At 38.8% G+C, this 115,404-nt stretch overlaps 1 protein-coding gene across 1 annotated transcript; it reads left to right on the forward strand.

Annotated features, from left to right (window-relative positions):
- Positions 1–19,525: 19,525 nt before the first annotated feature.
- Positions 19,526–78,983, forward strand: LOC148358572 (uncharacterized). Its single transcript, XM_088346443.1, has 4 exons — positions 19,526–19,976; positions 48,565–48,616; positions 59,688–59,788; positions 78,516–78,983. The coding sequence occupies exons 1-4, from the start codon at positions 19,885–19,887 to the stop codon at positions 78,718–78,720; spliced, it is 450 nt and encodes a 149-aa protein (XP_088202569.1). The 5' UTR covers positions 19,526–19,884; the 3' UTR covers positions 78,721–78,983.
- Positions 78,984–115,404: the final 36,421 nt, after the last annotated feature.

The following is a 115,404-nucleotide window of genomic DNA, read 5'->3' on the forward strand; positions in this document are numbered from 1 at the left end:
CGGTAACTGGACTTGAACCCTGAACCTCCGCACCGTGGGGCTGCGCGCCAACCACCTATCCGCTGTGCTGCTGCATGCAGACATTACGACAGATGAATAGACAGTGCACATATAAGTCATAAATACATAGTACAGACGCTGCGAACAATCGTTTGTAATTTGAATTTTTTTATATATAATATATATATATATATATATATATATATATATATATATATATATATATATATATATATATATATTATTTGGAGTCACCAAGTAACCTGCTATGCATGGTTTTCAATTGTGGGAGGAAACTGGAGTCCCTTGAGAAAACCCAGGCAGGCACAAGGAGAACATGCAAACTCCACACTGGGAAGCCAGTTACTGGAAGCGAACCTGGGACTTTTGAACTCCGAAGCGGACACGCTAAACAGTCCCATCGTTAATCAGATACTTTATGTTTTATGTAGTATGAACAAGGACAAGCTATAAAGGCGCTCTTTTCCATCACACAACATCTGGGCCACACTTTTGGCCCTGCGACAAAACAAATGGTTGTGTTGGGGACAGCATAATGCATAAATTACACTTGGACAGTAGACTGTTTTCCACCCCGCTAAAAATAGTCTTCTGGGAAAAAAGTAACTAACAAAAAAAGGGATGTAGGAATGTTATTTACTTTTGGGGCCAATAAAGAATCAAGTCAGGTGAGGAAGAGGGGAAAATTCTGCATTGCATTTTTTGTTTTTTTGTTTTGTTTTTGCTTTTCCTTTATTTTTATTTTTTATTTTTTTTCTTTGTGTATGTGTTTGTCTTGCTGCCGGTCAACTGTCTCAAGGGATATGACCAGGGTAGATAGATAGGTAGTTTACCTAGGCATATTTGTTCAAGAAAAATATATTCCTTTGCAAATAGGATTGGTAAGTATCTTATCAGGGCGATAGCTTTTTGTATATCAAGGGATTAGTCCCTTTGACTGATAGTTATACTTGTATTGACTGATCTGTCATTATCTTCAGGAATTATATCTTTGGGTGACTGCTGTTAATCAAGATTTTTTTAAATGCCTTGAATTGTACGTTCTAATAAAATGTAAAAAACAAATATGGGGTGGATAGAAAAGGAATATAATGCTATTCATTTCTTGTAGTTCTCAATAATTTGCTTTATTTGGAGATGTTTGCCTTCCATTTTGGAGAAATGTTATATATCAAACCTATAAATGGTATCAGCGCATGGAACTGCTAAGAACCTTAGACTTGAATAATCCGGCAGTATCCCTCAGATAAGTGAAAAAAGTACATACCTACTTAAAACAAACCTACTTATGGTATCGACACGTGTTATGGATATTGGTTAGTATTGATGAGTTCATTACTTGGAAGTATCACTCAGAAAAGAAGAAAAATAACTATATATTTGATTCAAATAAGACAAATGCAGGGATGTGATTTTTCCGCTAATTCGCGGAATTCCGCTTTTTTTATCTCCAAAAATAAAATTTTAAAATTTCCGGTGTTTTAATTGGTAAAAAAAAACGATTTCGTCTCGACAGCATGCCATTTGAGTGTTTCCGTAACTGAAATGAAACGTACTTGCGATTGGTTGAAGTCTCGTGTTGACCAATAAACGCGCTTGTTATAGGAGTGTGCCATTGTTCATTTCTCACACGTTTTTGCCGGGTGTTTAAAGAAAGATGTCCGTGATCGAACGCAAAGATGCTCCGCGAGCTAAAGAAATTGATAAGATTGTAAAAAACAAGTTTCGATGGGACTGGTTGGAGAAGGAATTATCTACGAATGTTGGAAAGAAGACTGTGACGAATTTGTTCAATGACTTTATTCGGAAGATCGATCGTGCCGGGAAAGCACTTTGCATTTGGTGTCATGATACCATCGACTATGGTGGGAGAGGTTTCAAAGCTCTTGAAAGTCACGCAAAGAGCAAAAAACACGTGAAAGAACTCCAGTCAAGAACGACAAATTATTCCATCGCTGGAAGTTTCGGTGCCCAAACGAAAACTCCAAAACTTTACGGCCTCCATCCCTTATTGACATCACAATCGGAAGCGGTAATAAAGAGACGTGATCCACCCCAACAACCTGTACCAGTTGCTGATAGAGTCGTGAATTTTGAGGTAGGTGGTAAACTTTTCAAATTTATTTGACAGTTTTCCCATTTTTTTCGAAAATATTATAACGTAATAAAAATGGCCATAAATATTTAACAATTACAATAATAGATTTTCATGTGTACATTACACCAACACTTTACTGTAGGGCCTATACTTATTGTACTTTCATTTATCAAATACTTGGATACGCTGCTATTAAAGAAATAAATTATTACATTTAAAATATGATTTAGGAAATTTAAAAATATTATTAAGCCTAATAGTAATCAAAACTATTGTCAGTATTTATATTTTTTAAATTAAGTACTTGTATGATATTCTACCATTGATTTTCTTAATGGCCACGATATTATTAGAGTCCAGACTAAGAGTGATCCCAAAAGCTGGTGGCGGCACGCTTTGAGGCGGTTTCCTACAGACCTGGATCCCGTTAGCCGCCTGCAGTTGTAGAAAGATGCCGGTGTTGTGCCCTTTTCCGACTCCTCTGCAGATTCCTCCCCCCCTCGCGTGAACGCGCATTCTGCTATTCTGCTGCGCTTCCAACAAAAGCGATCCTATTCTATATAAAACGCTTATTAAAACAATAAAGCGAGCTAATTATAACAATTGGGAGATCCTAGTCTATATAACGCGTTTATTTAAACAATAAAGCGCGATATAACGCGTTTATTTAAACAATAAAGCGCGAAGCGCGATCGTATTCTACAAATTGCGTTTGTTAACGCGGATGCAAAAGTCACCAATGTCAATGTACGCTTCCGACAAAAGCGATCGTATTCTGTATAATACGCTTTTTAAAAAAAATAAAGTGAGCTAATTATAACAATTGGGAGATCCTAGTCTATATAATGCGTTTATTTAAACAATAAAGTACGATCGTATTCTACAAAATGCGTTTGTTAACGCGGATAAAAAATTCACCAACGTCAATGTACGCTATGATTTCCGCAATCACAACTAATCGTACACAAATAATATTTATTTGATTTACTATAATATCCGTATGTAATGTCTTTTTCATTGTGAATGAAACCCTGGTTGCATTGGATCCCGCGGTGTAAACAAATTGTTGTTGTTTTATTTTTCATTTAAAATCGGACTTCCCTGTCTATACTGTTTGGAAAATAAGACACGCTTTAAACCTTATTATGCTCTTTGGTTTTGGGATCCAACTACAGAGGAATACCTCCACTTTGTGATGTGTTACTGATTAGGTGTTCGACAAATCTAGTTTGTTTTTTATTACTACTATTAATAATAATAATAATAGAAATATTATGAAAAACGTCTGAAAGTTTTCAAATTCACTGTGCTGACATATTGATGCCACAGAAGGTTACTCTAGAAGTTTCAAGTCTGTATCTCCAACAGAGTCTGTTTTAGCAGGGGGGGGAGGATTTGGGCTGGCAAAATCCTCCCCCCTCCCTGCTATCCCCTGAATAAAAACTCCAAACGACCCCAAATTCACTGTGCTGACTTATTATTGCCACAGAAGGTTACTCTACAAGTTACAAGTCTGTATCTCCAACAGAGTCTGTTTTAGCAGGGGGGGAGGATTTGGGCAGGCAAAATGCTCCTCCCCCCCCTGCTAACTCCTGAATAAAAACTCCAAACGACCCCAAATTCACTGTGCTGACTTATTAATGCCACAGAAGGTTACTCTACAAGTTACAAGTCTGTATCCCCAGCAGAGTCTGTTTTAGCAGGGGGGGAGGATTTGGGCTGGCAAAATCCTCCCCCCTCCCTGCTATCCCCTGAATAAAAACTCCAAACGACCCCAAATTCACTGTGCTGACTTATTATTGCCACAGAAGGTTACTCTACAAGTTACAAGTCTGTATCTCCAACAGAGTCTGTTTTAGCAGGGGGGGAGGATTTGGGCTGGCAAAATGCTCCTCCCCCCCCCCTGCTAACTCCTGAATAAAAACTCCAAACGACCCCAAATTCACTGTGCTGACTTATTAATGCCACAGAAGGTTACTCTACAAGTTACAAGTCTGTATCCCCAGCAGAGTCTGTTTTAGCAGGGGGGGAGGATTTGGGCTGGCAAAATCCCCCCCCCCCCCCCTGCTAAAACAGACTCTGTTGGAGTTACAGACTTGTAACTTCTAGAGTAACCTTCTTTGGCATTAATAAGTCTGCACAGTGAATTTGGGGTCATTTGGAGTTTTTATTCAGGAGTTAACAGTGGGGGGGGGGGAGGATTTGGGCAGGAAAAAAATCTCCTTCCCCCTAATAAAACAGAATCTGTTGGAGATATAGACTTATAACTTCTAGAGTAATCTTCTGTGGCAATAATAAGTCAGCACAGTGAATTTGGGGTCGTTTGGAGTTTTTATTCAGGGGATAGCAGGGAGGGGGGAGGATTTTGCCAGCCCAAATCCTCCCCCCCCTGCTAAAACAGACTCTGTTGGAGTTACAGACTTGTAACTTCTAGAGTAACCTTCTTTGGCATTAATAAGTCTGCACAGTGAATTTGAGGTCATTTGGAGTTTTTATTCTGGAGTTAACAGTGGGGGGGAGGATTTGGGCAGGAAAAAAAATCTCCTTCCCCCTAATAAAACAGAATCTGTTGGAGATATAGACTCATAACTTCTAGAGTCACCTTTTGTGCCTTTATTGAGTCAGCACAGTGAATTTGGGGTCATTTGGAGTTTTTATTCAGGAGTTAGCAGGGGGGGAGGATTTGGGCAGGCTTTTTGCCTGCCCAAATCCCCCCCCCCCTGCTAAAACAGACTCTGTTGGAGTTACAGACTTGTAACTTCTAGAGTAACCTTCTTTGGCATTAATAAGTCTGCACAGTGAATTTGGGGTCATTTGGAGTTTTTATTCAGGAGTTAACAGTGGGGGGGGAGGATTTTGCCAGCCCAAATCCTCCCCCCCTGCTAAAACAGACTCTGCTGGGGATACAGACTTGTAACTTGTAGAGTAACCTTCTGTGGCATTAATAAGTCAGCACAGTGAATTTGGGGTCGTTTGGAGTTTTTATTCAGGAGTTAGCAGGGGGGGGGAGGAGCATTTTGCCTGCCCAAGTCCTCCCCCCCTGCTAAAACAGACTCTGTTGGAGATACAGACTTGTAACTTGTAGAGTAACCTTCTGTGGCATTAATAAGTCAGCACAGTGAATTTGGGGTCGTTTGGAGTTTTTATTCAGGAGATAACAGGGGGGGGAGGATTTTGCCAGCCCAAATCCTCCCCCCCTGCTAAAACAGACTCTGCTGGGGATACAGACTTGTAACTTGTAGAGTAACCTTCTGTGGCATTAATAAGTCAGCACAGTGAATTTGGGGTCGTTTGGAGTTTTTATTCAGGGGATAGCAGGGAGGGGGGAGGATTTTGCCAGCCCAAATCCTCCCCCCCCCCCTGCTAAAACAGACTCTGTTGGAGTTACAGACTTGTAACTTCTAGAGTAACCTTCTTTGGCATTAATAAGTCTGCACAGTGAATTTGAGGTCATTTGGAGTTTTTATTCTGGAGTTAACAGTGGGGGGGAGGATTTGGGCAGGAAAAAAAATCTCCTTCCCCCTAATAAAACAGAATCTGTTGGAGATATAGACTCATAACTTCTAGAGTCACCTTTTGTGCCTTTATTGAGTCAGCACAGTGAATTTGGGGTCATTTGGAGTTTTTATTCAGGAGTTAGCAGGGGGGGAGGATTTGGGCAGGCTTTTTGCCAGCCCAAATCCTCCCCCCCCTGCTAAAACAGACTCTGTTGGAGTTACAGACTTGTAACTTCTAGAGTAACCTTCTTTGGCATTAATAAGTCTGCACAGTGAATTTGGGGTCATTTGGAGTTTTTATTCAGGAGTTAACAGTGGGGGGGGAGGATTTTGCCAGCCCAAATCCTCCCCCCCTGCTAAAACAGACTCTGCTGGGGATACAGACTTGTAACTTGTAGAGTAACCTTCTGTGGCATTAATAAGTCAGCACAGTGAATTTGGGGTCGTTTGGAGTTTTTATTCAGGAGTTAGCAGGGGGGGGGGGAGGAGCATTTTGCCTGCCCAAATCCTCCCCCCCTGCTAAAACAGATTCTGTTGGAGATACAGACTTGTAACTTGTAGAGTAACCTTCTGTGGCAATAATAAGTCAGCACAGTGAATTTGGGGTCGTTTGGAGTTTTTATTCAGGGGATAGCAGGGAGGGGGGAGGATTTTGCCAGCCCAAATCCTCCCCCCCTGCTAAAACAGACTCTGCTGGGGATACAGACTTGTAACTTGTAGAGTAACCTTCTGTGGCATTAATAAGTCAGCACAGTGAATTTGGGGTCGTTTGGAGTTTTTATTCAGGAGTTAGCAGGGGGGGGAGGAGCATTTTGCCTGCCCAAATCCTCCCCCCCTGCTAAAACAGACTCTGTTGGAGATACAGACTTGTAACTTGTAGAGTAACCTTCTGTGGCAATAATAAGTCAGCACAGTGAATTTGGGGTCGTTTGGAGTTTTTATTCAGGGGATAGCAGGGAGGGGGGAGGATTTTGCCAGCCCAAATCCTCCCCCCCCTGCTAAAACAGACTCTGTTGGAGATACAGACTTGAAACTTCTAGAGTAACCTTCTGTGGCATCAATATGTCAGCACAGTGAATTTGAAAACTTTCAGACGTTTTTCATAATATTTCTATTATTATTATTATTAATAGTAGTAATAAAAAACAAACTAGATTTGTCGAACACCTAATCAGTAACACATCACAAAGTGGAGGTATTCCTCTGTAGTTGGATCCCAAAACCAAAGAGCATAATAAGGTTTAAAGCGTGTCTTATTTTCCAAACAGTATAGACAGGGAAGTCCGATTTTAAATGAAAAATAAAACAACAACAATTTGTTTACACCGCGGGATCCAATGCAACCAGGGTTTCATTCACAATGAAAAAGACATTACATACGGATATTATAGTAAATCAAATAAATATTATTTGTGTACGATTAGTTGTGATTGCGGAAATCATAGCGTACATTGACGTTGGTGAATTTTTTATCCGCGTTAACAAACGCATTTTGTAGAATACGATCGTACTTTATTGTTTAAATAAACGCATTATATAGACTAGGATCTCCCAATTGTTATAATTAGCTCACTTTATTTTTTTAAAGAGCGTATTATATAGAATACGATCGCTTTTGTCGGAAGCGTACATTGACATTGGTGACTTTTGCATCCGCGTTAACAAACGCAATTTGTAGAATACGATCGCGCTTCGCGCTTTATTGTTTAAATAAACGCGTTATATCGCGCTTTATTGTTTAAATAAACGCGTTATATAGACTAGGATCTCCCAATTGTTATAATTAGCTCGCTTTATTGTTTTAATAAGCGTTTTATATAGAATAGGATCGCTTTTGTTGGAAGCGCAGCAGAATAGCAGAATGCGCGTTCACGCGAGGGGGGGAGGAATCTGCAGAGGAGTCGGAAAAGGGCACAACACCGGTCGTCTAGGGTCTCCCTTGCCACTGGAACCATCTTCTTTACAATTAAGATAGTGGCGTTGGGGAAATGTTTTTTAATGTGACTGATTTTGAGTTGACTTAAACTGTAATTTTATATGGGATAGTTCAATATACATTGAAAATTTATGCTGTTGTCTTGTCTATTTCTTTGTCATCTGAGTGCATTGAAAGTACTTAAAAAAACCCATGAGCTCCGGGGGGGGGCTTCGCCCCACTTTTCCCCCCACCAGGGCACTGCCCTGGTCCTACCTGGTTTCCCCCCCCCCCCCCCCAGCTAGCAATCACCCCCCCCCCCCCCCCCCCCGCTAATTTTCAGATAATTTCACTTTGGTCAAATCACATCCCTGCAAATGATAAATGAAATAAGTAAAGCTATCTGCCGGTTGTTTACCCTTTTAACCAAAAAAACACAAGTTACAATTACAGTAAGGAAATGTAAAAAAATCCTTAAATTAACTCGAATATTTTCTTTGGAGTCCAAAGAATTGAAGATTGACAATTTTAAAAGGCATAAACATAATGATAGCTAAGTGTAAAAATATATTATGCACCTAAAGCAGCTGTGTCAAACATACGGCCCGCAGGCCGGATCTGGATGACGTCCAGCAAAAGTTCATTCGATGTTTGGGACTACTTTAATTTGTGAACAGATGTTCTCTGTGATGAACAATAATAAAACAAAGCAGCACTCAAGGATAACGAACAAACACAGGAATAACAATGGTTTTTGTGCTGCAACACCTGGTGTTGATGCAAAGTTTCAGGAGCCAGCAAGAGTGCAAAAGGAGAATAAGGTGTCAACACGACATTTGTTTGCACAGATCATTGAAAATATGATTTACCTGGTTTCATGTTAAAGACAATATTGTGCAGTGTGTTCTCAGCTTCAATAGGTCCAGTTTGGTAGTTGTATCCGATGTTATTGCCCATTCACTGCTAAAACACTTAATTTATCTTTATTTTTTTCATTTCATTCAAAGCAGCATGACAATTGTGGCAAACTTATTTTTATTCATAGCTTCCGCTTGAGTTTTTTGGGTGACGTTGTATAGATTTAAAGCTGCATGTATTCAACTATTAGCCATTTGGGTGCCCTGACCACAAATGCTTTATGGTGCCGCCCACCACCCAAAAACAAAAGATTCTCAGTGCAATTTTTTTATTCACATACAAACACGAGAATTAAATAAGTTATTTTCTTTTTTTTTCTTTTGGATTAATAAAGCGAGAACGTTTTAATTTGTCGCCTTGGTAAGATATTGTTTTAACATGCTGTGTATGTGATTTGTGTTAATATTTTAGTGCTGTGAAATTAATATTTTACATGGACAACAAATGTAATTCGTACTCACCTTATCAATCCAAAACTTTTACTGTGAGTCTGACTGACAGTGAAGGCACGCCTCCGAGTGAGACTTTTCACTATCTACTCAACACTGTCATTCACTTTTTGAGTTTAAGAGCTTCGTTTAAAAAAAATTGATTACCAAACTGTTAGTTCTTTTTTTTCTTTTTTTTTTTCGCTTACAATTTTATTGTATTCCGGTGTTTTACCTTGTGATAAATATCAGATTAAAACTCAGTTTTGTTCCAGTGCGCCATATGAGCCGACAAAAAAAATATTCGAACCAAGGAGAGTGCGCCCTTTAAAACAGTGCGCCAAATGAGTGCAATAATGAGGTTTTTTTCTTTTTTAACATTGACTATCGGCAAGCGACGCATGAGCTTCATCTCGTTTCTTCTTGTTTTTTCATTTCTCCGCTCCAGACTCTTGTTGCCGTTTCGAGGCCAGGTTCACACAGGTGTTCACCAAATTGCGAATGAGGCATAATCGAACATACCACTGGGAGGGTGAAGGGGACACTATGAGACCGGAGCAGATTCACCCCTTTTCTCTGGAAATTTGGTTTATCCTGATTTTCTATTGTTTATAAATATTAGCACATATTATTACCACTTTTAACACTATTCACGACCCTGGCTTCTTTTGCTGCCGGATGCAGTGCACTTTATGTGCGTTTGCTGGGCTACGGCCCTGCATTCAATGCCAAAAATAGAAAACTTATTTTTTTTCATTGCTTGTGAATAAATGTGTTGTGTTTGGACAATATTCCTTTTAATCTGTGATTAGAATTTCTAGGGTGGCTGAATAGTAAGTATAGTACAGTAATTCAACGTTGACATTTTTTGACTGATCCAGGCCACCTGAGAACATCAGTCTGGAACCGACTACTGTGTTTGACACGCCTGACCTAAAGGCTTTAATAGTAAAAAACTAAACATCAATTTTATCAATCACCAGCTACGGAATTTTTTTACTCTACCGTTGTTTGGCCAATAATATTTGCTTCTTATGCTCGTCAACAATAATGTAATACAATACAATGGAATGCATTAGATGCTCTTAAATAATAATTTTTTTTGTGTGGCTTTTGGGCTCAACTGATGGAGCACGATGTTGGATTTTAAGACGTCCATCTGCCCCCCACGTAAGACGAAATGGGGTAACTATTGGCCTAAAGAAAGAAAGAAATCTGTAAATTAGCAGCGCTGTAAAAAATGGGGTCCATCCACTCGGGGGTCTATCACATGGTTGGTCCGTTGGATGCCTGCGTTTTATTTCAAATAGCCCATAGGGAAGATTAGGCGATACTTTTGTCTGACAGCCGTGGCCGAATGGAGAGAGAGAAAAGGGAAATTTAGAGAGTTTGAGGAAGAATGAGGCAGAGCAAAGGAAACTGGGCGACAGAGAGCCGCAGGGAGACGCGCTGAAAGGAGAGCGGGCTGAAGAGGGAGGGAGAAATAAGCGACAGAGAGAAGCCAAATGTTTCTTGGGAAAGTTTTGGAGGCTGAGGTGCATTGTGGGTGTCGGGGTCCGAGGTGTGTATTAATGCCGGTGATTGGAGGAGGGCTGCTGCAGAAGTACGTGAGCCGAATACCCAAAACGGACGCAAGGATAGGAACTGAATTGTAAGGGTGGGCAGATCGATCCAAATTTCAGTATTATCAATATTGTCCGAGTACTCGGATCGGATTGATACTGTTGTCTTGCGATCAATACTTTCATCTCATTGCCAAACACTATTATAATCTTTGTAATGAATTGTAAGATTATACAAACAGTACATTATAAGATCTAATTATTTTTACACTTTATTTGCACTCAAAATATTGTGCAACAAAGGACATTTTAGTTCTGTTGTTGACGTTATTGTACAGTATTTTAAGGCTGCAACAACGAATCGATACAAAAATAAAATCCATTATTAAAAGCGTTGGCGACCAATTTCATCATTGACTTATTGTGTTGCGCGATTTATGCGGCACTCGGCACGTTAATTCAATGCAAATTAGAGAGTGCATTGAATTCCCTCTTCATCTGGCAAGGCACTTCTAGTAGCACTTTGGTCTGGCAGAGGTTGCTTTGAGACCGTGTTTTTATACATAAGGCCATTTCAAACCAAATCTAAATGTATTTCTATAGTACTTCTCAGACACTGAAAGTAGTCTTACTGTTCTCTCGTTATTTTCTGATCTTACATATTTGCATACATTTGTATGTTTTTATTATTGTTATTTTTGGATATACGACATAGACTTTTTTATTCATTTATATTATAGAATATAATCAAAAATATATATTTTTTTAAATTTGATTCCTCAATTAATGTGAAAAATAATATTTTGATTCAGCCATTATTAAACTAATCGTTGTAGCCCTACTGTATTTGTTGTTACAATGCTGTTTGTTTGGCTGTTTTGACTTTTGTTCTGAAACAATTGAATTTTTTTTAAACTGTTTAAACATTTATTTATTTATGTATTTTTAAGGTAAAAAAAATGCTAAGAAAAGTACATAGGATACCAGTTCCTTATTTTGACCATGATTTTTCAGTTTTTCGTTGTTTTGACTATTACCTCATTGTCGCTAACAGCCACTCATGTTGCTCTTCTTTGTTTTTCACACCAATAAGGCAGATCTGATTTTTGTTACATTGAATATTTAATAAAAAAAAGAGGGGCCCCAGACGAAGGCTTAAGAACGCATGGAATTCTCTTTTTTGAAAGCTCCCCTCCTGGTTCTCTTTGCATTTTAAAAATCCATTGATGTTTTCTGTCATTGTTTTGAGTTTCTACTAATTGTTGAAACTTAATGATTGTATAGTTGACATTATTTACACATTGTTTTTTTTTCTTTTTTCTTTTTGTCTTTCTAAATATTGTGCAGTAGAGGACTCTCCTGACTTTTGGGGAATCAGTTGGAATAGAAATATTTATAAATCATTTTACACTGTCAATGTTAGCATTATTTAATTTAAAGAACAGAACAGTTTTTTTGGACTAGAATCTTTGTACTGTGTTTATTCGTAAATATAAACTAACTTAGATGGGGAGAGGTTCAGTTATTCAAACATCATCGGATTGGTATTGATCAATGCTATTCTGTATTTATTTGGACCGAATCAATCCCGAAATTCTCAATCTATATCACAATCTCTATTAAAACAAAAACAAAAAGTCATGGTGACAATTTAATATTGGTTTTAGGATGACGAAGCCGCATCAGGTCCCTGAAAAATTCTTTGAAGAGAAGAAGAGATGGTTTGTTATGAGCCTCACAATGACTATCCCACCTTCGCCCTTTGTGTTGCTATAATATGGTTGCCCCTTTTAATAAAATACAAAAGTAAATCTAGAAACTTAGATTTTACATTAAATCCTTAGAATAGGTTAGAATAGAATAGAATAGAATAGAATAGTTTTTACTGTCATTTGTATCAATGTGGTGAAACATTGTATGCAACGACACTTGGTAAACATGTATTAAAGACTTTAAAAAGACCAATATCATACAAGATAAAGGACTGTCAATAAATAAACAAAAACATTTACAGCGTAGTGCTTAGAGACTGCCCCTAGTTATGATAATAGTGCAATGAAAAAATAGTGCATCGTAACAGTGGTGCAATAACATTAGCAGCAACTGCGGCGGTCCTTCAGAAGAAACTCTGTCCAGCCCTTAGTGGATTGCATTGATGTTTAAATAAAATGTAATTCTTTTAGGGATCTGGCCTAATAGTTACTCTTAAGTGTGTTTGGGACTATTATGAATTAGTTGTCCATTTTTGTTTGAACAAGTTCAATCAGGCTGACTCATTTGACGTAAAACCAGTGTTTTTTGATAAAAATAAACATAACTCTTTTACACATTATTAGTTCTTATTAGGTCTTTTTTCATTTTAGTTAAGTGACAAGGACGAGTTATTACTCATCAAATGCAGGACGTGGAGGGTGATGTTGCAATGAAAAATGGCGGTTGCAACAGTTTCGAAATGTGTTGGAGGTGTAAACAAGTATTTAGCACAGTGTTGTTTATTTGATGATTGATTTATTAGCTCGCTTTATTCACATTTGTTAATTTTTTTAGTAAGGATTCAGGGGAAAAAATATTTTTAAAAGTTCCTATTTTTCCAAGACTGTAATCACAATTAAATATTCTCAAACAAGCTTTAAAGATGATGCACTGACTCTTGTTTTGCAACACAACTAAAACATATTTAATACATTATAATGTACTAATATCTGCTTGAGGATATAAACCTAGTGAAGGATTTTCGGTTGAGTATAAGAGTTCTTATTAAAAAATTTTGAAGACTGTTTTCATCTCCCAAACTTATATATAAGATAATCATTGTCATGGTATTATTAGTTTCAGGGGCAGGGTTTGGTTCAGTGGTTTTCAACCCTCTCTTCTCCCAGTTATTTAGCTGTGATTTTTGTATTTTTACAGGAAATGAACATAAATTGTCAAGAATATATATATATATATATATATATATATATGTATATATATATATAATAAGTGACTACGAGTTAAAGAGTGTTCATTTGGTGCCACTCCTTACCTAATGTCCCTTTGTGTATCCCCCATAGAAAAATATAATTTTCATGAAGCCTTATGGGTACTTGCACTCAAGGACAACATTCAGATACCTGGCTACGTATCTCCTGTACTGGCATATTTTTCAATTATGTATTATTATGTAATTATGTATTTATTATATTTTCTTCCAAAATAACAACATAAACTGCATATTATAACATCTTGTACTTCAAAAAATGACATAATGTATCAATCTTCTAAATTATAAGTGTTTCAAAACTATCTATTTATCTATCTATCTACCTGACGGAGGGGTGACGGACAGCAAGACAAACACATACAATAACAGAAAATAAAAGGGGGAAAAAAAGCAAAAAACACACACAAACATTTTTGGACCATGGCCAACCCAATTGCCCAAACACCCAAACAAGTTAGGCACCTCGGCACCTAAGTTGGTCATGCTTTCGTCCCTCCAGATGAAATGGGACACCAGAAAGCCATGTCACTCGGGTCAGGGTGACACAACACACTCTTCTGTTCAACAGCAGGGCCTGACAGCTTTCACTGGTTTACCCCTGCCGCATCATACGGGTGTCCAGCCCATCCTTAATAACGCGTCCACAATTCCACTATCTTTTCACAACACCTCTCCACTCCTATCACCAACAAGAGCTCTTTCAAAACTACTGTTTCAAAACTAATTTGATAAAAACATTTTCACTGACAAATAACAAATGTATATATGTACATGTAGATATCTGCATGTGTTTGTATTCATCGATACAAATGAGAAGAATTGGATAAATCCACATGATCTTTTTTTCCTTGTACTGCCGCTGCATCGGATCTAACTCTATCCGCAGATCAGAGGTAAGATCTTGGGCCCAGACCCGAACCTTGCCCAAATTTCTGCATTAAATGTAATCATTAAGTTGGGCCCATGCAAGGCTTCTCTCGCTATTTTCTTTTTGTGGAGGATCTGCACAGCATGCACTTACTTTTATTCAAGTCATTATTTGGATTACTACTTTTTACTTTTACTTGAGTGATTTTATTCGGAAGTAACTGTTCATTTACATGAGTAACACACTTCGGCGCTGCACCTCAGCTCCAAACACTCAAAAATTAACCCATTTTTTGTTTGGGTAATATTCTTCTAACGTCCTGGGCTTTTGCATTCAGAAATACCCCAATTTCTTTGGGAGTTATGAATAAAATGAATTTTTTCAACTTTTAAAAATAATTGACTAAATTTTAAGGGTTATAAAGAAATACAATTTTTTAGGTTCATTTTTAATAAAAAATGAAGCTAATTAAGCTGGTTATTTGGTGTGATATGAGCCTTATTTTGGGGTTGTCTTAAACAGACAACCCAATACAGACGCTTACCTATTTACAAATGAGATCGTTCGTAAGTTGAATTTGTTCATAAGTTGCTTCGGTGCTATATTCTGTATAGAATATATGTTTAATGTTGTTTTGTACTAAAATATAACAATTTCATAAAATAACATGTTCTATAAAGATGAATGAAGAAAAGTTTGACCTACTTTTGGAAAATAAGCTTCAAGAGGTCCTCCTCTGTGTTGGAGAGTGGCCGAAAAAATGCAATCCAACCATTTTCTCAACCGCATAAAGCTTTCTTATTCCACTCTTGTTTCAAAAGAAACTGCTTGCCTCTTCTATACACTTTACACCGACCATATTGAATGGATTCACGAGATATTAAACACCAAAAATGTCAAAGTTCTTAGCGCGCTGGAGATAGTATAGACATAGACAGTATAGAATGTTTACACACGAACTAGGAAGCGGAAGCAGATTTTTTCTTTCCGGGTGGATGCTGGGCGACATCTCACAGCGCCACACGTTGGTAGCGGTGGAAAGAAGCACTACAGTGCTGTCCTGTACTTGGAAAAGGTTGCCCAAAAAACAAAATCGAACTTACAGTAATGTCCAGATATTTTTCGACATCCCGAAAAAAATGTTCGTGTCTACTGTTTTACGGAAGTCTGATGGTCGTAAGTAGGGTAGCGTCTGTACTCTGAATATAAACAAAATCATACATTGCCGGCTTGCGATACAGCAGCAGAGCAGTTAACATTAAAAGTGACTCTTCTTACCCTGAATACCACCTCTTTAAATTGTTGCCCTCTGGTAGGGGCTACAGGTCCCTTTAAACAAGGACTAACAGTTTTCTTTTATTGATGTTCACTATGTTTTGTGTACTGTTACCCAATGCTAAATCTATTGCCTTGGTCATCCTGGAAGGGGGATTACCACTCGTGAGGCCCCTACTCAAGGTTTCTCATTTTCCTTGTGCTGAGGTTTTGAGTTTTTTCTTGCCTGCATGTTGGTTTAAGGGGATGGTGTAATTGTTATCCTGTGCAGTCCTTGGAGACATTTTGTGATTAAGGGCTATACAAATAAATGTGACTTGACTTGACAGTTTTTTCCCTTGGGCCATCACCCCAGGCAAGCATGCAAAACTGTGAAAATATATATCCTGCGACTTATTTGGGGATTTTTGTTGCTGCTTAATGTTATTGCATTTCATTTCACTACACTACTGTTACCATGCACTATTCTTCCATTGCACTGTTATTTTAACGTAGACCAGCAGTTGCTAACAACATTTTGGGGATATTTTTGGCTAATTCGTCCTTGTTTTTTATTTATCTTATTTTTCTCTTTGAATTCTTTATTACATGTTTTACCCTGGAATGCTATATCTAATCTCGTTGCATAGAATTTTTCACAACATTGAAATCAACAAATATAAAGATTATTTTATTCAATTTTGTAAAAAAAAAATTTTTTTAAATCTAATAAATAAGGCAGCTCATTGAATAACTGGTTGGTACAGGTTTCTCAGGGTTCAGAGATCCAGCTATCAGCTTCCCTGTGTGGGGTTTGCATGTTTTCCACCTGTCTGAGCCTGAGTCTCCAGGTACTCCGGTTTCTCCTCACATATTTTGAGATCCCACGTGCCCACTTTGTATTGCCTTCATGTACCCTCTCGGGTACATGTGCCCATATTTGAGAACCACTTCTCTATTGGAGCACAACTCACAGGTTTCTTTTTTTTATGGAACGCGAGCTGGCATCATTTGGAGGCCACCAGACAGTTTGTAATGCGACAACAGACATATGGAGTGCGTATGCCTCGCTAAATCAGGATTCAAGGCTCCAAGTGCTTCGTTGTTTTCTGCTTATACGTTTGCAGCAGCGTGAAATTTGTACGCCTGTCAATGCTGTCGACAAAAATCGTCGATAGAAATAGTTGACAATGGAATTCATTTTTGACTATTTTCAACAGACACTTTTTCAAACAGACTGAGGCATCCCGACATGAATACAATCTTTGCTGAGAGTTGCTCATATGCAATAGCGTCGCTGTCTCAAGCGGTAACATAAACCTACAGAAATAACTGTGTCAACATCTAGAACGTGTACCAAAACTTCTCAAGTTTGGGAGCCTGGTTACTAGCAACCAAAATACTGCTGTATTTTTGAGACTTGAACTCACCGTTTTATTCATAGTTTGGCCAGGGGTGCGACTTATACTCAGGTGGGACTTTAATGGGAAATTATCAACACATTATTTTATCATTGAGCTTTAATATTGTATTATCTGTACTGGATGTAATTTTCTATGTTATTTTCACATTAAACTGTGAGAGGGCGCTCTAGGCCTGTGTTGAGGATTTTAACCTTGCCCTGTTGTGGGCGGAGGGCATTTTGAGTTGGAGGAGTTGTTTACCGGTAAAAGTGACACTGATGATGAATATTTAATTGGATTTAGTGATTTGGAGTGCATTTGATGGTTTCTTTAGCACCTTCTTTTTGCTAGAGTTATCTGAATAACTAAAATGTTTCCGTGCAGAATTTGGATGTTCTCCCCAAGCTTGCGTGGGTTTACTCCAGCACTCCTGTTTTCTCCCACATTCCAAAAACTTGCAAGGCACTGGAATTGTTGGCCTCAAAATTATCCCTTGGTATGACTGAGCATATAAATGGCTGGATGTCTCTATGTGCCCTGTGACTGGCTGGCAACCAGTTCAGGGTGTCCCCTGCCCACTGCCTGATGACACCCGGGATTGGCTCCAGCACCCCTGCGACCTTACTGAGGATAAGTGGTGCAGATAATGGATGAGCGTTTCGTCATTACTGACTTATTCGAAGGTGTCTAAGATATGCATGTACTTTTATTTTATGCCTGTTTTTCACTATTTTATTTTGATATGAATGAGAATTTTAAGATGATATGTATTCTTTGGGTGTTGAATTTTATCAAATACATTTAAGCCCACATGATAATTATACCCTAGGTTCGACTTTTATACATTTTTTCCTTCTTAAATATGCATTTTAGCTGGTGCCACCTATACTCGGGAGCCACTTATAGTCTGGAAAATACGGTACTTGCAAACCAAACTTTGCATACGATGGTGGTCGCTTGGCGAAGCATGAACATTTGAATGAAACAGAGTCTGATTCGCGTCAGTAAGATTCAAGTACCATCCAAGCCTGTAGGGTGCACTGTAATTTATAACCATATATTTCACAATACAGTTGGATGGATGAGGCGAAATGTGTTCTGGATGTGTGGTCGGTTAAATTAATGGATGCAAGAGTGCGTATTGGGATTGATGTGAATGGCGGAGGATAGTTAAGAATGACTGATTATATGATGCCGAGGGGGTAAACCAGTGTATGCCGTCTGGGCTCACTGCTGACAACAAACTGGACTGGACTGCCAACACAGAAGCGCTATGTAGGACAGGGCAAAGCTGACTTTACTTCCTCAGAAGGCTGGCCTCCTTCAAAATCTGCAAAAAGCTCCTGAAAATATTCTATGAGACAGTTGTGGCAAGCGCCCTCTTCTATGCGACAGCGTGTTGGGGAGGCAGCGTCAAGAAGAAGGATGCCTCTCGTCTCAATAAACTGGCTAGGAAAGCGAGCTCTGTTGTGCGCGAAGAGCTGGACAGCCTAACAACAGTAGCTGAGAGACGGGCACTGGAAAAGCTGCGGTCAATCATGGACAATCCATCGCATCCACTACACAGCATTATCTCCAGACAGAAGAGCAGTTTCAGTGACAGACTGCTGTCACTGTCTTGTACTACGGACAGACTGAAGAGATCTTTTCTTCCTCATGCCATGAGGCTCTTTAACTCTACCCAGCAGAGTAAAAGCCCACAGTAAACCACACCACCTACATTGCATATTACCGAATCTTATTGCAATATGTATTCTGTGTAGCACTATTTAGTTATTCTATATAACACGCTACAGTGGGCATTTGCACGTCATACTGGGTATTTGTATATTGTATTCTTTTTGCTTTATTATTGTATTGTTCTCAGCGAAGGGATGCTGCTGGAAATGTGAATTTCCCTTTGGGGATGAATAAAGTATCTATCTATCTATCTATCTGATGAAGGGTTGCATGGCACAGCAACTCACTCCCTTGTTGTGCTGTGGGCTTAATGTTCTGTGTCAGGTTGGGAAGAGACAAGGGGAATTAACGTTGGGTGAATGTAAGTGTGATCTTGACTCCAGCCACCTCCCACCAGGAGGATATGGCTTTAGTATATAGATAGATAAATAGAAAAACTTAATAACTATCCTATTATTCTACTATTTGTTTCAATTTCAGTTACTAGTAAATAGTCGTTAGTTGCAGCCCAAGAAATTTGCAATTGGTTTTCGCTTGGAGGAAATTTCTCCCAAAATGTGTGGGTGTGTCAGTCTGGTTCGAGCATAGTAAGATGAAGATCCAAGTCCAAATAAAGATGTGTGCGTTTATGTATTTGTAAAAAAAAAGAGGAGTGTGTAGTGCATTGGGAGGAGGCTGAGTGAGTAGTAGCTGTACCTGGACTGGACTTGCATTTAAGTGGGTGGGGTACTTTGCCGGATTTTGAGTAGGGGGGAGTAGGAGGAGTGGGAAGATAGAAAGGAGGTGTCGGGGTGACAGGAGGACTGCTGCATGGCTGCTTTTTCCTTTCGTCGAATTTCCACTCTCTCCTTTTTCTTTTTTTTCCCCTTTTGTGCAAGTAAAGGAGATTGCAAAAGAGTGGAGGCAGTTTCAGAAAGACAGAGGGAAGGAGAGGGCATTTTTAAAGGGTTTCGGTTTATTTTATGGCCTTTCTATATACAACGGGGGAAATTATGAGATTGATTTTTTTTTCCAATAGTATGCTACTTAACTTACGCAACTTTGCATGCAAAATAAACCTCCCTGCTTTTTTTCAGTTGTTTCTAATTTTCCCCTCCTTCTTCCCCCCTTCGAGTCCCTCAACCTCTGCTTTGCTTTTTTTTTTCTCGTCTCACTCCGTCCCAACCTTTCCAGAAGCGCCCTGCACTCTTCCCTTTTCCTGTTTGTTTTTCTTTTCTGCGTGGTTTTATTTTATGTTTCCCTCCCGACAAAACGGCTATGACGGCGTACAGCGCACGTAGCGTCGAAGGCCCGGCCTTTAGGCAGAAAGAAACGTTGGGAAGCCAAAAAGACGCAGAGAAGCACAGCGGGTAAGTCAGTTTGCTTCGCATACGCAAAGAGCTGTGTTTGCTGTGTTTTTGCTTCGATTACTTTTTGATATTCCCTTTTTGGGAGTGAGAAGGGGCCTAAACTGGCTCCTTGCATTCTGCCGCCGCCGCATATGAGATATTTAGGAAGTGATAGCAGCATGCCGGCTCATCACCTCTTATAATCTTTGTTTAAACATCTTGTTCCCCTCATTTTAAATCATTTTTTCTTCACTTTTTTATGCATGGAAATAAGAATAAAAACACCATTTCATTTTTTCTTCCAGAAAAAATCTAAAGTTAACCCTCCTCTTGTGTTATTTGCAGGTAACACGCCCCTGTTAGCTGGTCGGTGGCAACCCGTTTCCTAAATCAGCTGTAAAATACACTGCAAAATAATAATAAATCATCAAATTTTTTTCTCATCACTTTGTTACCTTGTTAGACTTCCTTATGCAGGAAATTATATATTTTTTCGATTTTTATTGTGGTATTCCGGGCCTTTTCTCTGTCTGTATACCCCTCCATTTCAATCTTAAAAAATGGTTAAAATGAACCTTAAAAGAATTATAATGCGCGGACCTTTTCTGGTAACAACTCGCCCGTGTTGTGTTTTTTAGAAAAATTATCTTTTTATTGGTAGACTGAGTATTTATCCCTACTTCTAATAATTAGTAACATATTAAAATCATAGTAATAATATGATAAGTTGTTACTTACGGGGATGAATAAAGTATCTATCTATCTGTCTACTTTACAAATGCATATCAAACTGGGTGTCATTTTCTCTACTTCGTAACAAAAAGTAACCTGGAAAAAGGTTAGAGACCCCTGATCTATAGTGTTAGGGTCGGTTTCGACCCATAAATATTTACTTAAAAAATATGGCTAAAAAAAAGATTTTTTTATTTTCAGCAATAAAACTTGAATACAAATATAAAATAAATAGCAGAACAAGTCAAAACACAAAATATAAAACAGCCAGGAAGGACCAAGATCGATTACTCCTTCCAAAGCAAATAAATCACAAAATTATGTGTTCAAGAACTTGCATGTGTGTTCAAAACTGTGTTAAGAAGCTTTGTGGCAGAAAAGTGTCCCATTTTCTGTCTTTTTTGCAAGTATATTATTTCCATGTGATGCTCAGTATGTCCAGTACACCTACATATTTCAGTTTAGGCTGTAGTTAGTGATTTTTAATCTTGTTTTTATAACCAGGTCAAAACCGATTTTAACAATACAAATTTAACGATTTCAATTAGAGCAGATTAGAATGTAGTGGATTTTAATCTTACTCTATTTGGGGGAATAGATATTCCCGACAAAGTCAAGGAGCCTTGAGGCAATAATCAAATGTAGTGTTTTTTTGTATGCACTTCAAATTCAAAACGAGTTGGTGGCGACTCAAACACAAGAGAAGGGTTAAATAAAACATCACTTAGGTCATTTTCTTTTGCTGTTTATGATAACACAAGGGTGGGTCATTTCGTCCCGAGTACAACAGGAGGTTAAAACGCAGCACTCACAACACACTGTTGCCGGGTAGATTTTAGTGGGCAGTCTTGGCACTCGTGCACTTCCAGATAAGCAGCAGCGTTCGAGTTCCATGGACCCGATTGAACTCTATTGTCGTGGCAGGGTTCGAAGTGTTTTTCAGTGCGCTGGCAAAGACCCACTAACATACTTTCGGCAACTTGGCAACGGCTTAAAATTCAGACGTCTCATTTCCATTCAGGCGCAGGACGCTGGAGGAGAAAGAAAACCGTGAACTGCTTTGTCGCTTGGATTTGTGCTGCTTGATGAGACTTCCGGGTGGTTTCACATATGTCATCGGTTGGAAAAAGACTTATGAGTTGACTTTTTTTTCTGTTGCTTAAATAAAAGTAGCAACTACAATTCTGAAATTAAAATGAAAGTAGTGAGTCTGTAAAATTCAGTCATGCAAATATTTTACCTCTAGGAAAAAAATCACTATTTGGAAGTTAAAAAGTGTGACCTAAGCGAATTGTATAGATCCAAGTAGAAAATGTTTTGAGGTGGGGAGGATGGTATTGTAAGATTTACCTGAGTGAATAGAATAGAAAATAATTGAACACAGTATAATAGAATGAATTACATTGGAGTGGAAAGGAATGGAAAAGAATAGAATTGAAGAGAACAGAATCAAACAGAGCAGAATAGTATAGAACAGAATAGAATTGAACAGAGCAGAACAGAATAGAATAGAAAATATTTGAACAGAGCAGAATAGAAAAGAACAGAACAGTCTTTATTGTAATCGATAACATCGAACATTTTTTGCATAATACTGCCTGTTGTGAAATATTACACACTGTTACGCAAGACGAGTAGGATATGAATGTTGCTTAAATATTTAAACACAACTATAAAAGTAAAACTATACAACTAAACTATGAACCCCAAGGCTTTCTGTTTAGCAGCATTTGTAACATTACTATTCACTCCATTTACCCTTTCTGGAGCTTATTGCCATATTAGACCTTTTGCATAACACCTTAAGCGCTAAGGTGGTGCATTAGAATTCAAATCAGTGTAGTTAGCATGGGCAAGGGTACTGTATTTATTTGTGTGTAAGATGGATTCGATTTTATCTCATCATCACATTATTTTTTATTAAAGGTACCAGATATGAATGTTAGATAATAGAGAAAAAAAGAAAGTCGTCCTGAAAAATATGAAGAATGCCGAGGGTAAGAACTCTTTTGTGTATCTGATGCTGAAACGAACACTTGAGGACAATCAATAAATACATTAAAAATTTATGTTGGAACTGTGTTCATAGTTGTCAATAAATAATGTATTCAACAATGTTTGACACTTTCAATGTTAAGTTTAAGCTGAGACAAAAGCAACATCAGTTTATACTTGTTTTCAATCAGAATTTAAGTGTGTACATTATACACGAATATATACTGTATTTTCCTCCACAGTATTTTTTACCTTTTTAATCCCTGACTCATTTTTATTCCCTAGTTATGTTGCTAAAAAATATTTATTTTTTTGCCTTTTCCAGAAAAAAAAATGTATTGGTCAAAACCGATGCTAACACCATAGGTATTATAGTTGGTAATATTAGAAAAAAAAAGATTATTTGTAATGATTTAGTAGATGTGTTGCAATACCCCTCAGTAATAGTAAGATAACAGATTATATGTTATGTATTCATATAATTCTCTTGAGGTTCATTGACTATTTTTGAAAATTGAAATTAAGGGATATCCTTCCAGCAATCAGGCCCAGAGTCCCAAATCCAAAAATACAATAAAGACATTTTATAGATCAAAAGGAAAACATTAGAATGCGTTTTTGTTTTTAACGTATTTTACAGCTCATTTAAGACACGGATCGCCACCTACCTGTTAACATGGGGCGTGTTACCTCATTGTTAACACAAGAGGATTTTTAAAAAATGGGAAAAAAAGAATCACATCGCTTCGAAAAACATTTCCCTCTACATTCTCTATTCTCTCACTTACATCTCACTCGAGCCCTGCCGCATAGCCCTTAAAATGCCACATAAACTTTTCCAACCGTAATTCACTCAACCACCATCTCGTGGTCAGGAAAACAAGTTTTATAAACAGTCCCCCCCCCTCCATCCGTCAGGCTAATAAACTGAATTGGACAAAAATTATCATCACAATAAAACATTTCTTATCATTTCTTATTGCTTGTATTTGGTTTTACATATTTAAAGTTTAATTTTTGCCCCGGAGTGAAAGTGGACAAAACCATATGCTGCTTTAACCAATCTTTAATGTCAGAAAAACAGATGCATGGTGACAAACGAGAACATTACATTTCACTAATATAAGGAACATGAAATAGATATTAAAAGTGAATAAAATTAAAACGCGGAACATTCAAATTTAAAGCGTTTCTTGTCAAATGCACAGTAAAGAACCACGATTCCCTGCACATTGGAATTCTGACTTTGCTGTCCACACAGTTGCCAGCGTAAAAATAGAAACGAAAAAAAGAATATTACGAATATTAAAAATCTAAAAATACAAGATTAACTCAAGATGAGTTAAGAAAATAAGATAAAACTCAGTTGAAAGTGACTAATAGTCCAAGTATGGTCCAGTTTAAAGTGTCCGTAGTGTGCTGAACGTGTCTGTGGTGTATTGTTCGATCAGCAGCCATTTAAGAGTCTCATAACAGAGGGGTAAAAAGAGTTCTTTAGATGAGTCGTCCTGCATTTCACACTCCTGTACCTGCATTTCACACACCTGTACCTCCGTCCGAGGGTAGGACTGTAAACAGTCCGTTTGTGGACGGGCGGGGTCCATAATGATGGAAATTGATGGAACATTGCACATAAACAGAGGTAGACCTGCAATCCCCAAAAATGAAACAACAATAAATACACAAATTAATTTCAATTTACACTCAGTGCATGTAGTCTTAAGGTGTCCAGGGTTCCCAGAGATCCTTAAAAAAGTCCTGAAAGGCATTGAATTCATTACTCTCAAAATAAGGTCTTAATTGGCATTGAAATGTCTTAAAATGCATTGAATTCATTGTTCTCAAAATAAGGCCTTAGTTATAATGCATTTTATTTAAAAGCGCCTTTCAGGCCACCCAAGGACACTGTACAAACAATGAAAGAAAAAAAAAAAAAAAAAAAAAATACAATTTAAAAAGTTGTAAACGAAATAATAAATAAAAACAAGACATAAAATCATAAAAACATAAGAAATGGAGAAGCTATGTGTTGTAGGCAGTCCTGAACAGGTGTGTTTTTAGACGGGACTTAAAAGTGGAGAGAGGTGTGCAGTTTTGGAGGTCCGGAGGTAGATTGTTCCAAAGCTTGGGAGCAGCGCGACTGAAGGCTCTGGCTCCCATGGTGCTCAGATGGGCAGGGGGCACTGACAGTCGGAGGGAGGACGAGGATCTGAGGGAGCGAGTGGGGACGTGCACCTGGGGAAGGTCGGACAGGTAAGGAGGAGCCAGGTTGTGAATGGCCATATATGTATATAAGATGAGTTTGTAGCTGATGCGATGCTGAACAGGAAGCCAGTGTAGCTGTTGGAGAACGGGGGTGATGTGCTGCTGGGAAGATGTTTTTGTGATGATGCGAGCAGAGGCGTTTTGAACCAGCTGAATTTTATGGAGGGACTTTTGGGGAAGGCCGAAGAGGAGAGCATTGCAGTAGTCAAGGCGGGATGTGACAAGACTGTGGACGAGAATAGCAGTAGTGCGGGGGGTGAGGGAAGGGCGGAGTCTGGTAATATTGCGGAGGTGGAAATAAGCAGTGCGGGTGATGGTGTTGATATGTGAGTGGAAGGTAAGCATGCTATCCAGGATGACACCCAGACTCTTGACCTGGGGGGAGGGGGACACTAAGGAGCTGTCGATGTTGAGAGAGAAGTTGTTTACTTTGGATAAAGTGGATTTGGTGCCAAGAAGGAGGAATTCTGTTTTATTGGCATTTAATTTAAGAAAGTTTGTTGTGAACCATGTTTTGAGTTCGGAAAGGCAAGAGGTGAGGGAGGGAGGTGGGAGTATGGAGTTTGGTTTGCAGGAGAGGTAGAGTTGGGTGTCATCAGCAAAGCAGTGAAAGTGGATATTAAATTTGCGGAGGATATGACCAAGAGGCAAGAGGTAGACGATGAAGAGAAGAGGACCTAAGACAGATCCCTGGGGTACACCTGTGGTGACTAGGGAGGGCTTTGAGGTGAAGGATTTCAGCTGGACAAACTGAGTGCGGCCAGTGAGATAGGAATGGAACCAACTGAGGGGAGTATGGGTGAGACCAATGGAGGAGAGTCTATTGAGGAGGATAGGGTGAGAGATTGTGTCGAAGGCGGCGCTCAAGTCTAGGAGGATGAGGATGGAGACTAAACCGGAGTCGGATGCTATGAGGAGATCATTTACAATACGGATTAGGGCAGTCTCTGTGCTGTGGCGGGGGCGGAAACCAGACTGAAAGGGCTCATAGAGAGAGTGGAGGGACAGGTGCGAGTGGAGTTGAGCAGCAACAGTTTTTTCAAGGATTTTTGAAATAAATGGAAGGTTGGAGATGGGGCGGAGGTTGTCGAAGTTGTTGGGGTCAGCACCATGTTTTTTAAGTGTAGCATTAAAATGTCTTAAATCCAATTTTTGAAAGTCTTAAAAATGTTAAGATTTATATTTATTTGAACTTTGAAGATTGACTTTAAAAAAAAAACGTTTTTCAAGCATCGTGATACAAATGCTTCATGAATGTAGAGAAGAGTTCTTTGGAATTAGTTGTTGTTTGCCAGTTTTGAGGATCTATGATGTACTGTAAACGTCCTTTTTTTATTGTTTTCTATGTCTAAAAAATTTGGACAGTGTTGTGTTTTTCAGATGGACATTTTTCAACTGGACCAAGATGTAACTTAAAATAAATAAACGAGTAAGCATTTGTTTAAAATTGCCTCTAATTCATAATTGTGTTTTGTTCATTTCAATTGTGTTTTTTTTCGACTTGGCCTTTAATTTGATTTCAAAGACTATTAAAAAAGTCTAGAAAAGTCTAGAATTTACCTTGCCTTAAGCTGTAGGAAACCTGGTGTCTGACAATGTTACTAAATTAATAGGCAAAAGAAAATGTTCAGTTTCCAAAACGTTACAACAAACCCAAGAGCCATTGCTAACAACTGGTCTTACTTCAAGACCCCACCCTAATTCCAAGCTGCGACCCAAATCAAGAACAAAAAAATATCTTCTCAAATTTATGAATGATAAAGATTGTGTAGTTTAAACAAGAGATACTAGGATATATTCACATTTTTTTTAAAACACAAAGCAAAATGGACAGCAAAACCAAAACAACTTATTTTAATCGTATGCCCTTTCATGCTCAAATGGCCTTTTTAAAAGCGACAGTGTGTCATATTTGACCACCAGATGCCACTGTATTGTTTAGTGCTACCGAAAATTAGCGCTACAAAGCATATGGAGAAATACAAACCAAAGAGACATAAAGTGATCAAACCCGAACGTAATGATTAACATTTTAGGCTCGGTTAGGGCTTGGGCCTAAGATCATATCTCTAGTAATGTTTTTGTTTCTTTCATGTGGCACGCTGCTGGAAAACGCTCAACGCTCACTGGCCCGCTGAACTCGTTTGGGACTGTTTTTCGTTTAGCGTATTCTAGATTAGTGTTTCTCAACTGGTGGGTCGGGGCCCAAAGGTGGGTCGCAGGATTTTGCCCTGGGAAAGTAATGTTGAGGAAAAGAAAGAATAGAGGGTCAATTACACCGTATTATCTTCCTGTTCAGTCAATCGGCGCCGCTCCAATTTTGATTAAGAGTGACCTCGTCTCATTTATCGTGATTTTGTCTGTTTTATTTCCTTTTGCTGCCTATAATACTGGGTCCCAAGAAAAAAAGTGAGAAAGGGGAGGGAAAGTGAAAAATAGTGATATCAATGATCTGGTCAAAGAAGGAAATAATTGCAAAATACGAAGATACTGTATGTCTGCCATTGAAGCACTGCTTGAATGTGCAGGAAATTGTTTAAAAGTGTTTTATTTTTAGCTTTTTTTTCAACCAGTATATTATCTACATGATTATGTAGTTATCATTGTTTTGGTCCAATTTCTTTCAGCATTCTTGGGTAGGAACTTATTTGTGGCTATTTTAAAGCAGTTTTAGGGTGTTGCTTATATGCGATGGAGGCTTCTATGCGACTATATAGGGTACTTGAAGTCATTTGGGTTTTGTTGGGCATTTTGTGTATGATTTGTCAATATATTCTTCTATCTCTGCTTAAAACTGTCATCTTTTTATACAATACATTTGCCAAGTGGAATTTTTTTCTTGATTTTTGGTCGCAGCTTGTCATCAGGGTGGAAAGGTGGGTCTTCAATTTGAGAACAACTGTTCTAGTGGGCGATACTGTTTTAAATGGTGAAATAGGCTTTAAGTGTCGCCCACCTTGATTGGCACATGTAGTCAGCAACATTTGCAGTCCACATCGCCACACTGCTATTTATCAGACTCTTTGTAGCCTAAATATCTTCAAAAAAACTGAAGATGGGTGGTCTCTCCTGTCTACAACTCTTTCAGCATGCTTCGAGTAACCTGCTGCGTTTCCTTCGTCCCTATATCGCTTATTTTCACTGTTTTGTATTCCTTTTGCTTCCACTCTGTGTGAGCCGCTCTACGGCCATTCCTTTGAAATTATTAGCTGGTCCTTGTCGCTTCCTTCGTCTCCTGAATTTTGGTCTGGAAATTGTGTTTTCATTTGCATGAGCGCCCCCGTTTTCTCCGGTGTTCAGGATGTGTAGCTACAGTTTAAATATATCGACTTGTATCGTACATTTTTATAATTTATGTTGGCAAAAAATGTATGAAAATTATTATCGTTCTATCGCCTGGGCCTTCGACGGACGTAAGATTTTTTTTTGTGCTCTCAGCCCCAAACCCGTAGATCCGAACTTGTGTTAATTGCTACCGCAAGCTTGTATCTACAGGTCTGCGTCTGTGCGGCTCCAACAACTTGAGCGGCATCGCCTAAATAGTCGCCGACGCCAACTTTTATCAAAACCTGTTTTTTGATTTTGTTTATTTTCACTTGTAATCCATCATTGACACGTATGTGAATCTATTTTGGTTTCACCGCATTTTCCACAGCAGCCATTTTTTGCTATAACAGTGGATGGCGTAATCCGGATTTTTCGAAAGAGCCTTAAAGTTGCCCCGCTTGCCGGCAGATTGAGGTAGTAGGTTGTATAGTTGAGAATGACAACACAGGAGATAACTGTACAACCTCCTAGCTTTCCCTGAGGCATGCACGACACATGCTTTACAAATTCACATTTTTAGGAAGGTTAGGTTAGTTGCTGTACTGCATGTTAAAAAATAGCAATGCATGCCTCCATTTCAGGCTTGTGGAGTAATGGAATACATGTGACAGGGTTACTGAATTAAGATGCAGAGAAAAGACAATTGTGTGTATATATATTTAAAATAAGGATTACTTTGCAGGATTACAATTTAATTCAAAAGTATATTTGCATATACATACAGGGTTTATGAGGGTGCTTGAAATTCTTGAAAATGCTTGAATTTTAATGTTGTGTTTTCAAGGATTGAAAGTGCTTGAGTATTGGTCAGAGTACTTGTAAATGCCTGACAATTTGTTCATGTTTCTCAACGAGTTTGCTTCAAAATTAGGCTGACACTGCTCTCTCTGGCTTCGCTTTGCTGTTGCTTTTCTTCTGATTAACTGCAGTATTGCATTCGGTCTTGGTGATCAACGGCAGCTGGCATTAATTTTTACCGCATTGTCTTATTAAGCGCCATCGCCCTCTAAGAGCACAAGTGCTTGCTAACCCCTAAGCAGGGCATTATAAAATGCATAAGGATTACGCATCAATTATCGATAGTTGTTATGGGTCATAGAAAACCGAAGTTTGCGTTTCCGAGTGGTAAAGTGCAACGGGAAAACCTTCCTACAACTGAAAACCTAAGCTACATATTACAGTCATGTTTGCCCAACATCTAGAGGGGAAATTTGTCTTAAGAACAAATATATTCGTGTTTTACTCAAGATCTAAAAATTGTATGTCGATGTATGCACCCGAGATTAAAAATCGCATATGTTAATCCAGATATATTTGTGGCTCTGCAAAATACATAGATCTCTTCTTTTAATGGTACTGGAAAATTTTAAAAATTGGCTTTGAAAGTCGTTTAAAAGGGCTCGAATTCGGCCATGAAGAAGACCCTTTGGAACTCATTTGCTATTTACATAGAAACATTTGGCATGCGAACATGGAAAATTATTGCCACTATATATTTTTTCAATCAATTCAAGTCCAAACTAACAAACCGACCAAAATAATTGTCAGATCTATTATGGAGCCATGACAAACAACAACAAAAACACCCTTCTATTATGTTCACTTAGTTTCTGTCTTTCATTGAAACGCTCTATTGTTCTCAAAATATTGAAAACTGGAGCTGTTCTCGAGCCAGTGTTACACCTGCCGATTCTCTGCACAGGTTTTAGGTTGGCTTTAGTTAAGTCCAGCTGATTAGAAGGAAAACTGACCTATGTTGGTCAATACAAATGAGCTTTTCTGGATCTACGTTTTCAATTGAAAGTGATATCAGTTGCTTTCCCTAAAAAGTTGTCACTCATGAATAGGTCCTTAGAATATTTTTACACAGGAATTTAGTTGTTACTTGAGAGGCATGAACAACATACCACTTGATGAAAGTTACCCTGCTTTGCAGAATATTCCCCCCACGCCAAGATATTTTGGACATATCGCCATATTTCAGGCTTCAAACTTGTTGAGATAAAAAACTTGAAATATTTCTTAAGAATCAACAACACGTAAGACACAAACGTGAAAATAAACTAAATTTAATCAAATTTTATAATGTGTTTAATAACTGAGAAATATCCTCCCCCTTTGAGTTAATAATCTGATACTAATACAACCTCCTTTTGCTGTGATTACATGGCGGCTGAGTGGTTAGCGCATCTGCGGCACAGTTCTGTGGTCCAACTACCAGCCTTCCTGTGCGGCGTTTGCATGTTCCCGCTGTGCTAGTATGGGTTTCTACCGGGAACTCCAGTTTCCTTCCGCATTCCAAAGACATGCATGTCTGGTGAATTGGTCGGTCCGAATTGTCCCTAGGTGTGAATGATGTGTGCCCTGTGACTGGCTGGCAACCAGTTCATGGTTTCCCATGACCACTACTAGAAGATAGCTGGGATGGGCTCTAGCACCCCCCAAATACTGAGGACAAGCGGTGCAGATAATGGATGAATGGAAGGATGCTCGCACAGATTTTCGGGAGAAGTGTAAATGTTACAAAATCTTCTTGTATCCTATTCATGCCTTGAACATTTCCACAACCATATCCCAGACCTGCCTGGTGTGTTCTTTGGTCTTCATAATGCTCCAGTTTTGCTTTCATAGACCTCTGATTCCAAGCATTAAAACTGAGATTTTATGCACTCAGTCATTGTTAGTCATTTAAGTCTACATTGGATCTTTCATAATTCACCAGGGAACCTCTGGAGTCAATTGGCTAAGCTGGGAGCACCACAATTTTAGTTTTTTCATGGTAAATAGAATATAAAATGTTGAAATAATTTGCTTCTACTTCACGATTGTGTCACACATGTTGTTGATTCATGGAAAACATTTTAATTTTTTTTTTTTAATGTTCCTTGGGGGCTTCTGTAGATTGCCTGCAACTCCGTTCAAGATACAAATGGATGATTTCTGCTATTTTGTCGATGCCTAGTATTTTGTCTTATTGGTAAGGAATCAGATGAAAATCTTCCCTTATACAAACTAAACGTGTCAGTCCAACAATCCCAAAGCAGTTTTAAATATTCCCTTACAATAAATTGCACAACGCTCCACAAATCATCTATTCTAGTGTTACTCAACTCGCAGGTAGGGACCCAAAAGTGCGTCACCGACCTGTTATTACTGGGTCGTGAGCCTTTGCATTAGTATAATAATGCTGAGGGAAAAAAGTGACAGAGGGTCAATTACACTCCTCAACAGTAGATAATGATAATGGTCTGCAAATACGGAATGGCACACTCCATTTTATACCACAGAAAAAAAAAACGTTTTTCTACACGTCGGGAATGGCCAAACGCAGATACGGCAGAAACATATGGTCTGCATTTATATAGCGCTTTTCAAGTCAATGAAGACCTCCCAAAGCGCTTTCCAATGTGCTTCACACTTACCCATTCACACACACACTCACACACCAATAGGGAGTCAGCCATGCAAGGCGCCTACCTGCTTATTGGGGGCATTAGGGATTCAGTGTCTTGCCCAAGGACACATATAGCATGGAGGGGCTGGGAATCGAACATGCGACCTCTTGATCCCAAGATGAGCGCTCTACCTCCTGAGCTAAAATCAAAAAGATTATAACAATAATATACACTGTCCCTTTAAAATTGCGGCTATTTGAGTGTTAAAATGTTATGACTTGAAATCGTTTCTGTTTTGCTCTGCATTTTTTATTTTATTTTATTTAAATCGTGAATATATTCTTCTGTTTCTGGTTTAAATTGAACAATCCTTTTGAATCAATACATTTGAAAAATTGAATTTATTTTCTTGAACTCTTTGGATTACAATGTAGGATACGAATCAAGCAGCAAATATACATTTTTATTTATTTGTTTGTTTTATCACAGTTGCTCATGACAACTAATCACATCTTACGTATTGGTTTCCGAGTTCACAAGCTGATTGGTCAACTTATTATCTGTCTCCCAAGCAACTGTAACGTAAATTTCCGTCGAGTGACAGAAAGGCCTTTGTGTTATTTCTAAAAATGAGCTCGTTCTGAATTCTAACTCATGCTCCAAAAATGAATGCAAGTGATGGAGTATAGAACATAATGTGTGTGTTTTGAAACTAAGAGCTTCTTTGTGGGGGCTGGTTATGTCAATATTTTATCAGTTGGACACTGATTTCCTGAACAATAATAAACCGAGTTTGAGTAGTTACCAATACAAATAACTGATCCCACTCCCATTAATACTTGATTCGTGGAAACACTTTACCCTATTTTTATCCTATAATTCATTATTTATTATTTATGATCATAAAATGGTGATGAGCGTAGTGATTATTCTGCCATCGAGAGTACTCATACTTGGAAATATAGATTATATATAGATTTGTATCCTGATTTTGGTATTGATTGCACATTTCTACATATTTTAACACATCTCACAGTGCAAAAACTCAAGAAGAAACTAAAATCATATCTACGTAATAGGGATGTATAATTAACCAAAACCTAATTGATATTGCGAAGTGACGTAGTGTGATTGTGTAATCGCAAGACACTGCGTTTTTTTTTTTTCAAGGATTTATAATAAAGCTCAGACTGTTGATTTCTTAAGGTTAAAATTTGTCTACATGATTAACCCATACCTGTCAACCTGTACGGTTCTGCCGTACAAAGTACGTTTTTTTATGCATTTTAAGACGAGTACGACGTACAAGGAAATCTGTACGGAAAAACGCAAAGTTGTCAATCGCATGCGTCTGCCGCCTGGGGATTTCCCATCATGCATCATTCCGGAAAAAAAAACCAATATCGTGTACGAATATTTTGTATTTTGTACGAGAAAATACGACAGTTTGTCCGGGCATGGAGCCGTGGAGGTTGACGGGTATGTCAACCCTTGTTTTGACTTCATCCAAAATACAATTTTTGTACTTTTTGATACAGCATACATGGAAATGAATAAAAACAACCTTGCATTTTCCATTTTCTACTGTTGGGACAATCAAGTAAAAAGTAATACCGTTTAAAGTTACATAAAATATAATTCAAGAGGATTTTCTGGGTTTTTAACAACACAGTTGCGGGTATTCAGACCGAAAGACAACTGGATGGTTAAGTACTCACAAAAACAAAACTAGTACAGAAAACGCATTTTTCTTTTGAAATCGAAAATCGCATTGAAAGTGAAATACAGGTCTGGAAAATCGCAATTACATGTAGTATCTTTTACAAAATTGTGCAGCCCTACTTTGTAATATAAATGTATAAAAATAATAACCTTTGCATGTTAAATGTTATTTTTACAAAGACAGTTTCTCCTACTATACTTTTTCTACTAATTGTCTGCAGACCCATCCTGCAAAAAACATTGTAATATAAGAAAGTGGTTTTAAATAATGTAAATACGAATAAGACAGAAAAAGTACCAATCACACTTAACAGTATTGCTGTAAATGTATGTTACTGTATACATGTTATATTGGGAGTATTAGTACCCAGGACGGCTATAGATACTGATATCAATAGCCACATTATAAGTTACAAAAAAGAACTATCTTTTCCTGACAGCTTCCCAGAAACAGTTATTGATATATATTTTATTTTGAATGCAAAAATGTTTAGTAAAAATACCCCAAAATAGCCATATTTTGGGGTATTTTTAGGGTATTTTTTTACTTTAGGCTATACCAACTTAAGCCATAGCTTAAGTTGGTATAGCCTAAATGTTGGTTGCATCGTTTGAGGTGTCCTATAAAGTTAAAAGTAGAATATTTACTCTATTAGGTATGTGTTAACAATGCTCAAATGAGTTCAACACGTTTTTTGATTTCAAGAAGGCGTTTGTCAGTTTGGCAAGCCACTTTATGGGCCACCATGCGGAAATTCAACATGAGCCACTGAAGAACTGTATGCCAATGCCAACAGTGGGGTACTTATTAATGGCATCATTGGAGCGTGGTTTTGAACCTCAGTTGGCGTTAGACAAGGCTTTTTTATTTCTCCAACTTTATTCAACATCTATCTGGAGAGGATCATGTCCGAAGCTCTGGAGTAACATGAAGGTAAAGTCAGGATTGGGGCACACAACATCACTAACCGTTTTGTTGATGATAATGCCGGATTGGCCAGAGACGAACAGGAACTCAGAGATCTCGTCGGCTAGAAATCAACACAGCAAAAAAGTAATGACCAGCAATCCCCAGGGTATCTCCACAAACACCACCATCATCCACAGAGAGCTAGAACCTGTCACCAGATTTAAATATTTTTGAGCTGTCATATCAGAAGAGTTGTCAGAACCAGAAATCATGGCCAGGATAGCTCAAACCACAGCCCATGTTTCCAGACTTAAACCCATCTGGAGGTACTAGAACATGGCAGTGAAATCAGAGATCAGACTCATGCAAGCGCTGGTTACTTCCATCTCCCTCTACGCTTGCGAGGCATGGACTCTCACAGAAAAGTTGGAAAGGTAAATCCAGGCCATGTCGATTCAATGCTACAGGAAACTTCTAGGCATTAGCTACATAGCGCATGTGACAATCGAAACGGTACGCAACACCATCAGAGGGCGCATTGGACCTATGAAGAAGTGTTGTCGACTCTGGCAGACGAAAACTGCAGTGTTATGGGAAAGTCACAAGATCATCAGGAATGACCAAGATAATTCTCCAGGGCACAGTCTAAGGGGGCAGGAAAAGAAGAAGACCGAAAAACAACTGGGCTGACCACATTAAGGAATGGACTGTGCCCACTTTGCCGTGACCCAAAAACAGACCAGGAGCAATAGACAGTTGCAAAAGCCGCCCAGGGTTGCGTCCTCATTGGTGCCCCAGGCTGTTAAGGCATCCATTAACCCTTAACATGAAAATGGTGTAAGTTAGAAAAGGCTAGTTTGCAGTAAATTCCAAACACAAACCCCTAAAACAATGAAAAAGAAGAGTTTATTTGAGCGCGTCTAAGAAATGCACTTACTTGCACACGGAACATAAGGAGCTTTACAGAGGCTGCAATGATGAAACAAGCCCAAAAAAGCATAAGTGATTAAAAAAGTTCCTAATACCGAACAGCACCTTTTAAATGAAATTTGCTGAATTTGGATATGCATTGCTATTGTGGAAATTGTATGTGTCAAATGTACTTATTGTTACCACACTTTGTGTTAGTCAGTACTGAGAATAATTCTTATATCGACACTGGTCGGAAAAAAAAGTTAGACTATCCCTAATTAAATATGCATAATGATCTACCAGCAAATATTTTTTTTCTTGGTAGTGCATTGTAATAAATTCTGAAAACACCAATCAATAGGCAACAAGTTTATTTCTTTATTTTTTTGTTTGTATGTGTTTTTGCGACTGGTACCACGCCATACACAGTACTGTAACTGGTAAACTTCGTTCTGTTTGTTTTGTTGTGTTTGTTTTTAGAACATGATTCACGTTGTCCTTGGGAGCTAATCTGCCGCCCACAGCTACTTCTTGGGGGCCATCCCCAACCCCACACTCTGCCTCTTCCACATGGACCTGTGCACTCTGGAGGACCGATCCTGCCATTAGTAGAAATGTATAAATAAAAAGATACCTAGAAATATATGGCAAATAACACAAAAACATATATATAAATCACATTATACCTATACATATTACATACATGCAATTCAGTCATCTATTCATGCATTTGGTCACTCTTTTACTTAGTCGTAATTTTTGTCTTTGTATTTTGTCGTGGTTGTATTTTGTCATTGTATTTTGTCTTCGGTTTTTTTTTCAGCACATAATGTTATTCAAATGAGGGGATGAATAAGTAATGATAAACCAATCGGTGAAAATCTTAGGCTGTTTGACACACACCCTCATTTGAATAACCTTTTGTTGCAATGAAATAACAGGACGAAGTACAACAACGAAATACAACGACGAAATAGGATGACAAAATACGACAAAATACAATGATGAAATACAATGACAAAGTACAATCATGAAGTATGACAAAATACAGTAACAAAATACAACAAAACAATACTACGAAATAATACAACAACGAAATATGTCAAAGTACAAAGATGAAATACGAAGAAATATGCCAAAATACAACAACAAAATACAATGACGTAATTCAACAAAATGCAATGACGAGTTACAAAGTTAAAGTACAATGACAAGGTACAACGACAAATTATAATGACGAAATGCAACGACAGAATGTGATGAAGCAAGCCAACAAAATACGACGAAATATGCCAAAATACAACGACGAAATACGCTAACAAAACACTACAAAATGCACGAGTTACAACAATAAAGAACCACGACAAAGTACAACGACGAAATACGACGGAAATATATGCCTAAATACGATGACGAAATAAATCTACCTTGGTCATATTTATTTACAATGATGAAATACAACAAAATACAATGACGAGTCACAACGACGAAATACATTGCCAAAGTACAAAAACAAAGTACAACGCCGAAATACGGTGATATTCAAGGACGAAATACAACGATACACAACAAAAAAGTACATGACAAAATAATTAGCAAAAAAAATAAATGGATAAATGAAAAAAATGCATGGATAGATGAGGACATTGAATTTTGGTCCTATATTTAGGGATTACGTGATTTATTTATGTGTTCATTTATTTGTATGGCATAAATCTGTAATAAAACGTAAGATGGGGCCTATAAAATCCATCCTAGACCCAAGGGTTGTAATGCTTGACCCAGCCCAAGCCTTTTGACGGACCAAGCCCGAGATTTCACATTTTATTTATGAGGACTAGGGAGGAAGACGTGTTTTTTGGACACATTTTCACACAGAGCTTTCAGCCGCTCTGCCCCCGAGCTCTGGAACTCATTGCCGCCTGACCTCAGAAATTCTGTGACCATGTCCACCTTCAAATCCGGACCCAAAACTCACCTTTTCAGACTTGCCTTTTCTTGACCATGTGCCCCAGATACCGCCCCTTTTTAACTCGACTGTGTTTTATTTGCTATCTATTACTTGCTTGTTTTACTCTTTGTTTATTGTTGTGTCCTACTATATGTACAGCGACCTAGGGTGTCCTGAAAGGCGCTTCAAAGTACAATGTAGTATTATACTGTATTATTACCTCCAATTTATAAGTATTAATTTATTTCTAGGGGCAGCACGGCGGCGCAGTGGTTAGCGCGTGCGCGGCACAGTTCTAAGGTCTTGGGAACCTCCTGTGTGGGTTCAAATCCAGCTACCGGACTTCCTGTGCGGAGTTTGTCTGTTCTTCCCGTGCTTGCGTGGGTTTCCTCCGGGCACTCCGGTTTCCTCCCACATTCCAAAGACATGCATTTCAGGTGGATTGGCCGGTCCAAATTGTCCCTAGGTGTGAATGAGCGAGCGAGTTGTCTGTCCCTGTGTGCCCTGCGATTGGCTGGCAACCAGTTCAGGGTGTCCCCCTGCCCACTGCCCGATGATTGCTGGGATGGGCTCCAGCACCCCCGCGACCCTACTGAAGATAAGCGGTGCAGCTAATGAGATGAGATGAGATTTATTTCTACTTATGGCAGGATTGGTCCTTTATGTACACCATCGCATGCGTGGTCCAACATTCACAGTTGCATCCTTCATTTTCTGACCATTACAGTGTTTCTTGTACGTGCATGTGCCTGACTGTGCATAGCGTCCAGTGTGCAGGATGTCGTGACAGAAGTGGGTCTCGGCCCATGCTTTATCTGGCCTGCCCGACTGATCCCTTTTCATTGGCAGCAGATAACAAACGTTTAAGCTGGACAGAAATGAAATCCGTAAATCAATGCTGATCGTCTTCAATCACTTTAACGTAGCTGAGGTCGCAACGTATTAGCCAATGTTTTCTGCTGCTTTTATGGTCGTTAGGCGGTTTTAACTGGAAGTAAAGAAAAAAAAAGGTTTTACTATTTAGTGCTGTGGAAAAGCTTTCAGGACCCAGAAACTGTTTTCCAAGGTCCAACTATTGACAAAAGAATTACAGATTTCGTGTTGTGTTTGTGTTGGTTTGTTCTTTCAATTATTGAGAAGGACACAAGACAGTTGGGTCCCTCTCCGCTGAACGTTTTTTTTTTTTCGTAGACTGTTGCTTTTGTATAACATACCATAAAAAGAGAATGGGGTCCGAATTTTTCATCGTAGGTGCATGTCCACTGTGAGAGGGATAAACTAAAAAGAAAAATCCAGAAATCACGTTACATGATTTTTGAACAATTTATTTATGTGGACCAGCCTTATGTCAGGAACAAAACATGGAATACCGTGTTGTTTTCACCCATCACCCCATTTTTACTAGTTATCTATTTGACTATTTCCCCCTACTTTATGGACGAAATACAACAAAATGCAGTCGCGAGTTACAACGATGAAAAACCACGACGAAGTAAAGCGACAAAATACAGACAAAATACAATGACAATGTACAACAATGAAATACAACAACAAAATACGATGACAAAATACAAAGTCGAAATACAACAACAAAATACAACGAGGAAGTGACTAAATGCGACGAGGTACGACAATGAAAGATGCCAAAACACAATGACGAGTTCATACCTGCCAAGTACTACGGTTTTGCCGTAATGAGTACGGTTTTCTTGAACCCACTACGGTGTTACGGTTGGGTCAAAAAAACTACGGTGCCGTCCGTACACTTTGGATTGCCTTCTATCATATCGTTATGGGTTTTAACGCACAAAAATGCGTTTATCCGAGGAACGAACTCCTTGCCTTGAAGTATTCTCGCGCCGGCGTGATGAGGGGGCCCTATCGTGGATGCAGTGCCAGAGCCAAGGCTAAGCGGCTAGCGGCGTTATAAGTCTTCGGTACTGTCCGTAATCATGGTAAATGATAACTCTATACCAAATAAGACAGACGAACTGGCTGTGTCGGAAAAATGTCAAAGCGTACAGGGAGTGCAGTTTGCTGTGTTTTACGGAAACGTGGCTCACGTCTAACATCTCGGACGCTAACGTGGAGCTACCTGGTGCAACCGGTAGCTACCGGAACTAACCTCCTCTCCGATTCCCAGCTTAGCGTGTGGCATCAACCACTCCGCTAAACGGAACTGCGGAAAACGAAAAATCTCCATCGCCATACCTCGCAGGTAATTGACTATGCAAATTATTCAAAATTATTATTATTTCATATCGAAACTGATCAAAATCAATTATATAATTATTAACTCACAAATATATTGAAATATCTCAAATAAAAAGTTTCCGAATTAAACTGAAAACCAACACTGAATAATATTACTTCAATGATAAAAAAAATAAATGTTTTGTTTCTTATTGTATCAAATATTGGAAAAAAAAAAAGAAAACTATGAGGGTTTTCTATGACTTTGTTATATTAAATACATTATTGAGCTTTAAAGAACTTCCTTTTCGATTATATGCATATATATATATATATATATATATATATATATATATATATATATATATAAAACATTAGTGCACATGCATGTATTTGGTCTCTGTGTGCTTGTGCAAGCATGTGTGAGGCTGTGTCTGCTTGCTGCAGGCTCTTACCATCACAGCAGCTAATATTAGCATGGCACCCAAGACATTTGCTCTATTTGGACACAGTGCGAGAGATAAATGTGGGGAGCTGTCCTGGCTCCTATACGAGTCTGTGAGCAAACACGCAAATATAATGAAAATAAGAAGAATACATATTACTTCAAAGTGCCGTTTAAGGAGTAAATCATACTCTTACGTGTACCATCATACTCTCACCCTTGTATAACTATACTCTCATACAGACCATCATACCCATGCAAAAACACTACCATACACTCTACTATACTCTCTCACACATAGAATTATACTCTCAAAGTCCTACTACTATACTCTCACACATACTACTGAACTCTTATTCAAACACAACTATACCTTCACACACTTATGTACTCTCACACACATACTACTACTATACTCTCATTCACACACTACTTTGCTTTCACGGATATGCTACTCTTCTCTCACACACCTACCACTACACTATCACACACACACCACAATGGACTCACACACACTACTATACTCCCACTCACTCACTACCATAGACTCTCGCACACACTATAATACTCTCTCTCCCAGACTAACATTATTTCTCATATACCATTAAAGTTACTATTGCTATAAGGGCACACTGACCTGTGTGTATATGTTGTACAGGTCAATGTCGAACTAGAGTCGCTCCCAGTATAGCATTACGTGTGAGAGAGTCTAGTAGTATGTGTGTCACAGTATAATTATGTGTGTATGAGAGTCAGTAATATGTGTAAGAAAGAGAGAGTATAGTAGTGTACATATGAGAGTAAATTAATATGTGTGAGCGACTATGTAGTGTGCGAATAAGAGTACAGTTGTCTGTGTGAGAGAGTATAGTAGTGTGCGTGTAAGATTGTAGTAGCATGTGTGTCACAGCATCGTAGTGTGTGTCAAGTAATACGTGTAAGAGAGAGAGAAATAGTACAGTAGTGTGCATATGAGAGTAAAATTATGTGTGAGAGAGTATATAGCGTGCGCATAAGAGTGTAGTGGCCTGTGTGAGAGTATAGTAGTGTATGTATAAGATTATAGTAGCATGTGTGTCACAGCATAGTAGTGTGTATGAGAGTATAGAAATAGGTGTAAAAGAGAGAGATACAGTAAATTAATATGTGTGAGCGACTATGTAGTGTGCGAATGAGAGTATTGTCTGTGTGAGAAAGTATAATAGTGTGTGTGTAAGATTATTGTAGCATGTGTGTCACACCATATTTGTGTGTGTATAGTAATGCGTTTAAGAGAGAAAGTTGTATGCATATGAGAGTAAAATGATATGTGTGAGAGAGCATTTAGCGTGTGTATAATAGTGCGTATAAGAGTGCAGTGGCCTGTGTTAGAGTATAGTAGTGTGTGTATGAGAGTATGGCAATACGTGTGAGAGAGAGAGTATAGTAGTGTGCATATGAGAGTAAATTAATTTGTCTGAGAGACTATGTAGTGTGTGTATGAGAGTATCATGGTCTGTGTGAGTGAGTATAGAAGTGTGTGTATAAGATTATTGTACCATGTGTCTCACAGCATAGTAGTGTGTGTATAATAATACGTGTAAGAGAGAGAGAAAGAGTGTAGTAGACTATGTAGTGTGCGTAAGGGAGTATAATGGTCTGTGAGAGAGAGTATAGAAGTGTGTGTATAAGATTATAGTACGATGTGTGTCAGAGCATAGTAGTGTATGTATGCGAGTATAGTAATATGTGTAAGAGAAAGAGAGTATATTAATGTGCATATGAGAGTAAATTAATACGTGTGAGATAGTACGTAGTGTGCTTATGAGCGTATACTGGTTTGTGTGAGAGAGTATAGTAGTGTGTGTATAAGATTATAGTAGCACGTGTGTCACAGCATAGTAGTGTTTGTATGAGAGTATAGTAATATGTGTAAGAGAGAGAAAGAGAGTATATTAATGTGCATATGAGAATAAATTAATGTGTGTGAGAGAGTATGTAGTGTGTATTTGAGAGTATAGTGGTCTGTGTGAGAGAGCAGAGTAGTGTTAGTGAATGGGTCTGTATGAGAGTTAGAGGTAAGATCGGGCCAAAAAAAAGCACCCGAGCCCGACGCAGGCCCGAGGGGTATTAAACCTGACCCGGACCGAGCCCGACTAATTAACTGGATTTGCTGGCCCGGCCCGGAAGGGGCCCGAAATTACATATTTTATTTATAAGGAGGGGTTATTTATGATAACAAATTAAACTCTGCCTTTTGTTACAACATCTAGGCCTAAGTTAAATAAAACTGTATAAACATTTACATCTTTTATATTTCTGTGTCTGCACTGCAGATGTTACATTAAGCGACAATCTGTCATTGACGTTTTTTTTTTTTGAGGTAGCGAAAACATTTAAGGGCGTCCGTCATTTTGACGACTTGATCATTGGGCCATAATCCACAGCAGCAGTAGTAGTACGTCCTTAAGATTTTAGCGCAGCACTTTTTGAGGGGGTGTTTACGTGTTGTGCCCTTTTCCGACTCCTATGCAAATTCCCCCCCCCCCCTGATCGTATTCTATATAAAACGCTTATTAAAACAATAAAGTGAGCTAATTATAATAATTGGGAGATCCTAGTCTATATAACGCGTTTATTTAAACAATAAAGCGTGATTTTATTCTGCAAATTGCGTTTTTTAACGCGGATGAAAATGTCACCAACGTCAATTTACGCTTCCGACAAAAGCGATCGTATTCTATATAAAACGCTTATTAAAACAATAAAGCGAGCTAATTATAACAATTGGGAGATCCTAGTCTATATAACGCGTTTATTTAAACAATAAAGCGCGATCGTATTCTACAAATTGCGTTTTTTAACGCGGATGAAAATGTCACCATGCCAGCATGCTCTGGCTCCGTTAAAAGCAATTACAGCTCCTTCTCCGTTTTATCCAAATTATTTATTTTATAACAAGTATTCCTTGGTCTAGTATCCATACATAGTTTAAGTATATATTTTTAATGAACATATATTTATAATTATAAATTAATTAAAAAAAAAAAAAAAAAAAAAAAAAAAAAGCAGGACCGAACCCGACCCGACCCGACCGTATGGCTGACATTTCAGGCCCGACCCGGCCCGAAATTGCCTCGGGTTCGGGCTCGGGCCATAAATCTTAGGTCTAATGAGAGTATAGTTGTGCATGTGTGAGAGTATGATATTATATGTAAGAGCAAGTATTTACTTTTAAAACGTCCTTTTAGACAAATATAGATCTGCAGCCAGGGGGATTTTAAAGCAGGTTGTTAGAATATACTTTTTGGTGTCCTTTCCATCCAGATGTGTTTTTCTGCCTTTATGTGCAGCTGCATAGAAAAAACGGGCCCCTAGTGTGGCCCCTGAGTCCAAAAGGGTCAGAGAAGAGCCACCATCCAGACACACCCAGCTGGGCCGGCAGCCAAGCAGGGAGGTTGAGAATAATGGTTGTAAAAAAAAAATAGAGGAAGGAGAAAAGGCCAATGCAACCTCAACACTTGCCTCTGTCGCTGATTCCAGCCTGCAGCCCGTTGGTTGTCGCTGAACCCCCTTTTTACCTTGGTTTGTCCCTCCCCCATTCTCCTCTCCTCTTTCTCGCCTTCTCCTCTTCATCTCTCTCTCTCTCTCTCTCTCCCTCTCTCTCTCCCCCTCGGCACAAAAGCCGATGCAGATTATAAGCAGCCAAAGCCAAGAGCATCATGTAGTAATGTTTCTGCCGCCCCGTCTCACACAATGAGCTGTCGGCCTCGACTTTGCTTTGGAAGGGATAACGGAATTGATGACTGCCATCTTTGGAGAATTGAAGGGAAAAAAAGAAAGGGAGAGATGGTAGAGAGAGGGAAATACAAAGAAAGAAAGACAAAATGGTTATCCAGTAGAGAGACAGACAAAAAGAAAATTAAAAAGATAAGGAAACAGATTAAAAAAAACAGATAAAAGAAAAACATAACGAGAGATAATGAGAGGGAGAGAAAAAAAGAGATTAAGAAAGAGATAAAGAGATAGAGGTAGAAAGTTGCAAAGACATAAAGAAAGGCAAAGAAGGAGATAAAGAAAGGAAAACTATAAAGAAATAGATAAAGAGGGGTAGAAATAGATTAAGAACGACATAAGGAAAGAGATAAATACAGAAATAAAGAAAGAGATGGGGAAAGGGACAAGGAAAGAGATAAACAAAGTATGAAGAGATAAGGAAAGAGAGAGCAAGAGGGAGACAAGGAACCAAGAAATAAAGAAAAAGAAAAAAAGAGAGAGAGGGAGAAAGAAACAAACAAAGGAGAGGAAGGAAAAGGGAGAAAAATACATGTAAAAAAGAGAAAATGTTTATCCAGTAGAGAAAGGAGGAAAAAAAGAGACTAGAGAACAGATAAAGAAACAGAGAAAAAGAAAGAAAGGTCATAAAGAGAGGTAGAGAAAAAGAAGGAAAGACAAAGATAGGTATACTGTAAAGAAAGAGAAAGAGAAAAAGAAAAATATATAGAGGGGTAGAAAGAGATAAAGAAAGACATAAGGGAAGCTATAAACCAAGAAATAAAGAAAGTTAAGTAATAGGACAAGGGAAAAAAGGAAGAAAGGAAGATGGTGTTTATAGAGTAGAGCAGATGATTCCCTTCAAGGGTTCAAATCTGACAATGGCAAGGTGGAAAAACAAACAAGTGAAGCTCCGCCCCCTTGTCTCCTCCTCCTCCTCCTCCGTCTCTCCTTACCTCACTCCCTCGTTCATCTGATACGGAGCAAGGAGAGAAGGAAGGAGCAGGTCTCAAGCTGGAACTGATTACAGCTGTGGATGCTATTCCTCCTCCCTTTTTTAGATAGTTTTCTTTTTCCTGTTTGTTCCTCTGCCAAAAAAACCGAAGGGGAAATTAGTATGATATTTTAAAGGGCTAGTGTGAAATGTTTGACCAACCGAAATGACCGCTAAAAGAAAAATACAAACTATGGTGAATCAAAGGGACACAATTAGACCAACATTCAAGTTCTTTCCTTTATTCACTATGCTTCAATCTCTTGTAGTATTTATTTTCTATGCATTTGTATATATATACATTAACTTCCAGTATTAAACTCTGAGAAACTCATGCAAAATGCAAGGGGTTAAAATAGAACACAAACACTAATTTAAGTACCAACGACTTAAGTAATTAAAACATATTTTTCTGCTTTTTACTTTTATCAATGAAAACGAGCTAAAGCCTCTTTAAACTTTGTTTAAAGTTGCACACGACTTTGGCAACATCCAGTGGACAAATTTAAAACTGCAGGTCAGTGTTGATCATTTTTCGCTTGCGCTTCTCTCAGCAATGTCTGGCAGGCCAGATTAAATCTCTCGGCGGGCCTGATCCAGCCTGCAGGCCGTATTGTTGACACAATTGGACTAGACAGAAGTAGTCACTTTTTAGGCCTTTAATAGAAAGGTCCATTTTTCTCTCTGAGCACCTGTGAAACAAAATATATGCACTCGTTTTTCAAGACATTCAAGTTCAGGGTCTTAATCAATGTAGGCAGCGATGCATGAAAGCTAAATTAGCTTTTAGTGAGTGTGTGTGTTTGTGTGAGAGACCGTGTTTGCGAGTGCCTTTATGCTCCACCTCTCTCAGGTCAACGACGGCGTACTGGTCTGGTTGGCTTGCATAATGTATGCTATAACACCATACTCTCACACATGCACAAGTATACTCTCATACACAGTCATACCAATGCACAAACATATAGTCTTCTATACAGACTACCACTATACTCTCTCATACGTACTACTATACTCCACTACATACTACAGTACTCCCAAACAGACTAATATGCTCTCATAAACACACTGCCATACTCTCTCACACAGACTACTTACTCTCATACATGGACTACTATACTCTCACACACATAGTACTAACTCTCATATACACCACTACACTCTAAATCATATAACTATGCTCCCTTACACACTAGTTTACTCTCTCACTCGTATCACAATACTCCCATACACACAATACTATACTCTTTCACTTATATTACTATACTCTCTCACTTATACTGCTATTCTCTCTCACACATACTAGGGTACTCTCATACACAACCTACTATACTCTCACTTATTTTACTATAATCTCATAAACATACTAGTATACACTCTCACTTATTTTACGATAGTCTCATAAGCATACTAGTTTACACTCTCACATATACTACTATACTCTCTCACACATACTACTATAATGGGAGCAACTATACAATATACACACGGATAAGTGTCCATCGCCTGGGTTACCAAAAGTAACTAAAGTAAAATAACACTGAGAGGTGTTGCGATTACATTACACCAGGTGTGAAAATACTGTACAGTAATAGCAATTTGAATGGTTTTGAGCTAGAATAGTAGTGTAAGTGTATATGTGAGTGAGTATAATAGTGTGCATGTGTGTGAGAGTTTATTGTAGTGTGTGTGGGGAGTATAGTATTACTTGTGAGAGTGTAGATGTGTGTGTGAAAGACCATAGTATTGTTTGTTCAATGGTATGACTGTGTCTGTATGAGAACATGGTTGTTCATGTGTGAGAGTATGATGTTATATCTAAAAGCAATTATGATTTACTTCTCAAACTGCCTCTCATATCGTTACCATGGATATACACACTGATTTGTGGGTATATGTTGTGCAGTTGGACGTCAAACGGTACTCCCAGTATCGTAGTATGCATGAAAGAGTATAATCGTAAATGTGAGAGGGTATATTAGTGTGTGGTGTGTGTTACAGTTTTGTAGTGTGTGAATGAGAGTATAGTAAAATGTGTAAGAGACAGTGTAGTAGTATGTGTATGTAATAGTGTAGTAGTTTATGTGAGACCGTATGGTAAGTGTGTGTGTGTGTGTTTGGGAGTATTATTGTATTTGTAATACATGATAGTAGTTTTTTTTATACCAGTATAGTAGTACCTGTGAGAGTGTAGTTGTATGTATGATGGAGTATAGTAGTGATTGTACATGAGTATGAGTGTTACGAGTATGATGTTACATGTGAGAGCAAGTATAAATTACTAATGGCCTCTTATATTGCTTTTTTCAGCGCCCGACGCGTGTATATCACTTCCACCTATTTTCCAGAAAGAGGAATTGAATCACTTAGCCACCCTTTCTTAGTATTTCCGAATGTGTGGGAGTGGTAGAGGGGGGGCGGCTCCAAAGAGAGAGAGCCATTTGAGAAGTAAATCATACTAGCTCTCACACATGCATAACTATACTCTCATACAGATGCAGTCATACACAATGCACAGACTATACTCTCTCATACATGCTACTACTCTCAAGACTTTTTCACACCTATACTTTATCACTACAGTCTCATACACACACTTCTATATTATTTTACACCTACCATTACACTCTCATACACACCATATTCTACTCTCTCACACATACCACTGTAGTCTCATACACACCATTCTATACTCTTTCATATATTACTATCCTCACATACACACACTACTATGCTTTCACGCACATAGTACTATACTCTCTTGTACTGACATACTCTCTCTCACACATACTGGGAGTAACTCCAGTTGCATGTTACAAACATAGCAGTGTGCATCGCCTGGGTTACCATAAGTAACCCGAGTAAAACAACACTAAGAGGTGACGTGATCCTTACACTAAGTGTGGGAAAAAAACATATAGTAATGGCAATTTAAATATGAGTGAGAAAGAATAGTAGTGTGTGTGTGAGAGATTACAATAGTGTGTGTATAAGGAGTATAATAGTCTGTAAGAGAGTATAGTGGTAGATGTGAGAGTCTATAGTTGTTTGGGAAGATGGTAGTATGTGTGTAAAAATATATTAGTGTGTGTGTGGGAGTATAGTAGTGTGTGTATATGAGAGTATAAAAGTATGTGGTAGAGAGTATAGTAGCGTGTATGAAAGTAGTATGTGAGTGAGAGTATAGTAATGTGTGTCGGGGGGGTGGGGATTGCGTAATAGTGTGTGATGGAGTATAGTGGAATGTGTCCGTAGTATAGTAGTCCGTAGTAGTTTGTATATAGGAAAATAGGAGTTTGTGTGTGAGAGTATATTTGTGTGTGTTTGGGAGTAACATATTGTGTATATGACACTATAATAGTATGTGGCAGAGAGTATAGTAATGTGTATAAAGGGGTATATTAGTGATTGTGCTTGGGTATGACTGTGTCTGTATGACCTTATTGTGTCTGTTAGAGAGTATAATAGTCTGCGGTAAAGAGTATAGTGTGTGTACGAGGGGATAATAGTATTGGCGAGAGAGTATAGTAGTATATATAATATAATAGTGATTGTGCATGATTATGACCTTGTCTGTATGGGTATAATAGTTCATGTGTGAGAGTATGATGGTATATGTGAGAGAAAGTACAATTTACTTTTCAAACGGCCCGTCACGTGGCTTTTTTCAACGCCCGACACTTGTGTATCACTTCCACCTATTTTCCAGAAAGAGGAATTACATCGCTTAGCCTCCCTTTCTCACTCTCTCTGCATGTGGGGGAGTGAGAGAGAGGGGGAGAGAGGCTCCAAAGACAGAAGGGAGGGAGAGAGAACGTTCGCGCGGTCCACTCGGGTTCGGTCTTGTACCCGCCCGGTGCTCCCCGTTCTAACCTCCTTAGGTTTATCATGACCGCAGGTTTTCGATCTTTGCCTTAGTGATCTTTATTGGAATCAAACTGGGATTTCCTTGGTCTCCTGCTATAACTTTAAATCTGAGCGTTCTCTCTTTGCCTGTTTTTCTTCTTCCGAGCAGGCGAGTGAGCCAGGAGAGGAAAAAGCAGGAGGCTCCTGTTTCAAAAAAGGAGGTGAGTGATCCGTTTCCTAGCCGCTTCCATCTGTTTCCTGAGATTTTAGACCACCGCAGTTGCACGATGGAAGCGCCGCGCTCTGTCATCTGCTTCAGGTCCTCTATTAGAATAGAATAGAATTTCTGAAAAGAACTGTTATTTATATTTGTATTGTTACTTATTGTTACTATTGTATTATTATGTAATTACTCGGTTGTTAAGAAGAGGGGTAAAAATGGGATTATTCATCCTCAAAGGCATTATCCTCAATAATGAGCACTATTAGTTAATGTATAATTGCCATTTATAAATATCCAATAATATAAATGTGGAAATGGGTCATTTCAAAAACATGTTCTTATTAAGAATTAATTATTCATATAAAAGGGGCAGTGTGTGATATTTAGCTACTAGATGTCACTATATTGTGCCGTGCTACCAAAAACTAGTGCTAAAAAAGCACAAGGAAGAATCGAACTAAGAAGACTCAAAGTGAACAAACCACAATATTTATCTTTTTAATTTTGTTTAAGTCAAGCCTTTTCCAAGGTATATTTTTTTCTGGGTACCTGTTGCAAGATGGGGGATAAATTTATTAAATATATCCTCAAGGTGAGGCTCGTCTTTTAAATAAATGCATATTTCTTGACTTCCAAGTATTTTAAAAAAACATATTTATAAAATACTTCAAGTATTTTTCATTCTAATTCAATTTGATATCTTTTGTGGGGGAATGTTAAGTGCATTTTTTTTACCATTAGGAGAATCTAAATAATACACACTGTCCCTTTAAAATGCTGGCCATTTTAATTACCGACAATATAAAACACTGAATAATTTCTATTGTTTACATTTTCAAATTTTGAGAAACTATCATTTTTGGTACTTTTGGGGGTACGCGTTGCCCGCGGGCACAACTTTGGAGACCACTAGAGTGGCGGATGTATAATGTGCTTGATAGAGGGAAGGCATTTTTGAAAGTACCCTTTTTTCTGCATTATAAGGTGCACATGCATCAGTCTTTTGTTATATTTTTTTCACATGTAAGGCGCACCAAACTATTAGGCGCAGAGTATTCAAAGTAATAGCGGCTAAAGACCCTCTAAAAATAGGTAAGTACTATATTTAGACATTGATTGATCAGTCAAAATAAATTGCTGATCACAATCTAAAAAATTGGATGCAATGGGAATTAAACCCAGATCGTTGTGGGGGGAGCACCGGATCCTGGTCACTAGACTGTTAGTGATACGGATGACACATAAAAAGGCATTAGGTTTTATCTTATCATCACACTATTTTTACCCACGGTGCAATGTTGCTGATGTTTTTATTGGGCTGGGCTTCGAGATTATTGTCAGACATTGAAGGGAAGACTGAAATACAGTATTGTATCGCCGACTCGCCAAGTCTTTACGCAGCACACGAGACTCTGAACTGAATGAAGAGAAAGTAATTGTGGGAAGTAATTGGGTTGCCCTAATATATATAAATGAACACATGGCCACGGTTTTCAGCTATGTTCGTCACTTACAATGCTTAGTGTGGGTTAAAAAAGTTAAATCGAACTTTTTTACTGATTCTTAATACCTTTCTGTTTTCTCATCCCTCTAACATTTGCATCTGGTACTATGACTAAAACAAAAATTGGTAATTGGGATTCAGGTTCGATTCCCATTGTTTTTATGCATTTGGGGTCAGTTATAAATAGTGACTGATCAATAATTGCACAAATATGATATTACACCGGTTTGTAATTTCTCATGTACATTAGACACACTGGATTATAAGGCGCAGGTTCAAATTTCTGGCAAATTTGGGGTTATTTGGTGCGCCTTATAGTTTGGAAAATACGGTCATTTATTATTTGGCTGAAAAACAGGTAGAAGTGTCTGCTGAAGGCAGGCCAATGTTGTGTCTGGTGGTGGTTGAACCTGCTGCCGTATATACTGTAGGGGCATTTGCAGCCAAGCTACCAACATCTGTGCTTTTTTTATCCGGGTATCGTTGAATATGTTTCTCACTGGCAATGCAGATCGTCTTTTACAGGCAGTTAATGCGCGTGCCAGATTCTGCGCCGTCCTCGTTTGACTTCGCAAGAAGTTCCGGTCTGCTAGCAAAGAGCAGCAGCGTAAAAGGCTTAGGGTGCAGCACCGTTGCGGAAATGCGTCTTTCTCCGTCCCTGAGACCCTAACTTGTGACGTTGTGTTTTCATGTCCACGGGTTAGGCTCTCGGGATCTGAGAGGGGTCCGTCACTACCCTCACCTGCACGTCCTTGCCTCTCTAGCAGTTTTTGTCGGTGTTTTCATCTCCTCTTGCTCCCGAAACGTCATTTCGGCGTTTGCATCTTGTGTCGTTAGAATAAAATCTGAGGTTCCTTTAAGATGAAATACTGTGAGGCGAATACGTTTTTCGTCAACCACTAATTGTACAAGTTATCCTTCTTTGAATTATTAGCAAAGCCATCAATTGTCATCATGGGTAAACCTCAACTTTGAGATAGGGAAAAAACAAAAACTCATTGTTTGATTTGAAAGAACGTATTTGGATTTGCTTATCATGGTGAAAAATAAGTATTTGGTCAATGCTAAAAGTTCATCTCAATAATTTGGTATGTACCATTTGTTAGCTGTAACAGAGTCCAAACATTTTCTGTAACTCTTTTCAAGATTTTCACACCCTTTTACTGGTATTCCATGCCGATCTCTTCTCCAGCGGTGATGTTTTGGGGCTGTCAGTAGGCAACACAGACTTTCAACTCCCTCAACAGATTTCCTATGAGGTTCAGATCTGGAGACTGGTTAGGCCACTCAAGGACCTTAAATTGCATTTTGCTAAGCCAATCCATTGTTCCCTGGTTGTGTGTTTGGGATTATTGTCATGATGAAAGACCCCCAACACGTCTCATCTTCAATTCTCTTGCTGATGGAAGGAAATTTCCACTCAAAATATCCCGATACATGGCCCCATTCATTCTTTCCTTTACACAGATCAGTCAGTCTGGTCCCTTTGCAGAAAAACAGCCCCAACACATGATGTTTCCATACCCATGCTTCACAGTGGGTATGGTGTTCTTTAGATGCAATTTCTCCTACAAACTCGAGAACCTGTGTTTCTACCAAAATGTTTTATTTCAGTTTCATTTGACCATAACACGTTCTTCCAGTCCTTTTCTTGATCATCCAAATGCTCTCTGGCGAGCCGCAAAAGGGTTTAGACGTGTAGTGGCTTCAGCAGGGGGACACGTATAGCAGTGCAGCATTAGAGTCCCTGGCGGCCTATTGTGTTGCTAAAAGTAGCCTTTGTTACTGTGGTCCCAGCTCTCTGTGGGTCATTCACTAGGTTCCCCGTATGGTTCTGGGATTTTTACTCTCTGTTCTTGTTATCATTTTGACGTCAAGAGGTGAGATCTTGCATGGAGCAATAGGAAATTATCAGTGGTCTTGTATGTCTTCCAACTTCTAATAAAAGCTCCCACAGTTTAATTATTTACACCAATCGTTTAACCTTATGCAGAATCTTCCCAATCCGAAGCAGGTCTATAATTTTGTCTTTGGTGTCCTTTGGCAGCTCTTTTGTCTTGGCTATAGTGGATTGTGGAGGGTGAAGGACTGAGGTTGTGGACAAGTGTAAATACATGTGCCATTAATACAGGTAATGAGTAGAGCCTCGCTAGACCGCGTTAAAAGAAATAAGACCTCTTTGTCAGCCAGACATTTTGCTTGTTCGTAGGTGACCAAATACTTCTTTTGCACTCTTATTTGGAAAGAAATGCTACAAAAATCAAACAATGTGATTTTTAGGTTTTTTTTCCACATTCTGTCTCTCATGGTTAAGGTTTACCCATGTTGACAATTACAGGCTTCTCTAATCTTTCGAAGTAGGAGAACTTGCACAATTGGTGTTTGGTTAAATACGTATTTGCCCCACTGTATGTAAGGGGTGTCCAAATCAAGGTCTGAAGGGTAGGGCCAGCATTTTGCATGTTAATTTACTCTACCCTGCTTCAACATCCCTTATTTAAATGATAAGCTCATCACCAGGATTCTAACAATGGTGGAATAAGGTGGAAAAAACATTTATAAAAATGGTGCCGAGCTGGAGAACTGGAGTTTGTAACCCCAGATCTATGTTTCCACCCTGCTACACGTCGGGTTAAATTAAGAAGCTCACCTCTGTGAGTCTATTCTTCCTGATAATTGGAATAATGTGCCACACATCTGATTTTTTTGAGGTAGAGTTTAGGGTTAGTGTAAGGGTTAGTTATTAGCCCTGATTTAGATTGGTCCCCTGCTCCAACACACCTGCGTTGACGGAGGATCTTATCATTATTCCTCGTGTAAATTTGAGTCAAGTCAGACAAAAACAGTAAAAAACCCTGCAATACAAGGTTCTCAAAGGAGTGGATTTTGGTGACTCATGATTTAGAATGATCCCTTCCTCCAACCCATATGATTCTAAGTGAGAAGTTATCATTCAAAGCCTTTACTTCTTTCCAGTAGTTTGATTTAAGCGCCAGAAAATGTTTGTCTGCAATGTTTTCATAAACTCCGATCCAAATTGGTCCCCTGCTCTAACACACCTGAGTCAAAAGAGGGGCTATTATTCCTCCAAGTTATTGTAATCAGTTGTATTGGAGGGACAAAAACCTAGAAAGCATGCATCAAAAGTTCCTTAAACATTTGAGTTGACTCACTATCTAAAGTCATCCCTCCCTCCAACACACCTGATTCCAAGAAAGACCTTATCATTCAGCCTTTTTTTGTTTCAGATAGTTTGAATTAAATGTAACACATCCAAGATTAGATTTGAAATCACTTTATAAACCCTGATTTAGATTGGTACCCTGCTGTAATACACCTGAGTTGAAAGAGGAGCTTCTCAAAAGGAGACTATTATTTTTCATTCGAATCAGAACATTGGAGGGACAAAAACATTTAAAAAAAAACATGCCATAAAAGGTTCTTCAAGAAATGACGTTGGTTACTCACGATTTAGATAGATGTCTTCCTCCAACACACCTGAGTCAAAGGAGGAGCTTATCACGCGGAGCCAACTATTCCTCTTGATGATTTTAATCAGGGAGAAAAAAATGTAAGATAAGGTTCCTTGAGGAATGGAGTTAGTGACTCGCGGTTTACAGCGATCCCTTCCTCCAACACACCAAATTTCAGGGAAGAGCTCACCAATCATAGCATATTATTGTTCCTGATCATTTTAACCAGGCGTATTAGAGGCACAAGAACCCTTAAAAACATACAGGATAAACATTCTCAGAGAACGAAGATTGTTACCTCCGATTTATATGGGTGCCATCTTCGAACACAAACAGGAGTGGAAACATGCAGGATAAGGTCTCTTAAGAACTGGAGATGGTAACCCATATTTTAGATTATCCGATTCATAAACATATCTGATTTAAAGGAGCTCATTAAGTATTAGTGTATGGTTCTTTATAACTAGTAAGGGTTACGTTTGGTTTACAGCACTTGGTCACGCCTTTTTAGATCAATGTTCCAACACACCTTATTCTAATAAGGATCTTGTAACTGTTAGGCTTTCATTGTTCCTGATCATTTAAACTAGATGTGTTGGAGGAGGATAAATTCTATAACAGGGGTGGGCGAACTTGGTCCTCAAAGGCCGCATGTCTTTCATTTTTTATTTTATTTTATCTTTTTTAGTTTTCTGGTCCAAATACAGGTAATTCCAATCAAAGGGTTTGTTATCAAGCTTTTAACAATCTGAGCATTTGAATCAGCTGAGTTTGAGAAGAAAAAACAAAAACATGCAGGACATGCCTCCCTCGAGGACCGGATACGCAGTCCTGGTGCCCCCACCCTATTGCTATTGCTATTGATCATTTGGCTCAGGTGTTTTGGAAATACCTCGAAAGTATGTTAGTTCGGACTCTTCTAAAATTGGAATTAGAGATGTTTCCTTCATTTTGCACACCCGTTCAAATCATTAGCAAATTATCAGAATCCTACTAACTAACATTTGGTCATTTGGATCATGTAAACTCTCACATATCTCTCACAGAGCTTCTAAAATCATTGGCCTACCAAAACCCTACCGCTCAGATGTAAATATTAGCTCTAACAACCCACTACACCAATACTTCATCTCAGTACCATCAGGGCGAAGATCCAGGACAATAACATTTAGGGGGGCCTGCCTCAGGAAAATCCTGATCCCCTCTGCCCTTCCAAACAACAGGCCCTACTGACCCATTCAATCAGTCTGCACTCATTGTCCCACCATCATTTTTGGCATTTTGCCGTTTTTGTAATGTAATCCTATTATTTTCCCCACTAGAGTCTGTGGAAGTGAATTCCCCTAAAGGGACAAATTCATTAAATCTAAATCTAACTGTCTTCAGGAAAGGAAACATCTAAAAGTCTTGGAGGACAATGGTTCTCAAGGGTTGGATTTGGACACCCCAGTACAGTACATCTTGGTGGTTATCTCAGTCTGGATTCTTCGATCGCGAGCCCAGCTTTTCATGGTATAGTTTAGTCTTTGAATGGACTGGCGTACACCTGGTAGGTGTTCTCTTTGACAAGAGCGTAAAATTTTGATCCAAATCAAAGGTTCCTAAGAAGTACTTAGAAGCAGGTTAGCAACGTGAGCATGTGAAGCGCATTTGCCACGGTTGGCGGTTCCTGATTTGTGCCGATTTGAGAGCAGCACCGAGTAATGTCGAGAGCGTGACCATGACAGCTCCGTACGTTACGTGCCTGACCTCAGTGAACCTCCTGCATGGCAACTGAAATGAAATGACGCACGGCACAGGTTTTTTATTTTAATTTGTTCTATGCTTGAAATTTGCCGCCATGAATATTTGATGCAAGATCCTGGACTGGATTTTACGCTTGCCGGTGTCTACAATGTCCATACCTGTGATCTAATATGTTAGGGCAGCAACGGGCGATTATTTTTATAGTCGACTTGTCACAGACTATTAAAAGATTCGTCAAACAATCAGATTATTATTATTTTTTTCTTAAATCTGCATTAAGTTTATGTAAGTATGTGGGAAAGAATGATAAACGCTAAAAAATGGGTACAACGAGAAATACATCTTTTCGTACAGGTGGTTGAAATCCTTGAAAATGCCTGAAATTTAATGTTGTGTTTTTAAGAGTTGAATAGTTTGACTTTTCGGTGGAGTTTCATCAAGCCTGCTTAAAAATATGGCTGACACTGCTCTCCGGTGACTTCGATTTGCCATTGCATTCCTTCTTCTCTCCTGTTTAACAGCAGTTGGCACTTGTGAGTATGGCATTGTCCTATGTAGCATCTCAAGAGGACAGGTGCATGCTACTCCTAAACAGTAAAATCTGTGGTAGTACAAGGATTACGTATCACTTATGGACATTTATTATGGGCCCTGCAAAAAAACTAAGAAAGCGTTTCCCAGTGGTAATGGGAAGAACTTCCTGCAACTGAAAATGTAAGATACATATTACTGTCATTTTTACCCAATATCTATCTATTATTTATTTATTATTATTAGGATCTAAATATCATATGTCTTGATAAATGCACACACAATATTATTATTCCCATATTTAAACTGAAGAAACGTTTGTTGATCTGCAAGACATATGACTCACAAAGAAGCTCTTCTTTTATTGGTACAGGATAAATTGAAAAGTTGGCTTTGAAAGACCCTCAAAAGTGCTTGAAATTTGCCATGAAAAAGGTGTGTTGAACCCTGTTTACTGAACATACGGCAGATTTGTACAAAAATTACAAAAAATCTAAATCCAACCAGGGGCAGTGCTCAGTCAGTAGAAACATAAATCCATGAATGAACCTCTGTCCATTTCTTAGGGACAGGAAAATTGTTCTGAAATACCTTCCTACCCATCAAAACTACTTACCAATGCCCAGTGCGAATGGACATGCGCACAAGGTTAACTGTGATTTCCCAGGAACTGTGGAAGATTTCGTCCTATATATCATATGTGTCTTAAAGAGCGATGATACAGTGAGTTAAAAGCTGTGAGTACTTACGAATATAGTTTATATTTTGTCTTATTTGTCTCTTTCACTTCTTTAAAACACATTTCGGCAGATTCACCTGTCAGAATAATAAAGGGTCAATTAAAATCATCGCATAATTTTTTATCCTTGTAAACCAAGAACCAACTCATCAGGAGCACTAGTCTAGTAAAAAATGTGCACTTTGTTCCTACATTCAGTGGTCAACAATTCTCATCAGTTCGAAGTCAAATGGTTTGAACAACTGAAGTTTGTTCTTCAAAATGCATGTAAATTATTTCAAATACGTTTGGAAATTGCACTCATGCTTACTTTCATAGTAAAATATATGCTTATTAAATGAACAATCCTGTCATCAAAACTGTATTGGTTTGAATATTACTTGAACCTTAACCAAGGCGAGTCAGACTCAGTTTTTCTTTTTTGTACTTGTTCGTGCGTCACCAAGGTACTGCCATGATACGCAATGTCTGTTTTGCAAACTTTGTTTTGGTACGCGTACTTGATGTTGAGGCCGCCGTTTCTGTATGTTTATTTTTCCGCACGAGACAGAGACGCTACATCTCCTTAGTTATTACAATTATTGGGGGGCGAAACCAACCGCGGAACAGAACAATCCGGAAGAAGGGACACCTGTTCATAAAAACTCCTGGGTCCAACTTACCTTGAGAGGACATCATTACCGACTGAGAGTTTACGACTCAAACAAAGTAACAATTATAGATTCACAATTAAAATGCAGATCACAGAATTGCAGTTGAATGTTTTTTCTTTTCATTATACAAAAGTACAACGCGACTGGAGGGCTTTTTCTTTCAATGTTAGTAAGCGACTTAGAGAGTGGCTGGTTAGCTGCACATCAGCATCAGATATCCTTTTGTTGAGCCAGATCTCCACGATGATTAAAATACAACCGTCCCAAATGTGGCAGTTTCCCGCAAGTTGTTGCTCCATGTCATCTGTTAAATGGGTTGGTGTTGGTGAGACACAAACTCGGCAGAGGTAGTTTATGAGTGTTATGTAGCCTAGACGCAGAAGGCCGGACCTGCAGCCTCACTATTGCGCTCTCTCCTGACGGCGCCTCAGTCCCTTCCCGAACCCGATATCAACAACTTTTTATCACCATTTCTCTGCGCTCTTCTGAATTACCTCAAAATCCAGCCCGACCACACCCGGCCCGAGGGTATAAAAGCTCAAACCTGCTCGAACCCGACAGATAAACATATGAGCGACCCAGCCTGACAAAATCACGAGTTTTCATATTTTATTTGTGGTGAGGAAAGGTGATTTTGGCAGTCTCTGACAACAAACAGTAAAAATATATGATTCACACCAGATTTCCTCCATTAACATATGGCTCAAGAGCCGGGCTGGGTTCGGGTCCAGGCCCAATGTTCTCTACCTCAGAGTCTGATTTAATAGATTAATTTGTTTTCATTTTAACAAGTCGCTGAAATACAAGTTGTAGCTGTAGCAGTGTTTTGCACTTAGTTTTGAGTGGAAACATTGTCTTGTTGCGCCCGCCCACCCCCGGCGATTGACTGACAACATACATCAGCCTATCACAGTCGCGCATACAGACAGTGATCCCCAAACAACACACACCCACTCAACCTGCCCACGTTAGAGCATTTGATGTGTGGGGTCTGCTGCAAAATACAATGCACGTTGATATCTTTGACAATAAAAGACAATTCAGAATCCGCAAAGCAGTGAACCAGTGTTTACTGAAGTAGCGAGGTGTCTCTGTATTGCAAATGTGCGACCCTCAGCAGTCTTCGTATATGGTGCGCCGTACTCCAAAGTGGCTCCTGAGAGAGATTTCAGAGCTGTTGTTAATTAACAAATATGGATTTTAACTTTAACCCCCGCCGCACTGCTAATCTCCTGCTCTAGCAATTTGCTTATGTAATGCTTTTGTAAGCCTGGCCTCTCCCTTTCCGACCACCATTTTATTTGTCGAGCTTGGCGAACAAAAAACATTACCTGAAGCGTCTTAGGGTGTTGCATATAAGCTTGGAAGGGTTTCAGGCTTGCTTTTCCATTGTTCTGCTTCCGCACACACACACACAGCAGTGTGTAGAGTGGGTTTTGTGGCAGCGTGAGGCAGAAAGACGAAGGGAGTAGCGGGCTTATACCCGCCACAATAAGCTGCTTTATCAAGCTAACGTTATCCTTGATTGAATTTTTCACAAAAGGGATTCGAGCGTGTCATCTTCCCCTGATTGGATGGGAATAATACCGTATGCACCTGGGAAGCTGATTTTATGATATGTACGTGCGCTTCAGACGGATTGAGTTCAAACGTCGTTGAAACTGTTTTGTCTTCCAGGCGCTTTCACATCTGTCCTCATTTGCATTTAGTTTGGGTTTATTCATTTATCCATTAACAAATTCAGTTTTTGTGCCTCTTCTTTTTGGTTTTAGTTCATATTAGCCATTTTGACTCATAGCATTTTGGGGATGCATGAACCTTACGTTGCACAATATTTTGTTTTGGCCTAAGTCTGGGGTCAGGAACAAATGGATTTTTTTTCATGAGTAGATTACCATAATTTCCATACTTTAAAGCACACTAAAAAACTCGAATTGGCCAACAATTTGAAAGTGGGCTTTTTAATCCCCTGCGGCTCACAGTGCCTTAAAAAAGTATTTCCCTCTTTCCTGATTTTTGTGTTTTTTGCATATTAATCACTGACAAAGGTTTTAGATCACCAATACGATGTTAGTATCACACAAATACAACCTAAAGAAAAACGAAATGCAGTTTTGAAATGTTAATTTTATTTATAAAGGCACTTATGTAAAAAAGTAATAGCCTCCTGAACCAAATAGCAAGTTAGGGCACCTTTGGCAGCGATAACAGAACTCAAATCTTTATAATAATGGTAATGAGTCGTTCACTACAGTGAAGAAGAATTTTGGCCCACTCTTCTTTTCAAAATGGTTTCAAATCTGCCATCCTGGAGAGTTTTTAGCATGAACTGCCCGTTAAAGGTCACACCACAGCTTCTCATTTGGATTTAAATCCGGACTTTTACTTGGCAACTCCAGAACCTTCATTTTTGTTTTTTGTAGCTATTCAGAGATGACCTTACTGGTGTGTTTTGGATCGTTGTCCTGCTGGATGATCCAAGAGCACGAGCTAATGGCCAGACATTCTCCTTTAGGATCTTCTGGTAAATACCATAATTCATTATTCCGTCGCCTACACAAGTGTCAGAATACTTTCGTTTGAATCGTTTTTATATGACACAACGACACTGTAACTGTTCTGCCTATGAGAAACATTTAGAGTAGTTTTCGAGTGTCCTCTTGTGGTTAACACGTTAATTGTTTGTTGCTAAACTTAATTTTAGTGGTGAAACCAGATGCCATAATGTTAATTCATGTTGTATGAAATGTTTGATTTAAAATGTATTTATTTATTTGTATGCAAACCTAACTCTTAATTCCATGCACCTTTTAGTCCAGTGCACCTTACATATGAAAAAAATATGTCTCAAAAGACTATTTTTGGGGTGTGCGCCTATTAGTGCGGAAAAAACAATACATCTTTGGCATTGAGTTTGGATTGCAATACTGCGTTTCTGCCACTAGCAGCAGGAGCGCTCTAGTACTTTTCTACCTTTAAGACTGATAAGAAGATATGTAGTCAGGGTTTCTTCCCCTGTCTCTGAGCCAATGAGATGCATCAGAAAACAATGTTACGTCTGCCTTCTACTGTTTCCTGGATATCTTTCAAGTTTTTAGTTTGGGCACGTTTTTTTACAAAAATACAAATGATCAAATATGCGCATGAGTAATTTAGAGACAAACGATAGGAGATATTTAAGATGTCGAAGATTTGCGTCTATAAAACCAAATGGAGGATGAATAAACACCACCTGTTTCCCAAAGTTGGATTGCTGAGGATTAATACATTTGAACACTCACTTTGCAGTATTAAGTGGTATTTTTATGAAAGAACTCTGACCACTTCTTGTTTGAAAACCATTATCACAACAAAAATTACAGTCAAAATTCACCTCAACAATCTTAAGTAACAAATCCTTAAATGGGATATCTGTTCATATGGGACATACGCTTTGGCTTTACTATTATTTAATCTTTTCTGAAATCATCAAAGATCACACAGTCCCTTGCCTAAACATTTGATATTAGTGTCATGAATTGGGTGTCAATTCATTTTACACCAACAAGCAGAAAGAATTATTTAACATAACGCTCACCCAAAAAACAACACTATTGCCTCCATCACGATAATTTAAACAAAGAAACTGTTCACATTGTCATTAATATAACCACATGTATCCTTGGCTTGCTGAATCCGAACAGAAAAGTCAATAGACTCAGGGCAAATAACTAGCAAGCACTGTATCTGGCAGTTTGACAAACACGTATCTAAACGCAAACATTCTTAGAAGACATACTAAAAAACGTTACAAGACAACCCACACAGATAGTATATTGTTCATCCCTGCCAAAGATGAAATATTTGTGCTAAACTGATAATTTGCTTTGTCTTGATAAAATATTTATCTTTGGTTTGGCTTACAGGTGGGGATCTCGTGTCTCAAAAATGTTAAATGTTTTGTTATTATAATTCAATAAGGTATTTTTTCACAACTCCTTTTTTTAAGCCAGGTCACAATTGTTTTAATTAAAATACCTCAAGGAACACCCAGGGTTTGTAGGGGTGCTTGAAATCGCGATGTTGTGTTTTCAAGGATTTAAAAGTACTGGAATTTGTCCTTGTAAAAGCTTGGAATTGTTACCATGTCCGCTGAAAATGACGCTGACATTGCTCTTCTGTGGCTTCACTTTGCCATCGCAATTTTTCTCCCTTTGTGATTAACTGCACCTGGCATTAGTTTATCTGGCATTTTCCCATGAAGCATCATCGCCCTCTATGGGAAAGGTGCATGCTAACCCCTAAACAAGGCACAATTTATGTAATTTGTATTAGTGCAAGGATTATGAATCATTTATGGTCATTTATTACAGGCAATGCAAAATAATTAAGGTAGCTTTTCTCAGTAGTAAATTGTAACGGGAAGAACTTAGTGCAACTGAAAATGTAAGCTACATATTACCCAACACCTACAATGGGAGAGTTTTGTCTCGAAAATAAAAATATTTGCAATTTACTCAAGATCTAAAAACTATGTCTTGATAAATGCACAGGCAATATTAATAATCCTATATACAGTATAAATTGCAGATATATTGTGGATGTGCAAAATACATGCTTCACACCTGATTCATTTTTTAATAGTACTGAAGGAATTGGTATATTTACTTTGAAAGTCCTTAAAAAATGCTTGAATTTGGCCATGATAAAGTTGTACGAACCCTTTTTTTTAAGGTAAATAACAAGATTACCATATTTCCCACGCTAAGAGGTTCACCTGATTATGAGGTGCACCCCCAAATAGTCTTTTGTGATATATTTTTGACATATAGAACGCACTGGCCGATAGGGAGCATAGATTTAAAACTACAGTAAGAATTAGGGTTACATAAAAAATAAATAAAATAACTTGTTTCATATAACTTAAATCAACATTTCACCACCAAAATTAATTTTAGCATCAAGCAATTGACATATTAGCCTCGAAAGGGTACTCGAAGACCACTCTATATGTTTCTCAAAGGCAAAGCAGTTAATGTATGCAATATCATTTGTCATATGTTAACATCTGCATCGACCAGGCGGCAGAGATGAGAAGCTGCATCAATTCTGTCATAGACTTTTTGGACAATTTTACATGATCGAGGTTTTGTTTCTGTCATGGACTTTCTGGACAAATTTTTACATCCTACCTGTTTTTCTTATTAATGTTCGCTATGTTTTGTGTATCATTACCCAATGCAAAATCTATTCCACCCTGGTCATCCTGGAAGAAGGATTACCACTTGTGAGGCCCCACCTCAAGGTTTCTTATTTTCCTCATTCATTTTTGAGTTTTTCCCTTCCCACATGTTGGTTTAAGATCAGGGCATGGTGTAATTGTAACCTGTGCAGTCCTCTGAGACATTGTGTGATTAAGGGCTATTATACAAATGAATGTGACTTCACTTGACTAATATTTAATTTCCTTCTTTAAAATTTTAGGCCAATTTGGGGTTTTCAGGTGCGCCTTATACTCCAGGAAATGCAGTAATGATGAAATGATCTGCATTTATATAGCGCTTTTCAAGTCAATGACTTCCCAAAGCGCTTTACATTGTGCTTCACATTTCCCAATAGCGGCCGTGATCTGTGCAGCCATGTAAGGCGCTAACCTGCTTATTGGGGGTATTGGGGGTTCAGTGTCTTACCCAAGGACACTTCGACATGTAACACGGATAAGCCGGGATTCGAATTGGGATCCCTTAATCCTAAAACGATCGCTCTACGTCCTGAGCTACTGCCGCCCCTGATTGACATGATTCAAATGAGAAAAAATGTTATCTACCGGTGGGACAAAACTATGTTTTACTAGGTTTCAACTTTATTTTATAAAATAAAAAACTAATAGCAGTAAGCAAAAGTGTATTCTATTTTATTTATTTTCTTATTCTCTTCATAGGGCAGTATTAGACTGCTTAATCTATGGTATTTGATATTTGTCCCTGTACTACCCTACGAGGAAAAAATTAGTACACAAAAGAAAAAAGAATAGTAATCTGTTGCCACCTACTGATATGGAGGAATGTTACAGCTACTCGGCTGATCAATGGAAAGCAAAGATAATAAACAATGCCGTGGTTTTTTTACAATTATAAAAATGGGCAATTTTCTTTAGCATGCTACACATGGTCTCACAGTACATCGGTTGAATAACACTTATATAAAACAGTGTTATTTTGGGTCTAAGACAAATTATGACATGATTATTAATTCATGCATGAGTGGAAGCTTTGTTTCGCTGGCAAGTTAGTAACTGCTGTATTGGGAAATGACTCCTTTGGATTATACTTGAACTTAAATAATTGATCAAGGGGAGAGATATGGAGAGACCGCTTGCTGTGAATATGTGAACAGCGTTTCGCTCTTTCAGTTAAGTTTACATTCACCTTACTGCAGTTATCTTTTTTTGTATCTGCCACACCCTTTGCAGGGAAAGTGTCGTTTCGGATACAGCCAAGAAAGAGTGACGTCGCAACGATCTCCACATCACTTTCGTAGATCGCTTGTTTTAACGGTTTCGTTATTCTCATTGGGATGTTTGTTGCCACATTTTTTGGGACTGCTACCAAATGATCCTGGTAGCAAACACCAATACTATTAATATACAACATTTACTTGCCTCTGAAAAAAATAACTGATACTTTTAAAACAAATACTTTTATATTCTAACCTAATGTTTTCCTGAATATTTCATGCATTAAATGGGAATTTACCATCTTTATCATTTCAGATTCCTGGTCGTTAGGCTCCCAAACCTCTAAACCTTAAAAGAGGCTAGTATCGACAATAATACCGCTACCTGATATCTTTACTAGACCGCCCAATTTTGTTTACATGAATTAGTTAAAAAATGATTAAATCCAGCAGGTTTTTAGGCTACACACACAATTGGTATTGAACTGCTCAGCAATTTATGTACTCAACCCATGAAAAAATTTCAAACAAAATGTGTAAAAAAATGAATACATAAAATTTACCCCGTACAAACAAATGAACACATATTCACAAATCATGCAATACTTACATATATGACAAAAGCTATGTATTTATTTTATTTTGTCATTTATTTATTTCAGTTTTTTTCCCGTTGTGTGTGTTTTTAAACACTATGTTATTAATTTTTATTATGTCATTTACTTATCTCATCTCATTAGCCTTACCGCTTATCCTCAGTAGGGTCGCGGGGGGGCTGGAGCCCATCCCAGCAATCATCGGGCAGTGGGCAGGGGACACCCTGAACTGGTTGCCAGCCAATCGCAGGGCACACAGGGACAGACAACTCATTCGCTCATTCACACCTAGGGACAATTTGGACCGGCCAATTCACCTGAAATGCATGTCTTTGGAATGTGGGAGGAAACCGGAGTGCCCGGAGGAAACCCACGCAAGCACAGGGAGAACATACAAACTCCGCACAGAAAGTCTGGAGCTGGATTTGAACCCACGACAGGTTCCCATGACATGAACTGTGCCGCACAAGCGCTAACCACTGCGCCGCCGTGCTGCGTCATTTACTCATTTCAGTTTTTATTCTGTATCGTGGTTTTTTTTCATGTACAATATTTCTTCGTGCATTTTCTCATAACAAAATTTTATACAAATGAGGAAGCGGTCCAGCTGCCTGAGCTTTTCTCCTGTTGGTTGATATTTCACGAACAATTCGGCTAGTAATGTCTTACCTCCACAGCAAGCAGGGCATGGTGCACTTTTCACTTAACCGATACACAACAAAATAAATTTAAAAAATGAAAAAAATCAAAGACATAATGCATCAAAATATAGATAAATTGAATTTTTGTCTTATAAATACGTAGTACGTGATTTATTCATGTGTTAATTTATTTGTAAGGCGTTTATTTGCAGGTATTGATTTATTTGTACTTATGACAGTATTAGTCCTCCATATGCAAGTATTCCTGCTTCACAAGTGTTGCTGTTATGTGTTCTGCTCAAATAGTTTGGCAAAAACGTTGGTCCGTCTTATTCATATTATGCTTGATTTAATTTTTTCATCAAAAATAATGGCTGCAACCTCTGACACAATTGTCAAATCTCAAGAAAAATGATGATGAGTTATTATATTGATTTAGACATTTTTTGAATATTACTCAAGGGGTAATTTTATAGTAAATGATGTGGCCTTCATTTGAAGGACAAATGTTTTTCAAGAGGATGATTGGAAGCAAAAATTAAAAAATAAAAAGACATGCGATAATTACAAAAGACAAATCTTACTAGAGAGCTTCTTTAAAAATAAGGTAGATAAACTTTTAGGGGGGGATTAAAAGACAAATTTAGTTTGAACATTTCATTTTCATTCAATAATGTGTCGGTAATCATCCAAAAATCAAAAAAACTTTCAATTATTTTTTTTAATTCTCAGACCTACATAATTAAACATCGATCCATTATCTGTACCGCTTATCCTCAGTAGGGTCGCTGGAGGTGCTGGAAACCATCCCAGCTATCTTCGGGCAGTGAGCAGGGGACACCCTGAACTGGTTACCAGCCAGTCGCAGGGCACACAGAGACATACTTGCCCATTTACACCTTGGGACAATTTGGACCAGCCAATTAATCTGACATGCATGTTTTTGGAATGTGGGAGGTAACCTGAGTGCCCGGATTAAACCCACACAGGCACGGGGAGAACATGCAAACGCCACACAGAAGAATTTGATCTCATGACCTCGGAACTGTTTCGCAGATTTGCAAACCACTCAGCCGTCGTGCCGCCCATAATTAAACATAATAACCAGAAATGGAAATTCTGAGTAGCTTGAATGTCTTAAAATTACTTCTTCGTTTTTAACTCATCATCAAAGCCGGACCTAATTTAATTCGTAAAAACAAATCCTTATTATTTGATCATTAAACACCTTTCTAATGACTAACAAAGCGATGTTTTGTTGCAGTGGCCGAATGAAATGCTTGTTTATTCCTCCATTACTCGCAGAAAACGGTCACGGTAAGTCAAGTACGTCGCCTCCCCCCACACACCACGTGTTATTTGAGATATTTTTATTCTTAGATTCTATTTATATACTCGTTGAGTGTCTGGGAGCTCTGACAAGATGCCTTTATAAATTCCATGTCAACGCTTTATTAGAGCATGCCAGTAGCTTGGGAAGCTTTGTCATTCCAGATTTGAGACTGACTTTTTTTAAACATGGGTTTCAGCAATGTCACTAAATATAGCAACAAAATTGTAACGAGTGGGGTCAATAATCCACACAATAACTTTTTTTTTTTTTCAGGGGGGGTCACTTTGCCTGGATGTACTCCTTGGTTTTTAAACCTAGAGAAATTTAAGGTTGGGAATAATACTATGATAACCACTGTTGTGTATGTCACTGAAAAACAGTAAGACGGTGCCCTACTTACAAACGAGAGAAAGTTGCTTCACTGCTATATTTTGTATGTTAAAGTTTTATATAGGAATATTTAAGGCTTGTATAAGTAACCTTTATTGTTTGGTACTAAGAAATAAACATTTCATAAAATAATATGCTCTATAAAGATAAAATAAAGTTGAGTTTAACTTCGATGTGCTTCAAGAAGTCCTCCTCTGTAGTAAAAAGTGGCCGAAAAAAAAGCCATCCGACCATTTTCTCAACCGCATCCAGCTTTCTTATTCCACTTTCATTTCAAATGTAACGGCTCGACTCTTCTTTACTCCTTACAACAACCATATTGAATAGATGCACGAGGTATTAAACAATAAAAACGTCAATATTCTGGAGATACAGTATCGAATGTTTACACATGAACTAGGAAGAGGAAGCGGATTTCTTCTTCAGGGTGGATGCTGGGTAACCTCTCACAGCGCCACACGCCTGTAGCGGCGGAAAGAAGCACTACAGTACTTCCCTGTACTCGGTAAAAGGTGCACAAGATACAAAATCTAACTTACAGCTATGTCCGGATATTTTTCGACAGCCCGAAAAAAATGTTCGTATCTACCGTTTTCCGTAAGTCGAATGACCGTAAGTAGGGGAGTGTCTGTAATTAGTTACAGTTGAAAATGCTGGTCTACTAGTGATACCAAGATCCAAGAAGAGATCTGCAGGTTCGAGAGCGTTCTCCATTCAGGCCCCGGTGCTGTAGAATGCTCTTCCCCCTGAGATTCGATCTGCAACTTCAGTGGAAATGTTCAAATCTAAGCTCAAAACACACTTCTATTCTATAGTTCTTACCGCTGCGATCCAGGTTCAATGTCAGTTGCATCCAGTGTTGTGTCAATGCTGAAATAATTCAGTAAAACACTACACGATCCAACTCTGAATTCTATTGTGGGTGAAAAAATTGTGCGTTACACTTGGTATATTAATAAATAAGGCAACTTTTGTCCAAAATAAGGCGGATTTTATTTGTTTCTGTGCAGCTCGGTACCAAATGACCCACGACCCAGTACTGGTCCTGTGCTTGCTAACCTCTGCTTTACAGTATTTCTTACCAAGTAAAGTAATTTCATGAAATTGCAGGAAAGCGTTCCTTTGTAATTAGTCCCAAAACTGATGATAATTACTGTGACACATTTGAAACACTGCAGTATTTCCAACACAGAAAAGAGTATCTCAAGAAAGGAATTACAAGAAACCTCAAATGTTTCATAATCGAGATTAATATCACGTGCCCTTGTTTTCAAGTTACGCCAACACAAAATACATTTGTTGTTGATGTTCACTCGCAGTCTCGTGCGCTCTCAATCCATCCTCGGCTTGTGCCAGTGAAACCGTGTCGCGATTTGGCATGCACGCACACAAATACGCACTCAAAAGCTCGGCGGGCGAATGTAGGTCAGAAGCCATCTGAGGATGGGGCTCAGCTAAAGAGGAAGCCAGACACACGACAGGCAAGGTAACAGAGAAAGACATTACAATGGGATGGAAGCCGGTTTGGAGTCTTATACATTATACACTATGTCACAAAAATGGAAAAGGCTACTAATGTATCCAGAGGGACTAAACAGAAGAAGAAAGGGGGTGGGGCCAAAGCATTTTGCGATGTCTTAGTCCGTCGTGGATTTGTTGGTTAGCTACATTAGCTACATCTGGATTATGGTTTATATGGATTATACAGAAAATAAGCAATCAATTGAGTTTGTAAATTCCATTGTCTCTATGTGGAGTAAAACTAAGTCTCTTAAAAGCCAACATTATTCCGACACTATTGAGGCATATGAAAGACATGAAATTGCAAAACGTCCAGTTAAAACACATCTTGTAAGAAAAAAGTCGCAATAATTATCTTGTGTACAATGATTTTGTTTTATCGTAGTGCTAAAGGGACAGTGTGTATTATTTAGTGCCTCCCAATAGTAAAGAAAAATCCTTCCAAAAAATCGACATTGATTGAAATAATAAGCAGAAATACTACGATTGTGTATATATACTGTATATAAATACCCGTAGGTCAAGAAATTAGTGTTTATTTTACATGAGGCTTACCCGTAGGCAGCCCACATGATCGCCCAGCATCTTGCTGCTGTGGGTACCCCGAAAGACCTTGCATTTAAGTCACTTTGCGTCTCCATAGTTTGTAATCTCCCTTGTGCTTTGTAGCACTCAGTTTCAGTTGGAGAACACAGCACAGCCAGAGTGGTCAAATAATACAAACTCCCTTTAAAGCTTGCTTTTTCTAAAGTTGAGTTTAATAATTATTTTTTAGTAAAATTACAAAACATATTTAAAATATGCCAAAATTATCTAAGGATTGTTTTCTTATTTTAGGAAAAACAAGTACAAACAAGTGGATTAAAAGTTAGATATATCGTAAAAAAAAAAAAAATATTACTTAAAATCTGCTTAATAGGCTGACAAGACAAGAATTTTCCAGCACAAAAATGATTTTTGTTAATTTTATTTAAACCATTATGTCTATTTTATGTCTTATTTTAACCCAGGAGTGTCAAACTCATTCTAGCTGGGGGCCACATGCTAGAAAAAACAATCTCATGGGGCAGGACTAGTAAGTTTCAGAGAAAGAAAGAAAGGAATGAGAGAGATAAAAAGAGAGAGAGAGAACAGGGGAGAAAGAGAGAGAGAAAGAGAAGAAGCTAAGAGAAACATGAAAAGGGAAAAAGCTAAATGGAGAGAGCACAATTGAGGGAGAGGGCACAACAGAGAGAAAGGGAGAAAAAGGAGAGGAAAAGAGAAGGAAAGAGACAGAAAAAGAAAGAAAGAAATGAAGAAGAACGTCAGAGAGAGAAAGATCAAATGAATAAGAATAGCCGTCAGATAACTCCATGTCACAATCACCAAGCCTTAAAAAGTAACAAATTGAGATGTCGAACTTTCACGGAAGAAAGTGGCCAAAAATGTCCATGAATAAAAGGATTAATTAAAGTAACCGGCCAAGGAAATCCATTCAGAGGTAACATGATTACTATTTGAATGTGAATTTGTCTAAGGTATTGGGAAAAACTTTTTTAATCAAAATTCTTTTTCAGCTTCTTTTAAATTGCATGTGGGGCATGCGAATCACAGTAAATATTTTTTTAGCAAAATTATATCATAGAGCTGCTTCATCAAATATGATTTTAAATATCTCACTATTCTTCTAAAAGGACGTTGTGTATTATTTACCTCCTCCTTATGGTAAAAAAGAGAATTTGTCACGCAAATAAAATCAAGTTCTAACTTCTAAATTTGTTATATAATAATAAAAATCCATACTAGTGAAGCATATGAGCGGTTTTCTTCAGAGTTAGAACCAGCAGGCTCAAGGACAGATTCTTCTATCAGGCTGTCAGGACTCTCAGAGAGAGAGAGAGAAAGGAGAGCAAGATGGAAAGGAGAGAGAGAGAGAGAAGGGAGAGCAAGAAGGAAAGGAGAGAAAGAAGGAAAGGAGAGAGAGAAAGGAGAGAGAGAAGGAAAGGAGGGAAGGGAAAGAAAGAAAGAAGGAAAGGAGAGAGAGAAAGAACGAAGGAAAGGAAAGAGAGAAAGAAAGAAGGAAAGGAGAGAGAGAAAGAAAGAAGGAAAGGAAAGCGAGAAAGAAAGAAGGAAAGGAAAGAGAGAAAGAAAGAAGGAAAGAGAGTCAGAAAGTAGACAGAGAGAAAGAGGGAAAGATAAAAAGGAAACTTCCTAGTTCGTGTGCAAACCTATACAGTACTACGTGTACTGTATCTCTAGCGCGCTAAGAAACTTCACATTTTTATTGTTTAACATCTCGTACATCCATTCAATATAATGTAAAGTGTAAAGAAGAGGCGCGCCGGTTCTCTTGAAATGAAAGTGGAATAAGAAAGCTTGATGCGGTTGAGAAAATGGTTAGACCGCTTTTTTTTCCATCCACTTTTTACCACCGAGGAGGAAGTCTTCCAAAAGTAAGTTAAACTTAACTTTATACATCTTTAAAGTCAAGTCATGTTTATTTGTGACGCCCTTAATCACAAGGAGTCAAAGGGCTTCACAGACCACAGAATGTCAGCGCCTAATGTGTAGCTTTGTCTTTCAGTAGTATGCTTTATTATTTAGCCTGCTTTGTAACGTTATAGAGCATATTATTTTATGAAACGTTTATTTTTCAGTTTCAAAACAATACAGGTTACTTATACAATCCCTAAACATACTTATATAAACTTTAAACACACGAAATATAGCACTGAAGCAACTTACGAACAAATTCAACTAACGAACCCTATCTCATCCGTAAATTGGGCAGCGTCTGTAAAATGTATCCTGTGACCATTCCTAAAATATATAAAAGCTCTCACAAACGTCTCCGCTTTCTGGCTGCTCAAGCATGGAGCACGGAGCACGGATACATTTTCACTTTTGTTTGCTCTGCAATCTTATCTTTTCAGTGTACCTGTTCTCGAGGTTTCTCCTTTTGCGCCGGGCCTAAACACCCGCTTGAATAATGGAAGGCCTTTGAAAAAAATGGGTCTTTTTGATTGTATACTGTTTAAGATCAATTTCTTTTGATTTACTGACTCAAAACAACTCAAATGAATGTAAAAGATGCAAGTTGTATAAAAGAAAAAACGCAGGGAGAGTGTGTATAATTTAGCGCCACTTGTTGATAAAAAAACAATGTTGATTTAGATAATAGGGGGAAATACATAAACTATTACATGCATTTTTTTAAATACTTCTATACAAGGTTGGGTAGGGTTACTTTAACTGGATTACTTTCAATTACTTTTGGATTACTCCAATACCAAATATGCTAATAAAAGACAAAAGAAACTGAATATGAATAAAATTACTAAATTTTGTGCAGGCTTGGGGAGTAACGGAATACATGGAACGGCAAAAATGATGTTGGCAAGCTGTTTGGATTTATTTTCATTTTGTTTCTGTCGCATTTTATGTTAGTTTTGCCGGAGATCAAAGAGATCAAAGCCAGGAAGGAAAGCTTACCACGTGTTGTTAGTCATCATTTTATTCATATTTTGTTTCTTTTGTCTTTTATTAGCATATTTGGTATTGGAGTAATCCAAAAGTAATTGAAAGTAACCTTACCCAACCCTGCTTCTATATTGAGAAAGCTGCATTTTTGTTATGAGGTCCATCTAAAGGAAGCTATCTTGCTGCTAGGGGTACCCCCGAATTGTCATGATTGCCGATTCAGGGAAGCTGTGACTGTTCAATTGGCGCCAACAGCCCTGAGAGCTGATTGGCTAAGAGACTCCTTCTAAACCACCGGCTTTCAAGAGGACGCCGTCTGATCGTTGCGACCCTATGCTCCCAGCTAGGCAAGCTCATTCCGTCCGACATTTTTCTTGCCCTGTTTTCTTCTACCTACCCTTTGCCAACCTGTTTCCGGACCTGACTCCGCCCTGTTTTGCCTTCCCGATATCCGACCTGTTTTGCCCCGCTACCTGCCTGACACAGGTTGCCGACCTTGTTTTCGAACTCGATACCGCCCTGCTCTCCCGCCCCGGCTAACGACTAGTATTCCTGCAAGTCTACGATCATCCTCGCTCGACACGGAAGCGCCACTTCCGCGTTTCCCGCCACCTGCTACCCGTGTCCGTCGATCCTCGGAACGTGGAAGCAAGCCCTCCTCTCCCTCTTATCAATAAAACTGAGTAAACGAATGCTACTGGGTCCTGACACTGAATACCAAAAACCTTTTAAAAGTCTGCGCAAAAAAAGAGAAGAAAATTGGTGCGGGTGCGTCACTTTGCGTCTCCGTCATTTGTATTTTTCTTTGCGCTTTTTAGCCCTTAATTTCAGTTGCACGACAAAATACTGCAGCATTTGTGGTCAGATGATACACACTGTCCCTTCCCTTCAAACTGTTGGCCAATTCCGTTTATGGTTTCACATCAGTAGATATGAATAGTTGTTTTCTATGTTATTTTCTACTTTTATTTCTATTTATTTTTTTATTTTCTTATTAAAAGTAAAAATTCCTAGAAAAAGTAATAAAAAAAGATAATGTGAATAAATATTACAAAAGCTAAAGACTGAACTCAAGAAATGTTCAATAGCACGTTTTCTCAGAAACTGATTTGCAAAAATCCGAAAAAAGAAATATTTTTTCTTATGTTGCATTTAATTCATGGGAATTTTAAATTACCGGTATATTAATTTCAGATAAATAGTAAGGCAGCTATTGAGATTTTGATATTGACCAATTGCAAAGGAGATGCTTAGGATGCCAATAATTTATTTTGACTATTATGCACTGTTTACATCTTCGTCACGATCAACCAATAATATCACTGTTCTTTGATTCCACACCCTTTAGGGTAGGTCTGCTTTTGTAACTTCATGGAATTGCAGGCAACAGAAATCTATCAGTGTGGATAAGCCCCCCTCAGGTCCCTTTTCTGAGATTTTATTTTTATTACTATTTATTTTACTTTTATTATATTTTAACTGTTATTTGCCTAAAAACTGCTGTACAAATACATTTGATTGATTGATAATAAAAAAAAGGGCTCAGGGGAGGGCATAAACTACAGGTTAGAATTTCTTATTGAATGGGAATGTCCTCTCCTGTTCTCCTTGCAAGTTTAAAATCAATTTACAGTTGTGGACAAAAGTTTACATACATTTGTGAACAACTGTTGAGTTTCCAGTTATTTCTAAAACTCTGAATTTTCTCCGATAGAGTGATTTGAACAGATTGTTTTGCGTAACAAAGAACTTTCATGAGGTTTGGTTCTTTTATGACTTTATTATGGCTTAACAGAAATAGTGATCAAATCTGCTAGGTCAAAAATATACATACAGCAACACTAATCTCTGGTAACGTGTCCCATGGCCATTTTCACTAGTAGCCATCCACAAGCTTCTGGCAAGCTTCTGGTTGAATCTTGGACCACTCCTCTTGACAGAATTGGTGCATTTCAGTAAAATCTGATGGCTTTCTGACATGGACTTGTTTCCACAAGTTGTCAATGGGGTTTAAGTCAGGACTTTGGAAAGTCCAGTCTAAAACCTTAATTCTAGCCTGATTTAGCCATTCCATTCCAATTTTCGATGTGTGTTTGGGGTCATTGTCCTGTTGTAGAAACCCAAGAGAGACATGACGTTCTTCATAAGTGTATGCAAATTTTTGACCAACACTGTATGTCTTCACTCGTTTTTGAGTGTCTACTGAACCATAAACTGTTCAATACATTTATTGTAGCTGGCAGGGAATAAGTAAAATGGTTCAATGGCAACTACCATTGTGATTAAGATCCCTCAAAAGCTTGGTATAACCACTGACACATAATAATAATAATAATTAATAATAATAATTTCCTTTGTATTGTCATTCTTTGTAACAATGTACACAGAACGAAATGTCGATACACCTGACCCGTTGTAGCGAGCCGATGCAGCCGCAGCCAACAGAGGGCGCCGCCATTTTTTACCAATGTTATAAGTCTTAGGTATGACTTGGTGATGGTACTTGCCCATCTCTAGAGAAAACATATCAAGAGTGGCCTAAATTGCATTTATTTGACCTGTTTTTGAGTTCAGACACCAGATTTTAGTGTTAGGGCAATGCCAGGCCATATTTTGAGGTTTTTGGTACTTGCACAGTTGCTGCAACCTTGGATTTAGAGTAGGAAAGTTTTCCAACATCTGAAATTGAGATGTATCCTTAATCATGACTGAATATTTCATGGTTTGTATCAAGCAACATTGGGTATGTTCCTCAACCTTTTATCTTGATAAACTTGATCCTGATTTAAAGAAACATTAGAAGGACAATGTGTATTATTTGACCCCCAGATGCCACTCTAGTGCGTCGTCCTATTGAAAACAAGTATGGAATGCAAACTGTGTAGACTAAAAGTGACCAAAAAGCATATTTATATGATGATAATTGTGTTTACTACTTCTTCTTTAATGAATATTTTTTATTTTTATTCATACAATAATTTCAAATTCTTTGACATACCGCTTCTTTTTAAAGTAAAGGAAATAGTCACTTTCCATGGTAACTAGTTACTTTTACTATAGAGTAACTCAGTTACTAACTCGGGTACTTTTTGGAAGAAGTAGTGAGTGATTATAACTATTTACTTTTTTAAAGTAACGTGCCCAACACTGGTTTTGACCTTTTAGCCGTCCTCTCCTCCTTCCTTGCTTAATGTTTCACTGTTTTCCACAGAACAGCCTCCAGTTTCTATAGAAACCAGACCTAAGCACTCTCTCTTTCTCTCTCTCACTGTGCAGGAAAATGACAGTTGAATGCTAACCCTACGCCCGCTCCTCATTTCATCCCTCCGCCCAGCTCGTCACCTCTATCTCTGATCCTCTTTTCCTTTTCCTTTGACACACTGATTTTCATTTTTCACCCCCTTTCCTCGCTACATCGTCCGCCTTGCCTGCACGAGCTTAATCCTCGCTCGCTGAGCCTCTGATTGCTGCACATGCAGAACACGGGGTCACTATGAGTTTATGCTCGTATTTACATTGCATGCTGCTGTCACATCTTAGGAATGTGGCTTTGGCCCAACAGAATTCTCATATAGTGCATATGGCTTCTGCGCTAGGGTCTCCTCCATCCGCCACAGCTTGAGAGCCTCCTTGTCGCTAAAGTTTAAGGGGCAACTTTGAAGGTTCTCTTCATAACGTTTCATCAAAGCTGGGATTAAAAGTTTTTTTTTCTTTGCCCCCCTCTTCTGTCTTTTTCATGGTCTTGGCTGTTGGAAGAGTTGAGCTGGAAGATTTAAGCTTATTAGCTTAAAGAACAGGGGAAGGGAGTTTTGAACTGATGTATGGAAGACTTCAAAGATGGCTTAATCTCTCAGTACACATGCCCTATACAGGCTATTTAGACTCTGAAGACATGTTTCTTCTAAAAGACTTCCTCTTGTTAGCCTGGAACAACTCCGGGTTTTATTCTTTCTCGTATGTCTAGACAGATGAGACTTCCCCGTGGAGTAGTTCCCCCATTCTTCAAAGGTGGAATACAAATAATAAATACAACAGGGTGTTCCAAAATGGTTGACCCCGTTCCAAATGCCTATAGCTCAGAAACTACTTGAAGGGTTTCAAAGAATCTAAATACACACAAGGTCAGAAGTTGTTTTGGTTAAATCAACAAAGGAAAGTACAGATAAATGTTGGTTCTATAACACATTTTCATCAATGTGAGACTCTGCACACGTTTAGTCAGTATTCGAGCTCTTGCCAAACTCACGGTCAGCAATGGTCTCTCAGAGCCAGCAAGGCCTTCTCTTCTGGGCTAAAAATATCTGTTAATTATATTGCGTCCATCAATACTTATTAAACAATTCTGAATTCTCTGTCAGCTTCATTTCATTGCTTCTCCCTGGTTGCAATGCTTCCATATTTAAGCATTTAACCAATCATAATACAGCCATTAGTTTTTGCAAGACGCAGACATCGACCCGGTGGCGTTTTCAGTTCTGCTGGCTCTGAGGCATAACATCAATGTGGATATAGAGCGGTTGGTTTAGCCAATCGGTTGACGAGTTGGTGTCTGAGCGCCTGCAATCAAGATTCGGGTAACGTCACAGATTTCACAAACTCTGATTTGGCAGGGGGCAGTAATCCACCAAAGCGATTGCACCAACAGCAGTTAAACTTGAAGAAACTGAGATGCTCAAGGAAACTGTACTGTTGTGTTAGTTTATTAAAGAAAGATTGAACAATTCTGAGGCAAGCAAGCCTTTGAAAAAAGTTTTGTCCACCATTTTCAAGTTAAAGTAAAGATCGTAAGCCCAAGGCGAAGCCCGACTTGAACGGAATTTCAAGTCTTTGAGCCTAAAATGTCAATCATTAAGCTCTGATTGGGCGGAGCTTCTCTCAAGTTTACCTTTTTTTTAATTATGGACCCGTCATTGTTCCTCTTTGTTGATCTTTAACTTGGATTTTGTTACTAAAAACAGACTTTATGTGTCACGCGACGCACGGCCCTTCACGCCCCCCGCCACCTCCCCCTCTCACGCTGTCTCCATTGCTGGCTCCTTTTGTCCATCATCTTATATGATTATATCGCCCACCCATAGTTGGCTGTTTGATGTCTTTAGTCGGGAAAGTGTAAAATGGGGAAGAAAACAGCCCCAAAAAGGTTCAATTGTTTGAAAAAACGCTGAGAAAAGTGTGTGTGGGCGTATAGTGGTTGCATTGGCCGTAGTGTGTGTGGCATCTGGCCACCTTTGATGGCCTGCTTGGTTGCATGCCTCAAAAGACTTTCTTTTGCAAGAAAAGTGTTTGTGCTGGAGGGAAAGGGAAACATTATAGGAAGACGGAGGGAAGCAGTGAAGTGTGAAGTCTGTGCATCTTTCTCCCACTGTCTTTCATCACTCTAAGAAGCCTATTATGTCTGAAGCAAGTGGCAGAACAAGCAGACGTTTGCTCACTCCCTCTCCCGCTTTCTTAATATAGGAAGTTGGTTCCCACAGGCCGAACAATACGTTAGCCAAGCGGAGCAGCATTGTCTGAGGGGAGGATTTGCTCAACCTGAAACTACACAGACTTTAGAGGAGCTACTTAGGCAAAGGCACCCTGTCGTCCACAGCGGGGTACCACCATTATGGCTTCGACAGGACCAAAGTCCGGGAGACGAACCAAAAGTCCACATCACGCGTTAAGAAGAATCGCTTTAAACCTCAGATTAGTTACAATTTGGCTGACATAAACGGCTATATTGTTGGAGGCAAGGTCATAATATTAACAACCTCCTAAAGCATCAAACAGTATTTGCTTTACTTGAGAACATTTTGGTTTCGTGGTTTAAATGTTGAACTTGTTGATTGACACATTGGAAAGATTATTTTCAGATATAAACTTAAAAGGACAGTGTTTATCATTTAACCAAAGGCCGGCAGTTGCCCAGGAGGTAAAGTGGTCGACTTGGGTTCAAAAGGTCGCAGGTTCGAGTGTTATATGTTGAAGTGTCCTTGGGCAAGACACTGAATCCCTAATGCCCCCGGTTGCATGGCTGATGCTGCTATAGGTAATCTGAGTGTGTGGGAATGGGTAAATGTGAAGCACATTGTAAAGCGCTTTGGGAGGTCTTCATTGCCTTGAAAAGCACTATATAAATGCAGACCATTTTAAATTTAAATTTGACCACTGTAATTTGCCATATGTGGAACTAGAAATGAGTGCTAAAATCACAAGGAAGAGGAGTGATGAGAAAGCACCATTTTATTTCTAAATTTTGGCTTAATTCAAGTAAAATATGTCTCTTTTGACTTTCCCTTTAAGTCAAGTCAAGTCATGTTTATTTGTATAGCCCTTAATCACAAAGAGTCTGAAACGGCTGCACATAACAAAGACTATTGCAAGTACAGACTATTATGACACCATCCCCTCATCTAAAACCTACAGAGGCCACATAATCCACATGTTATCTACACAAAATATAGGTTATTCATATGCTATGGATTAGAAGTGTGTTTTAAGCTTAGATTTAAACATTTCCACTGAGGTTGCAGATCGAATCTCAAGGGGAAGAGCATTCCACAGCACCAGGGCCCGGATGGAGAACACTCTCGAACATGCAGATCTCTTCTTGGCTCTTGAGATTGATTGTAGATGAGCGTTTTCATAGCGAAGGGCCCGGACCGGAACATAGGGGGAAATTAAATCGAAAGATAGGAGAGAGCATGACCATGCTAGCTTCATGGGCCAGAAGAACAGAAACATTAGTTAGAGAAAAGTTGTTGTCTACCATACATATTCTTGACCAAATAGCACGTATATTAGTAGATTTTTCAAACTTTCAAACTGACATTTATCAGGTCTAGTTTTATGGAAAATGCTATTCGTACTCACTTTTCTCCATTTTCTGTACACCAGTGATGTGCAGCCAGGGGAGGCTGTAAGGCTGTGCCTCACCTGTCATCATCCATCCACCCATCCATTTTCTGCACCGCTTATCCTCACAAGGATCGCGCGGGTTCCCATCCATCTTCAAGCAGTGGGCAGGGGACACCCCGAAATGGTTGCCAGCCAGTCGCAGGGCACACAGAGACAGACAACTCACTCTCTTATTCATACCTAGGGACAATTTGGACCAGCCAATAAACCTGACATGCATGTTTTTGGAATGTGAGAGGAAACCAGAGTGCCCGAAGGAAACCTACGCAGGCACGGGGAGAACATGCAAGCTCCTGCGGTAGGTGAATTTGGGACTGCGCGCTAACCACCCAGCCGCCGTGCCGCCCACCTGTCATCAGGGAAATTTACAATTAAAAATATATTAAATGATTATCATAATATTCAGTGTTAAAGTTTTTTCCCATATAAAAATAACATAGCAAAATTACATTTCACCGAAAAAATGTTTGGTAAGAACCTTAACAATGATGAATGAATCCTTATTTTAGAGAACCAAAATCTTCCAAGGGTTTCAGTCCATGACATGCAGTCATGGGGGGCAGGTGAGTCTGCGCATTACCTGTCATCGTGGAAATATACAATTAAAAATAAATTAAATGGTTATTTTTGTTCAGTGTAAATGTTCTCTCTCATTTAACTTCACATATTTTGGGACTTTCTTTTTCCATATCACTGAATTTTCACATTATATTCTGAATATTATAAATACAATTACAGACACTCCCCTTACTTACTTCGACTTACGTAAAACGGTTGATCTGAAAAAAATTTCGGGATGTCGAAAAATATCCGGATATTAATGTAAGTTAGATTTTGAACTGTGTGCAACTTTTTCCCAAATACAGGACATTACTGTTGTGCTTCTTTCCGCCTCTACCTGCGTGTGGTGGCGCTGGGAAAGGTCACTCAGCATCCACCCCGAAGAAGAAATCGGGCATCTACTTCCTAGTTCATGTGTAAACATACAGTACTACGTGTACTGCATCTCCAGCGCGAACTTTGACGTTTTTATTGTTTAATATCTCGTGCATCCATTCAATGTGGTTGGTTTAAAGTGTAAAGATGAGGTGAGACGTTTCTTTTGAAATGAAAGTGGAATAAGAAAGCTTGATGCGGTTGAGAAAATAGTCAATGTTTTTTTTCAGCCACTTTTTACGGAGGAGGACCTCTTGAAGCGCATCTTCCAAAAGTAAGTTAAACTTAACTTTATTCATCTTTCTAGAGCATATTGTTTTATGAAATCTTTATTTTTTAGGATAAAAAAAAACAGGTTACTTATACAAGCCTTAAACATACTTATATAAACCTTCAACATACAAAATTTAGCACTGAGACAACTTACGAACAAATTCAACTTACGAACGATCATCGTGAGTTGGGCAGCGTCTGAAGTATGCAACCTATTACGCTGCTGAGCATCTGCAGATGCAGAGTAAGGCACGCAATTCTCTTGCTTCACGGCAGAGGGCGATAGTGACAGCTAGTCAACTCATCCGTAATTGTTTTTCTTGTTGGAGGATTACATATCTATTGATGCTTTTATACAAAAGCAGCAACGTGTAGAATTAATTTATGAGTTAAGGGAAGACAGTAAAACGTGTTTTTCCTATGCTACTGTTTACATCTTGCTTTATTGCTCTGCTAATCAAATTATGAATACGATAGAGGTTCATTTATTGGCTAATATGATTGTGCCTCACCTGAAATGATCAAATCACTGCAGCACACAAACTAGGAATAAAACAACAAGATGGTTTTAGAAAGTCACCGAGTTGTTTTAATCCACACTCCAAAAATTGCAAACCTTTTAGTGAATTTTTTTTCGGCTATGCTGTGGTTGAAAAAATATAGAAAGAAAAAAAAATAACGGCTAAATGCAGTGTAGGTGTTGCTGCTCTGACAAAAGGACTTCAGAATCGGCCAATTATGAAGAAAAAAATCTCTTCGTCCTTTGATTCCTCCCACCTTTTTTGATCTAGCTTTTGATTTTTTTTTTTTTATTTCATCTTCAAGAGGCTAGCTTCAACAGCAGTGAGCAAGGTATGTGACTCTATTGAGTGCCTCAAGCAGGGGGTCTCGTCCCGCCTCTTGGCCCAAATGACCCCTCAGCTAGATCCGCCTCGCCCACACTTCAAGTGCGGGCCAAGCCAAGAGTGAATGACCATGACTTAGAGGTCTGTGGGGGGCCGTGGCCCCCAACATCTGTTTCGCTATGCTTGGGCTAACTGTTTCGGAGAGGAACCTGAAACTTGATCACAATTTTGTAATATTTATTTACCGTAACTGAGAACACAAACTGGAAAAAGGATGTCTTGCGGCTATCTCAAAACAAATGGTTTACAATAATAATAATGGATAATTTTCAAGGAAAGTCTATCCCAACCTATACTTTTTTTCATGGTTTTATTTCAGACAAATAGGGAAGTCAGTGACATATTTAAAAGCATTCCCAAATTCTTAAAAATGCAAAACGTGAAGAAATTGTACATGGGTTTTGCATAAAATCTATAATTATAGTATTATACAATTATTTTCCTCGATAACACATGTTGGCAACAGCATGTCGTGTCTTCAACCTGAGTGATGACATCATCGAAGAAACACCAGCACCCTAGCAAGCCAGTAGCCATATTGTTTTACATGTTAATAAATCAAAGAGGTTCCGAGTGTTTCCCAGGAATTTTCTTACTTCTCCAGAATGACTAGCGGACAGCCAAAAGGCGGTGTTATTGAAAACAAACAACTCACTTGTCCAAATTGCTCCGTAAATGCGGCATGGTCCGACACCCGATATTGTTTTCTTCATATTAGTGTAACGGGTGTAATAATAACTTTTGTTTTATTGAAATTCCTGCTGAAATATGTGTATAGTTTTTGGTAAGTGTCCTGCAATGACGAGTCCAACAGTGCCATCTGCTGATATGGGTTAGGGTTTGTTTTGGCTTTTGACATGTGACCGGAAGGCGGGTTTTGTTGGCAGTGTACAGAGCGAGCTGCCAAGGGTAAGACAAATCTTTTGGTGCTCCACAAAATAAGTTAATTTTAAACATTATAACCACAGCTGACAAATCTCTGAACATGCACAGTAATGTGGTTGATGTTGTCAAGCTGTTTGGATTTATTTTCATTTTGTTTCTGTTGTGCTAAAATGTTAATTCCCCTCATAGAGATCAAAGCCAGCAGAGAAGCTAATGTGACTCATTTCATCTGCAGGTAAATTGCATCCGTTTTTATACTCATTATTGTTCTATTCTTTCTTATTTCTATTTTCTCATATATATAAAAAGGATGATGTTGGTTAAAATTCAGACTAAAGAAAAATATGTTGAATTCATTGTAAACTTTAAAAAACCACTAGACAATCTCTTGTTAAAAGTATCTTGTTAAAATGGATGTAAAATGTATTGTGATATTCTAAAATGTCTCATCTCATCTCATTAGCTGCACCGCTTGTCCTCAGTAGGGTCGCGGGGGTGCTGGAGCCCATCCCAGCAATCATCGGGCAGTGGGCAGGGGACACCCTGAACTGGTTGCCAGCCAATCGCAGATTCTAAAATTTATTTCATGTAAATTGAATAGAAAGCTCTTTGATATGCTTATGGGCGGTCTACCAGCTCAGTAGCCTAGATGGTAGTGTGCCCGCTTTGAGACTGGGAGGTCGCTGGTTCGCGCCTCGACCGAGACATACCTAATTGGTATAATGGCGGCGCCCTCTGGCTGCGGCTGCATCGACTCGCTACAACGGGTCAGATGTATCGACATTTCGTTCTGTGTACATTGTTACAAAGAATGACAATACAAAGGAAATTATTATTATTATTATTATTATTACAGGGCGAGCTGCCAACGAAATCAAAGAGATCAAAGCCAGCAGAGAAGCTAATGTTGTGACTCATTTCATCTGCAGAAACTGTAATAAAAACCTCATCATCCAGGCCAGCGTGCAAAGGGTCATTACTGAGTTGTTCACACAAGTATGCCTCATTTGCAAATCAATGGTGAGAAAAAAATCCAGGCAGTTGGCAAAAATACTACAAAAATATTGCAAATTTATTACAACATTACTACAAAACTAAATATCAAAGTTAGAACTCCAAGACAGGGACCTTATTTATTATGGTGTCCTTATTCTGATAAGAAAAAATACTATAGAAATACTACGAAAATACTACTGCAGTAATGTTATGATACAAAAATACTATTAAAGAAATGTTACAACAGAAATACTACAAAAAATAAACTACCATAATAGTAAAAAATATGAAAGAAATACTACAAAGACACTAGTATGGAAATACTTCTACAGAAAGACTTAAAACACATTAGAGTAATACTACTATACAAAATCACTGTTACATAAATATTACGACAGTAAAACTATCAAATACTGCTACATAAATATTACAACAGAAATACTATAAAAGTACTAAAGATGTGCTACAAAAATATTATCTGGAAATACCACAAAAAACACTGGAGAAATACTACAAAACAAAAAACAATGGTAAGATAAAGGGCAATCAGACAAATAGGGGCTAACTGGAAGGGGAAAAAAAACACAGGGAGCTAACCGGGACCGATTATCAAAAGGCGGTTGCAGGCTCCGCCGAAAAAGGCAAGGCTGGTCTGACTATAAAACGCGGAGTGAGCAGCTAAGCTACTGGGAACCAATAACGAAAAGCAGCAACTGCTATGGGGATAACTGCAAGGTCAGTCAGGAAGAAACCAAGAGACATGACGAAACCAGTGCTAACGCCATGCTAGCTGGGCAGACAAAGTAGTGGGCATGCAACAAACGCCAACCGGGAGCAAGCAAAACAGCTAAGCCCTAGGCAGTCCCGACGCTAACAGGAGATAACAAGAAAAAAATTTACCAACAACAACACACGCAGCAAGAAACCAAAGTGAAAAGCCCAATTCGCCTACCTCCAAACAGAAATGAGCGGAGACACTGTTTCGAAACTAAAACCATTATTTGTGATTAGCGTTCCACTTACTCTAAAACTACCTTTCCCCAAATATAGAAAACAGGAGAATATTTTGTTTAACGCATATTTTACAAACGTAATATGCCATGTTTAGACTATTTGGGACCCATAAAACAAGATTGTTAGTGAATACTTCCCTTTTAAAATCGTTTTCTAACAAAATCAGAATGTTTCAATTGAAATACTTGTTTTACCTTATTTTTCAACTTTTTTTCTAACTCATTTATTTTGGCCCGAACACTGATGTTTTTGGAACATGAGGCGACGTAGAAAGCACGTAGAAAATAACTGATTTAAATGAAAGCTGTGTAATATTTGACTACTTGATGTCACTGCATTGTGTGGTGCTACAAAGCATATGGAAGAATACAAACTATAGAGGTATAAAGTGACCAAATCACACCATTTTTCTTCTCAATTTTTTGCCAAGCCTTTCACAACGTTTTCATTTTTCGAGGTACCCTTACCAGCAAAATGGTGGACCGTTATGTCAGCTTCCTGTAGGTAAATATCTATATATTTATGTCATGATTACCGATGTGAATCACCTGTGCCCGCTCCTTCGGCGAAAACTGCCTCGGACTCTGATTGGCTCCCAATCAGTACTTGTACCCAATCCTGTCCGTCCCTTTTTGTCAGTCCGTCCGCGAACCTCAGTTAACACTAGGCAAGCCTTTTTCGACCCTGACTCCCACCTGTCCCATTTTTTGCTCCTGTCTGTCCCCTGGCTTCGAACCGTTTTTGATCCTGACCACGTCTACTCTCCCGTCCCGGCTTTCGACCTCTTTTTGTCCCCGACCACGTCTACTCTCCTTTCCTGGTTTACGACTCGTTTCAGACCACGACCACGTTTTTGCTCTCCTGTCCCGGCTACTGACCCGTTTTTCCGTTCACACGGCCACGGAAGATCCACTTCCGCGTTCAGAGCGACCTGCTTTCCGCGTCCACCAATCACCGAAACGTGGGCGCAACCTTTTCCCTTTCTTCCAATAAAACTTGTGAGAAACGCAACGCAAGTGGGTCCTGTCTCCGTTCTGTTCTTGACAATTTAGATAAAATAAATATAAATTTCTTGACCATAATTTAAAAACAAATGCTCATATATATGATAGTTTTAACACAGCAGAAAAAAAAGCGAGGTAGTTAATGCGAAATAACGTCTTTCTTGTTACCCAATCTATTGATATTTTAAACAGCCAATCAGCAAATTAGCACGCCATTCAAACACTCAATATTAAGTTTAAGTGTGAGCAATGATTAGCAGTTTTTTTCAAGTATGCATGCATATTATGCAGAATTACAGGTAGATTTATTTAGCAGTCAAGAATGTTCAGAATTAATAAATTGATATCGTAAATAATGATTGCATGCGACGAACCACAATAAATTCGTGCACTTCGAGAACAACGGCTTCAAATTGCCGAACATTCACCGAAGCTTTGTGGGGTAACGTCTTTCTCATAAACAACTCGCTTTCTCCTGGATTCAATTCCCCTCCTCTCACCGAGTTTTCTTTACCAGAGGGAGGTTGGCTCTCCTGCAGTTCTGCAGCTGCTTCCTCATCATTTGTCAAGGGGTCGGCTAAAGCCCCATTATTCGTCCGCGGGAGGGCCTCATTCAGACTGGCATGCGGGCTCGCACGTGAAACGCAGCTCGCTCACACAATCGGGCGCCGCTAACAGTAAGAATGAATGACATCTCTTGCAAATTCCACCATCCACGCGTGATTTGTAAGATTTGCAGGTGGATCTCTAAAGCTTGGAATACTCAAACACTGAGTTCATTAAATACTAATCGCTTGTTTTCTGTGGGGTTGCGACCGATAGTAACCTGCGAAGGAGAAGTATTGTGTCTATGAAATACTCTCTTATACATTGAAACCAAAGAACAAACCTATATACAACCCCACTCATTTGCTTAACAAATAAATGTTCTGTACTTAGTCACATTTTATGTTTTACTAATAACTACTATACTGTCAAATTATAATCTTAAAAATCAAGTCAAGCCATGTTCATTTGTGACGCCCTTACAAATTATTGCAAACCAGGACTATTATGACACCATCCCCTGATCTAAAACCTACATGAGGGCAAGGAAAAAGTCAAAAACCTAAACATAAGGAAAATGAAGAAACCTTGAGAAGGGACCGTACGTGAGATAATACCCCTTCCAGGATGACAAGGCGGCAATGGATGTTGCATTAACAAACAATAACAAAAAAATATAGAAAAATTAAAATATACTATAACAAAGGATGACTAGGGTTGCAACGGATGTAGCATTAACAAACAAAACATAGATATTGTCAACATGAAATATAGGTCATTCATAATCTTTAGAATATACAGGAAGTGTGTTTTAAGCCTAGATTTAAACAATTCCACTGAGGTTGCAGATCTAATCCCAGAGGGCAGAGCATTTGACAGCACCGGACCCGAATGGATAATGCACTTGAACCTGCAGATCTCTTCTTGGCTCTTGGGATAGCTTGTAACCCAGCATTATCAGAGCAAAGGCTACGGACAGGAACATAGCGGGAAATGAAATCTGGGAGATACGAGGGAGCAAATCTATGCATGATTTTTTACAATACCAACAGAACCTTCAAATCACATCTTAAGCTAACAGGGAGCCAATGTAGGTTAGCTAAAATCGGGGTAATGCGATCAAACTTTCTTGTCTTGGTTAAAAGCCTCGCTGCACTATTCAGGACATTCTCACTTTTTTACTTCAGATGATAATTTATCTCAATTTTTTAAATTTCTTTTATATTTTTTAAAGAAAGAAAACTTTTACAGTCAAATTACTCTTTTGTTTTTAGAAATGTATTTCCCCCCGTTTTTTCTGAAAATTTTACTGTATTTTTCAATACTTTCGTCTGGACACTGTAAAATAATTCAATGGTTAATAAATTACTAGTATCCACTTTGAGAATTACTGAACACATAAGAGCCAATAAGAATGAATCAGATTCAGATCTACTTTATCGAATCGATGAAGAGTGTGTACAAATACCATATTCATTCGTGTATAACACACTATTTTTGTATCTACAAATAACTCAAAGTTTAGATGTGCGTTATAAACAAGGTTTTATAGTACTATATTACCGTATTTGCGCAAAGATTGATCAGTCGAAAAATATCGCTGACTACAATCGCATAACATTGATTGCAGGGTTGGGTAGGGTTACTTTAACTTGATTACTTTCAATTACTTTTGGATTACTCCAATACCAAATATGCTATTAAAAGACAAAAGAAACTAAATATGAATAAAATTACTAAATTTTGTGCAGGCTTGGGGGGTAACACAACACATGGAACGGAAAAAATGACGTTGGCAAGCTGTTTGGATTTATTTTCATTTTGTTTCTGTCGCATTTTATGTTACTTTTGCCAGAGATCAAAGAGATCAAAGCCAGGAGAGAAAGCTTACTACGTGTTGTGAGTCATCATTTTATTCATATTTAGTTTCTTTTGTCTTTTATTAGCATATTTGATATTGGAGTAATCCAAAAGTAATTGAAAATAATCAAGTTAAAGTAAACCTACCCAACCCTGATTGATTGCACCGGAAATCAAACCCCAGGTCGAAGCAGTGAGAGAGACGAATCCTAACCACTACACCACAAGTGATATGGTTCACATAAGAAAAGGCATTAGATTTGATCTCGTTATTGCACTATTTTTATTCACAGTACCAGAAATAATGTTAGAGAATGAATCAAAAACAAAAATATATAAATACACGCGAAAAAGCACGACGAGTGAAACAACTCTCGTACTTCGAAGGACATGAAATAAATATATTGTAAATATCATGTTGGTTTTGTGCTTATAGTTTACACTGTCATTACAGTAAATGATTTTAATCATGGCCACAAGTATTCAACAACGTTCGTCACTTAAAATGCTCAGTTTGAATTGAGAAAAAGTTAAACGATTTGAAACCAATTTTTAATCCAAAATTTGGGGTTGTACACAAGTCAGCATAATAGCCGAATATGTATGATAGCTGGTTGAATGGATGAAGCGGAAGACAGATGGTTGCATGGATAAATGGAAAATATCTGCCGTTTGTATGTTTTTCCCTCTCGACCGTCTCCACTTTAGTCAGTGTGTTTTTTCAGGGTCAGCCGTGACATTGCATTCTTGCTCAATGCTAGGTTTTACGCAGAATAGCCTTACATCCTGCACAGCCTGGACTAGAATTAGGGTTCCCAGGATAGACTAAATCCCCCTTAAGTCTCATGAAGGTGAGCATCACTGCACACAGCACTGTTTTTTCTCACGAAATGCTTCTTTTTGTATCTCCTTACCATCCTATGAAAACGCTTCGACGGGATTTTGAGAGACATTTATGCTGGCTCGTGATTTGTGTCGGTTCGGTTGATTTTAGTTGTTTTGGTTTTAATTAGTCACCCTGTTGCTCTCGCTGAGTTTTATCATTTACACATGTGTTTGTTTAGTTCATTTGGGTCAACCAATAATTTTCTTCTATAGGTGTCTCTAGTTGTCTCTGAGGAATAGCTTTTTTCCCTAGCATGTTCGTTTGATTCTGGTTACCGAGAAAGCAGGTTTTGAAAATAAAAGTTGAAAAGAGAAAACAGGTTTTATTGACAGAATATTCTGGGCATTAATGATCAACAGTCAATGGCTGTTTACAAATACGAAGGCTGAGGTACTTCAACATTACAGAAGCTCCCCTACTTACGATCATTTGACTCACGCAAAACGATAGATACGAACATTTTTTTCGGGATGTCGAAAAATATCCGGACATCACTGCAAGTTTCCATGTACCGTCTTTCTCAGTAAATATCGCATATTTCAAAGTGGGCACTGAAAATACAAAATACATATATATGTCACGAACCAGGGCAGGAAACAGAATTTAGAACCCAATATTGTAACGTACTCACAATTTATTGGGGAGAGGAGGAATGCGCGCACACTCGATCCGGGGATCGTTGGTCGCAGAGGTGGACTGAAATCCAAACAAAAGAGTGGTAAAAATTAAACAAATCAGGCCAAAAAGAAAACAGGATCAAACGCAGGCAAATTCACAGACTAGGCATTTCACAGGGTTTTACAGGAGTCTTGCAGAAGTATCACAGAAGTATCACAGACGCTCAGACAACGCTCAAAGGACCGCGTTTAATGATCCAGAAAATACAGTAAACAAAATAAAGATAAAGTCGTTATAAAGAAAAACATTTCACCATCATAACTAAATATGGGCAGTGACATATTTCAGTATTACAACATCTCGAAGGTGAGTGAGTATTCAGTTCTCCGTTCTTCTTTTTGGGGTATATGTCAACCAAATCTGGACCCGTCTGCTTGTTTACTAGTCGTATTATTCTATTTCCTTTTCCTTTTGAGATGACTTATTTGACCGCAAAATTTTCATTCTTGCTGTTGTTTAACTGTCTTCTGTCCATACTCCCAACATTTGTCTGATAGAACATTGGTAAATTCTTAGTGGTTTTATGTGCTGTACGGCAGACTTAATAGATTGCATTGGTGGTTTTCTTTGGTCTTATTCAGGTTCTCACTCATGTCTTAATCCTTGTTAGATCAACTCTAAAATAGTCTATTAAAGAGAATGCAGATCACATTTAACTACAATAAAAATATTCATCTCCAATAATGCATTCTGTTTTGGAGACAAATTATTGATTCATTCAAAATAAAGGTAACACACCTCTGTTGAACCCTTTGATTGACTTGGAGCTGAAAATTGACCCTGTAGTGTTAGCGGCCGATGGTTTCATTTTCATATCTCTCCGGTATGGCTTTCAGAAAACAAAGGACCGAAGACCGAAGTGCGATATCCTTCAACCCGGTCTTTATGGAAACTCTGGACATTGCAAAATACATGTATACTGATTGAGTGAGTGAGTGGGTAACACTGTGAAGGATCTTCGAGTCCATATTTACAGTGCAGGTACACCTCATTATTGCAAGCTGAGTGTTTATACAAGCTGTCCAGTTTTGGAATGTATTCTCCTCTTCGTTATGGCCTTCAGATGCCATCGACTCATCACCGTGTTACCCTCATGTCCTCCCCACACACTCGATAAACGAAAAATAGCAAATGAAAAATGTGTTAATCAGTAGCAAAATTGAGAGATTATCTATCTATCTGTCTGTCTGTCTGTCTGTCTGTCTGTCTGTCTGTCTGTCTGTCTGTCTGTCTGTCTGTCTGTCTGTCTGTCTGTCTGTCTGTCTGTCTGTCTGTCTGTCTGTCTGTCTGTCTGTCTGTCTGTCTGTCTGTCTGTCTGTCTGCCTGCCTGCCTGCCTGCCTGCCTGCCTGCCTGCCTGCCTGCCTGCCTGCCTGCCTGCCTACCTACCTACCTACCTACCTACCTTGGTCATATCCCTCAAAAGGGGTGAGGTAAATTGAGAGACTAGCTTGACAGAATCAGAGGACTTTCAAAATAAACCGTAAGTTTAGATATATTCATCACTAACACCTTATTTAAGATAAAGGCCTACCAACTTTAGGCTGGAAAGCAATTTGTTTTGTTTTCTAACACCTCACTTATCATCTGTGTCACGTCATTTAAAGTCGAGCTAGCTGTTTTCTTGATCTGATTATGAGGCACGTCTTGAGTGAGCTTCTGTGACATATACTACTGTATATCCCTAGCTTTGTTGACCGCACTCGCATACTGAAACGCTTGCTTAAAGGACACAAACAAATCAGACACTGGAGGCAACTCAATTCATTGTTGTTAGCTTTCGTCAAGGTTGTGATAAATGATATCTGCCCACCGTCTTCCTTGTCATTTTTGGAAGCCAACACAACCGGTTTGGAAGGAGGTTCTGTGTCTTCTTGAGATGACTAAGCAATAAGGCTGGTTGCGAAGCTTGCTTGGTGTTGGTGCGCTCTACTAATAGAATAAGCTAATAATTAAACAAGGTTGAAGATTCTGTCTCATAATATCATGAGGGTGTGGTCACTTGACAAAAATTTCAGCTAATAGCAATGCCATTTTGTCAGGTTTTACATATGTAATCAACTGAATCACAATGTGTTATCAGAAATCTTTTGTCTTTCATGTCTACTTTTATGGTGTCAATAATTTGATTATACGCTCTTATCATGACTACATCTTATGTAATGTTTTGCAAATTACAGGTGCAGACATACAGTTGACTGACCAGTCCATTGGGTAAAGGGATTTAACAAAAAATGCTCCACGTATGGTCAGAAGGGAAGAAATTTAAAATAAAAACAGTCTGGACTAAACTTATGGTTAGCAATGAACAGGATGACAGCTATTAAGAGGTCAGGAGGAAAGTGCAGGTATGAACATTAACAGGGAAACAACATTACGACAGCTTCTGCTGTTGGCGCAGTCTTTATACATAAAGTTGCTAATGAGGGTCAAGTGTGGGTAACGAAAGGCTGTTGTTCAGATCCTCAAGTCTATTTTCCAACTGCCGCCCCCAGGATGACAGTGGCATGCTGGATCCTTGATAATACTAAAGTTGCTAAATTGATTGTCTAATCAGGGTTTGCAATGGCAATGCTTCATTTTCGATTGTTTTGTTTTTCCTTGCCCACATGTTGGTTTAAGATCAGCCGATGCTGTAATTGTAACCTGTGCAGTCCTTTGACACATCTTGTGATTAAGGGCTATACAAATAAATGTGACTTGATTTGACTTCACTTAATTTTAAAGCTTCACTTATTTTTCTTATCAAATCATGTTTATTTGTATTTTTTTTTAACACAAAAAGGCTCAAAGGGGCAGCACAGACCACCATTACAACTTCCCTGATCTGAAACCTACATGAAGGCAAGAAAAAATACTCAGCATTAGCCAAATGAAAAAAAACTGTGTCTTAGGTGTGTATTACACAGATTTAAACACCTACACTGAAGTTGCAGATGGTATCTCAGAGGGCAGAGCCTTACATAGTACCGGAGCTCGAATGGAGAACACTCTCTAACCTGTGGATTTCTTCTTGGCTCTTGGAATCACTAGTTTCATGAAAGGAATAATTTTTGAGAATCAAGTAGAATATTGATTATATGTGGCTGGACAAAAAAAGGCTCTTTACTTTTTGAATGGAAGCTTTTTCATTAAGTGGATCTTTGACGTCAATGGAAACTGCAGAACTTTTCAGTATAGAGATGAACACTAATCGTATTTTGTTAACATTGACCCATTAATCAGGACACTATCCGACATTGCCCTGAACCTGAATGTCACGCATATTTCTGTAAGTGAACTTGTGCATTGAATTAGCTCCAAAATGGATTTACACTTTTTAGCCTCAATCATCAAAACCTTTTTTCTGGCACACAACATGGTCCTCAGCTCATTCCCAGCACAGGTACATTCCACCCTCTTGGCCCATCTTGTGTTTCTTTCCAAGCATTGGTCTCTTTCCCAGGTCTCTCTTGGCCCCAGAGCGAAGGCTCTTGGCCGAGCTCCATGCTACACAAAGAGCCCGGGCATTCCAGCGGTCTGCCTTTAATCCAGTGTGTCAACTTGCGTTAATGTTGCGGCGCGAAATCTGAGGGCGCAAAGCGGCGTGGAATATCTACAAGAAAAAAATTGAATTATTTCTCTGAATACGGCCAACACACGTTGAACTGGATAGTTAACAGGTGGTGGGTAGGTGCGATCAATGGTGGGTAGTAAATGAATATGCAAGCGTGTTGCGTTTTTTCCTTGGGAGGGGTAACCACAAGATAATGTTACGATTGCGTCATCAAGCCACCATACGATAAAATGGGATGTTAACGTAATTAAACAGAAAAAGTTGAGATACACCATGTGAGGCTAATTCAGCATTTCCGCTCCTCCTTAGGACCCCCGTGGTCCTCTGTATGTTACACAACAATGGAGGAATGACACGCTACTGTGGACAGGTAATTATCTTGGACATTCACACATTGGCAATGCAATCTAGCATAGAATTTGGGTAAGGGCCACCAACGCCATTTCCAGTAAAAACTTGCAAGCGTCATACAAAGGAAACTGCCACTAAACTGCAGTCGGCCACCTCAACAAATACACACATCGTCACCGGGTGGCGTCAATACAGAGAAAAGATTCGGTTTTCCAATTTCAAGCAATGTTTTGCTAACGATTGCTAGGATAATTGCAAGTTCTGGCATGTCGTCTAGAGTGGCTATTGGCATTGGCTATGATGCCTATGATGTGGTTTCTTTTTTTTTTTTTTCAAACTTGCTTTTTTAAATGAAATTACACAGGTCTTGTGTGAGCTCCTGTGACAAATGCTACTGCATATCCTTCGGTTTTAAATTGCTTGCTCAAAACAAATCACTCTCTCGATGGTACTCAACTCTTTGCTTGCTGTTTGTCTTCCTCAAGGACTTGATGAATAACATCTGTCTGTTGCACATACTCATCTCATCAGCTGCACCGCTTATCCTCAGTAGGGTCGCGGGGCAATCATCGGGTAGTGGGCAGGGGACACCCTGGACTGGTTGCCAGCCAATCGCAGGGCACACGGGGACAGACAACTCACTCGCTCAGTCACACCTAGGGACAATTTGGACCGGCCAATTCACCTGAAATGCATGTTTTTGGAATGTGGGAGGAAACCGGAGTGCCGGGAGGAAACCCACACAAGCACGGGGAGAACATACAAACTCCGTACAGTAAGGCTGGGAGCTGGATTTGAACCCACTCAGGAGGTTCCCACGACCTCAGAACTGTGCCGCACACGCGCTAACCACTGCGCCGCCGTGCTGCCCTGTTGCACATACTGTATATATATATATATATATATATATATATATATATATATATATATGTCACGGACCAGGGCAGGAAACAGAATTTAGAACCCAATAGCGTAACGTACTCACAATTTATTGGGGAGAGGAGGAATGCACGCAAACTCGATCTGGGGGTCGTTGGTGGCAGAAGTGGATTGAAATCCAAACAAAAGAGCAGTAAAAATCAAACAAATCAGGCCAAAAACAAAACAGGATCAAATGCAGGCAAATTCACAGACCGAGCATTTCACAGAGTTTTACAGGAGTCTTGCAGAAGTTTCACAGAAGTATCACAGAAGTATCACAGACGCTCAGACAACTAACGGCTCAAAGGACCGCGTTTAAGTACTCCCAAGGAGCAATTAGTCAATGCGTCTCAGCTGGTGTCCATGGGTGGGGCCAAATGGGCACCGTGGCAACCGTGACAGAGTCCGGCGCCACCTGGCTGGGACCAACTGGGCACCATGGCAACCGTGACTATATATAATATATGTATATATATATATAATATATATAAATGTCACTGTATAAGGATATTCTAAAAAGTGGGGGAAGAAAATAATACCGTAATTGCGACACCATTAAGAAAGCCTTCTTTTTGAAAAAAAAAACAGACATTTATCATACTTTCGCATGACAATGTATTAGGTTTAAATGAACTAAGTCAAAAAATACTCAAAGTATGTATTTAGTTCAACTGTGTCTATGATGTGCTTCCCACTTTGTCTGATCGTGCTTTCAAAGAAAGATGAATCATTTCAAATGCCCAAACCCGATATTCGACCTTTTGGTCTTTGGGCCTCCCCTCACAGCCAAGACTTCAAATCTGAGGCAATCCACCCTGGTGTATATAAACACCCTCAAAAAAATGAAAACAGCAAGGCTGAACAAAGCTGGGAGTGGAGAGAAAGTAAAGAAAGCGTCTGTTGTGCGGGCAAGGGTGAACTTGGCTCAAATGCTTGGCGATCTGTAAGAGTATCCTGTGCTGCTCCCTGCTTCATGTCTGTCTCCTCAATACTGTCTTTGTCCTAGCAAGGCACACAGTGACACTGGGAATGCACACACGGCAACACCTGGTCCTTCGAAGTCCGGCCGTTGTACTTCTTGAAAGGCCAGAGTACGACAATAACCTTACACTCGGACTTTTAAGTTGGATGTATTGCAGTCCGGTTAAGGATATTAGATATAAATCACACATTTAAAAAACTTCTGAACTCCGATTTAGAGTTCAGAAAGGTAGTAATTACAGACGCTACAGTGGTCACCAGTGTGTTGATATTGAGGCTTTGGCCATTGTCCTGTCCTAGACAACATTGTTTTGCTGCAAACAATTACTATTTCTTGTGTTTCGGTCCGTCTCATAGCGAAAATTGGGATCAACTATTTGAATAAAATATCAATTAATACGAAGAGACAAGTTTTATATTTCTGTTGAGCTCCTCCCATCTTTTGGAGCACCACAACAAAACAACAAAAATCTGATTACAGGTAAAAAAAAATGATTCGACTTGATATCAACACGCATTGGTGAACCCCGGCCTCATTCCCTGGATTAGTAAGATAAAATGTACTGTCATTGTAGCATGTGTAATGCACAACTTAATTAAAAAGTGCCAGCCTTGACGGTGCAAGAACAGAGATAAAATACCACATTTTGATAAGTTAAGGTTACTATAGTTACTATATTACATTTTTTTTTTAAATGAAAAAATAGAGTGATAAATCAGCCTATGACACTATTGCACATTACCATCTAAGCATGACAACCAGTAACCATTTTGCAGTGTTGTGATTATTGCCTTTGGACGGAGTTTGCATGTTCTCCCCATGCTTGCGTGGGTTTCCTCCGGGCACTCTGGTTTCCTCCCACCTTCTCAAAAACATGCATGTCAGGTTAATTGGTGGTCCTAATTGTCCCTAGGGGTGAAAGAGCGAGTGAGTTGTCTGTTTCTCTGTGCCCTGCGACTGGCCGGCAACCAGTTCAGTGTGTCCCATGCCAACTGCCCGAAGATAGCTGGGATGGGCTTCGGCACCCATGCAACCCTAGTGAAGATAAGCAGTGCAGAAAATGGATGGATGGAAGCTCATACCTAAGATTTCTCCTATCTTAAACAAATTTTCCCCATAAGAAATAACTGAAAATCCTTTAATCCATTCCTGGCCTTCTAAAATCATATGAGTTAACCGGAAAGAGTTCTAAAACACATCTCCCTGATCACCAAAAACATGTTTAAATAGTAATTGGACATTAAAAATACAGTAGACGAATAAGATGATATGAAATAAATAAAATTCGAGTTTATTATGAGGCCTTACCATGGAGGAAGTCGGCAGTGTATGCGTGGTGGTGGAGGACTGTAAACGCACGAGAGAGCACAGTAAAAAAAAATGTGTGCAGGATCCGTTCTATATGGCGAAAAACACACATGCTAGGGGCAGCGTCTGGAAATTCTCGTAACTTGGATATACAGAACATAACCTGTTTGGGAAATGAGTGAAGCGAATTGTATCAACTTTTGCACGGCTTTGGAATCTGCACTCGTAGCTGCTTATGCCATACTACAGAGTGTATGCCAGTCCATTTCCAGCACTCGGCCACCTAGTGGTAGCGTCTGGAAATTTAAAGACCTTGGATTTTCTCTGGTATGTCGGGCAAGATATTTGCTTGAAAGGTATTTCGTACCACCGATTTCTCGTAACTCGAGTAGCTCGTATGAAGAGGGGCCACTGCATTTATTTTTTTGACCTATAGGTTAATCATCTTTTTATTTTTTAGGTCAATTTATACATATTTATAAAATGTGGATACAAATTTTTAGTTTTTATGAAAGAATTAATAATGAATTTATCAATTTATTCCTTGATTCTTTATATTGTTGTTTTGAGAACTTTTGTACATTACACTATGAAATTTACCCTCTAAAAAACCTGGAGGTTTCGACACAGAACTATGTAGAAACAATGAGGAACAGTGTCCCAGAAAGAAAAGGTTTCGCAAGTGGCTTTTAACTTTCCGTAACCTGACCTCTCCTTCAGAGCAAGGAAGGCCGAGATAAAGGCGGAAAGGACCACTGTGCACAACCCCAAGAAAAGGCACATTAGAGCCGAGCCCGGTATTGTGTGTACAGGCCATTCATCCCAGAAAACTGCATTACAAGTACATTAGCCCAGAGCGGTTCATCCCTTTCTGATTCCAATGTCACTCACAACTCCCCAGAATTAGCATTTTTTTCTGAGCAGATTGATTTGGTCTTGCCAAAATTTGTTTGGACTTCCTCAGTTGGTTACTTCACAATATCTTTCTGTGCCACTCTTAGTCTTGAGAGTATCTCATATGTAACAGTCTAAATTCATAAAAGCACTGTTCATTTTTGTTGTTTGTGTCATGGCCAGCATGGTCGCCGTGGCACCAGCTGAAGCAGATCGCCTAATTTGCGCGTTTGGTTGTGGGTATTGCGGGTGCTGGTTCATTACATTTTCTGTTCTGTTTTGCCCTGTCCTGTTTTGTTTGAGTCGGAGGAAACCTGTGTTTGCACGTTTTGAGTAAAAGCTTGTTTTGTTAGTATTCCTAGTCTAAGTTCCTGTTTGCCTGTAAGCCTGTTTTTGTTTTGTTGTGTCCCTGAGAGTTGGACGACTTTTATTTTGCTAAATAAAAGTACGGATCGTTAACGCGAATTAGTTCATCCTTCCTGCCTCCTGCCTCCGATCTGCTCCGGACCTCGTGACAGTTTGCATGAAACAGTGACGTGCGGTGAGGTTTGTCAGATTTACAAATAAATTGACATACAGTACATCATATTCATCATTTGATTGAGACCAAGAAACCAATATATACACTAGCATAGAAAGATATTTAAATGTCTTCATGATTCTTTAGTAAGTCAATGCTCTGATCTTTTTAAATAAAAACATCGATGGATAAGTAATCCTTTGTTATGTAAAGAAGCCAATGCGATAGGAAATACATATTGGATAGCCTGACTTGCTACTAGCGTGCTAATATCATCACTAATTCTTTTGTTTGGGGGCTAAGGTGTGTGTCAAATCAGACTCAAAGAATACAAACTATAGAGACACTAAAACGTGACCAAACGGCATTATTTTCTTTTTCTTTTTTTGCATGGCCTTTTGCAAAGTTTGGGGTCTTGGGGTACCCTTATTAGCTAGATGGTAGACAATTATTTCAGGGTGAGGCTCATGTTATGTAAAATAAATCCTACTTTTTCAACCTACAAGTATTTTTAAAGCCACAGCGTGTAATATTTGACCACTACATGGCACTGTTGTCTAATGTGAACGAAAACCGGTGCCACAGCAAACAACAACACGGCAGACAAACATGGCGGCGACTTGAGTAGGGATTCCACAATGTAAAAGAAATCAAAATTTCTCGACCAATGGTTTTTAATTTTTTTATTTTTTTTATTTAGAAAAAATACCATTGGTAAGATAATTCGTGTATTTTTGCCCATTATTCAAATCAATGTTTTGTTTTTATTTACTGAATAAAGGTTTTTAGTACCACTGGTGCGTTGGTTGGTGGGTTGGTCGGTTGGTTGGTCTATTGGTTGGTCGGTCGGTTGGTTGGTCGGTTGGTTGGTTGGTCTATTGGTTGGTCGGTTGGTTGGTTGGTTGGTTAATTGGTCTATTCCCTTAACCACTAGGGTTGTGTGGGCACAATTTCCTGTGATGTGTCTTGGGCAAGTACAGCCTGGTGGCACCCATCCCTCTCCAGGCCAACACATGTTTCCATCAGGAGGGACTGAATATTGTTCCTTTAAAAATGCACGTTTATGTGATAGATAATGTATTTTTGACCGAGACAATTTGGGTTGTAATAAATTCGACAGGGTTTAGAGCAGTGTTTGAGAACAAGTTAGACCAATAACTAACATTGCTGGCTTTTTTGGGGGTTAAGATGGAGAATTAAGTGACAACAATCTTTTTATCTCAGTAAGGCAGACCTCCAAATTTCCACAACTTAGCATATTCCTTCTTTGGTAGATACAGTTGAGTGTCACCTGCATAGCAATAAAAAATAAAATCTTACCTGAGAATGATATCAGCAAGGTCTAAATGAACACTGAAAAGGAGGGGACCGAGTACTGAGCCCTGCAGAACGCCGCACACACAAATGACTCAGAGGTCATATCACTATATCTAATACAAGCCGGCCTGTTTAAAAGGAAGAACCTAAACCATGAGAATGCAGTTCCGGAGATACTAATCCCTTTTTCAAGGTGATCCAATAATTTGTTAGCAGCGTCACTGATAAGGCCCTGGAATCCCTTACTAGAAGAAGAGTGTTAAATTCTGTTTTGGTAGGGTGATGAGCCCAGAATCCTGACTGCAGGACTGACTGCAAAAAAAATTATTATCGGATATAATGTCATTCAGCTGCTTTGCTACAAGCAACTCAAGTAGTTTAGAAAGAAATTATAGCTTTCACACAGGTCTATAAGTTTCAAGATTGGTTCGTTTAAGCGTAGTTTACTACTCTAAAGACAGGATCAACAATAAGGGACGGGAGGACGTATTAGGGCAGGGGTCTCCAACGTAGTGCCTGCAGGCACCAGAGTACCCTCTAAGGACATATGAGGTGCTCGTGGACCTGTTCTTAAAAAGCTCACCAGTGCTGGTACATTGTGATTATTATTTTAAATAAATTGTTTTTATTGGTTGACTGAGTCTAACTCGATTTTTTTAATAAATAGCCTGGTAATAACATAGTAACAACATGCTAATAACATGGTTTTAAAAATTAAAATAAATAGGTTCCATTTCGTCGACTTCATGGACAAAAAAAATCTATTCAAGTATTGATAAATATTCTAACCAATCAATTAGGAGAGTAGATTAAGAATTTATTTGCATGTTAAACTAACTTGTTTATCTTTTTATTGATTATTTCTCAGGAAATACAGCAATTCCAATTTATCGGTTTCATAAAGCGATTGAGCAAAAAATGTGAAGTTTTTTTAGGAACCATATTTAGCAACCTATCAGGCTAGCTTTTACATTCGTCCATTCTTCTAGCTAGCTACCATGGTAAATTTTGGTCTTCTTTCTTTTTTATATATCCAGCTTTGTTTTTAGCTTTCTACCTGGCCATTTAGATGGCGTTTTACAGATTTAGCGACCTATCTAGCTCTCTTTTAGTTTTTTTGTACCTGTTTACCTTTTTAGCTAACTATCAAGCTACCTTTTAGCTATTTAGCAAGGCATCTAGCTAAGTTACGATTTTAAAGATATCAAACTGGGTGGCCATTGCTCTGATTAGTAGCAAATAGTAGCTCTCAGCTTGAAAATGTTTGGAGACCCATGTATTAGGGTAACGTTTCAAGAAATCAGTTCCAAAAACGGATGCAAAAATTAATGTTTTTAAAAGTCCTCCACCCAACGTGTGTGGAAAGGATTGGCTGGTCCGCAGCATCATCATTTTTGTTGTTAGCGAACAATAATAAGGATTAGGAGAGGTGGAACATTCCATAACTTCTTTCTCACGAATGAACTCTCCTTTTATTTAAAATAAAATGATGGCACTTCCTGGCACCCCATGTTTGTTTTCCCTCATCCTTGACATTCACCCCACACAGCAAAACATCCGAACAATCAATCACGAGGCCGCCTCACACTGCTGCCATTGTCAGCACCAAACCAGAACCAGAGTCAAGGAACCTCTGTTTGCATCCTTCCTCAAACGGGTCACATAGTCAAGCCTTTGTTTCAACCGCCCATATCGACAGAATATGAAAGCAAGCAGAATGTCTTTGGATATCGACAGCGAAATGCAGAACAATGGCCGAAGTTAAGAACAAATGCAGCCTTTGAGCAGTTTGGAGGGGGGTCGGGGGTGTGCACTGATAGAAATGTTCTATTCTTACTCTATGGATTGAAACGTGAGCGCACTATTTGCACACACGGACTTATTAACTCTAAGACCATGTGAGGGGGAGCCAGCACTGTACAACATACTCCCTGGATGGCTTTATCGTCCCGACCCTTAGACATCTTCACGGGGGTGCGGGCGCTATTAGTGGAAGCCACGGGGAGTCGCATCAGAAGATCAACTCCAGCTCTCGCCAGAGGAAATGCAACACCTTCGTGGTCTCAGAAGAAAGGTTGTCAAGACACAATAGCTTTCTTCTCTGTTGCTGCATCAAATATAAAAATACCAACATAACTATAAAAGCATGTAAAAAAGCGACATCTTTTTGATAAGCATCACTAAAATACATAGTAATAAGACAACATAGCAAAATTCCACTTGACAATAAATACAATCTTTGATAAGAATTTTATTAGTAAGTGAATTAAATATTTCTTTTGAGCAGGAGGTGGAAACCTTTTTGATTCAAAGAGCAAAGAGGGGTATTACCACTTGTGTGGCCCCTTCTTATTTTCCTCATGCTGAGGTTTATAGTTTTTCCTTGCCCGCATGTTGGTTTAAGATCAGGGGATGGTGTAATTGTAATCCTGTGCAGTCCTTTTAGACATCTTGTGATTAAAGGCTATACAAATAAATGTATACATTTGACTATAAAGGATTTTATACGATCGAATACAAATTACATTTAATGCAAAAGATATTCACTTGCTGGGCTGTGGTGCGATGTCAGGGCACCCTGGTGGAAAATGTTTTTTACAGGAACGGCGGGAACAGGACATAAGGCTGATAGGATAATCAGCACATCCAGAAGCAGACAGGTGACGTAGAAACGCTCAGTGTTGTTTTGAGTATTCCAGACATCACGACGCTCTTCGATGAGATGGTGAAGCCCAAGGGGGGGCTTCCTTGGCACGCCCAAGGGAGGAGTCGGCATGCCATTATGCAGGGAGAAGATGGCCTATAGGAGAGAGCTAAAGGACTTGAGAAAAAGGCTTCCCACAGACGCCAACGACGCTAATTCGGCCGTTTTTGATGGAGTACACTTAGTTAAATTGTTAATGAAATTAAATCTGGCCCCATGTGAAAATGTCGGCTTTCTTGTTCATCTTTTCCCTTAAGAAACGAGCGCGCATAAATTGTTGGGCGAATGTAGGCTGTGTTTGGTTAATGGAGTCAGATAACTAATTCGAACAATTTGGTAAACGGTACATTTTGATATTTAATTCCCAACAAATATATAAATATATATATATATATATATATATATATATATATATATATATATATATATATATACATGCTATGTATTTTAAGAAAAGCGCAAAGCTTGCTCTCCAGACAAAAGCCTCTTCAGCGTATTTTATTTTACGAAGTGACGTTTGCTGATTTGATCAAATCTATAAAATACGGTAATAATAATGCCAGAGCCTGTGTTCCATATCAAGGAATATGCCACACAAAATTAGTCTCCCTCCCGCAGTTACTTAAAATCGTTGAGGCTTGTTTTGATAGTTGGTTTCAAAACAAGGTGCGAGCAGATGTCTTTTGTAAAAATGTCCCAAAATACAGCAAACTAAAAGGATACAGCTGTATTCATCTTCAGCTATGTGAAGTGGTCACATTTGCAAGGGAATTGAGTGGTCATCATTCACCCTCTATTCAGTTTTAGAGATGTAAATCTTCGACAACTTTGAATGATACAACAAATCGTATTAAAATCATGTCCTTCATCATTCATCATGTTTTCATAATTTGCACAAACTACACTTGAAAAATTGTGTGTAGAGATCTGCTCAACCCTTACCACTCACCTAATCAAATTGTTTTTTCATAATGAAGGATTACAATCATTACACACCAAGACACACCATTTCCTGTGGTGTGTCTTGGTGCCCATCCCTCACCCGTACATATGTTTCCACACGGTTTTGAACTGGGGACTATTGGTGTTGGGCGAATGTCCTAACCACTGTACAGGACCTTAAGGAACTCTAGCGCTCATTTGGCTTTGATTGCACTACAATAGCCTTTGGTTGCTCAAATTCGTAACGACTGAGATCCAATCTGCAACCTCAGTGGAAATGTTTAAATCTAAGCTTAGAACACACTTCTACTCTATAGCATATGAATAGCCTATTTTTTTGGGGACAATATCTGTGTATTATTCGTTATTGCAACATCCATTGCAGCCTTGTCATCCTGAAAGGGGGATTACCACATGTGCGGCCCCTTCTCAAGGTTTCTTCATTTTCCTCATGTTGAGGTTTTTGAGTTTTTCCTTGCCCTCATGTTGGTTTCAGATCAGGGAATGGTGTAATAATAGTCTGTAATAATAGTCAGTGCAATAACCTGTGCAGCCCTTTGAGACTCTTTGTGATTAAGGGCTATACAAATAAAAATGACTTGACTTGACTTGACATCGAGTAAATTTGTGGTGAACTAATTTTGTCTCCATGCCATTCGTACTTATGAAAAGAGCCATATATAACTTGCGAGCCATTGGTTCCCGACCCCTAACATACACATATCAATTTAGCTTCGGCCATCCATATTGTCGACTCATTCTGTTTGGATGCCGGCTGATGGTCATGGAGCAGGGTCAAGGGCATGCTTTGTTCAGATGAGTACGCTCGTATTTGTTCTCGGATGCTTTTACTACGTTCTGTCGAGAGCGCTTGTCGATCGCCGGCGTTTACCTTAACGCCGCTCTCTTGAACTTTGACCCCAGCGAGTCACAAAACCCACTTGACCCACACTTTAACCTTTGGCAATTGAGACAAGTGCTGGGTTGCTCTAGACTTATCCTCAATTCTTTTAATTGCCGAAATGATAAAATAAGACTTGTCCAGACTACTGCTGCTGTTACATTTTTCAACCAAGCAATTAGAGGGTAGGAAAATATCTTTGTGGGGAACTTCAGGGCTTTTATTCTGATGTTAACTTCAAGTTAAAATACAATCAACGAGACAAAGGATATTATTTATCGCCTCCTAGTGGTAAAAACAAAATTCATTAATAAGCGAAAATACATCAACTATCACATAAACATGGACCGATACCTTAAAAAAGGCTGATATCAGCACTGATTTGATACTTGGTATCAATAATCCCAAATCCAAATCAAATAGTCAAGTCAAATCATGTTTATTTGTGACGCCCTTAATCACAAGGAGTCTCAAAGGGCTTCACAGACCGGAGATTATTGCAAACCACAGACTATTATTACACCATCCCCTGATCTAAAACCTACATGAGGGCAAGGAAAAACTCAAAAACTTCAACATGAGGAAAATGAAGAAACCTTGAGAAGGGACCAAACATGAGGTATTCCCCTTTCCAGGATGACCAGGCTGCAATTGATATTGCAATAATAAATAATACACAGATATTGTCAATATAAAATATAGGTTATTCATATGCTATAGAAGTGTGTTTCAGCTTAGATTTAAACAGTTCCACTGAAACATTCTTTTTTCTGAAAATGGGCATTGACCTCAGGGACACTTTGTTGCCTGTGAATGAATATGGTCTAGCAAACAGGGAAGACGACAGTCATGCCTTGGCCCCCCAGTTTCTTTTTCAAGAATGCTGAATTGGTTGGGATGCGATCTAGTATGGAGATCTAGTATGCGATCTGCTTTATCTGCCTTCCACCTCTGCTGGTTTCCTGACTACACGAGGGACAATTTGAGGGTGGCCATGTTTCCACTGAACATATCATCAGAGTCCAACACAATTCAGTCGAGATCATTATTTGAGCTCTGAGCAGATTACCCTGGAGTGCCATGTCTAATCTCGTTGCATACAATGTTTCACAACGTTGATATCAATGACAGTGAAGACTGATAGTATTGTATTGTATTCCATTATATTCCTACTTCACCGTATTCTATTCTTTTTTTCTATTCCATCCATCCATTATCTGCACCGCTTATCCTCAGTAGGGTCGCGGGGGTGGTTGAGCCCATCCCTGGTATCTTCGGCCGTGGGCAGGGGACACCCTGAACCGGTTGCCAGCCAGCCACAGGGCTCTATTCTATTCTATCATTCCACGCCACTCTTCTCTCTTCTTCTCTTCTATTATACTCCACTTATTATATTTCATTCCATTCCACACCATGCCACTCTATTCTATTCTATTCCACTCCATTCCAGGCCACTCGTTTCTATACTGTTCTATTCTATTCTGTTCTATTCCATTCCACGCCACTCTATTCTATTCTATTTCACTCCATCCTCTTCAACTCTACTGTATTCTATTCTATTCTATTCTGGTCCATTCCACTGTATTCTATTCTTTTCTATTCTATTTTATTCTCTGTCTATTACATTCCATTGCACTGTATTCTATTCCATGCCACGCCGCTCTATTGTATTGTATTCTATTCTATACTATTCTGTTCTATTCCATTCCACGCCACTTTGTTCTATTCTATTCTATTCTATTTTATACTATTCTATTCCACTCCATTCCACGCCACTCTATTCTATTCTATACTATTCCACTCCATTCCACTCCACTCCACTCTATTCTATTCTGTTCTATTCCATTCCACGCCACTCTATTCTATTCTATTCCACTCCATCCTCTTCAACTCCACTGTTTTCTATTCTATTCTATTGCATTATAGTCCATTACACTGTATTCAATTCTTTTCTATTCTATTTCTATTCTATTTCACTGCACTGTATTCTATTCCATGCCACGCCGCTCTATTCTATTCTATTCTATTCTATTCTATTCTATTCAACTCCACTGTATTCTATTCTATTGCATTCTAGTCCATTCTGCCGTATCCTATTATTTTCTATTCTATTTCTATTCTATTCCACTGCACTGTATTCTATTCCATGCCACGCCATTCTATTCTATTCTATTCTATTATTCAGAAGCACTGACATTCATAAATTCGCGTAAATTAAGTGCTGGACACATATTGTGAAAAAGAAGAATCATCAAAAAGGTACAGTACTCATTTCCAGAGAGAAAATCTTGTTGGGCTTCCCCTTTTAATTTTATACTTTAAACCTTGGGCAGATTAGCTGAAGGCTGGGTGGGTGGAGCCTATTCTGCTATGCGCCGTGATTGGCTGAAATGCCTTAAACTAATTAGAGCTTCTCATTTGCTGTAGCCACTTGTGGAGTTTTATGTAGTTGCCACTTATTTCGAGAGTATACACAATCCATATAAAAACACATATTCTGTGTTTTTCAACAAATATGGAAATAACTTCTTATTTGCTAGTCCTGTCAGCAGATACCGTACTTGATGAAACGTTGAAATGAGTTTGGTTTGAAAGTATCTACTGCCCCCTTGTGGATTTTAGGGTGAGGGCAGCGTATTACAGACAGGAATTGAAATGAATCCTGCGCCTTTGGTGATGATTTTAGTGTCCTTTTGTTAAGATTGAAACAAAACTATTTAAATCTATTAATATGCATTCATTTTTGGTCATATTTTGATTGGCGCCATGCAAGACTGTCTTTGACAAACCCACGGGACTAAATGACGGAAGCTTAATGTAAATGATGCAAAATCAAATACGTAAATGTATTCGTGAATAAAAGTCAATTTTATCTCGGAATAACAAAATAATTTCCATTCATGTTTTCCGGACTTTACTAAAGACAATGTGATGTGTTGCCCACGTTTTCTAAACGGTGATGTTAGTAATAAATTATACACAATCTAATTACATGGGCGTAACCAGATCGTTTTGGAGGGTGCACCCCTTAAAAATCATAGCATTTTAAATAAAAAAATAAGCAAGTTCAAGAAAACAAAAATATGAACCACGCAGTATCTGGAATACTCAACTGCATTGACATGGTTGAGTCCATTTTATTCCTAGCAACGGTCTCGCCCCCTCACCGCTCCTCTATCGTTCGGCTAGTGTCACTTGCGGCATAACGGCGGAGTCTGTGGAGTCTCCAGTGTATTACGGTGTATTTTATACAGTAGTAATGTTGAACAGCTATTTTACCACCCATTGTCATTTTAGCTGCATTGAATTGAATGAAACCATGATCAGCCTAGCTTAGTTGTTGCGTGTGTGTTCAGAAATGGGAAGTGACACTCCCAAACAGTGTTGAACAATCTTAAATCACTTTAAGTGAAATAAAATATTTTTTAAACAGTTAGACATTATGGATGCTCAGAACCTCCAAATTTCTGAACCTAAAATTGCCCCCGTTTAATTAAGTATGTAATATTTAAAGCTAACTCGGATAAAGAGTTTACATTTTGGAGGGCGCACTAAAAAAATCATCACGATGCACAGTGTTCATTTTACCTGTGAAAAGTGATGGGTCCCGGGGACTCGCATGCTAAAAAATCCATGGGTCCCAACAGAGATCTATGGGTCCCCAAAATTTAGTGTTATCGGGGTTGAAAATTTAAATCGGCGACAAATATATAGTATATATCTATACATTCATTCAGTTTTAATCATCACAGTTTATTGGTAATACAAATCAGTTATCAGTTCAAGATTTTTCAGTTCACAACAATATTGTACATTATACAAAATAATATTGCTGAAATAATTATATTAATCCCTATTTTCATTCAGTTTCAATCATCACAGTTAATTGGCAATACAAAGCAGTTATCACTTCAGATTTTTCAGTTCACAATATTGTAATTGTACAAAATAATATTGCTGAAATATTAATCTATGTATTCATGCAGTTTTATTCATCAGTTAATTGGTAATACAAAGCAGTTATCACTTCAGATTTTTCAGTTCATATATTCTTCGTGGTTTCCTGTCCCGTCACGGTTGTAATGCCTTCTCAAGGTCCAATCCATTATCATCCTCCTCAGAGCGTCACCAGGAATATAATTTAGTCCATTTTGGCAGAAAAGTCCTTTTCTTGCTAGGAGTATTCTTTTGTTTATTTTCTTTCGTCGAATCATTTGCTTCAACACACGTGTTTTCCTTACCTCCGCGATCTTCCAAAGAATTTCTCCGCCGTTTTTTCGTGCCGAAATTATTGCCGTTGTTATCAGTTTCTGCATTTTGTTTCGACTTATTATTGACACTGGAGAAATTACCAATTTTGTGTTGATTTTTACCTAATACTGTTTTTTCGGAGGCATACTTGGCCTTCATCTTCCCTCGACGACAACCACCACAACAATGACGTCATCTCGAAGCAACGAGATCTCGTTTGCCGAGATCGGCGTGCAGACGAAAACTCAAACCGCGAGACCAAAACAACAATGGCGGATCTGCCTGACGAAAAGTTTAGAGTGCGGTAAATCTTTAAAAAAAAGTAAACGCATAATAATGCCAATTGGTGTCAAAAAAGCTGCGTCCTGGGGACGCACGTAGATTTGACACTTAGCGTCCCCAGGAAAAATGATGCGTCTGGGACGCAGGGACGCGGGCAAACGAGAACACTGGATGCATATTATCATAGATGGAACTTACATGTTACGAAGGTTCACAATTACTTTCTCAAGTAATGTAACGCGTTATTGATTACATTTTGTAACGTTACTGTTGGTGCATTATTAGGTTACTCTAATACTTTATATTTACTGACGAATGATTATAGCGTCCTCGGTTGAGCAGTTTTGGAAAAACGCTTTACGTTACGTATCAGCATAATTTTTCTAGTAACAGGGTAATGGAATTAATTTTTCCGATGTTACATGTCGTTACCGTCAAAAAAGGTGTTACTTTGGCTGCTGAACGCCAACGGTGGCGTGTCCCCGAAAAGCTGAAGCCGTTTTCAGCGCTGTGGTCTTCCGCTCTCCTCTGAGTTGTTTATGTCACGTCTTTTCGGATCATGTCACCATTCAAAATAACAGCAACCATAAAGAGACATAGGGATTCCGAATATAGGATTAACGAATGCACGGGGAGAGGAAAGGTGATTGAGTTGTGAGAAATGTGAGCGTCTCTATGAGCCGGGTCTTGGAAGTGGACAAAGGGAGCCTGCTCCCCACCCATCAGCAGCTGGTTCCCTCCGAGACGCTTTTTTTCTTTTATTATTGGTCAATATGTATATTTTTAAGGGATTCTGTGTTGTTGACTTTAAATTTGTTGAGCATAATAAATGGTCAAGATTGTTCCGTATTTTAATCTTTTTTTGTAGAACTATAAACATTCTAATTTCTCCTGTGTTGATGTTTATTTAAAGTTTATTCTTTTTTTCTTCTGTCATCCTTCTCTTTTCCTTTTGTTATTGCATTTAGTCTTTACTTGACTTTAGTTTCTTTTCTTTCCCATTTAATGTATTAAAATCACTTTATGTTGTTTACTGCTGATTGTTACTTAATTATTTCTATCTATATTTCTATCTACCCTGGTCATATCCCTCGAGAGGGGTGACCAACAGCAAGACAAACACATAAAAAAACAAAGGAAATAAAAAGAGGGCAAAAGTAGCAAAAAACACACCCAAAAACAAGTTAAGCACCTCGGCACCCAGATTGGTCATGCTTTTGTCCCTCCAGATGAAACAGGACACAAGAACAGCAGGGCCTGACAGCTTTCACTGGTTTACCCCTGCGGCATCATACAGGTGCCCTGCTCATCCCTTAGAACACGTCTAAACATCTTTTTACAACACCTCTCCATTCATTCCTATCATCAACAAGAGCTCTAGCTCATAGGGTCACCTAATTATTTAGGGTCGGCTAAATCTGTTGACTAAGATACTGCCCATCTTTGACGTACAAGTTATCCCTAAAGAAACAGAACAAGGCAAGGCAAGGCAAGGCAAGTTTATTTGTATAGCACAATTCATACACAAGGCAATTCAAAGTGCTTTACAGAAATGGCAGACAGGTTAAAAACACACAATAAAAGACATTGAAGATTTAAAATGTGGTTTTTAAAATGTATTAAAACCACAGATAAAACATAATAAAATCAATGAATTAAAATAAGGTAAAAGTGAAGAGTGCAGATAGAACCCTTTCAGTTGTATGCACAGTTGAACAGAGCTGTTTTCAGCCTGGAATTCAACGCGTAGACGCCTGTCTGACGTCATCAGGAAGACTATTCCAGAGTTTAGCTGCATGGAACTGAAACGCAGCTTCACCCTGTTTAGTCCTGGCTCCGAGCACCAGCAGAAGGCCTGTCCATGAGGTTCTCAGGGTCCGAGATGGTTCATATGGGACCAACATGTCACAGATGTACTTTGGTGCTAGACCATGAAGAGACTTATACACCAGCAGAGCTGTTTTGAAGTCTATTCTCTGAGCGACAGGAAGCCAGTGCAGAGACTTGAGCACAGGACTAATATGGTCGTACTTCCTGGTTCTAGTCAGGACCCGAGCAGCAGCGTTCTGGATGTTCTGCAGCTGTCTTACAGCTCGTTTAGAAAGTCCAATAAGAAGGCCGCTAGAGATAAATGCATGGAGTAACTTTACATTGTAAGTAGTTACTTTAACTATAGGGTAATTCAGTTACAAACTTGGAATTATAACTAATTACCTTTTTAAAGTAGCAGTGTTGCGCACGTAAAAGGTGTAAAGTAACGTGCCCAACGCTGCTGTTGAGTACTATCGCTTCCTATACATTCTCACATACATCCCTCAATAGGGTAAAAGTAACTTCTGAAGGTTGTTTAGAATTACCTACAAAATACAAGAACAAAACATCCGAAAATCTAGTGCACATGTAAGCATACACCCCCCTGAAATTCTGCTAAATATGGGAGTGCTACACTAAACAGAAAAAAGTCACATGCCAAAAGTCCAAATACTGATGAAAAAAAAGGACACGAAAACTGGTACAGTATTACAAGGAACAAACTGAAGTGCATGTCAGTTCTGAAACTCTCCCAAAAAGGAGTGTGAAAAGAAAGGAGGCGATCAAACTCCTAACTAAGCACAGACTCAAAGATGCCTGTTACATCTCTGAAATATAAAACATTGTTCCTGTTGTTTCAAGTGCTCACATAGGCACAATTCTTGTTTCTTGCTCAAGCTTTGTTACTCAAACTGAAAGTGCATCTCTAAAGAACTTAAACAAGGAACTAACAGATATTGCGGACACGGAATTGTCACCTACAAACTGGTCATTCAGCTGACAAATAAGACGACTGGTAGGCCTGATGGACTGGCGGACCCTAAGATCATAACGGCTAGGTTGAGTACAAATAACCTGAGCTTGAGGGTCTGGAACAGTCAAGTCTAAACAGTCAGTATCAGGCGAGACAGTGTTCGGATGGTCAGTGTTCAATGGGGTCTCGTCTGGGAGGACAGTGTCTGGTGGGTCCATATCCAAAGGGATCATGTTTTTAGAGCACCGAGGTGGGCTTTCCGTATTGTCACTTGCAGTATGATCATCATCTTGTTCGGGGATGTGCTGACTTCCTTGACTGGATGTATCGACTGTGAGAGAGTCAGACTGGACATCAGATTTGCTGTCTAGTGAGTTATCCTGCATCTCTGAATGAACTTGCTCTTCGTCTGACTGTATCACCCAGTTTACTGTACGGACAACTACAGACTTGTTCTTGGAGTGGTTAGAAGATAACTGTGATAAATGTGAATTTCCCTTTGGGGATGAATCCCACTATCTATAACTATGAAGTGTCTAAGATATGAAGGATTCGCATCTTTTACAGGTCAGTGTAGAGGTTTTCTTCTACCGTAAATTCCGGACTATAGAGCGCACCTGATTATAAGCCGCACCCACCACATTTTAAGAGGAAAACCGGTTTTGTGCTTACACAAGCCGCACCTGTATATAAGCCGCATGCGCCCACGTTAAAAAAATGTAACACAAACACAAAATTAACCGAGACCCGACTTTAAGTACCGCGATTGTAACTGAATATTTTTTGGTTTGAACAATTTTATTGACACTATTAACAGCAAATAAACAATGTGAGGTTTGAACAATTTTTCTCAACAATCTTAACAGCAATTAAGCATATTCACAATTTTGTTATATCTGACAATATGATGTTTTAAAAAAAATTTCGACATTTTTAACAGCAGTTAAACACACAATTTTATTATATCATATCCCAACAATATGAATTTTTATCGACACTTTCAACAGCAACTAAATACATTCACAATATCCTTCATTTTAAGTACACAGTCCAGAAATCACAGCCGGCAAAATAAACGGATAATGATACCGGTACTTAAGGTTTGATGCAGACCGGCAGAGTTCGGGTCCCGTTGAAAGTAATCCAAAGAAAAAAGTGTATATTTCCAAAGGTAAGGGTGGGAAAAATATATATCCACTATTGTCCGCCTTGTCCACAAACACTCACCTTTACCGGTTCCCACTTCCCGTCAGCCCGCGTTTGTTACGCCCCTTCTTTTTAATCCGCCCGTCCAAAACATATCAGAATAAGTGTCCAAAATAAATTCAAATAAATACATTACAAAAATATACAGTTGCAAATACATATTATACATGGTTACACATATTTACAAAGAAAGACTGTACACTGAGAGAGTTTTCAAAGCTTTAATAATAATAATAATATAACTTTCATCCGGGCAGTTAATGGTAGCAACACGCTAGCAACACGCTCGCAACAGTAAACGGGTCTGTTAAAAAAAAACATATTGTACTCCTTAGAACTGAAAACCATCAAAGTCGTCTTAGTGTCGCAAAGAAACTTTGTCATATAGACGTCGTCCCACGCTCCCATCCACTCCTGATTCTGTGCCCTCCTCTCCGTCACGCAGCAGAACAGCTTTTCGGAACCCGTTGGTGATGGTGGATTTTTTGATGCTGCCCCACGCTGTCAGGATCCACTGGCAGACTTGCGAAAAAGTTGCCTTTTGCATGCGGCCAGTTTTAGTAAAAGATTTCTCTCCGCTAGTCAAGCCAAGAAGTTGCAGTCTTCCTCGACGCATATATTCCACCGGTCTAAATCTTACATTTTGTACTCGAGCGCTGCTGGCGGCCGTTAGAAAAATTACATGAATTGGCCGCATCACTGAATAAGCCGCAGGGTTGAAAGTTTGGGGGAAAAAGTAGCGGCTTATAGTCAGGAATTTACGGTAATTCTTTCATTATGTGGTTAATTTAAAGTAGTTTAAGGGGGTTGGCTTCAGTGTGAGTATAGAAGGTAATTTGTAACAAGTTGGTTACTTTGGAGTAACGCGTTACTTTCTGGAGTCAATGCTCTGAAGGGGTAACTCAATTACCTTTGAAATGGAGTAACTTGTAACTATTTCATTTTTTCAGTAATGTGCCCACCCTATATAACTGGAAATGTATTTGTAGTAAAAATTAATATTAAATGGTAAATGGTCTGCATTTATATAGCGCTTTTCATGTCAATGAAGACCTCCCAAAGCGCTTTACAATGTGCTTCACAATTACCCATTCACACACACACTCACACACAATTAGGTGGTCAGCCATGAAAGGCGCCTACCTGCTTATTGGGGGCATTAGGTATTCAGTGTCTTGCCCAAGGACACTTCGACATATAACACGGCGGAGCCGGGAATCTAACTTTGATCCCAAGACGAGCGCTCTACCTCCTGAGCTAATGCCGCCCTATAAATGGTAAATGGTTTACAATCCAAAGGTGCCGTTTTCCTAACTGATATGGCTTCCCTACCCACAAAAGAATCAGAATCCAACGACAGTATAACATTTTCATCACCTTTATTTCAGCATAAGTGGTTTTTAAAACACCTCACACTGCTTGTTAAAACATTTTTCCTGCAACCTCTGAGATAAGCAAACAAGACATCAAGATCATCAAACAGAAATCCGTGCCAAACATTTGGAAGCAAACCTTTTCACAATAAGAGTGGGGCGCAAATGTCCCGAAAAAATAATTACACTTTGTACATGACTTTTTAAAAAAAAAGCTGAAAAGTGTCCCCACAAAGAAGCAGTGATTTGACAAAACCGAAAATGCCCTAGTAATAGCGTTTTGATGACTGACGGTGTGTAATGCATGTGACAATGTTTCCTATGAAGCCTTATAAGACTAAAAAGGCAGTGGTCAGCAACCACCGGGCCGGGGACCGGTAACGGGCCGTGGGTTGTTTGATACCGGGCCGCATTATGAAAAAGAGTTTACCCAAAACAACGTTGAACAACCCGAGAGTAAAAATAGTGTGATGAGATAAAATATATTACCTTCCCTTTGTTATATAGATCAGTGTTTCTAAATTGGTGGGTCGGAACCCCACAGTGGGTCACGGATACGTTTTCAGTGAGTTGTGGTCAATTACACAGTAGATGCCATTATGTCTCGCTTGAGTTCTTCCTGTTAAGTCAATTGGCGCTGTCCCAATTGTGTTCGAGAGGGACGACATGTCATTTTATGGTGATTTTGTTTGTTTTATTTCCTTTTTGTGCCCATAGTAATGGGTCCCAAGAAAATTAGTGAGAAGGGGACGGAAAAGTGGAAAACAGTGACGACAACGATTGCGTCAAAAAAGGAAATGGTTGCGTAACATGACAAAAATGTACCAGTGTTCGCTGTTAAACAATTGCTTGAAGGTACAGTAAAGATTTTGGTTTAAAGATGTTAGATCTTAGTTTTAGCTTTTTTTATATTGATCATCTACACAATTAATTAATAAATGTTGTTGAGGTATGAGTTTATTTTTTATTTTAAAGCAGTTTTAAGCGGTCGCGATGTAGGCTTATAAACCAGTAGATACAATACTTGGAGTTATTTGGGTTTAGCTGGGTATTTTATTTATTTATTTATTAAAAAGTGCATATATTCGACTATCTCTGCTTTTAACAAGACAAATTTCATTCGATATATTTGAGAAGTGGAATGTTTTTTTGTTTTTCGGGGTCGCATCTTGTCAGTGGGTTGGAATGGTTGATCCTCAAGTCAGTCCAGTTGAGAACTACTGATTTAGATCCCTAATGGTCTCGTGATAACATAGTAGGTTTAAGCTTATTATTACTATTGTAGTTATCATGAATAGAGTTATTAACGGGCCGGGCCGCAGGAATATTGTCAGACATTAGGCCGGTCTGTGGTAGAAAGGTTGCGGATCACTGTTGTAAGGCATTATGTGGTCAAATGAATGACAAAACAGCAGAAATTGCCAGAAAAGTCAGAGTTAAGGCAAAATAATACAATTGTGGAAAAACGAAAGGGAAAAAAGGGAAGGGGAGAGGGGGATATTAATTCCAGTGAAAACCCTGATGATGTTTTCTCGGCCTGTTATTACAATTAGGCTCGGTAGGCTGTCGAAGAGGAAGCTGTATGCAGAAGCATTTCCACACCGAGACACACAAATACAAAAGAGTATGCTGACCACAGTGGAATGGTTGCTTGCTTACGCACTCGCTAAAACAAGAACGGATCACGAAATGACAGAAAGGTCACAGGTAGAATACAAAAATACATTCGTAAAGACTTCTTCACAAGAAAAAACAAAATCGAAAAGCAAAACCTTACGGTTCAAGCTCAACCGGAGGCTACATAAGACATTTCAGTTACAAGACTACCGGGACCAGGTAAGGTGAGTGACACAGGTGATTGTTTTCCTCATTTTAAATATAAGCAAACATTTATGATCATGCAACGAATTACTTTCTACTTACTTCCTATTAGAGCCAGGTATTGAAAAAAATAAAGGTCATAAGGGAAACTTAATTGTATTTTCAATCTTTTTTCGTAAGGACAGTGTGTATTATTTAAACGTGAGACATCGTGTTGACAATATCTGTGTATTGTTGGTCATTCCTCATGGCTGAGGTCTGTGAGTTTTCCCTTGCCTTCATGTAGGTTTTAGATCAGGGGATGGTGTATTAGTAGTTCGTAGTTTGAGACTCCTTGTGATTAAGGGCTACACAAATAAACATGACTTAACTAGATGTCACTGTATGGTTTAGTGCAACAAAATATGAGTGCTAAAATGCACAAATAAAAATTCAAACTATGGAGACTCAAAGTCACCAAAACGCGCTATTTTGCTTCTTTTTTTTAGGTTTTCAGGTACCCATAGCAGCAAGATGGCAGCCCCCTTGAGTTGAGGCTCATACTATGTAATATAAATGCAAATTAATCGACCGTTTAGTATTTTAAAGCATGATGGTTCATGTATTTTTGCTTATTAGTTAAGGAAGGAATGCCGTTCTAAGAGGTGCTAAATACAGTAATACAAACTGTCCCTTTGAATCAAAAACAAAATCAAATGCTTTTTTTTGTAACTTTTATTAAAAAATAAATACCCACTGTCTTTCTTTACAATAAGTTAACAGTTTTGCATTAA

Source organism: Urocampus carinirostris, chromosome 10, assembly GCF_059441175.1.
Source record: "Urocampus carinirostris isolate Australia breed hairy pipefish chromosome 10, RoL_Ucar_1.0, whole genome shotgun sequence".
Lineage (NCBI taxonomy): Eukaryota > Metazoa > Chordata > Actinopteri > Syngnathiformes > Syngnathidae > Urocampus > Urocampus carinirostris.

Excerpts from the sequence above, each read along its gene's own strand:
- LOC148358572 (XM_088346443.1), top strand. The coding sequence starts at position 19,885 with ATGACGGCGTACAGCGCACGTAGCGTCGAAGGCCCGGCCTTTAGGCAG. Across the intron at positions 48,617-59,687 it reads CTCCTGTTTCAAAAAAGGAG|CTATTCAGAGATGACCTTAC; the intron begins GTGAGTGATCCG and ends TGTTTTTTGTAG. Across the intron at positions 59,789-78,515 it reads TTCTCCTTTAGGATCTTCTG|TGATGTGCAGCCAGGGGAGG; the intron begins GTAAATACCATA and ends TCTGTACACCAG.